Source organism: Artemia sp. Qi Xiang Cuo, chromosome 11 (genome assembly GCF_049724085.1).
Source record: "Artemia sp. Qi Xiang Cuo chromosome 11, ASM4972408v1, whole genome shotgun sequence".
NCBI lineage: Eukaryota > Metazoa > Arthropoda > Branchiopoda > Anostraca > Artemiidae > Artemia > Artemia sp. Qi Xiang Cuo.
In genome coordinates this window covers 42,947,024-43,091,202 of record NC_142804.1, presented here as the reverse complement: position 1 = coordinate 43,091,202, position 144,179 = coordinate 42,947,024, and the positions used below count along the sequence as shown (strand labels likewise).

General features: G+C 35.4%; 1 protein-coding gene across 4 annotated transcripts; it reads right to left on the bottom strand.

The window, feature by feature from the left end:
• Positions 1-45,987: 45,987 nt before the first annotated feature.
• Klp10A (kinesin-like protein 10A) lies at positions 45,988-137,741 on the bottom strand. Of its 4 annotated transcripts, XM_089096795.1 has the most exons (14): positions 137,615-137,741; positions 109,429-109,523; positions 106,363-106,443; positions 102,172-102,372; positions 93,032-93,281; positions 85,818-86,090; positions 80,598-80,760; positions 77,633-77,879; positions 56,253-56,565; positions 53,660-53,814; positions 51,587-51,799; positions 48,079-48,102; positions 46,731-46,905; positions 45,988-46,273 (listed from the first exon to the last, which is right to left on the bottom strand). In XM_089096795.1, the coding sequence occupies exons 1-14, from the start codon at positions 137,670-137,672 to the stop codon at positions 46,125-46,127; spliced, it is 2,397 nt and encodes a 798-aa protein (XP_088952921.1). In that variant the 5' UTR covers positions 137,673-137,741; the 3' UTR covers positions 45,988-46,124. The 4 variants fall into 4 exon arrangements, with proteins under 4 accessions (XP_088952921.1, XP_088952922.1, XP_088952923.1 ...); XM_089096796.1 differs by lacking the exon at positions 48,079-48,102; XM_089096797.1 differs by lacking the exon at positions 102,172-102,372.
• Between the last annotated feature and the right edge of the window lie 6,438 nt (positions 137,742-144,179).

Sequence of the window (144,179 nt, the reverse complement as noted above, 5' to 3'; positions counted from 1 at the left end):
AACAAAATACACTTGGAGCTAACACAGTTGAACATTACAGTGAATTTAAAGGTAGGGCCCCCCCCCGGGAGCCGGCCGCGGGAAGGGTCCCCCACCCCTGGAGCCGTGATGGAAAAATAGTTGTCGTCACTGCTACGGGTTAGTGGTGGTGGTTAGTGCTTGGGTTAGTTGAGGTTGGGCGGTTAGTTAATTTATGAAAGGTTGAGTGGAGATGGTTAGTGCTTGGGTTAGCTTAGTTGGTTAGGTTAATTTATCCAGACTTAGATGATTATGATAGTTTATGCATTCAACTCGATCTGAAATACGATAGTGGCCATGAGGCAGGACACTCACACCATTCTCGAGCACATAGACCTTGTCAGATATACATGACATTGCATTTTTTTCTACTCTCACAGCATAATTTCTATACTGTAGAGAGCGAATTGCAAGCACTTGTGCTCTTGCAAGCACTAGGCTACTTTCTACACAGTCTCTGTACACGCTCATGTTAAAATTGCTCTTTACAAAGTGTGTAGGCACCCCTTTACATGTCTTCTTTTCATCCCCAATATGTGTTTCAACACAATAAACTTTGGGACCCGGGAACACCCCCTGGATATTAAATCCCTCCCCGTTTCCGATGTTCATTTTAGGTGTTTGTTGGTCGATTGAAAATTCAGCAACTTGGGATAGAAGAAAGGATTCTAGTATTCGAAATCCATCTGCAAGACGATTTGCATTCCATTTTAAAAGTCACTCAGTAAATCTTTTGTTCCAATTACCTTTAAAAGCAGAGTGACTGTATCACCATAGTAAACTTGTACCTCCCCTCCCGTGGCCATTGCACCTTGCACATATTGTAAAAGAACGACAACATGAGCTTTTTTGAAATTTCTAGTACTGAACTACCTCCTGCAATATTCTTGTTCAGTACTATATTTTGATTTTTCCTGTATAGAAGAGCCATGCCGGCCTCTCTACTCATGAATGATTTAAAATTGGGATCGGTAATAATTTTTGCACACTCTAGAGGATCAGTCTAGACGGCGCAGCGAGATCTGTTGCGTAGGATTTCACCTATTTTGCCAAACGCTGAATTTAGAATGAGCTTGTACAATTCCTTCTCTACCTTGGAATTTGTCCTAGAACGTTTATCGAGAAAAGTATTGATAAATGTCTTCAAATAAGGTTTCTGATTGAATTGCAGGACCCTATGTATTTTGGTGATTTTGAAACCGTTTTTTACCATCCAGTGCAGAAGCACGTGGTGAACAACGATATTCTCTTTAGGGTCCAAATCAGCAATCAGTTTCTGTTTAGAGTCCAATGCATCCCCATATCCTCAACCAATGATCGATTGTAGGGGCTCAGCGAGTCCCTGGTCACTGGTCGATTGATATAGGGAAAAACAAAATCTTTGACAGAGTCATGAAGCGCTAGCGGAATGTGACTGTCAATTTCAAAGAACCATCCTAGTGGCCCGTTATCATCAACTGTGTTAATCTCGGGGAACTCGCAAGGATTCTCAAGCCATTGATAGTTCCCACACGGCAAAGAGTAGTGGGACATTGCTGAGGGGTACAACGAGTTCATGTCCAAGAACACTGCATTTGACTTTACACCAGTGCTTTGTCCGCTCGGATCGGTTGATAAGACGCGGTCCCCATGAAAAACATACCCTTCCCTCACTGAACGGTCTACAAAAAGGTGTTGATCTACGTCGGTGATTAGTCCTATTCCCACCCTGCTAATTTTTAAAATTAAATCCATCACTAACTGGTGTGGAGAAAAATAACAGCCTATATCTAACCCAAACTCTGAATTGATCTGGTCTGTATTCTTACAGATTGTATCCAACAGAGTTAGAACGTGACTGGACAAGTACAGTCTACAATAATCCCACCCATTTTTACAATTCCCCTTATCCCACACCTTCTGGGCAAACTCATACTCCTCGGTTTTGCATTCACTGTTGGTCAGTGAATTGTGAGAAGCTTCAATTGGAGGTAATTTCTCCTCGCTTAAGCGAGTGTCAGAACAGTAATAATCATATGCATATACACCTTTGCTGGTTAATAAGTCATACATTTCACTGTCTGGAAAGTGCTGTTTAAGCAAGGGAAGCTATCAAAATTGTCGCTTTTCTGCACTTGAATTTGTTGACTTAAGGACTTGGGCAAACAACTAAGAGAATCTAAAAACCTGATTTTATTCCAGCACGTACGCTCATTATCTACTACCTGCCATTTCGGTTCAAGAAGTAACAGCTTCTCGGCTGATTTGGGGATGATATTATAGATAAATGAATTTTTTACCCATGGAGTATCTACTCCCCCTTCCTCCCGGTGCCTACCTGCCAGTGCTGGTAAAATAAATTTTAAGTCATAGTTAGAGTTGTGAATAAAAACAGGGATAAAAAACTGTTGGCTAACGTTTAAATTACACGATTGATGCGCTACCCCTCTAAAATTACTACCCCCAGATGATATTTCCTGTCACAAGTGATCATGGTCTCTGACTTTCCCCTCCCCATCTTTTCCCTTTAGTCCCCTTATCCTCCTCTACAAACTCCCCCTAACAAACCCAACATATTTTTTGATTTTTAATCGCGAGATGATCCTTTGCAGACAGCACCATTGGATAATGCGTATTTCTCAAACGAGAAATAGCACCATTAGCCGTGCCAATCAGTTTAGTCAGAGCCGTGACCATGCACTCATTCTCATCCAATATCTCAACTATTTCTAACAACCATATGGTGTTAGAATTGTCTCTTTGCGCATGAGCATAGGACTCTGCAATGGCCTGGTGTTCTTTGATACGGTTTGTATACTGTGGGATCATTCACCTCTACTAGCTTAGCTTCACAGTCCAAAGATATTTTGTTGCATTGGAGAAGAGTATTCTGGAAATTTTTAAAACGTAGAATGGCCCTATCCCCTGAAACCGTTTCCACTGTCTGATATCCATGCCGTCTACAATGCTTCATGTGACACCGTAGTTTTATATCACTACGGAATTGTGACAGGCATGTTGGGCAGTAGAAACGTACCCCCTATGTTTACAACCCCCCAGAACTCTACTAATGTCAGTGATAGGGTTAAAATGTCCAATTGTGTTCGTTTGACTAGGTGGTGTGTATAACAACCAAACCCAGTGTCTAACCAAATCAACTTAAGGACCCCTTACGGGGAAGACCACCCCCTTCTTTTTTGAACGAGTCCCATCTTTAAATTCTGTTTCGTACTGTACCACAGTAACGCCAATATTTAAATGGGCATTGACCCTTTCGGAAATATAAATAGATTTTAGCTTTATTGGGTACTTCCTTTCTAGACATGAAAAATCTACAATTAGGACATCGGACCCTTCCTTCCCATGTACAGCCCAGTGATCAAAATTAGTCTTAGTAGCGTCATCTGCTAGAGGCTGAAAGGCTTGTATGATGAAAGCATACCTGAAACACTTTTGATCTGTTTCAAAACAAATCTTCTGGACACCACGACAACCTACTAGATCTGGATTATATTTTAAAACTGTCTCCCTTTCATGCCCACCTGCTCCCCCTCTTAAAATAAAATCTTTCTTAAATTTAAAAATATTTATACTAAAATTTTCAATAAATGAAACTACAGAGCCACTCTCATTTTCATTATAGTTCTTGACAGGCGTTCTAATTTGCCCTACCCACTCAATAAAAACTCTCTCAAAATTTCATAAATTCTGATAAATTATACGCATCTCGGAAAGTATATAATTATAACAAACTTCGCTTATCCTCTCATTCAAATAAAAAACCTTGAAAACAATAGAAACATTAATTGAATCCCTACCCCCCCACAACTGAATTTGTTTCTCCAGTCGTTCACGAATTTTATCCACCTATGCATGCAAAATCTGTACAGGATCACAAACAAATTTCCCCCCCTTCAGTGTATTGAAGGGATACCCAAATGTTGAAGTGAAAACAACTATATTATTTAAAATTGTGTTGGATAATTGAAAATCGGGGAAAGATGTACCCCCTCCCCCCAGTTGTTCAACAATATTTGGACTCTGTTCCACTTCAGTTGTTTGAAGTGGACTCGTTAGGGTATCGGAGGCTGGAGGAGGAGGGTTCCCAGTGAAATCATCTAAAAGCTGTAGTGTATTTGGGCTCAAGTCTACCTGCTCAACTGTGCTAGGTTCTACATTAAAGAAAATCATCTAAAAACTCATCGATATTAAAAGGTGTTTTAATGATATCGTCCCATGTTTCGTTGTCCTGAAACTCCACTGGTGGTGTTAGAATTGGTTCTTCCCCTTCTTCACTGGACGGTAAATATGGGACCAATGCACCAACCTATAAATGAAAAATAGCTTATTTTCAAAATGTCATCCCTACTGTTAAAACTTGGATTATTATTGCTTAAAAGCATTTGGTTAATTCAACTTAAGATAATCTAAGATATGACATAGAAGGTGGCAAATTTGTTTTTTCGCGGCGCATCCCTGGGGCGCATCCTTCGGTGTTTTCCCCGTGCGGCACAGCCTGCAGCACTTCCTGACCCATGGCGCATCCTGTGGTGCTTCTCGGGCCCGTAGTGCTTCATGCAGTACACCCCTACAGCTCTTCCCAGTCCCCTTTTACATAATGCCCGTCAAAAGTTGAAATATTTCTAATTCCATATTTCTAAGTCTCGCGTGACGGTTCCAAGATCGAACATCAACAGGCTGGAACCGTTAACTCGCTTTCTCCCTCGCTAAAATCTCTGGCACGATAGAAGTATTCGGTGTAAATTTGGATTTTGATCTATGAGAGATGGGATAATCTCTCTTAAAACTATGTGAATGGAATAGAGTTTCAAAGGCGGTGAGTATTAGCAGTGATTGACTGCGCTTTTTAAGTGACCAAAAAGATTCGAGGGTAACTAGGCTCCCCACTTTTCAGCAATGCCATAAATAGCAATTATTATTTTTGGGGGTATAACGTGTTTCGCTCTGACCTAGAATTCCAATTTCCTAAAAATCTAACGCTAATTTGCAAACAATTCACAGCTAATTGTCATGGCCAAACAATAGAATTATGTTAAAAGCATTGAAAGCCTAGACTTGGCGTCTTAACCACGAATGATCGAACAAAACAGGAAAAAGGGATGAAACAGATCTATTTATATGCTTGTGTAGAGCTTTAAGCCAAAGATTAAAGCAAGATAATATTCAATTGTGAACGGAATAGCATTTTGAGTTTCAATGGTATCTAGAGTATATGAGATATCGAAGCGATAGCAACAGAAAAAGGGGGGGGGTTTCTTTGCAAAAAAAATACATTTAGCTATCTCTGAGTGGATGGAACAGTGAAATTTAAAATGGGGTGTTGGGGGGGGGGATTATAGTGAAAATAACATTTTAATGTCTTCGACAAGCTTGTATTAGGTTGAAAATCGGTTTGTTTAGATATTTCTTGGTCCTGAATAATAGAAAAAAAGTGAAAAGACAAAAGTAAAGAGTAAAAGGCTCTCTAACAGCTAAAAAATAGCTTATTTGATTGAAAAAAAATACTCACGTCTTCAAATGGATCAACCACTTGACTGAAAGCTGGAGGCTTGACCATTACATGATAGGGAGCCATTGTTTGGTCTATGACTGGCCTGAAGGAGCTAACCCTTCTATCTTGCATGGAAGGCTCAGGACTTGATAGAGACAGTTGAGGAGAGTGCACTGACACTTGATGGTGAGCTGATAGCTCAGATATTGTGTGAGAAGGAGCCGATGTTTGGCCTACGGCTTGTCTTGAAGACCCAGGCATTGTATCTTGTCCTGAAAGCCCTACTGTATGACTGGGGTTCAAATGGATCATATCATGTCCATCACTATCTTTCGCAGCCGGGCTAGCGATATACTGGGCTCGTGCAGCCGAGGCTGCAACTTGACGAGCCAGCATTGACGCTTGATTAAGAGGGGCTTGCATGGATGGCTGCACTTGGGCATGCATCACTTGTTTAGGAGGCTTCGGCCAGCGACCATATTGCATGACAGTAGCCTTCGCAGGGGGCGCATTATTAGCCCTTGCTCTCTTTGTGGATGGCGGTGACGAGCATTCTTCACTCTTTGCACCAGCCATAGCTCTCTTCGATGTGAGGTCTGCAAATTCTTCGTAATGTGCCTTAAATAATAGAAAAAAATCAAATCTAAATAATTTTTCCCTTTTCACAGAAATAAAGTTATTAAGTATAATTTTGGTTAGAAAAGTATTTATCTCATTTCAGTAAAGCAAAAAACCCATAATCTCTCCCCACTAGATTTAGGAAAATTAGCCCACCCGATGTCTACACTCTCATGGAGGTAATCGAGTGTTTTATTAAAGCGCAATGTATATCAACAAAGAATGTATATCACTACCCTTTATTAAAATGTTATAGATAAAATCAATAAATGACGAAGAAGCAATTAAGGTAAGAAACAATTATCTTTTCTATTTTGTCACTATTAAAAGTGCTAACCCCCTCCCCGAACAAAAATCCTGGATTCACGCCCGGGAATATAAAAGAAAATTTATTGAAAGCTTGAAAAAAATTAAAAACATGCCTAGAGACGCAACGCATATATTTACACATTATGTTTCTTGTCAATGGGTGTACATGTCTACACACCGAATCCCCCCTTACTTTTAATGTGAAGAAATAGTTAGTTTTCATTTTACACTGATGGCGGTAGAATTGAAGGTATTGCCCTCCCCCTTTACGTAACTTACATACAACGAAGCTGTTCGAAGCGCTGTATTGTCCCCTCCCCCCTTTTACATAATGTCACAAATATACTGTTAGAATTAATTTGAAAATAATACATTTCGTTTATCCAAAATATTGCATTACGTATTACTGCTTAAAAATGTTTTAATTTTACAACCAAAACAAAACCTTTGGCTAGACCGATACCGTGAACACACCGGAAGAGGGTGACAAAGTAATTATAACTTTGCGGGAATGCTTATTGTCAAAGTATAGCGGCTTAATAGCTAAGAGATAGACAGAAGTTGATAGGCTTACAGAAAGAATAAATTTAACGAAAAGGTATTTCTTTTGCGGTGGTTAGGTTTTGAGGGTAAAAGAATATATTTATCGAGTATTTTTGCAGGTTTGGGGGGGGAGTTGAGGGTAAAAGAATATATTTACGTTTTCATGATATAAAGATGTATGGTTGTGGGGGGATTTAGCTGGAAAATAAAGAAGGAATTTATCGAAAAGGTATTTCTATTTGCGAGAATTTATTGTAAGACAATGGGGGGGGGGTTGAGAGTAAAAGAATATATTTATGTTTTGCATTGAGTATAAGATTGTATGGTTTGGGGGGGATTTAGCTGGAAATATAAGGAAGGAATTTATCGAAAAGGTATTTCTTTTGCGAGAATTTGGGATTGTAAGACAATGGGGGAGGGGGGATATTGTTAGACCCTAATTTGAAAATTAACTTGTTTCTCTACTTCCATACAGGTTGTGTAGGCCTAGCTTAATTATTGTCTGAAACTGTTTTAATTTTGACGGAAGAATAGTTCCGTTGACCGCGTTTGTAAACCGGAAAGGGTATCAGCTAATAATAGGCCTCGTGCTGGAGATTGTGTCAAAACAGAACGGGATTTTCATTAAAAATTGACAGAAGTCAGCAGATACTTTAGCTGAATATACTGGAGGGTGACCAAGGAAAATAAAAAGTGGAATTTAACGAAAAGGTATTTCTATTAGCAAGAATTTGGGATTGTAAAACAGTGTGGGAGGGGTTTAGGGTAAAAAGAATATATTTTATGTTTTCCATTGATTATAAAGATTGTATGGTTGGGGGGGGGGGGTTTGAGGGTAAAGGAATATATTTACGTTTTAGCTCAATATACTGGAGGGTGTCCAAGGAAAACAATTTTATTTGAAAATAAAAATGCACTTACATGGTAAATTGTGGCTGCCAAGGCCTCAAGCTCATCAATTATGTCAATTGCTTTATCCATTGTGTCACAATACTTTCTGATAATTGAATCACATTGCATGCCCGTTATATACGAAATCTCAAGGTCAAATTGTTATGTAAACAAAGCCCTCTGATTGGCTGAGAAGGAAACACGTGATCTAACTGTTTCCTGGAAACACATAACATTTGGCTCGGAAACAACAGATCGATTGACCTTGACCCCCATTAGACTCAATAATACATGAATGTGACGAAGTTCCTGTTTTTCCATTCTCACTGACAAAGACCATAAAAACATCAAATAAATTGACCAATACACATAACCATCCATGAAAACAAACATAAATGTGACAAAGTTCCTGTTTTTTCATTCTCACTGACAAAATCCATAAAACCATCCATAAATGTGAAAAAATTCCTGTTTTTCAAATTAAAACTGACAAAAAACCATAAAACACCCATGAAAAACATCAAATAAATCGACCAACACACATAACCATCCATGAAAACAGACATAAATGTGACAAAATTCCTGTTTTTTCATTCTCACTGACAACAAACAGACATAAACTATGTAAAAAAAGTTGTAGGTGGCAGCAGGGGTGAGTCCTGGGAGTAGAACCCCCCCTTCTACTTATATACCCCCAGGGCGTAGCTTACAACCATTGCCCTGAGGGCTGAGGGGGGGGGGGGGATTGTCACCCTCAAAGACCTAATTTCCAGAACTTTTTAATACGTTGAACACAATGGCTATCTGAACATTTTCATTGGATGTGTTTAGGGGAATGGTGCGCGTGAGAGGGTCGTTAGTTACTCTACAATCACTTTCGACAATTAAAAAGGGCACTAGCCTTCTCAATGCCCTATATAATGAGCCCCTTTTGAAGTTTTTACGACAACGAACTATTCAAACCTTATATGCCCCCAGGGCATAATTTACAACCTTTGCCCTGGGGGCTCTGGGGGGTTTGTCATCCTTAAATACATAATTTCCAGAACTTTAAACTACGTTGAACAAAATGGCTATCTATAAACTTTGATTGAATGTGTTTAGGGAAATGGTGGGCGTGGGAGGGGGGTCATTTACCTTCCACTCACTTTCGATTATCAAAAACGGCAATTTCAATTTCCAAACAAATGAACCCTTTTTGAAACTATCTACAACAACTTTTTATATAAACTTTATATGCCGCCAGGGCACAACTTACAGCCCTTGCACTGAGGACTCTGAGGGAGTTATCATCCTAAAAGACCTAATTTCCAGAGCTTTTGACTACGTTGAACAAAATGCATATCTCAAAATTTTAATTGGATGTGTTTGGGGAAATGGTGGGCTTGAGAGGGGGGTTAGTCTTCAATTCAACTTCGTTGAACAAAATGGCTATCTCTAAACTTTGATTGAATGTGTTTAGGGAAATGGTGGGCGTGGGAGGAGGGTCATTTACTCTCCACTCACTATCGACTATTAAAAACGGCAATTTCAATTACCAAACAAATGAACCCTTTTTGAAATTTCTACAACAACTTTCTATATAAACCTTATATGCCCCCAGGGCATAACTTACGACCCTTGCACTGAGGATTCTGAGAGAGTTATCATCCTAAAAGACCTAATTTCCAGAACTTTTGACTACTTTGAACAAAATGGATATCTCAAAATTTTGATTGGATGTGTTTGGGGAAACGGTGGGCATGAGAGGGGGGTTAGTCTTCAATCACTTTCGACTATTAAAAAGGCACTAGTCCTTTCAATTTCCAATGGATTGAGCCGTTTTGATGTTTATACAACATCGCTTTCTATAAAAACATTACATGCCCCAGGGCATAACTTATAACCCTTGCCCTGAGGGTTGTGGGGGGGAGGGGGTGTCATCCTTAAAGACCTAATTTCCAAAACTTTCAACTACGATGAATAAAATTGCTATCTAAAAAACTGACTGGATGTGTTTGGGGAAAAGGTGGGCGTGAGAGGGGGGTTAGTTGCCCTCAAATCACTTTCGACTATTACAAAGGGCACTAACCCTTTGAATTTCCAATCGAAAAAGCTTTTTTTTAAGTTTCTACGACCAAGATCTCAATAAAAACTTATACGCCCCCAAGGCATAACTTATATCCCTTGCCCTGAAGACTGTAGGGGGAGTGTCCTGCTCAAAGGTATAATTTCCTGAACTTTAAACAGCGTGAAACAAAATGAATATCTCAAAATTTTGATTGGATAGGTTTGGGGAAATGGTGGGCGTGGAAAGGGTGTTAGTTGCCTTCTAATGGCTTTCAACTATTAAAAAGTGCACTAGCCATTTCAATTTCCAATCGAATGAGCCCTTTTTGAAGTTTCTACGACAACACGTTCTATATAAACCTTATATGCCCCCAGGGCATAACTTACAACCCTTGCCCTGGGGGCTGTGGGGGAGTGTTCTCCTCAAAAACATAATTTATATCTGGAAATCAACTACGTTGAAATAAATGGCTATTTAAAAATTTTGATTGGATGTGTTTGGGGGAAAGGTGGGCGTGAGAGGGGGCTAGTTGCCCTCAAATGACTTTCGAATATTACAAAGGGCACTAGACCTTTGAATTTCCAATCGAATGAGCCCTTTTTGAAGTTTCTACGACAAAGATTTCAATAAAAACTTATATGCCCCCAGGGCATAACTTATAACCCTTGCCCTGAAGACTGTGGGGGGAGTGTCCTGCTCAAATGTATAATTTCCTGAAGTTTAAACTGCTTGGAACAAAATGGCTATCTCAAATTTGCTATTGGATGTGTTTGGGGAAATGGTGGGCGTGAAAGGGGTCCAGTAGAAAGGCCCCTATTGATACGGGACGGACATAATTTATGCATGTTTTTATGGTTTTTGTCACTGAGAATAAATAAACTGGATTTTTCTAAATTTGATTTATTTTCATAGCTTATGGATTCTACTGAGGTCAATGACACCTCTTTCAAGGTTAAGGGATATTCTTTTTTCAATTAAATAGTTTCTAGGGCGGAGGTTTAATCATCGTATTGATGAGGGAGAATGTATTGATCTAGGACTAGAGGGAGAAAAAGGATTTCCGATAAATTGATTGCGTAATCGACTAAGACAAGTGAATTTCTTAGAAATTGATTGCGTAATTGAAGGAGAGAGAATTTCCGAGAAATTGATTGCGTAATCGAATAGGACAAGTGAATTTTTGAGAAATTGATTGCGTAATCGAAGGGGTCAGGGACGTACATAATTTATGCATGTTTTTATGGTTTTGTCACTGAGAATGAAAAAACAGGATTTTTCTTACTTTGATGTATTTTCATGGCTTATTGATTCTAATGGGGTCAATGACACCTCTTTCAAGGTCAATTTATTTGTTTTTTCCAAGTGTATTGTCTCCGGAATGAAGTTTGCACATGCACATTAACGGTGGGGAATGTATTGATCTAGGACAAGAGGGGAGAAAATGTCCGAGAAACTGATTGCGTAACCGACTAGGACAAGTGAATTTCCGAGAAATTGATTGCGTAATCGAAGGGGAGAGGATTTTCGAGAAATTGATTGCGTAACCAATAGGACAAGTGAATTTTTGAGAAATTAATTGCGTAATCGAAGGCGAAGTGAATTTCTGGGAAAATGATTGCGTAATCGAAGGGGAACTAAATTTCTGAGAAATTGATTACATAATCAGTGGGGGAATGTATTGATCTGAAACGGGAAACAGGATCACGTGTCTTCTTTTAAGCCAATCAGGGCGCTGGTTACATAAGATGTCTTTCTCTAAGCCAATCATGGATTCGGTTACAAATGGTTTCCTATTATATCATAATTCGCCCTTGAGATTTCGTATATAATGGACATGCGTTGTGATTAAACATTCAGAAAGTTCTGTGACACTATGGATATAACAATGGAATATATTGATTTGGATACTCTGGATACATCGATTAACAATGCGAGTTCTTTTTAGTAAATTTTCATAGTTTATTTTCAAATAAAATCATTTTACATAGCCCCCACAATATATTCAAATTCAGGTAACCCCCCCCCCCACAATACAAAGTTCACTATATATTGTTTATACTCGATAGAAAGCTTAAAATATGTTCTTTTTTACCGCGTAAACCTAACCTCACCCCTCCACACCCCTCTCAGTTTATAACTTTAATTCTTCCAATGGAAATAATTCTGTTTTTCATAAATTTATTCTTTCTGTAAGCCTATCTAAAAGTGACAGTCAACTTCTGTCAACCCTTAGCTATTAATATACCGCTTCCATTTAAGCCGCCGCTAACTTGTCTTATACATTTCCGCAATGATTTAAACAGGTGATAATTAGCTGACACCCCACAATTGTACATCCTTCATGTTAATCCTCACGTTAGCGACTTAACCAAAAGGTTTCAAGGAAAAAGGATTGTTTTTCCCATCGAATTAAAGCAGTTTCAAGCAAAAGAGATTGCGATAATTAAGCTAAGACTACGCAACCTGTATGGAAGTAGAGAAACGAGTTATTTCCAAAATTATGGTCTAACAATATTTTTTTAGGACATTATTTAAAAAGGGGGAAGGGGCAATGCCACAATTCTAACACCTTCATTGTTAAGTTAAAACAAACTGTTTCCTCGCGTGAAAAGTAAGGAGCCGGGAATTCTATGAAAATGAATACGTTACTTTATTATGCGTAAAATGAATAGCATTTGATTTCTGAGCCTAGTATATTTCTCACAAAATTTTACTTTTTGCTTTACTGAAAATGGGGGGAGGGGAGCTTCTTTACGATAAATGCTTTCTAGACAAAATTATGGTTCGGGGGTTGGGGGGTACTAATTTTCCTTCTGTAAAAAAGGGAAAAAATATTTCAATACTAAATTTTTTCTTCTTTTTAAGGCAAATTATGAAGAATGTGCACCTCCACCTGAAAAGAGAGCAAGGCGTAATAATAAAACCCCTGCGAAGGCGACAGTTGTGCAGTATGGTCGCTGGCCGAGGCCCTCCAGACAAGTGTTGCCTGCCCAACAATCAGCCCAACAAGTCCAATCCAATCAGGAACCAATGCAACCTACCAGTGACATCGTCGTCGCTGCATCTGTGCAAGCCCGTGACTTCGCTGGCTTGACTGCACAAGTCCGTACCGTCATTGGCCCTACTACACAAGCCGCAGCCCAATCTGCGGAAGAACATAACGTCGCCGGCCCGTCCGCCCTCCATCATGCGTTGCCTGGGCCTTCAAGAGCTGCCCCACCTACACAAGGTCAGGAGGTTGCCCACCAGCATGCTATGCCAGGGCCTTCAGGCACTCAACTGCAGCCAGGATATAAAAATGTAAGCATTTTTTACCTGGTTATAGAAATATCTAAACAAAACCATTTTTCATCACTGTAAAAGTGTGTCAGAGATATTAAAAATGTTATTTTCGCTATAATCCTCCTGCACAACCCTTGTTTTAAATTTCTCAGCTCCCCCCCCTCCCGCAGAGATATCTAAATATAATGTAATTTTTTTACCTGTCAAAGAAACCGCTCTTTTTTCTATCACCTTATTTTCTCTGCCTACTGTAGACATCTTCGCTATCTTTTCAACCTCATAAGAATATTTTTAGCTAATATCTAAGTAAAAGTGTGTCAGAGATATTAAAATGCTATTTTCACTATAATCCCACACCCCTTGTTTTAAATTTCTCTGCTCCCTCCCCACAGAGATATCTAAATATTATGTAATTTTTTTTACCTGTCAAAGAAACCGCTCTTTTTTTAATCTTTCCTATTTTCTCTGGCCACTGTAGGCATCTTCGCTATTTTTCAACCTCATAATAATATTTTTCGATAATTTCTAGTTTACTGTTATCTCACCATTTGAAACTCAAAATGCTATTTTTCGCTAGAATATTATAGATTTAAGGGGCCTTCCAACAATCGATTCATTTCATCACAGTAAAAGTATGTCAGAGATATTAAAAGGCATTGTTTCCCCTTTTAAATCAGGTCAATTATCGTATACATTCAGTCTGCTGAAGTCTCATAGTGAAGCCGAAAAAGGCACTATATCCCGGACATAATTTCCTCATAGCAAAATCTTTGCGTTATAAACTGTATAGCCAGAAAGAGATAGGCTATCAAGTAAAGACCGTGGTTTATTCAAAGCAGATAAAGAGTATTAATATGAATTTTTTGAGGAGTTGTCTGAATAAAATTAAAACCTTCTATGTCATCTTTTAGATTGTATTAAGTTGGAACTTTCAGAATATATATAGAGTAGGGAACTAAATGCTACTGCTAAGCGCGTTTTTAAATAATAATCAAATTTTTAAAAATAGGGGTGATTTAGACACTTAGAAAATAAGCTATTTTTCTTTTATAGGTTGTTTTGGTTCCTTATTCACAATCTCTCCCCTGTTCGTCAGTTGGAGAAGAAGAAGACGCGCCTGTGGACCTCTGCAACAATTCACATATCAATGGTAATTCACTCGAAATACCGTTTAATACTAATGATTTTTAGCTGATTATTTTATTCTTGATAATAGCACAGTTGAGCAGGGGGACTTGAGTCCATACACCTTACAAATTTTAGAGGATTTTTCCAATGAATTAACAGGGAGCCTTCCCCCCACTGATTACATACTTCCACTTCAAACAACTGAAGTGGATTCACATAGCCCTATTTCTGAACAATGTGGGGGAGGGGTGCTGATAATATACAAGAGGAGGAGGTGGGGGAGGGTCATATCCAATTTACGACATTTCCTGAGTTTCAACTCACAAATACAATTTTAAATACAATAGTTGTCTACACTGCATCTTTTGGTGACCCTTTTAATTCGCTTTTGGATGGTAATTTTGTGTTTGACCCTGTAGAAATTGTTCATGAATATGTAGATAGAATTCGTGCACTGCTAGAAAACCAAATTCAGTTGTGGGGGGGAGGTAGGGATTCAATTAAGGTTTCTATTGTTTTAAAAGTGTTTTATTTAAATGAGGGAAAAAGTGAGGTTTATCATCATTATGTACATACCGAGATGCGAGTGGTCTATTTAAATTTAGAGAATTTTGAGGGTGTTTTTTCGGAGCGGATAGGCATTGTTACGCATCTCGAGAATTATAACGAAAACGGGAGCGGGTCTGTAGTTCTTTATGTTGAAAATTTAAGCGTTAATGTCTTTAAATTTAAAAAAGATTTTATTTTAAGAGGGGGGGGGGCAGGTGGGGCAGGGGAAAGGTCTACGGTTTTAAAATATAACCCCGATTTAGTAGGTTGTCAAGGTGTCCAGCGAATCTGTTTCGAAACAGGTCAAAAATGTTTCAAGTACGCTTTCCTCATTTCAGCTTTCCAACCTTTGAAAGATGGCGCTACAAAGACGAATTTAGATCACTGGGCTGTACATGGGAAGGAGGGGTCCGATTTTTCAATTGTAGATTTTTCTTCTTTAGATGAAAAATACACAGTAATACTCAGATGTACTGATATTTCTAAAAGGGTCAATGTCCATTGCAATATTGGCATTACTCTCGTTCAGTATGAGACTGACTATGATGATGAAATTTGCCCTAAAAAGAAGAGGGTGGTCTTCCAAGTATGAGGTTCGTCGATTGCGTTAGTTAATCACTGGATTTGGTTGTTATACGCACCACCTAGTGACCCTAATTCAATTGGCCATTTCAATCCAATTACAGACATTAGTAGAGTTCCGGAGGAGGGTAAGAAATATGGGGTGCGTCTTTACTGTCCGACATGCCTGTGTCGATTTCGGACAGAATTAAAGTTGCAAAATCCTACGAAATATTGTAGAGGGCATGACTACAAGTAAGTAGAAACAGTTGCAGGCCATAGGGCCATTTTATGTTATAAAAATTTTCAAAACATCCTCCTCCAGAGCAATAAAATCTCGTTGGATTGTGAAGCAAAGTTGATTGACGTGAACGATCCTTAATTTCAGCATTAAATCAGAGGACATCCTGCTATTGCAGTTTCCTACGCCCTCGCGTAAAGAGAAAGTTCTACCACTATTCCGTTGTTAAAAATAATTGAAACATGAGATAAGGAAGATAGCATGGCCAAGGCACTGACCAAATAAATTGGCGCAGATATTGGCACTATTTCTCGTTTTAGGAATACGCATTACCCTATGGTGTTGTCTGCAGAGGATCGTCTCACGATTAAAATTCAAAAAAATGCTTGGTTTGTAAGGGGGAGTTTGAAGAGGCGGATAAGGGGAAAGGGAAAAGAGGGGGAAGGGGAAAGTCAGAGACCACAAACAGTTGTGGCAGGAAATATCCTCTGGGGCAGTAATTTTAGAGGGGTAGCGCATCAATCGTGTAACTTAAACGTTAGCCAACAGTTTTTTATTCCAGTTTTTATTAATAATTCAAATTACGATTTAAAATTTATTTTACCGACACTGGCACGTATGCACAGGGAGGGAGGGGGATTAGATAGTCCATGGGTAAATAATTCATTTACCTATAACATCATCCCCAAATCAGCAGAGAAGTTAGTGCTTTCGAGTTGAAATGGTAGGTAGTAAAAAATGGGCATACGTGCTGGAATAAAATCAGGTTTTTAGATTCCTTTAGTTTTTTCCCAAGGCATTGAGTCAATTGATTCAAGTGCAGAACAGTGACAATTTTGATAGTTTTTCTTTGCTTAAACAGCACTTTCCAGACAGTGAAATGTATGACCTATTGACCTGTAAAGGTGTATATGCATACGACTATTACTGTTCTGCATACGACTATTACTGTTCTGGCGTTCGCTTAAGCGAGTTAAAACAATCTCCAAAAGAATATTTCTATAATTCACTCACCAACAGCGAATGCACAGCCGAGGAATATGAATTTGCCAAGAAGGTGTGGTCGAAGGGGAATTGTGGAAATGGCTGGGATTATTGTAGACTGTACTTGGCCAGTGAGCTTTTAACTCTGTTAGACATAGTCTGCAAGAACACAGACCAAATCTATTCAGAGTTTGGACTAGATATAAGCTATTATTTTTCCACACCATATTTGGTGATGGACTTGACTTTAAAAATTTGTTGGGAGGAAATTGGCTTATTAACTGATGTAGATCAAAACCTTTTTGTAGAATGATCATTGAGGGGTGGGTATGTTTTTCATGGGGATCGCGTTTTGACAACCGATCCTAGCGGACAAAACACCACCGATGCAAAGTCAAATGAAGTGTTCTTGGACATGAACTCATTGTACCCCTCGGCAATGTCTCACTACTCTTTGCCGTGTGGGAACTATAAATGGCTTGAGAAGCCTTCTGAGTTCCCCGACATTAACACCGTCAAAGACAATGGGCCACAAGGATGGTTCTTTGAAATTGACGGGCAAATTCCATTGGCGCTTCATGATTCTGTCAGTGATTTTGTTTTTCCCTGTATCAATCGACCAGTGACCAGGGACTCACTGAGCCCGTACAATCGATCATTGGTTGAGGATATGGGGATGCACTGGACCCCCTCTAAGCAAAAAATGATTGCAGATCTGGACCCTAAAGAGAATATCGTTGTTCATCATGTGCTTTTGCACTGGATGGTGAACAATGGTTTCAAGATCACCAAAATACATAGGGTCCTGCAATTCAGTCAAAAAACATACTTAAAGACGTTTATCGACACTTTTGTTGATAAACACTCTCGGGCAAATACCAAAGTAGAGAAGAAAATGTAAAAACTCATTCTAAATTCAGCGTTTGGTAAAATGTGTGAAAGCGTACGGAACAGATTTCGTTGCGACGTCGTGACTGACCCTCAAGAGTGTGCACGAATTATTGCTGACCCCAATTTTATAACGTTCACGAGCATAGAGGCTGGTATGGTTCTTCTACACACTAAAAAGAGAAATGTGGTACTGAACAAGAATATAGCAGGAGGTAGTTCAGTACTTGCCATTTCCAAAAAGCTCATGTTGTCGTTTTTTTACAATGTGTGCAAGGTGCAATGGCCACGGGAGGGGGAGGTTCAAGTTTACTATGTGGATACAGATTATTTGCTGTTAAAAGTTAAAACCGAGGATTTATTGAGAGATTTAGAAAAAGGGGAGAACATGAGCTCGCGGATGGATCTCACCAACTGGAATCAATCCCTCTACCCCTAGTTAGTGAAACGTCAAGCCCCCAACCAACTACTAATGTTAAAATCAGAGACGGGGAGTGATTTGATATCCAGGGGGGTGTTCCAGGGTCCTAAAGTTTATTGCGTAGAAACACATAATAGGGATGTAAAGCAGGCGTGTAAAGGGGTGCCTACACATTTTGTAAAGAGCAATGTCAACATGAGTGTGTACAGAGACTGTGTAGAAAGTAGCCTAGTGCCGAGAGCACAAGTGCTTGCAGTTTGCTCTCTACAGTATAACAATTATACTGTAAGAGTGGAAAAGAATGCAATATCATGTATATCCAACAAAGTCTTTGTGCTCGAGAATGGTGCAAGTGTACTACCCTATGGCCACTACCGTATTTCAGACCGGATTGAATGCATAGACTATCGCAATCAACTTGGTCTGGATAAATTAACCTTAATGCTCTAACCACTAACTCAAACCTTTCATAAATCCAAACCTAACCCAACCTGTAGCAGCAGCAGTCACGATGACTATTGTATACTGTTTCGATCCCGGGGCGGGGGGGAGGGGGGGTTCTGCCCGTGGCCGGCTTTCGGCCCCGCGGCTCCCGGAGGGGTGGGGGGTCCCGCCCGTGGCCGCCCTTCGCCCCCGCGGCTCCCCGGAGGGTGGAGGGTCCCTTTAAATTCATAATGTTCAACTGTGCGATTTCTTAATGATCATGTTCATGTTTTGTTTTCAAGTGTTTTACAAAAAGTGTGCTACTGTACAAATAGCGTGTGTTTGTACAAAAATATGTGTTCTTGTTGTATAAAAAGTGTGTTCTTCCTGAATAACAAGTGTTTTATATGACAGAAAGTGTTGTACATAAAGTGTTATTGTTGTTGTTCTTGATGAAGATAAGTGTTTTCATAATAAATGTTTGAAGAGAAGTGTCATTTTTTCTTATGTCAATAATGTTTGAACAAATAGTTTTCGTTCTGGTTGAACAAGTGTTTTTTTATGTTGTTCATGTTGAACAAAATAGAGTTTTTATGTCGAATAAGTTAATGAAATATTGTTTTTGCTGTTTTTGTTAGCGTACTAGATAGATCTAAGAAAAATTACTACTACTACTTATTCATTGGATAATTAAGATTTACAGTTAGTTGTAGTGCGACTGTTGTCAACAGCAGCAGCAGCATGTATCAATTTAAAACACCCTTCAGATCGTTTCTGTGTGGTCAATCAATGTCGGGAAAAACAACACTTTTAGCTAAAATAATTCAAAATTGAAATGGAATGTTTTTGGAAAAGACAAAGAAAATGTATTATTGCTACAGTACTTGGCAGGAGTTCTATGATCAAATGAAAGCTATTGCCACACCCATACCAATACAATTCATGCGGGGACTTGACGTTCTCAATAGTATTGAACAAAACTCGTGGCTGATTATCAATTATTTGGCAGAATCCATTGAACAGTTCTCACAGGAAATTCTACAGCTGTTCGCCATTTGCTCTCATCATGAACAGATTTCCATAACCCTAGTTCTACACAATCTGTTTCATCACAGTAAATGTACGAGAACCCTTGCTTTGAATTGCACCATTTCTCTAGAGAATGGCTAAACCCTATTAAATTGACACCATTTGAACTTGTCCTCTCGCCCGTCGAACATTTTGAAGACAATCTAAGCAATTTCATTAATGATGAGAATATTACTGATGACAAAAAACTGCTTTTACTTCAAGATGCATTGCGACATGTGGACAAACATAGAAGCCAGAATATAATCTAAAAGCCAGAATATAATTTGCACTTTACTGAAAAAAATTCTTTTAAATATTTTCATTTTTATAACTTTAAGAAATCAAGATTAATTAAGATTTTAAGGAATAAGTATCAGCATGTGTATATTATACTGACAATGCGCATTTTTTCAGTAAATTCATTTGAATTTCTTTATTTTCTTTAAAGGGTTTATTTTCACCTTCAAGGGGTTGATATATCCTGATGTTTATGGTGAATCTTTTTAATTATTTATTTAAATAAATTTAAAAATATTTAAAAATTCTGATAAATCAAAAATCCTTCCACCCCTTCAACAAGTAAAATTTGCATTTTAAATCATTTTCCTAAGCTCACTGATTTTTTTTTCTGTTACACAATTTTTTTTAAAATATGTTTTGACTAAAAAGTGAAGAAAAATAAATAACAAAAATTACAACCTTTTTTTTTAAATGGACTAAAAAGTAAGAAATTATTTTTCCTTTCAGAATTTATGAATAACAGAGGCAACGCAAAAGCGTTGCCTATAGTAAAGGCCATACGGCTCCAATGTTTTATTATTATTATTTATTTTTTCCCAGAGGCACTTCGAATGGAAGGGTTTGTTGTAGAAACTTTGAAGGGGGCTCATTCAAACGGAAATCGAGAGTTCTAGTGCCCTTTTTAAGGATGGTAAGTGATTGGAGGGCAGCTAGCCCCCCTCCACCACGCACATCATTCCCCCAAACACATCCAATAAAAATTTTGAGATAACCATTTTGTTTCAGCATAGTTGATTTCCACATAGAAAATATGTTTTTGAGGAGGACACTCCCCCACAACCCTCAACGAAAGGGTTTAAAAGTTATGAGTAGAGAGGACCCTATAACTCGTGACCCACACCCCTGCTGTCATCTACAATTTAGTTTAACGTTGACAGTACATAATTTATAGTTTTTTGTCACTGAGAATGAAAAAACAAGATTTTTCGCACTTTTACGGATGTTTTTATGGTTTTTCTCACTGGGAATGAAAAAACAGGATTTTTCTCACTTGAAAAACAGGAATTTTCTCACTTTTATGGATGTTTCTTGGATATCAACAACAATTGCTGTATATAGACATAAGTTCAACAAAAATTGCTGGATGTATGCATAAGGTCAACAACAAGTCCAGGAGAAATGTTTCCGGGCGAAGTTAATGAGTGTCTTTGGTGTTCGTCCAGGAAAATTGTTTCCGGGTGAAGTTCATTAATGTCTGACAGACGATGTCAAGGTTGATTGATTTGTCACGAAAGGGGAATTAATTTGTTGTTTCTAAGGGGAATTATTGATCTACGAAAGGGGAATTAATTTGTTGTTTCTAAGGGGAATTATTGATTCAAGAAAGGGGAATTAATTTGTTGTTTCTAACGGGAATTATTGATCTACGAAAGGGGAATTAATTTTTTGTTTCTAAGGGGAATTATTGATTCACGAAAGGGGAATTAATTTGTTGTTTCTAAGGGGAATTATTGATCCAAGAAAGGAGAATTAATTTGTTGTTTCTAAGGGGGAGGTGGGGAATAATGTTTTGATCTTAGAGATGAAGAGATTAACGCGGGAAAGGGTTTCCTTGGAATTTCAAATGTGACAGCGCAGGGATGCCAAAACAAAAGGAACACGCATAAATTACGTTTAGGGATTATTTGGACGAAACCGTTTTAGGCAGTTTAGGGAATTATTTGGGCGAAACAGTTTGAGGCATTTTAGAAGATGATATAGAAGAGGATTCGTGGGTGAAACTCTGTGGTCGTTATAATACACAAGTTCTATTTGAACAGTGTTGTGAGGTCCTCTACCCCAGCCCCAAAGGGCTCTGATCCCCCTACCCCAACCCCGAAGGAACCCCCCGGCCCCCAAAGGTCCCCCGGGCTCCCAAAGGACCACCCGGCCCCCCAAAGGCGAATGTTTCTAAGGGGAATTATTGATTAACGAAAGGCGAATTAATTTGTTGTTTCTAAGGGGAATTATTGATTCAAGAAAGAGGAGTTAATTTGTTGTTTCTAAGGGGAAGGTGGGGAAGAGATATATTGATCTAGGACTCGAAAGAGAAAATGGATTTCCGAGAAATTGATTGCGTAACCTAACCTAACCTCATGAGCACGTGATGAGACTCCATATATGGGCATAGACTCCCTCGAGGGGAAATGGATTTCCGAGAAATTGTATACATAATCTGACGGTATACTCCATTCAAACATCACATTAAGCCATTCGAACAACAGAATTTATTTTCACTGCCCTCGATACTTTAATAGTAAACAATAAGTCAGTCAGGCTCTATTAACGTTTTCTGTAAAATTTGAAAAAATTATTTCAAAACATTTCTATTTTTAAAAATACTATAATATTAATAACATGGTTTTCTCACTATTTTTACATAATATTTTCTATTATCTCTATTATATCTCACTGTTTCCTTTAAAAGTTCTTGTAGCGTACGTATATCCGTACTCACAATATATAATTGCTCAATATTATCTCTTATATACACGTAAAATTCCATGTAGCGAAGGGGGAAAGACAAACTCCTCTCTGTGTATGAAGGTTTACCAAATTCTAGCCAAAATGCTGGACTGTTTTCTTCCTGAAATATAGATTAAACCATTATTTCCAATAACTTTATTAATGTTTTCTATACAATTTAAAAAAGTAATCCGCAAATGATTTAGACATTAGAATTTATGCACAGTTTCAGCTGGTTATTTTTGTCTGGCATAGTTGAATGGCCTATACCTTATCCTTTTCCAAGAAAAGCATAAAAAGTTGGACCAGCCATCTCCAACCGTTGCATATGAGTAGCATCATTACTCTTAGCTCTCTTTTCATGAGGAGGCGCTCATTTATCAAAATTTTAGTTAATATTTTACGGAAATAGTTTATTTTTCAAACAAAAAACATACACATACACACACAAAAACCCAAAAAAACACGCACACAAACAAAAAAAAAAAAACAAACACACACACACAAACACACACACACAAACACACACACAAAAACACACACACAAACCCACAAACAAACACACAAAAACACACACACACAAAAAAAAAAACTCACAAAAACTCAAACTTACACACACACACACACACACACAAAAACTTGCACAAACACACAAAAACTTACGCACACACAAAAACTTACACACACACAAAAACTAAAAAACAAAAAAAAAATTACAAAAACATAAAAAATTACAAACACACAAAAACTTACACACACAAAAACTTACACACACACACACAAAAACTTACACACACAAAAACTTACACACAAAAAAACTTAGACACACACAAAAACTTACACATACACAAACACTTACAGAAACACAAAAACTTAAACACACAGAAAAACTTACACACACACAAAAACACACACACAAACACACACACACAACACACACACACAAACACACACACACAGAAACGACACACAGAGAGACGACACAAACATAGAGACGACACACGCACAGAAACGATACACACACAGAGACAACACACACAGAGAGACGACAAACACAAAGAGACGACACACACAAAGAGACGACACACGCATAGAGACGACACACGCACAGGGATAACACACAAAGTGATGACTTACACATAGAGACGACACACGCTCAGAGACAACAAACACACAGAGACGACACACAGAGAGACGACACACACAAACAGAGACGACACACACAGAGAGACGACACACACACAGAGACGACACACACACAGAGAGAAGACACATGCATAGAGACGACACACGCACAGAGACAAAACACACACAGAGACGACACACACATAGAGACGACACACGCACAGAGACGACACACACACAAAGACAACAAACACACAGAGAACACACAAACACACAAACACACACACACAAAAACACACACAAAAAAACAAACACACACACACACAAACACACACAAACAAACACACAAACACGCACACACACAAAAACACACACACAAACACAAACAGAAACACACAAACACACACAAGCAAACACACACACAAACACACACAAAAACTTATACACACACACACACAGAGACAGACACACACACATACACATATACACAGATACACACATACACACATACACACAAACACACACAAACAAACAGAAACAAAAAAACCCACACCCACAAAAACACACACACACACACCTACGAAAGAATAAGAAATCTATAAATTATTAAGAAGGCTATTATTTCTTTGAAATGCGCATTTATATTTTTAATTTTCATGTTTTTGATTTTATATTGATGAATAATTTAAACACAATTTCAACTAGTAACTTTTTTGTTCGACATGGATGAAAGTTTCAATACCTCAGTTAAACTAAGAGGTTTCATTTTGACATCGTTTAACAATTTACTAAGGTTTAAGTTTTTTTTTATTTTCAAAATGTTTTTTTCAATAAACATCTATTGTCTCGAATAGAACAAACATGAGACATCTAATTTTCACTGTTCATCGGCTTTAACATACTTAGACGGCATCTTCTACATGTTGGAATGCCATAGCATTTTTAATTTTCATGTTTTTGACTTTATATTGATGTTGTAATCAAGCCCAACATCAACTAGTTATTTTTTTTTGTTCGGCGCGGACGATAGTCCCAATACCTCAGTTAGGCACCTATATTACATTTGGATCTTTTTGTAAAATTTACATAATTTTAAGATTTTCTTTAGTTTCAAAATGTTTTTGTCAGTCACCAGCTTTAATCGTTCACAAACAATACTGAAGAAAACTCATTTCCACTGTTTATCGACATTAAATTATTAAGAAGGATATTATTTCTTTGAAATACGCATTTAAATTTTAAATTTTCATGTTTTTGATTTTATATTAATGAATAATTTAAACAAAACTTCAACTAGTTATTTTTTTTTGTTCGGCATAGATGAAAGGTCCAATACCGCAGTTAAACCAAGAGATTACATTTTTGACAATTTACTAAATTTCAAGGTTTTCTTTAGTTTCAAAATGTTTTTTTTGTCAGTCCATCTTTAATCATTCACAAATAATACTGAAGAAAACCAATTTCCACTGTTTATCGACATTAAATTATTAAGAAGGCTATTATTTCTTTGAAATACACATTTACATTTTTAATTTTCATGTTTTTGATTTTATATTGATGAAGAATTTAAACACAACTTCAACTAGTTATTTTTTTTTGGTTCGGCATAGATGAAAGGTCAAATACCTCAGTTAAACTAAGAAGTTAAATTTTGACATCGTTTGACAATTTACTAACTTTTAAGACTTTCTTTAGTTTCAAAATGTTTTTTGTCCGTCACCATCTTTAATCATTCACAAACAATACTGAAGAAAACCAATTTCCACTGTTTATCGACATCAAATTATTAAGAAGGCTATTATTTCTTTGAAATACGCATTTAAATTTTTAATTTTCATGTTTTTGACTTCATATTGATAAAGAATTTAAACACAACTTCAACTAGTTAATTTTTTTGTTCGGCATAGATGAAAGGTCCAATACCTCAGTTAAACTAAGAGATTACGTTTTGATATTGTTTGACAATTTACTACATTTTAAGGTTTTCTTTATTTTCAAAGAGTTTTTGTCAGTCACCATCTTTAATCAGTCGCAGACAATACTGAAGAAAACCCATTTCAACTAGTTATTTAAATAAAATTATTAATAAGGCTGTTTTTTCTTTTAAATACACATTTAAAATTTTAATTTTCATGTTTTTGATTTTATTTTGATCAAGAATTTAAGCAAAACTTCAATTATTAATTTTTTTTTTTGTTCGGCATAGATGAAAGGTCCAATACCTCAGTTAAACTAAGAGATTACATTTTGACATCGTTTGAAAATTTAATAAATTTTAAGGTTTTCTTTAGTTTCAAAATGTTTTTTGTCCGTCACCATCTTCAATCATTCACAAACAATACTGAAGAAAACCAATTTCCACTGTTTATCGACATTAAATTATTAAGAAGGCTATTATTTCTTTGAAATACGCATTTACATTTTAAATTTTTTTCATGTTTTTGAGTTTATATTGATGAAGAATTTAAGCCCATCTTCAACTAGTTACTTTTGGTTGTTCGACATAGATGAAAGGTCCAATACCTCAGTTAAACTAAGAGGTTAAATTTTGACATCGTTTAACAATTTACTAAGTTTTAAGGTTTTTTCTTAGTTTCAAAATGTTTTTGTAAGTCACCATCTTTAATCATTAACAAACAATAGTGAAGAAAACACCTTTCCACTGTTTATCGACATTAAATTATTAAGAAGGCTATTATTTCTTTGAAATACGCATTTACATTTTTAATTTTCATGTTTTTGATTTTATATTGATGAAGAATTTAAACACAAACTAGCTAACGCTAAATTTGTTAAAGATGGGCCATTTTCCTAAGAAAAAACTCAAATTAACGGAAAACCAAGTCAGTTTCAATTCATTGAAAATTAACAAGTGTCTATCTTCATTATACAAAAATTCAATCATGTCTTAAAAAGTTATTTAAACTCACTTCAACCATTGGAGAAACATCACCTACATTTGAACTATTCATCATTATATCTCTGTATATATTTCAATTGCACTGATTTTAAAACCTTCAAAACCACAAAATAAACTATAATAACGGTTAATTATTACGAAAATCAAACGAGGTGAAGAATACAGAACACTAATTGTCCACCATTTATCACATATCCCCCTTGGGAAAGGTTTCGAGCAGAAACAAACATCTTTCATCAACATTTATATTTCTATTTCTACACCCTAACGGCACTTTTTCCCAAATTGTCTGGAAAAAGTGACGGGGGGAAAGGTTTCTTCATCCCCCATGGGGAAAGGTTTTATAAGTTATGAAATTTATACATAAAGCCAGTAAAAGTTGGGATATAGTTAGATTAGGATAATTAAATGATATTGAGAAAAAATTACCTTTCGATAATTGCAAAAATGTGGAATTTCATGATTTACTAAATGAAATATCAACGATGCATGTTTACTTATTGTTTTATTGTACACACAAACTTACACACACACAAGGGATGATCCCATTGATCCAGTGAATACAGACCGTCGAGAGAGGGATTCATTCTAATGGAAAAAAGATTCTAGTGCCCCTTTTAAGTGACAAAAATAATTGGAGGACAACTAGATCCCCCTCACGCATCACCTTTTTTCCAAATTCATATAATCAAATTTTGAGATAGATTTTTTCTTCAGCATAGTTGAAAGACTCAATAACTATGTCTTTAGAGATAAAATGACCCCTTCAACCCCTGGGGAAAGGTTTTTAAGTTATGAAATTTATACATAAAGCCGGTTAAAAATTAACAAGTGTCTATCTTCATTATACAAAAATTCAATCATGTCTTTAAAAGTTATTTAAACTCACATCAACCATTGGAGAAACATCGCCTACATTTGAACTAGTCATCATTATATCTCTGTATATAGTTCAATTGCACTGATTTTAAAACCTTCAAAACCACGAAATAAACTATAATAACGGTTAATTATTGCAAAAATAAAACGAGGTGAAGAATACAGAACACTAATTGTCCACCATTTATCACATATCCCCCTTGGGAAAGGTTTCGAGCAGATACAAACATCTTTCATCAACATTTATATTTCTATTTCTACACCCTAACGGCACTTTTTCCCAAATTGTCTGGAAAAAGTGGCGGGGGGGAAAGTTTTCTTCTTTATAAGTTATGAAATTTATACATAAAGCCAGTAAAAGTTGGGATATAAAAAGATTAGGATAATTAAATGATATTGAGAAAAAATTACCTTTCGATAATTGCAAAAATGTGGAATTTCATAATTTACTAAATGAAAGATCAAGGATGCATGTTTACTTATTGTTTTTTTTTTCAAGGGATGATCCCATTGATCCAGTGAATACAGACCGTCGAGAGAGGGATTCATTCTAATGGAAAAAAGATTCTAGTGCCCCTTTTAAGTGACAAAAATAATTTGAGGACAACTAGACCCCCCTCACACATCACCTTTTTTGCAAATTCATATAATCAAATTTTGAGATAGATTTTTTCTTCAGCATAGTTGAAAGACTCAATAACTATGTCTTTAGAGATAAAATGACCCCTTCAACCCCTGGGGAAAGGTTTTTAAGTTATGAAATTTATACATAAAGCCGGTTAAAGTTGGGACTGAAAAAGATTCGTACTCCAGATCGAAACACGACCGTCGAGAGAGGGTTCATTCTAATGGAAAAAGATTCTAGTGCCCCCTTTTAATTGACAAAAATAATTGGAGGACAACTAGGCCCCCTCCGACACATTACCTGTTTCCAAAATTGTCTAATGGGAGCCTTGGAGCCGAAGGTCGGTTGCGGACGAGACCCTCCACCCCCCGGGGGCGCAGACTGAAGGACCACCGTGGGCGGGGCCCTCAATTCCCCGGGGTCGCAGGTCAAAGGCCGGCCACGGGACAGGATCCCCCACCCCCCGGGGGTGCAGGCTGAAGGCCCACCGTGGGCGGGACCCCCCATTCCCCGGGGCCACAGGCCGAAGGCCGGCCACGGAACAGGATCCCCCATCCCCGGGGCCACAGGCCGAATTCCGGGCGCAGGCAGGATCCCCAACCACCCGGGGTCACAGGCCGAAAGCCGGACACGGACGGGACCCCCATCCCCAGGTTAGGTTAGGTTACCTAACATTTCTAGGGTTAGCTTAGGTTAGGTTACACAAGGTTAAGTGGCGCACCACTTAACCTTGTTTACTTTCTTTGATAGCTTGGATACACTTACACTATTTTGATTTGGTTAAATTTTTAGAGCAGAAGTAGCCTCGAAAGTTTGAAAATAATACCCTCAGTCGTTCTTGGGATACTGCTGGTATGCCTTATTGGGAATTAGCATTATCACAGTGCATTTTGATTTAATCTTGAAGCAAAATTTAGTTTTTAAACATAATGCGCAAATGGGAGGGTGGGAGTAGAAGGGGGATTAGTTGCCCTCCAATCACTTTCGACTATTAGAAAGGGCTGATGCCCTTTTTCAAAGCTATCAAAGAAAGTAAACAGATTTTTTTGCGAGTGGTATCAAGTTTTCCATTTCAGGTCAACTAGAGGAAATATGAAACTAAGTTAAACAGTACTATTTGTGTCCAGATTTTTAAAATGGTGTATGTTGTTCAAAATTGCTGAAAATTTTTCTCGAGCATACAAACAGCAGCCAAACTATAAAGTCTTAACACATAACCAGCAACATAACCATCAAACAGGCCTAGAAAGAGACACGTGATCTTGTTCGCCCAGGGATCCTAGGCCTCTGATTGGCTAAATTTTGTTCGTCCTGTATGTTAAGGGCGTCTTCTGTTGTTCGCCCGGAAATGGTGACCCCCTTCCTATTAGCAAGAAAAGTAGATTCTTTTCATGTTTATTTTGTTTTCAAACTCTCGGTTTTTAGAGTTTCGTTTTTTTCGACAAATCGGTCTTAACTGATGGTTCGCTACCACAACCTCTTTTATGAAGAAAAAGTTAAAAGAGGTGGAGTATAATGTTTTTTATTACATCTGGAATGTATTGGGGGACATATAACTGCGCAGGATCGCTCAAAGAGAGAGGGCTGCCCTCCCTCCACGAGTGAATCTGCCCTCGCCCTAAGAGGTCAGATTCAAAAGGTTGCATAACATAAGTGAACGAAACGGAATATACGGGTAAGGAAGAATAAGAATACTGAACGAATCTCTACATTTTCGGAGGGGCATGAACTTCTTCCATCGTCTTCAAGACTTCTTCCATTTTTGGAGTGAGGCAAGTCGTGATGCCACACGGCTTTCTGTGAGACCAATACCCACTACTCCTTTGTTCCATTAGTTTGACGGCGCAAGAAGGTTTAACGGTGCATCTCTCTTTTGGCGACCAGTTGTTGCAATTCTATATAAATTCCCACCCCTGGCAAGATTCCCACCCCCTGACAAGATTCCCGAGATGTTTCAATTACTTGGAGTGTGGTCGGGATAATAACAAGGGGAGTTCCTAACCCCTCGCACGTGTTTCTAGCTGGTAAAATTCCCACCCAGGCAAGATTTGACATGTCCAGGTAAGATTTGGCATGCCCTGGCAAGATTTGACATGCCCAGGCGATATTTTGCATGTCCAGGTAAGATATGTCATGTCCAGGCAAGATTTGGCATGTCCAGGCAAGATTTGGCATGTCCAGGCAAGATTTGGTATACCCAGACGAGAGTCCTAGGTGTTTCAATTACTTGGAATGTGGTCAGGATAATACACAAGTTCAATTAACAGGGGGGGGGGCTCTCAACCCCTCGCACCTGAACAACGCGGTCACCTGTTCTATTAAAGGGAACACACTTGCAAGACTCCATGACACACTGGACTCCTATGACGTCATACGACTTACCCCGTTTCAAACCGTCAGGTCTAATATGCTTGACGCAATTTTATGTAATCCTACCAAAGGAGCCCATGGGGGAACCCCCGCTTGTAACGTGACGACAGCTCACACCTAACGTAATGATTATGCAACACTGTCACGTAATACTTTTTTTTCACCCGAAACCCCCAAAGTGTTTTTTTTCATTAACTTAATAGCGGTAAACACTTTATGTAAGGTCGCGTAATGATTGCGCAACCATCACTACTAGATAATACCTTTTTGAAATTCTTCACCAAAATGCCTCAAGACATTTTCTTTATTATGGAATTTAATTTTATTCGCTCGAAACACCTTTCATATTTTTTTCCCCTACTTCTTGACCCCGCCAGGCCCCGAAAGGTCATTCCCTTCCAATGGCTTTGTGCCTTAACTGGAAGGAATAAACTTATATTCCCAGTATTTGGTATCTAGAACCATATTCTAAAATTAACCTATTGCGCGACAGCTAACATTTCCCTTGTTTGGCAAGCACTTGAATGATGCGTTACTCTCCCAATTTGACACGCTCCAGGAGATATTTATTCTCAAGATATTAATAAAGGGAAATGCATGTCTTACTTGTGCTAAAGAATATATCTTAAAAACACAGTCATTGTGAATTAAAGGTTTTATTATTTCAAACAAAATTACAAACAATTTTAAAAACATAGAAAAAGGCAGTTAAAGAACACGATAAAAATAAAGGCTAGAAAAAGTAATATTAACCCAGTTTCAAATCAATGATACCTTTTAGAAACGAACGTGCCTCATACGGCATTCCCACTTCTGAAACAGGAGATTCAATATCTGTACTGATTTATCGTAATTCTAAAACATTTAAATTTTAGCTTTTCGGCATTCCGTTGACTAGAATGATACTTTTATCCCACAATTCGCTTGAAAACCCCTCTACTGAAGAGACGCAGTCTTTTTTGGCTAAAATAAATGTCTATGTTATCAATTTGTTGCATAGCATTAGCAGTACCTTTTAGAAACGAACGTGCCTCATACGGCATTCCCACCTCTGAAACAGGAGATTCAATATCTGTATAGATTTATCGTAATTCTAAAACATTTAACTTTTAGCTTTTCCGTATTCCGTTGGCTAGAATGCTAGTTTTATATCACAATTCACTTGAAAAACTCCTGTACTGAAGAGACGCAGTCTTTTTTGGCTAAAATAAATGTCTATGTTATCAGTTTGTTGCATAGCATTAGCAGCACTTTTTAGAAATGAACGTCCCTCATACGGCATTCCCGCCTCTGAAACAGGAGATTCAATATTCCTTTAGATTTTCAGAAATTCTAAGAACATTTAACTTTTAGCTTGGACTCTCAATAAATCCGAAGGGGAGGCATGTTGAATTTATAGCCATAAGTGTATCAACCCTAGTGCAACATAACCCATTTAACATAACCCCCGTTCAACTAAACCTCTATTTAACTCCATGCTTCCGATCACAGTATATATAATATAGCACAGTTATAATTATATAAACTGTGCTTTCGATGTAGATGTAAATAAGACTCAATTTTATGACCGTGCATCAGAACCCGTTTAACTGAATCCATGTTCAACAGAATCTCCGATTTTTGCATAACTCCCCTTTGTCTCAGCCCTCATGCAACCCAGGGGACATTTTTCAGCAAAAATACCAAAACACACAAAGGCGAAAAAGTCTATGCTCAGTGTTAGCTATACAAGGCCAATTGTTTGGCCCACTCCTGCCCCGCCAAAGTCAATAAGCTACCCAGTTGTATTATCTAACATACCAGCTAGATTACAGTCTAACATTTCCTCAAAGCAGTGTGAGTTTTTTTGAAACGCTAGGCCAAATCGACAAGGTGCACCACGTTGAACTTGGCAGAAATCACTCGGTTATTCACGTGAAGGATGAAATTTTGGCTTCTAGGGTCATAGCCGCGATTCTGGAGGATTTCAATATTCGTTCGAGAGTAGTCAAGAAAGAGTTTCTTGGGATTATAAACATTGATAGAGATTTCGATGCATCGAACATTATGATCGCAGTCGAAAGTATTGTAAGGCAAGAGTGTAAGGAAAGAGTGTAAGGCATTTTAGACAGTCATCGGTTGTGCAGCTTAGCTTTGGTTCACAAGAGGAGCTGGAAGCGGCACTTAAGTATGGTATTAAGATTGAATATTGACTTTATCGAGTTTCTGAGCCCTTAAAAAGACCAAAATAATGCTTTAAGTACCAAGGTTTCGACCATATAGCTCGTAACTGCACTAATCAATTGAAATGCAGTAAATGTGCCGGTGAACATAGTAACAGCCATGGGAATCCTTGCCCTAAGCTAAGTATCAAGTGCATAAACTGCGGCGATAGTCATATGAGCTCCAGCTTTCAGTGCAAAGAGCTGAAAAAACGAGCATCGAGGGGTCAAACTGATATGCCAATACAGGCAAGGCGTTAATAACCGAAGGTTTTATGTGATCTAATGTTTTTTGCCTGAATGTTAATGGAGCAAGAGAAAAGTTAGACATTTTATAGTTAGTTTTTAGTGTATTTGACAGCTTGTATTATTGAGCATCTTCTTACTCTTGATAATTCGAGAAGGTTGCAATTTTCGACCGATCACGAGTCTTTATTTACCCGGCTAGATCTACCCTAGGTCGGCTCTCTGGCGGAATTTTGTTGGCAGTTCATAAAAAGAATCATTGTAAGCTTCTTGATATTAGTGATTTTTTTGTTGCAGTTGATTTTAGTAATATAGTGCTTTTATGTGTTTATATGCCGACAGATTACCCTGATGAGAAATCCTTCCATAAATATTCCATGGCTTGTGCATCGCTGTCGAAGCTTACTCACCGAATATGGCCTTTGGGTAAAAAGTTGACGATTTGTGGCAATTTTAATGCCGATCTTTCAAAAGCTACGTCGTCCTTTTCGCAGATGTTTACTAGTTCTTTGTCACCGCATATGTCTGTTGTTCTGAATGATAAAGAATTTACTTATATTCATAATTCTGGGTCGACTTCTAATTTAGATTTTGTGGTCACCACCTCTCGTCAAGTAGCGAGTCGATCAGTACATGTTTCAGGTGGTTTTTTGCTTAGTGATCATTCTCACCTTGAATTTTCTTTACCAATTTCGGTAACAAGAAGTAAACTTTCAACAAATAAATATTTTTTATGAAGAAGTGCCGGAATAATGTAAAGTTTGAGCTATTATGTTCTTGATTTGCACCTTTAAAAGATTAAGGTTCCGTTTTATTTGCTATCTTCTATGTCTAAAGGTAATTCTATTGATCTAGATTGCTATCTAGCTGGGGAAATTAAATTAAAATTTTTTTTTAACTGAAAGTAAGGAACGACGTTAAAGTTTAAAACGAACAGAAATTATTCCGTATATGAAAGGGACTGTCCCCTCCTCAACGCCTCGCTCTTTACGCTAAAATTTTTTATTGCTTAAAAAAATAGAGTTGTGAGAAAGTCAAACTTTAGCGCAAAGAGCGAGGCGTTTAGGAGGGGACAGCCCCTTTCATATACGGAATAATTTCTGTTCGTTTTGAACTTTAGAGTCGTTCCTTACTTTCAGTAAAAAAAAAATTTTTTTTTATTTTTTGAATTAATACAGGTTTTGATTTTGGCTCACCGTACATGAATAATTAAAACAAAATTTGCATATTCATTTTACTTTTATTTGGTTAAATGGCTTTCTCGAAACTGGTTTAATTTTATTGGCGAACGTTTTTATTAGTAATAAATATACGTAACTTACGAATTAAATTACGTAACGAACTTCTATATTAATAGATTTTTAATACGTATATTAGAAGGTTCTCCCCCTATTCAATACCTTGCTCTTTAAGCTTAAGTTCGAATTTTGTTCCAATTCTTTAAAAATGACCAATTAATCACAAAGGCCATTAATGAGAATAAATAGCTCTTATGAAAGTACTAAGAAATCTTTGGCTTAAAGAGCGAGGTAATGACTAGGGGTGAACCCAATCATATACGTAATATTTTCTGTTCGTTTTAAGTTTTGATGTTGCTCCTTAATTTCAGTTGAAAAACTTGTTTTTTTTTTAATTTTTGATCTTTTTCTTTAATAATCCTGGGAAATCCGGCACCCCCTTCATACCAATGTCCCTTCCCCCATGAAAACTTCCTTCATAGACAGATCCTCCCATATAACCTCCGACCCACGCCCCCCACCTACCAGAAAAAATCCCCCCTGAAAACGTCTGTATACTCCCCAATAACCAATACTAAATGTTAACTTTGGGTAAAGTTCATAACTTTCAGCCCTCTCCCCGGGGACTTCGGGGGATTAAGTCATCCTAAAAGACATATTTATCATATTTTCGACCATGCTGAACAAAATGGCTATCTCAAAATTTTTATCGGGTGACTTTGGGAAAACAATGAGCGTGGGAAGGGGCCTAGTTGCCCTCCATTTTTTTGGTCACTTAAAAGGGGCACTAGAGCTTTTAATTTCCGTTCCAATGAACCCTCCCACGATATTCTAGGACCACTGGGAAAAACAAAAAAAAAAACAAATAAACACGCATCCGTGACCTTTCTTCTGGCAAGAAATGCAAAATTCCACATTTTTGTAGATAGGTACTTGAAACCTCTACAGTAGGGTTCTCTGATACGCTGAGTATGATTTTCATTAAGGTTCTATAATTTTTAGGGGGTCTTTTCCCCCTGGATTCTAAAATCAGCCAAATTTTCTCAGGAGCGTAACTTTTGATGGGTAAGACTAAACTTGACGAAACTTATATATTTAAAATCAGTATTAAAATTTGATTCTTTTGATGTATCTATTGGTATCAAAATTCCGTTTTTTTAGAGTTTCGGTTACCATTGAGCCGGGTTGCTCCTTACTTACAGTTCGTTACCACAAACTGTTTGATAGTCTATTGTTTAAAAATTGCCGTGTCTATTGCAGTACCTTCAGTCTTTGTTAGAAAAAAAAACACTCAGAAAAAATATTGGTCGAAATTTCCTCAGCTTAAAGAGGCGAAGCTCCGACATCGTTTCTGGTCTAATATATGGTTGGAGTGCGATAAGCCGGGTTTAGGAGTAGTATTTGAACTTATGAAATTTACGAAACGTGCATTCCGTAAGGTTGTTGGAAAATTGAAAAAAATAACAAGTATATGATTTATCTTATTCTGTCCGAAATAATCCTCCAATTTTATGGAATCAAGTTTCTAAACTTTCTCGTTCATACTCCCTTGAGTCTTAACAGATTAGTATTTCTGATTGTATCTATGAAGAATACACGAACTTTCATTATTCAAGCTATTAAGAAAAAATTTCGAAAGGCTTATGGTATGCTTGCTAAAATAAAAGGGCAGTTTGACAAGGATTTCCTAGGAAGGCTCTATAATGCATCGTTTGCCCCCCCCCCATATATTTTTTATCTAGCCGGTTTGGAAGTTTTTTAATAACACTGAACGCCTTATAATCCGTAGACGTTTCTTCAGATATTGTAAGTTTTTTCTTGGCCTTCTCTTATGGATCAGGAATACTTACATAGCTAAGAAAAGTTCATGCGTCAAGATGGTTCAATGGCTATATCGAACTATTTTAGTTGAGAAAAGCCCATTCAATTTAAAATAATATATATATATATATATATATATATATATATATATATATATATATATATATATATATATATATATATATATATATATATATATATATATATATATATATAGAATTCCACTATTTTCTTTCTACCCAACTGTTTCTATCTGTCGAATCCCCATGTTTCTAATTTTGCCGTTGGCGTCTTAGCTAACGGAATAAAGTAATTTTATGTGAACATTTCTATGTTTCTGCTGTATCTTTTGCGCATGAATCATTTTGTGTCAAATAAAAGACGCATCTATGTGAACCAACTGTCAATACCAGGATTGCCACACAGCCATGAATAAAGCATAATTCACCGAGATGATACGTTAGCGTTTCCACCAGTAACAGATATTCAAGATCGCGAAATAAATTAAATTTGGCAGCATACAGGCATACTACTGCTCATAAAAATTGTTTTACGCTGCATAAAAGAAAGTACCGCAAACTGTAAAAAGGATCATGGATGGTAATTCTGGCTAGTCTTTTTTTATTCAATCTAATGAGCCCCTTTCGAAGTTCCCACGACAACTCCTTTGATACGAAGTGCCCTGGTCTAAACAACAACAACAATAAAAATATTACTAATCACTTTCGACTATTAAAAAGGGTTCTAGCCCTTTGAATTTCCAATCGAATGAGCCCATTTCGAAATTTCTAGGACAAAGTCTTCTATAAAAACCTTATATGCCCCCAGGCCATAACTTAAAAACCTTGCCCTGAGGGTTGTGGTGGAGTATCCTCCTCAAAACATATTTTCTATCTGTAAATCAACTACGCTGAACAAAATGGCTATCTTAAAAATTTTATTGGATGAGTTTGGGAGAATGATGGGCGTGGGGGGGGGCTAGTTGCCCTCCAATCACTTTCGACTATCAAAAAGGGCACTAGCCAGTTTAATTTCCAATCGAATGAGCTTTTTTTGAAGTTTCTACGACAACGGCTTCTCTAGAAACATTATATGCCCCCTGGGCATAACTTAAAACCCTTGCCCTGAGGGTATTGGGGGAATGACCTCCTCAAAAACATATTTTCTATCTGGAAATCAACCACGCTGAACAAAATGGCTATCTCAAAATTTTCATAGGATGTGTTTGGATGAATGATGGACGGGGGGGGGCTAGTTGCCCTCAAATCACTTTCAACTATTAAAAAGGGCACTAGCCCTTTGAGTTTCCAATCAAATGAGCCCCTTTTGAAATTTATATGACAACGCCTTCTATAAAAACCTTATATACCCCAGGATATAACTTAAAACCCTTGCCCTGAGGTTTGTTGGGGAGTGTCCTCCTCAAAAACGTATTTTCTATCTGGAAATCAACTACGCTGAACAAAATTACTGTCTCAAAATTTTAATTAGATGTGTTTGGGAGAATGATGGGCGTGGGGGAGTAAAACCCTTGCCCTGAGGTTTGTGGGGGAGTATCCTCCTCAAAAACATATTTTTTCTCTGGAAATCAACTACGCTGAACAAAATGAATATCTCAAAATTTTGATTGGATGTGTTTGGGTTAATGATGGGCGTGGAGGGGGGGGGGGGGGGCTAGTTGCCCTCCAATCACTTTGGAGTATTAAAAAGGCCTAGCCACTCCAATTTCTAATCGAGTGAGCCCTTTTCGAAGTTTTCTACGACGACTCCTTCGATACAAAGTGCCCGGGTATAGTGAAAAAAACCCAAAAAAACAACACATTGTGCCCACATCGATCTTTACTTAGGCAGCGCTAGTGCACTGCCTTTGAAAAGGTGGGCGTGACAGGGGGGCTAGTTACTGTCCAATCCCTTTCAACTATTAAAAAGGGCAATAGCCCTTAGAATTTCCAATCAAGTGAGCCTTTTTTGAAGTTTCTATGACAATGCCTTCTATAAAAAACCTTATATGCCCCCAGGCCATAACTTAAAACCTTGCCCCGAGGGTTGTGGGGAGTTTCCTCCTCAAAACCATATTTTTATCTGGAAAACAACTACGCTGAACAAAATGACTATCTCAAAATTTTGATTAGATGTGTTTGGGGGAATGATGGGCGTGGGGGGGCTAGTTGCCCTCCAATCACTTTCGACTATTAAAAAGGGCACTAGCCGTTTGAATTTCCAATCGAATGAGCCTTTTTTGAAGTTTCTACAACCACGCCTTCTATAAAAACCTTATGTACCCCCAGGGCATAACTTAAAACCCTTTCCCTGATGGTTGTCTGAGAGTATCCTGCTCAAAAAGACATTTTATATGTGGAAATCAACTACACTGAACAAAATGGCTATCTCAAAATTTTGATTGGATGTGTGTGGGGGAATGATGGGCGTGGGGGGCTAGTTGCCCTACAATAGCTTTCGACTATTAAAAAGGGCACTAGTCCTTTGAATTTCCAATTGAATGAGCCTGTTTTGAAGTTTCTACGACAACACCCTCTATAAAAACCTTATATGCCTCCAGGGCATAACTTAAAACCCTTGCCCCGAGGGTTTTGGGTGAGTGTCCTCCTCAAAAAGATATTTTCTATCTGGAAATCAACTACGCTGAACAAAATTGCTCTCATAATTTTGATTGGATGTGTTTGGGGGAATGATGGGTGTGGGGGGGGGGGCCTAGTTGCCCTCCAATCACTTTCGACTATTAAAAAGGGCACTAGCCCTTTCAATTTCCAATTGAATAATCCTTTCTTTAAGTTTCTACGACAACGCCTTCTATAAAAACCTTATATGCCCCCAGGGCAGTAGTTACCACCGTTGTCTTACGGGTCGTAGAGAAAGGCCCTCCTCAAACAGATATTTTTTATGGGGAAATCAATTACGCTGGACAAAATGGATGTCAAAAAATTTTTATTGGATGTGTTTGGGGGAATGATGGGCGTAGGGGGAGGGCTAGTTGCCCTCAAATCACTTTTTAATGTTAAAAAGAGCACTAGGGGGCATTAGGGGGTTCGCCCCCTAGTCAATACCTTGCTCTTTAAGCTAAAGTTCGAATTTTGTTTTAATTCTTTAAAAATGACCCCTTAATCACAAAGGCCATTAATTAGAATAAATATCTCTTATGAAAGTACTAAGAAATCTTTGGCTTAAAGAGCGAGGTATTGACAAGGGGGTGAATCCAATCATATACGTAATATTTTCTGTTCGTTTTAGGTTTTAATGTTGCTCCTTAATTTCATTTTAAAAACTTGTTTTTTTTTAAATTTAATTTTTGATCTTTTTCTTTAATAATGCTGGGAAATCCGGCGCCCCCTTCATACCAATGTCCCTTCGCCCATGAAAACTTCCTTCATGGAAAGATCCTCCCATATAACCTCCGACCCACGCCCCCCGCCTACCAGAAAAAATCCCCCCTGAAAATGTCTGTATACTCCCCAATAACCAATACTATATGTTAACATTGGGTAAAGTTCATAACTTTCAGCCCTCCCTCCGAGGACTTCGGGGGATTAAGTCATCCTAAAAGACATAATTATCATATTTTTGACCATGCTGAACAAAATGGCTATCTCAAAATTTTGATCGGGTGACTTTGGGAAAAAAATGAGCGTGGGAAGGGGCCTAGTTGCCCTCCATTTTTTGGTCACTTAAAAAGGACACTAGAACTTTTAATTTCCGTTCCAATGAGCCCTCCCAAGATATTCTAGGACCACTGGGTCGATACGATCACCCCTGGAAAAAAAAAAAAAAAAAAAAAACAAATAAACACGCATCCGTGATCTTTCCTCTGGCAAAAAAAATGCAAAATTCCACATTTTTGTAGATAGGTGCTTGAAACCTCTACAGTAGGGTTCTCTGATACGCTGAGTATGATGGTGTGATTTTCATTAAGGTTCTATAATTTTTAGGGGGTCTTTTCCCTCTGGATTCTAAAATCAGCCAAATTTTCTCAGGAGCGTAACTTTTGATGGGTAAGACTAAACTTGACGAAACTTATATATTTAAAATCAGCATTGAAAGTCGATTCCTTAGATGTATCTATTGGTATCAAAGTTCCGTTTTTGAGAGTTTCGGTTACCATTGAGCCGGGTTGCTCCTTACTCACAGTTCGTTACCACGAACTGTTTGATAGCCTATTATTTAAAAATTGCCGTGTCTATTGCAGTATCTTCAGTCTCTGTCAGAAAAAAAAACACTCAGAAAAAATGTTGGTCGAATTTTCCTCAGCTTAAAGAGGCGAAGCTCCGACATCGTTTCCGGTATAATATATGGTTGGAGTGCGATATGCCGGGTTTTGGAGTAGTATTTGAACGTATTAAATTTACAAAATGTGCATTCCGTAAGGTTGTTGAGAAAATGGAAAAAAAATATCAAGTATATGATGTATCTTATTCTGTCCGAAATAATCCTCCAGTTTTATGGAATCAAGTTTCTAAACTTTCTCGTTGATACTCCCTTGAGTCTTATCAGATTAGTATTTCTGATTGACATTCTCATTTTTTGTCAATTTTTTCAGTAGACACGCCACCTCTAGAGTTATTTTTTTCAAGATATTCTTTATATTTGCCTTTCAAATATAACTTTGTTAATATTAAATAAGAACTTTGTCAATATTCCACCTTCATCTGTAGCTACAAAATTTCGATTGATGCAAATATGAAAAGCTCCCGATCTGAATGGACTACAGACCAAGTATCTGCAGTACATTACGCCATACCTTTTTGACCATCTTTCCTTGTTGTTCCAGGCGATTGTGTCTCAGCAATATATGCCCAAGGCCTTCCGTGAAGGTGTTATAACTTGCATTAGAAAAACGAATAAAGACCCTTCAGTTTGTGGTTCGTATAGGCCAATTACTGTTTGTTCGATAATTAGCAAACTTCTTGAAAAAGTTCTCTTCCCGTTTATTAATAGACGTTGCAATTTTGACGACAATCAGTTTGTGTCCAGAAGTTGCATTCGAGTTGAAAACGCACATGCTGTTTTCCTTGATATTATTGATCGGCACCATTTGGCTAAGAAAAGTCTGTATGTGTGTTCCTTAGATATCTCTAAGGCCTTTGACTCTGGCCTTCATTCTCATGCTTAATCCTTGCTCTCCTTCGTAATGGCTCCAGCTCTTTCATTTGTTCTTGCTTATGGTATTGGTATCATTTTCATGTTAAGATGCGTTCTGGTATTCATATTACCGATCGTATTCCAGTAAAGAGATAGGTCAAACAAGGTTCGGTCATTAACACTATCCGAACAGCTACTAGGAATATTTCCACTTTCCTGATAGATCGGTTCATTGATATTAGACATCTATCTTATGCTGATGATGATTTTTTGCTAGCCAGATCTTGATTCACTCCAATCTGCCGTTAATATTGTCCAATGTAGTCTTTCAGACATAGGTCTTTTCTTAGAGCCTTCTAAAACAGAATTTATTGTATTTCATCTAACTTCTGGAGTACGCGAGTCTCTTCTAGTCGGGTAATCCTCAATTGAATGTTTGGATAGGTTGAATTATCTGGGAATACCTTTCGCTGCATCTATGAAGAATACACGAACTTTCATTATTCAAGCTATTAAGAAAAAACTTCGAAAGGCTTATGGTATGCTTGCTAAACTAAAAGGGCAGTTTGACAAGGATTGCCTAGGAAGGCTCTATAATGCATCGTTTGCCCCCCCCCCCCATATATTTTTTATCACGCCGGTTTGGAAGTTTTTTAATAACACTGAACGCCTTATAATCCGTAGACGTTGCTTCAGATATTGTAAGTTTTTTCATGGCCTTCTCTTATGGATCAGGAATACTTACATAGCTAAGAAAAGTTCATGCGTCAAGATGGTTCAATGGCTATATCGACTATATCGAACTATTTCAGTTGAGAAAAGCCCATTTAATTTAGAATAACACATATATATATATATATATATATATATATATATATATATATATATATATATATATATATATATATATATATATATATATATATATATATATATATATATATATATATATATATATATATAAATATATATATATATATATATATATATATATATATATATATATATATATATATATATATATATATATATATATATATATAGAATTCCACTATTTTCTTTCTACCCAACTGTTTCTATTTGTCGAACCCCCATGTTTCTAATTTTGCCGTTGGCGTCTTAGCTAACGGAATAAACTAATTTTATGTGAACATTTCTACGTTTCTGCTGTATCTTCTGCGCTATGAATCATTTTGTGTCAAATAAAAGACACATCTATGTGAACCAACTGTCAATATCAGGATTGCCACACAGCCATGAATAAGGCATAATTCACCGAGATGATACGTTAGCGTTTCCACCAGTAACAGATATGCAAGATCGCGAAAAAAATTAAATTTGTCAGCATACAGGCATACTACTGCTCATAAAAATTGTTTTACGCTGCATAAAAGAAAGTACCGCAAACTGTAAAAAGGATCATGGATGGCAATTCTGGCTAGTCTTTTTTATGATTTGTATTTAGACCTAAGTAATGAATTAGTTCCTTTTTTTTCTTATGTAGTGTGCATTTATAGATAATTGATTATTGGAAGAAAATATGGTACTTGTAGTTTCCATAATTTGGATAATAAAGTATTACATTTTCATCATATTTTTTATATTTCATTAGGATTGAGCGTCAGAGAACAAGACCCACTCTGCTTTACCCCCACTTTCCATAATGTGCGAATATATAGCCCAAATTAGTTTCTAAAGAATTATATTTTAATCTTACTTTGGTATTTTTCATTAGGATTGAGCGTCAGAGAAAAATATATGAAGAATATTAGGTAGGGGGTATTTCATACAAGTACAGAAGAAACTATCATGCGTCATTAATAACTAATTTGCATCAACTGGAAATTCCATAATGGCTAATTACCGATTAAAGTTTGCCCTGCCGAAAGAAATGGTTAGTTCGGGAACGGCAAATTGCAAATTTGCAAATTTGACAAGTTTACACTATTATGTGCTCTAAAAAAGAAATAACAATTTGGTAGGAAGAAAATTGGGTAAATCAAGGTACTTGTGCATTCACCCACGGCTATACACGAAAGAAGTCGAGTTTGGTTACTGCTAATGAAATAAAACGGTATGAATATATAATAGTTTAGAAACAGATTTGGGATATATATTTGCACAATAGGGGGTGGGGGTAAAGCATACCATATTTAAAATACGTATTCTAACCTAACCTAGGTACCCCCCCCCCTAAACCCCAAAAACAACCAATATGGGTGACATAACCATCAAGTTATTGACAATATTATGGACCTTGTTTTGAAAATAGTCAAGGCATTTTACCATAAATTTTTGATCTCAAAGCTTAAATATCCGCAAAGATCCAATTTCATATGTTTCATTCTGTTACTATTCAATAGCTTCGTCAAATTAGTTTTCATCGGTTTTTAGTTATTCCTTTTTAATCAAAATATGGGAATTTTTAGTTTGATTTCCTATTGACCCTTTTTAGATAGAAGTAGATGAATCGATATTTTACGTATTTTGTAGATTTTATTAATTAAGCATTTGATAGATCTTTCGTAGATGGAGCCATATATATTAGAAGAATGTTTTAATAGTTACTATAGTTGTAAATCTAATAAGTGCTATTATTTGTATTATCTGTCATAACTTTCTATTTTCCTATGTATGTGTACGTAGATGAAACACTGGTTCTTGATTAAATACATTTATTTTCTATCTTTTACAAAAAAATGATGTGGTCGCTCAACCTAAGGAAAGACAAACTAGTCTTTCGTTATTGATAGTACTCTACTTTAGATGGAAACAATTTTCTACCCTTTTCTTATTATTAGAGCCTTACTGCAACTGCAAGCAAAACCCAAATGAAAGACAGATAGTTGGGTTTTTATTTTTTAGTTTTATATGTTTTAGATAAATGTGAGACTTAAAAAAGGAAAAAAGAAGGCTTCATTCCGATTTCAGAACGAGAATTAGAAAAAAAAAAAATTTAAATGCTAAAAAGAAGGCAGTTGAAAAGTCCCATCATGTGACCTAAACGCACACTAGATAATTCACTCAGTTTTTTCGGAAATGCACGGCAGTTCCTTTCGTAAATCTTGAAGAGCGCAACTAATATATTGGGTATGTGTCGCTCAATCTGATGTCGACAGTGAAAAATGTTCGACCCTCTAACAATCCAGCGCAACTAAATTATTAAAATATTCAAATTTATTTTGCTATTCTGTAACATAACATACACGATACATTAATGGGAATTTGGAGGAACGTAAAAGCGAGTAATTCCAAGAACGAACTCTCAAAATGTGAAACCTTCTTGTATAACCTAGTTACAACTCAACCCTCGAAAAAAAAAAAAAAAAAAAAAAAAAAAAAAAAAAAAAAAAATTCCGGTTTATCTTACCTTATTTCGGCTGTGATAATTAAAAGTGCAAAACATGTCATTTGGTCAAAATGAGTTTTGTATGCGGCATGTGTAAACTAAGCACGATGAATCGAATGGTGCAGTCAGAACTGTCTTATCTTGTACTGTTACAAAGATAAAAAGAGACATAAGCCTCCATGCGGCATAGATCTCTTTTTTTTATCAGGTCTTTTTGCGATTAAGAATGACAGAAGAGGCTTATCTTAGGAAGCTATAACATGGAGACCTTGCATTTGTTTCCTTTTTTGTCACGGAAAAAGGAGACATAGGCCATAAAATGGAATAACTTTGAATTTGTTCGGAATATCTAAATTTAGTTTATACTATTGAAAATAGCATAAAAAGTAAGTTTAGAACATCTTCTCTTTATCCCCATTATCCTCATCCTTCAGAGCGACCAATGCTGACAAACATTTTTTTTCCGTTTTTGGCCCTCCCGAAACGTTACAAAAATGGCATATTTCGCACTTAAATTATTACAGCTGATTTGGTTCGGAAAGTATTTTGAACTGTTGGTATTTTCCAAAATATGATTTCTCTTACTAATATAAGTATTTGAGTCAGGGATCTATTAATTTCAGAATCATTGTTGACATATCTATGATGGTGAAACAAAATGGACACTCAAATAGCTTAGGCCCTCAATTGAACGATCAAACGGCCCTTAATAACAGTTAAAAAAAACAAAATGCGGAGAATCCCAGAAATAATAATTTTAACCGAATTCATTTGCAAAATTGGTAATTTAACACCAAATTTTGAAACTTTGAGAAAATTACTGGACTATGTTATCTACCTCTTTTAACCAATACCTATATCAAAACAGGAAACGGAATTGAATAAGACATTGTAGTGCGTCCCAAATTACGGGAAATTGCATAATTCCCAGTAGTAAGTATCAATTTCGGTTTTACCTTCTGAAACAGCTTTTGACTCCCGCAGTTTTCTATGTCAAATTTTTATAATTCAGAATTTTTGTGATAGAAAAAAGACTTCTGTCCAATTAATGCCAAATTGTTCAACTCATCCACTGCACAATTGCCTGCTCATTGTATTTATTTATGTAACCCCCACCCACTTTATTCAGATATTCACTGAATTAATCTACGATATTAAGGGGCTATATTATCTTTAGAAACTATATTCTAAAAGTCATTAAATTTGACAAGAAGAGGCAGTCCTTTCTATGTACCCTGAATTTTTTCGGGTTTCCCCGTAGTTACCCCCCCCCCCCCAAAAAAAAAAAGAAAAATGGGTTCTCCGAAGGCTCCACAAAAATTACTTGTTTTATATAGATGAAAGGGGAAGGTCATCTTTGGGGTAGAAGGATATGAACGTCTTTTCAAACAAATCTAAAAGAATAACATTTTTTCCTTCACCTAGTATTTTAGTTTTAGGGAGGGGAGGATAAGGCTATGGCATAGGCTATGTCAATGAATATTTGCCGTCATTTGCTTCTTCCAAGTTATTAATGACAATGCCAGCATAGCTAATTTCCCTCTGAAGGAAGTTAAAGAAACGCTTTTTAATAATGTCCCTTTTTCAAACCCTACAATATTTAAAAAATAGAAAAAAACACAGGAAATACTTTTAAAAATATTATTACATATTATTACCTATTTTTCCTTCATCACAAAGCCGAAAAAAATACAATGCAACTGAATCGGTTAGTTTGCAGCCTAATTAAAGAAACAAAAGCGCCGAAGATTTCCGACTTAGCTGTTATGTTGAATAAAATAAGCAGTATTCAGGTGTTTTTTTCTTTTTCTCTACAAACTGCAAGCTGGATTGCTAAACTGCAAAAACTGACTAAACAAAATAAAAAAAGGCTATACAAGAACAGAAGGGGCTAATATAGCATAACTAGTCTTTACATTCAGCTTTGTTCGAGTGAGTGCACATAATAGGGAGAAACCGAGGCATAAACAAGCCCCATTAAAAGGTGTTAATTCCATTAAATGGCATAAATAAAACAAATAGACTTTATTTTTGTTGTCTTTTTCAAAATTTTCGCTGCGATGACGTAATCATTTGCCTACTGAATTCCTCTTCAGCCGCCAAATGGCTTCGATAGTTGGCTACTTTTTCTTTAAGTTTCAGCATATGTTCCATCGATTCAGCAAGGACATCTTCAAGTTGCTGGGAATATGCTACAAATAAACAAAATGGATAAAATGAAAGAAGAAAGAAAGTGACAATTACATGCAATAAAATACACAAATGCACAAACTTTGACCTTTATCAGTGGCCGGGGGGAGGGGGCATATTAAAAGAATTTTACCTATAGTAACAGGGAATGGTTTTATGTATAAAAAATTATAATTAAGACGACGATTTCTAAGATTTTCTGGGGGTTTTTGGGTCAGTTTTGTGAGAATTTCCCTGTCAACTTGGTGGCTAAGCACGCCTTTCTGAAGTTTAAAACTTCAGACTTTACCAAGATAATAAACTGTTCTGAAGCTTAAAAACTTCAGAACAGTCCGAAGTTTAAAAACTTCAGACTTTACCAAGATAATAAACTGTTCTTTCAACAAATAAATGAATATTTTGGAAAACTAAGAGTATTTCAAAAACGTGAAAACGAATGAAAAGAAAAATCAGTTTTACCATCAACATCATAATCAACTTCATTAGTCATTGCTAAGAGCTGTGAGCAGGCTGTTTGCCATCGAGGAAAATTCTCTACAACTTGTTTGTGGGTGTCAAGAACGTCTTCTTCCATTTGCTGAAGATGAGAGACAGCCTCGTGGAACTGGTACATATCAGCTGAGAGTTCACCCTCCTAAAAATCAGGAGAAAGGCTCATAAGCGTGAATTACAGATTCGTTGGACCTAGCAGTTATAATGATCTAGTGAATTTAACGTTTCCAGATGAAAAAAAACTCGAGAACTACTTAGGTCACTGCATATAAGGGTTTTTAGTAAATACCTGTATAGTTTTCCCTTGTATACTTGTATAGTTTTCAATAAAAATCTTCTGTGTATGAAAATTACTTCAATTTGCAATTGAGTGTTTCGAATCATTTGCGCCCTTGCCTCCAGGGGCTGCATGCATCAGATCACCAGTGGTAGCGATTTTTTTTTATCACTAATTAAAATTGATTTCTTAACGATTTGGTTCAATGCTACCACAAGGATGCCCAGTGACGCAAAGGGCATGGGGAGCTCTTTAATCTGATTTGTTACTTAAAAAGGATACAAGAACTAGAGTTAACAAACGAAAAAGCCCTATCTTTTTGCGCAATGCACAGGAAAGCAAGCCTCTTTTTTTTCTGTGCTACACGATGTGGCCAAAAATCACACTGAGGACATATAACTGTTTACTCTATGATAGCACTTAGACTATGATACCTTTTATGAAATTAAATACCATACACACCTAAAATACTTTATGCCATTATCAAGTGAAATACGACTTTTCCATGAACGAATAATGCCGATTTACGCTGCAAATAGCCCCTCAACTTATTGGTTGAACAATAATTTTGGAAGACATTGTAGATAAAGCCTAAGAAAACAATGATATTTTATTTAGTTTTACGTAATTTTTTAGTGAAGTTTAAAGTTTCCTAACCAAGAACAAGGCTGATTTACACGAAACAGAATAAATTAGGAAACTATAAAAGAATCGGAATCTTCAGCTTTAACATGGCTTTCATTAAAATTCAAAAAGCAGAGAACATTAGGATTTTCTATGAGTTTCAAAACTTATCAGTTGCCCAGAGTCATTGCCTCAAAAACTCTAAAACAAAAATAATATCATTTACGTGCTACTTATCCACTCCATTGTGTGTATACATTTACGTGTCATACGAGTAATAATCAAAGAGTAAATGTCAAATATTACGCAAACTTTAACTGAAAGGATTCACACTACGCAAGCCAACTACCGTGCATGTTTCCCGAAACATCAATTACCGATAATACTTAGGACAAGAAATATTAATAGACTTACATCAGAGGAACACCGATTCCAGACCTAATAAAAGAAGAATAAGTTTAATCCCTGTTTTAACTAAACACACAACAGCGCTCCAGGATCTCATTCTGTCGGGTCAAAAAGGGAATCTAGGTTTTCCTTCTTAACAGTTGGGATTTTCCTGTGAACAGCTTCCATAATTTTGTATTTGTGGTTTTGAACAATACTTACAATCAAGAAAGAATGATTCCTTTTAAAAGTGCTGGGGGTCCCCTATTTACAAACAGTTTTACTCCTTCAAGGAAGCGCAATAAAACTACCCTTGTTTCAAAAGCAGTTGACTGAAGTAACACTATTCCTAGTGCCCAGTCAATTCAAATCTCTCCCTCCCTCTCTCTCTCTCTCTCTCTCTCTCTCTCATTCTCTCCCACTCCCCTCTCTCTCTCTCTGTCTGTCTGTCTGTCTGTCTGTCTCTCTCTCTGTCTCTGTCTCTCTCTCTGTGTGTCTCTCTGTCTCTCTCTCTGTCTCTCTCTCTCTCTCTCTCTCTCTCTCTCTCTCTCTCTCTCTCTCTCTCTCTCTCTCTCTCTCTCTCTCTCTCTCTCTCTCTCTCTCTCTCTCTCTCTCTCTCTCTCTCTCTCTCTCTCTCTCTCTCTCTCTCTCTCTCTCTCTCTCTCTCTCTCTCTCTCTCTCTCTCTCTCTCTCTCTCTCTCTCTCTCTCTCTCTCTCTCTCTCTCTCTCTCTCTCTCTCTCTCTCTCTCTCTCTCTCTCTCTCTCTCTCTCTCTCTCTCTCTCTCTCTCTCTCTCTCTCTCTCTCTCTCTCTCTCTCTCTCTCTCTCTCTCTCTCTCTCTCTCTCTCTCTCTCTCTCTCTCTCTCTCTCTCTCTCTCTCTCTCTCTCTCTCTCTCTCTCTCTCTCTCTCTCTAAGCACTACTGATTATAATCAGTCTTTTCTGCGGGACATCAAAAAATAACAAATACTTCAATCTTTTCAATTATGTTAAAATACGGTTAGAAAATTACATTTATATAGCACTTGATTCGGCTGATACTTTTAATGCGACTATTTCAATAAGCCTGAAATTGTCAACAATTAAGAATAAAATGAAAATGTCGACAAAATAAAGCGACCATTTCATAAGTACTTTTACATTTGGACGTGTGGTTATCTTAATTCAATGTTGAAAGAGTTTTATAAATTACTTTTGTTTGGGAGAGACAAGTCCAGTATAAAGGTCCAAGACCTTTATGACACTAATCAGCGTCAATTCAAAGTTCGTAAATACAATTGTAAAATATAGAAATAATTTAGAGGTTCCAAAAGAAAACTTCCACCTTGAAACTTCCAGATTAAAAAGTCAATAAGGTAAAAAACTTATTGTTATACATTGATAGCAGATTGAGTTAAAACATATCCAAAAAATTAAAAGAACTATCAATTAAATAACCGAGACACCACTCAAAAACTTTTAGGCCGTTACGATGAATCTACCGCTTCAAAACCCATATCCGCATAAGCTCTTCCAGATTAATAAATCACCCCTCCCCTTCCGCCTAAAAATATGGTTTAGACTTCATATATTTCTCAATTTCCTTCAGTAATATCTTATTAGATTTTCCACATTTTTTACAAGTTTTTTTTTAATACTAGAACAAGATAAACAGACATCCAATTATTATGTAAACTGCTGAATATTCAAATAAAAAACATCTATTTTAAATGACTGCTCGGGGGTTATCTCCTTAAGAATCAATTTCACGGCATCAATAATTTAATCTAGTTTTTCCAAATCCAGCTGGATTTTTTTTTAAATATTCCAATAGTTCTAAGCATTTTATTCTGAATAATGTCTCCTCAAAATAAAAGTAATAGTGATATTAGTTTACTTTTATATCAAGATAACGACTCCATCATCTATTTATTGATACATCACCGGTCTGGGCAATTAATAAAATTTTAGCATAAGACCAGCATGGGCATCCCACATAACACGAGAGTTTTCTCCAGACTTCATTATTTCGTAAGGTAAAAGTATAATCACTAAATCAAATAATTATTATCAGCAATCGCGGTAACAATCATTAAAACCATTCAGTCGTCAACTTGTCAGGGTTGCCACCTGTAGCCCGAAAGTGCTATTTTAGCACTATTTTATTATGTGTAGCACTATTGCATGTGCTCAGGGTTGCTCAAATAGCACAAAAGTCTTCTAATTAGCCCTATTTTAGTACTATTACAGTCAATTTTTCAACTATAGCACTGAAAATCGCTGTGTAATACGCAAATTTGGGCAATTGTAGCACTTTAGGAACTGATTGTGGCGGTAACCTTGTGCAATCTAGTACGTTCAGTTTTGCAATGTAAGCAATATGATTACTGAGGGTCAAATTCAACCAAGCTCATAAGATAAACAATGGAGAAAATTCAAAAAGAGGATCCATTGAGGGTTTTGATGATAGTAAACAAAGCATTTGGGCCCTTGGTTAATTTGGGTTCTAAAAAATTTATTTACAGTTCAATAGCATTTTTTCGGTTTTAGATTAATTCTTATTTTTAGGGGGTATGCTTAAGTCTTTTATAAGGCTCTTCTAAAAAATTTGTTAGATTGGCTTCTGAATGCTCCATATCGTTAATAAAATTCAGCAATAAGAACGACAAATTATTTGCAATTATAACTCATAAATCAAGATTTGAACAAACAATCTTTCGCTGATTGATATATTTTAACTAACGGAAACCATGATCGCACATCCATATGACCACATATGACGATCGATGACAGCGAAGCAACATCCTTAAAAGCTTAACGAACACAACCAAAGACTCGATGTTGCCAGATAGATGTTCAAAGTTTTATCGTAAATACATTGTTAAGCGTGATAGTCTTTCTTGAATACTCTAGTTTGGAAGCTTTTGATTGGCTGTTACATCAGCCAATCAAAAGTCAGAAAGAAAAGAAGAACAAATAAACAGGGACACCAATTCACCAAAATATAAGGGAGAGGGCAAGAATTTTATCCTTTTTTACGAAGATACAAAAAAGATATTTTCAAAATCAGGGGGGAAGTGGGGGGAGAATTTTTACAACTGCTTTATGAAATATATAAAAAGAAATCTGTTTTTCAAAATCAGCAACTTGCCAAATACCAGAACAATCTAGAAAAACAACTTTTTTTAATTTAATGTTCACGTTTTCATTTGATTAATTCACAGAAAGCATTGATGGTCTGAACAATGATGACGTCAATGTTGGAGAAAATGAAAAACATTAAATCAAATAAACTAACAGTTTTTAGAGTTTAGTAAGGTAAAGTCTTTGGTGAAAGCAAACAGTAAAAATAAGGAAGTTGTTTTAGAATTATTTCAGGGATAGATCACATGAAAATAAGAGGAATGTAAATAAAGTGGAGAAAGTCTAAGTCCAAACAAATACTAAATAATTGAACAGATTAAAACTAACCATCAAATATCTTCACCATACGTTACCTTACTTCTGGAGATAACAAAAAAAAAGATAAAAAAAGATGAAGGAATAAAATCACATTACGTTTAGAGATCGGAGCTGGGCCAGATCATCATAGTCTATGTTCATTTCAAAATCTAGTACCCCATTCCCTTCCATCTCTTCAACATCTTCCATTTCTTTATTGTTTGTATCTCCAGCTGGATCCCCAGCAGCCAGTTCTTTCACTCTATCAGCATATCTCAATGTGTTCAAACTATGTTCACATGAGTTCACTCCAGGGCTGATCATTGCAATCTAACAACAACAATAAATTAATGCCAAAAAATGTATGAAAACAAAAGAAAAAATAAATGTTGACTGAACGTTTGGTTTCATAAATACTATTCATTTTAGTAAAAACATTGACAAGTAAACAATAAGATTACTACAAGGATGTAGGAAAATTCATCGGTAAGGCCAAGAATCCCCAAAACAAATCAAAAGAGCGTACAAGTAGCAACCTCTTCAAAGGGATGCAAAGTAAATGTCAAAATGCTTGTTAAAGGCCAAAATGCAATTTGGCACAAATGCCAAAATAAATTGAAAAATAAGCTAATTTTCAGGGGAAAATTTTAAGATTTTGTGGAAGAAGGTAAAAGCTCAACAGCATAAAAGCCTGCATGGAAGTAAGTAATATTATTCATACAATATATTATTCATACTGAGCTATATTTGCTAATCCGACTCTCAGTTCTCAAGAAATTAGATAAAAAATGAGAAAAACACGGTATAAACTAATAAATCAGTAACAATATTTAAAAGCGATATGTAAATAAACAATAAATACACCTTTTTCACTAAAGAAACATTCGATCTAAAGACTAAACGGCAACATACTAGAATTTTTTTTGTTTTGTTTTTTTTTTCAAATTATTTAAATTGAAAAGTCAACGCACATGAGGGTAGACAAAACTGAAAGGACTCCAAATACAATATATAAGGTTCAGTATATTCATTGCATCAATACTAAATGAGTCCTACTATCCTTCAGGAGAAGGGTAGCCAAATATTTTGCATGCTTCAAGAATGCAAAATTAAACCGTCAAATACACAACCATATCTGAAAAATCTTCTCATATAAAGTACCCAAGGACTTTTCACATCATTTTGCCGCCGTACAGAAAAAAAGTGAATATGTGCGTTCTAATGAAAAAAAAATTATAATTGCAAAATACAAAATTTCAGTGTTTTTTTTTCCCCAGGGGTGGGTGTTTTTTTCCACACCCGGGGTTATTGCATTGGACCAGTAGTAGAAAAAATATCGGCAAAGGTCTCATTTTTGCGAATTCAACACTCATTTTAAGAGCCAAGAATGATTGGAATGCAACTAAGCCCTATCCACACCATTTTTCATCCTTTAAGCCCATCGGGGCGAAATGTAACAACGCATCAAATTTAACGATAGACATATTTTGTAAGAAAGTTTAAGATGTAAAAACAAATATCTCTCCAAATGTAGTGCCACTCGTATTATAAGAATAACAAAAATGAGTCAAACTCAATTCATGAAATTATAAAAAGAACGAATAAATACTTGTAATCCTACAGTTTGTCGCAACGAATTGTAGGTTAAGCTCTTGTTATAAATAATTGTAAGAAATTAAATTCCACACAAGGGTTTTAGCATTGTGTTAAAAATACACAGACATTAATTAAATTAAAAACATAATTTGTTTTCAAATGAAAATAAAGGGTGTCATTAAAACAGAAAACGAACGAAAATTATGCTTTATATGATTGGGTGCTACCCCCCACTCAAATCTCAATCTTTACAGTGAAGTTTAACTAGTGTTTAACTTAAAGCATTATAGTGTGCACAAAACACAGAAAGGTAGTGATTAAACCCTAGCATAAATGCCAACAATTTTAGAGAGGTGAGCCCCCCCCCTCTCAGACCCAAGATGTTTCCCTGTAGTTTTTACTTTTAATGTCAATGTTTTTTTCACTTGAGAACAGTTATTCTTAAACTTAACTGCAAGAAAAGTATTCCCCTAGTCTTAACTGAAAGGAAGATTTCAGGAAAGACAATCACAAAATGTTACTTTTTCTGCACATGGACCACTTTAAAATAAGTATATCCTATGTAATGGTTCTATGTAAATTAGTAGATCGTACCATGCACGTCTTGGATTTTTCCCCTATGAAAGAATCTCTCAGAACTTGCGTCAACTTGGAAGCACGGAAGGGTAAATGCGATCCTTTCCTTCCGAGAGCACGAATACATTCCTTCAGAGCCAGTAGGGACTTGTTTATCTCAGCTCCTTCCATTCCTTTAAAAAAGAGAAATCAAAACAAACAATAAAAATACCAGGCATGCCACAAAAAAAGTACCCACAGACAGGTATGAAACAAATTGAACTGACTGACATGGCGGCTACTGACCATTTTTAGCATCATTAGTAGATATAATTGCATACGAGTCTGACCTCAGGAGGGGGGGGGGGCATAAATGTTATGAGGGCTCATATAATGGTAAAAACTCGCATATTACGCCACTAGTCTCATTTCTTCAAGGGATCCTTTGAAATAATGTACGAGGGGATAAGATTTCCCTCTCTCTGTATGCAGGCATGTCTGTGTACATCATGAGCAGTTCAATTTACTACAAATCCATTTCTTATAGATACAATGGTGCGTTACGCTGATACATTGTCAAGAAATAACTTTCTTAAACACCCTGGGATACAACAAGACATTTATAAAGTAATGGAAACAGGAAAATGAGAAATATTCTCATAGAAATCTTGGTGAAAACAAAGCTCCTGTAAGAAATTGCCCAAGAACTTCCCCTTTGATCGACACCAAAAATGGGTTTGAATACGACTAATTTGACTTGACAAGGAAAAGAGAATCGGCTAGCCAAGAACTAAGTTAGGTATAAAAAAAAAAAAAAAAAAAAAAAAAAAAAAAAAAAAAGTATAAAAACAGGTCGTTGTAACGAACTGTAAGTAAGGAGCGACACGGCTCTAAAGAATTGGCTTGTTATGTTGATTCCAAATACATAAGACTCATTAAGTTTCGTGTTACCCATCAAAAGCTAAGCGCCTGAAAAAGTTTGCCTAATTTTTAAAAAAGGAGGGAAACACCCCATAAAAGTGAAAAGATCATGAAAATCACATCATCAGATTCAGCGTATTCAAGAACCCTATTGTAGAAGTTTAAGGCTCCCATCTGCAAAAATGCGGAATTTCACTTTTTTTTCCAAAAGAAAGATCACGGGTGCGTGTTTATTTGTTTTGTTTTTTTTTTCACCAGGGATGATCACATCAAACCAATAGTCTTCATCAAAACGGATGAAGGAGGAAAGATCGCCAAAGATTGTCCTTTTTGGTCAACCGTCTAGGGCTAAACAGAAAGTACGTCGTCCGTGATTGGGGAAATGAAAACTTCCTGGGAGGGTGTAAAGAGGGAGGCTTTGAATAGATTAGGATGGAGGAGCAGTGTGCGTAGCTGTGTTAGCCTAAAGTGGCTTGGTGCTGCGGTGAGTTGCTGTTAGTAGCAGTAGTATTTTATAAAAACAAATAATTTTTTTTTTTATCCTCACCTAATGATTTTCATCTGGCATCACGCAATCATTCTGTGCATTTTTCTCAATCATTATTCTCAGGTAACATTCAGAGAAAAAAAAAACAAAAAAAAACAAACAAACAAACAATAGTTACAAAACACACTACCTAAAGCAGAAAATTAACCTCTTTTGTTGTCAAACTGATTTTACTCAAAGTCTACGAAATTATAGAAATTGACAAATTTTAGTTTTCTATAGAATTTAAAACGTTTTTGACACAATCCTACCACAAAGGCTCCGATTGTTGCACATATGGAATCAATTAACCCCTTATTTGAAATAATTATTTAGTTGGTATCAACATTACTGCACCTACAGATTAGAATGTCGATTTTAGAATGTCAACTTGTCAAAACTATTTCCATAAATGTATTTAACCAAACTCTGTTCTAAAATAGTCCAAATCATTTTCATAACTGTATTAGTGATAGATTGCGCAAGAGAATTGACATCACGAAATATTCTTCAATGAGAATTAAAAATTCTAGAAAAAAAACTTCTGGAAAACGGGCTTACATCCTAATACACTAAAACGAAAAAAAAAACTCTGGAAAAAATTCAAACGAAAAAACTAAAAATTTAAGTTTTGGGTGGCGATGGTATATTGTATAACTTGACTTTTTGCCAAGCAGCCTCAAACTTCCATTTCTAGTCACAAAAAAAAAAAAAAAAAAAAAAAAAAAAAAAAAAAAAAAAACGCGGCAGCAGGGATAAAAAAAAGGAATTTTTCTACTATTTCACACATTTGAAGACAAAAAAAATTGTTGTGATTTTATTTTAACCTATTTAGTATCTGGCAGATCTTGTGATTAACTTACATTCCCATACTTCATATTGAGAGTCCATACTTAATTCTCATGATGCTCCCGAGTAAAATTTTCGCCCCAAGACCAGGTCAACCTCTTTATCAAGCAACCAGCAGCCATATAATTATCATTAGTGGTCTTTTGTTAGGTTATGTTAGATGTCTTTTTTAGAGGTTAGGTTAGACAACTAAAGTCATTGCATTACTAGCATAACAGTATTTGGTCTTCCTTAAAAGATGACCAAAACAGTTAAATAAAAAACACCTGAATATTTTCTAATTTTCCTTCAGAAAGTTATGAGTTTAGGTATAGGACTGTCGGTGAAACTACTTACTGGTTTGTCTGTTTGAAGACGAAGTGTCAGCACCTCGTTCATTTCCAGCCAAATCTACTAATGAAAATTTGCCGTGAAGCTTATTTGGATATATCCTTGGCCGGAGGACAAGTTGAAATACTGCGTGTGACCTGGATGAATGTTGGTTTGCTGCAGTTTGGCCAGAAGTTCTTACACTATTACCATGCTGGATCAACTTCAGTACTTCTTCAACCGTTTCCACGGGTTTTTCGGTTAAGCCAACAATTTGGACTTGCTGTTTTCCATCTTCTAACACACGTAACTTGGTCTTTTCGTTCAAAAGATCAAATACCTATGGAAATCAAAATTCTAAATAAAACTTCAGGGTAGAAAAATAGTTAGAGGAAGGAAAGTGGAAAACCAATTAGAGGAGAAATTTTTTTTTTTTTTGGCATTGATCCTCTTTTTTAGGGGTAACATTCCTACGAAGTAAAGGCTCAGGGCAGAAAGTGCATACACTTTCAACTTTCGTTTACCAGATGCAAAAAAAAAAAATTGAAATCCGTGGAGTCTGTAAGAGGCAAAGTTTAGACAATAGATGTAGAGTTGATGATTTATCTTTATTGTACTCAAGGATTAAAAAGTGACCAATATCATTTAGAACCGATGATAAAGACTGCGATGTTAGGTTTTGTAAATTGACTATGGAGGCCGATAGAAAATTTGCAGATGACTCGCTAATCTTTAGCAAGTTATCATGAACTTATCATCAGCAGGTGAAAAAACATCAGTATTTTTTAAACTAGGTGGCACATCTTCCTAGAAAGGGGCGCAAGGGTTTATATCTCTATACACAAAAAATCAATCCAGTGCTGACTTACAATACTATTTGGACGACTGAGTCATGTAAAGATGTCTAATGCAAGATTAATATGCAAAATTCACAATTACTTTTTTTTACGATAAATATACTGATCATATGAAGCTAAGAGAGGAGTGGAAATAATAAATGAAAAATAAAACCAAAAAAGGGTGAGAAAACGAAGATTTTGTCAGCCAATGGCAAAACATGAAGACGAAGAACAAGCAAACATTTCGACAAGGTCCTCCACCAAGTCGTCCTAAAAAAAAAAAAAAAAAAAAAAAAAAAAAAAAAAAAAAAAAAAAAAAGACAAATATGTAACTTTTTGGAGTTTACTTCATAAGATACGAACAGATACTGAATGAAAGATCAAGCCAAAACCGATCAAAAAAGATTTCACCAAAGAGATTGAGCAAGAATGTTTTGCCTCGCAATACTTTTTGCTTGTCTGCAATTTCTGTTTTTATTAGTTACGCAAATAGGTTCTCTTATATTTGACTGGGTGCAAATATCAATTGAGTCTTTTAGTATTAAATTGTTATAAATTGGGCTTAATGAAATGTCTCCGGTGCCTCTATTTATTGCCAAATTCCTGTTATGTATTTTTTATCTCAATTACCTCTTTAAAAGATTGCAGTAGGCCCTTTACAGTAGATATTAAAGTTGCCTCCTCAAAAAGAACAAGACGTGTAGGATTTTCGAATATATGAAGGGCCAAGGCGGAATCAAAGTTGTCATTTTTATTTTCCAATCTCAGGGACTTATCTATTGAAATTTTGTGTTCCTGCAAACGTTCACCAAATTGTTGATGGGTCCTATAAACGTGAAACATCCCATATGAACACGGGACTCTGTAGACACCACTACCCAGTACATGGTCAGTTTTATCTTTTCCTGAGTTGAAAAAATGTTCCACTTTTTGTTCACTTTTGAAAGAATAAGATAGATTGTGTTTATTTAAAAATTTTTCAAGTTTATCAGTAAGTTTTGAAATGTATGGTAAATTGGTGAAAGTTTTTTCATCAATTGCCGGAATAACTGAATCAAGGGGGACGGGCTCCCTATTTTCTTGTTTTATCTTTTTTAATCGTCTATCTGTGATAATTTCAATAAGGTTTATTGGGTATCCATTGCAGAATAGAATATCTGTGATATAATTTAATTCAGAATTTACATGATTAAGTGAACAGATTCTTAAAACTCTGTCTACTAAAGAGATTATTATTCCTCTTTTAACAGAAGGAGGGTGATTTGACGAGAAATGTAGATACCGATCATTATGGGTCGGCTTTCTATATACAGAAAACTTAAGGCTAGGAGTATTTTTTATAATCAAAACATCTAAGAACGGCAGCTTTCCTGAATCTTCTAGTTCCATTGTGAACTCTAGATTCGAATCAATTAGTTTAAATGTACCAAAAAATATCTAAGAGAGTCCTGCCCATGTTCCCAAACAGAAACGATATCATCAACGAAACGAAACCAGAAGGAGTGTTTTAAGTGAAAAATATTCAAAGCAGATTGTTCGATGAAATCCATGTAAAAATTTGCCTAAAAAGGAGACAAAACAGTCCCCATGGATAGGCCCATGATTTGAAGGAAAAATTTGTCTCGGAACTTAAAATACGAAGAGAACTTGTTGCAAAGACGAACAAGCGTCATTATTGTCTCAATTAATTAAAAAAACTTTTTCGACACAATAAATTTTTCAAAGAAAAGTAAAGAACTCCGTTAAACAAAAAATGAGCAAAAATAAAATAAAATAATCTACCAAGCGTGAAACTACAGCAAATCAGCATCGATCAATAAATGAAACAAAAAACGAACAGAAATTACAATAAATAACCGAGTCAAACTCAAAACGAGCAGAAATTAACATAAGTAGGGCTCAAAACCCATAAGCCTTCCCAAGGCAAGATCATAATTTACACTTTACTGAAAAAAAAAATATAAATGTTCTTACTTTTATAACTTTGATAAATCAAATAATATTAACATTTTGATTACTAAACATCAGCATATGTATATTAAACTGACAATGTATATTCATTTGTATTTTTTTCAGTAAAGTTCTTTGTTCTTTACTTTTCTTTACTTTTGGTGTTCTTTACTTTTCTTTACTTTTGGAGTTCTTTACTTTTCTTTGAAAAACTTATTTTGTGGAAAAAGTTTTTTTTTTATTAATTTCTGTTCGTTTTATATTGACATAGTCTTTTCAGGGAAAAAGAAAATAATACTTTAAATCTTTTCGTTTTTTAAAGACTTTATAGTTTGGTCTGCTATTTGTATGCTGGAGAAAAATTTTCAGCAATTTTTAACAACATGCACCCTTTTAAAAATCTGGACACAAATAGTAGTGTTTAATTTAGTTTCATCTCCCCTCTAGTTGACCTGAAATGGAAAAATTGACACCATTCGCAAAAAAATCTGCTATACTTACGCTATTTTGACTTGGTTAAATTTTAAGAGCAGAAGTAGCCCCGAAAGTTTGAACATAATACCCTCAGTCGTTCTTGGGATACTGCTGAGATGCCTTATTGGGAATTAGTAATAACACAGTGCATTTTGATATAATCTTAAGGCAACATTTAGTTTTTAAACCTAAAGTCAAATGGCAGGGTGGGCGTGGGAGGGGGATTAGTCACCCTCCAATCACTTTTGACTATTAAAAAGGGCATCAGCCCTTTCTATTTTCAATCAAATGAGCCCTTTTTGAAGTTTCTACGACAACTCTTTCGATACGAAGTGCCCTGGTCTCAACAACAACAAAAACTTTTACCCACATCAATCTTTACTATAAATATTTCAAGCCTTCCAATCACTTTCGACAATTAAAAAGGGCATTGGGCCTTTCCATTTCCAATCGAGTGAGCCCTTTTTGAGTTTCTACGACAACGCTTTCTATAAACACCTTATATACCCCCAGGGCATGAATTACAAAATTACTCTTACTCTAAGGGCTGTAAGGGTGGTTGTCATCCTCTAAGACATAATTTCCAGAAATTTCAACTACGTTAAACAAAATGGCAATCTCAAAATTTTGATTGGATATGTTTGGGAAAATAGTGGGCGTGAGAGGGGCGTTAGTCGCTCTCCCATCACTTTCATCAATTAATAACGGTACTAGTCCTTTCAATTTCCAATCTAATGAGCCCTTTTGAAGTCTCTACGACAACGCTTTCAATAAAAACCTTATATGCCCCCAGGGCATGACTTACAACCCTTACCCTGAGGGCTGTGTGGGGGGGGGGGGGTTGTCACCCTAAAAGACCTAATTTCCAGAACTTTCTACTACGTTGACCACAATGGCTATCTGACAATTTTCATTGGATGTGTTTAGGGGAATGGTGCGCGTGAGAGGGTGGTTAGTTACTCTCCAATCACTTTCGACTATTAAAAAGGGCACTAGCCCTCTCAATTCTCTATTGAATGAGCCCCTTTTGAAGTTCTTACGACAACTAACTATTAAAACCTTATATGCACCCAGGGCATAACTTACAACCTTTGCCCTGGGGGCTCTGGGGGGTTTTTCATCCTTAAATACATAATTTCCAGAACTTTCAACTACGTTGAACAAAATGGTTATCTCTAAACTTTGATTGAATGTGTTTGGGGAACTGGTGGGCATTGGGAGGGGGGTCATTTACTCTTCACTCACTTTCGACTATTAAAAACGGCAATTTCAATTTCCAAACAAATGAACCCTTTTTGAAGTTTCTACAACAACTTTCTATATAAAACTTATATGCCCCCAGGGCATAACTTACAACCCTTGCACTGAGGACTCTGAGGGAGTTATCATCCTAAAAGACCTAGTTTCCAGAACTTTTGACTACATTGAACAAAATGGATACCTCAAAATTTTGATTGGATGTGCTTGGGGAAATGGTGGGCATGAGAGGGGGGTTAGTCTTCAATCACTTTCGACTATTAAAAGGGCACTAGTCCTTTCAATTTCCATGGAATGAGCCCTTTTGATGTTTTTACAACATCGCTTTCTATAAAAAACCTTACATTCCCCCAGGGCATAACATATAACCCTTGCCCTGAGGGTTGTGGGGGGAGGAAGGGGTTGTCATTCTTAAAGACCTATTTTCCAAAACTTTCAACTACGTTGAATAAAATGGCTATCTAAAAAATTGACTGGATGTGTTTGGGAAAAAGGTGGGCGTGAGAGGGGGTAAGTTGCCTTAAAATCACTTTTGACTATTTAAAAGGGCACTAGCCCTTTGAATTTCCAATCGAAAGAGCTCTTTTTCAAGTTTCTACGACAAAAATTTCAATAAAAACTTATACACCACAAGGCATAACTTATAACCCTTGCCCTGAAGACTGTAGGTGTCCTGCTCAAAGGTATAATTACCTGAACTTTAAACTGCGTGAAACAAAATGACTATCTCAAAATTTTGATTGGATATGTTTAGGGAAATGGTGGGCGTGAAAGGGGTGTTAGTTGCCTTCTAATAACTTTCAACTATTAAAAAGGGCACTAGCCCTTTGAATTTCCAATCGAATGAGCCCTTTTTGAAGTTTCTACGACAACGCGTTCTATAAAAACCTTATGTGCCCCCAGGGCATAACTTACAACCATTGCCCTGAGGGCTATGGGGGAGTGTTCTCCTCAAAAACATACTTTCTATCAGGAAATCAACTACGTTGAACAAAATGGCTATTTAAAAATTTTGATTGGATGTGTTTGGGGAAAAGGTGGGCGTGAGAGACGGGCTAGTTGCGCTCAAATGACTTTCGAATATTACAAAGGGCAAGTTTCTATGACAAAGATTTCAATAAAAACTTATATGCCCCCAGGGCATAACTTATAACCCTTGCCCCGAAGACTGTGGGGGGAGTGTCCTGCTCAAATGTATAATTTCCTGAAGTTTAAACTGAGTGGAACAAAATGGCTACCTCAAATTTTTGATTGGATATGTTTGGGGAACTGGTGGGCGTGAAAGGGGTGCCAGTTGCCTTCCAATTACTTTCGACTATTAAAAGGGCACTAGCCATTTCAATTTCCAATCGAATGAGCACTCTTTGAAGTTTTTGCAACGATGCCGTCTATAAAAATCTTATATATCTCCAGGGCGTAACTGACAACCTTGTCCTGAGGGCTGTGGGGGAGTGTTCTCCTCAGAAACATAGTTTATATCTGGAAATTAACTACGGTCAACAAAATAGCTATCTCAAAATTTTGATTGGATTTGTTTCGGGAAATGGTGGGCGTGGAAGGAGTGTTAGTTGCCATCCAATCACTTTCGACTATTAAAAAGGGCACAAGCCAATCCAATTTCCAATTGAATGAGCCCTTTTCGAAGTTTCTACTACAACTTCTTCGATACGAAGTGCCCTGTTTTAAAGAAAAAAATAATAAATAATACTTTGTGCCAACCTCGTTCTTATATGCCCTCAGGGCATAACTTAAAACCCTTGCCCTGAGGGTTGTGGGGGAGCGTCCTCATCAAAAACATTTTCCATCTGGAAATCAACTACGCTGAACAAAATGGCTATCTTAAAATTTTGATTGAATATGTTTGGGGGAATGATGGGCGTGGGGAGGGGGCTAGTTGCACTACAATCACTTTCGACTATTAAAAATGTCACTAGCCACTGCAATTTCCAATCGAGTGAGCCCTTTTCAAAGTTTCTACGACACTCCTTCGATACGAAGTGCTCTGGAATAAAAAAAAAAAAAAAAAAAAAAAAAAAAAAAAAAACATTGTGCCAACATTGTTCTTTACTTAGGCAGCGCGATTGCGCTGCCTGTGATTTGCAAAATTTTGTAATCTGACCAAGCAGAATTTTCCTCTAATTTTCTTTGTAATGCTTGCTCACATTTATGGACATCGCATCAACTGTACATAGAAACTGCATTGAAACTAGATAAGAGGTTTTTTTTTTCTGTTGTACTTTAAAGTTTAAACTTCTCAACAAGATCTATGGAATTTGTTATGTAAGATTTCCGTGTGCTTAAAAGAGGCTTAAACATGGTGGCCAAGAACTATCCTACACCTGTAGGTGGAGAACTATAACATTCTACAATATGACGTAACGGAATATCTTTCTTATGGATTTTATGCAGATCATAAAACTTTAGGGCTGAACATCCTTTGGGGTAGAATTTTTTGTACATTTGAGTTCTACCAATCAAAAGTTATGCGCCTGAAAAAATTTGCCTGATTTCGAAAAAAGGGTAAAAAAAACCTAAAAGTTATAGAACCTGAATGAAAATTGCACCATCAGATTCAGCGTATCAGAGAACCCAACTGTAGAGGTTTCAAGCTCCTACCTGCAAAATTGTGGAATTTTGTATTTTTTTTTGCTAGAAGAAAGATCACGGATACGTGTTTATTTGTTTTTTTTTTGTTTTTTTTTGCCAGGGGTGATCGTATCGACCCAGTGGTCCTAGTTTATAGTGGGAGGGCTCATTTGAACAGAAATTAAAAGTTCCAGTCCCCTTTTTGAGTGACCAAAAAAATGGGGGGCAACAAGGCCCCCTCCCACGCTCATTTTTTTCCCAAAGTCACCCGATCAAAATTTTGAGATAGCCATTTTGTTCAGCATGGTCGAAAAAACAATTAATATGTCTTCTAGGATGATTAAATCCCCCGAAGTCCCCGGGGGGAGGGCTGAAAGTTATGAAATTTACCCAATGTTTACATATAGTATTGGTTATAGTATATAGTATTGGTTATTGGGAAGTATACAGACATTTTCAGGGGGGAATTTTCCTGTTAGTGGGGTTGGGGGGGGGGGGTCAGGGGTTATGTGGGAAGATCTTTCCATGGAGGAAGTTTTCACAGGGGGAGGGACATTGCTATGAAGGGGTGTCGGATTTCCCAGCATTATTTAAAAAAACGATAAGAAATTAAATAAAAAAACATGTTTTTTAACTGAAAGTAAGGAGCAACATCAAAAACCTAAAACAAACAGATATTATTACGTATATGATTGGGTTTGCCCCCTAGTCTATGCATATTCATATCTGCAAAAATGTGGAATTTTGTATTTTTTGCCAGAAGAAAGATCACAGATGCATGTTTATTTATTTTTTTTTTTCAGGGGTGATCGTATCAACCCAGTGGTCCTATAATATCATGGGAGGGCTCATTCGAACGGTAATTAAAAGTTCTAGTGCACTTTTTAAGTGACAAAAAATGGAGGGCAACTACGCCCCCTCCCACACTCATTTTTTTCCCAAAGTCACCCGATCAAAATTTCGAGATAGCCATTTTTTTAATATGGTCGAAAATATAATAAATATGTCTTTTAGGATGACTTAATCCTCCAAAACCCCCGGGGGGAGGGCTGAAAGTTATAAACTTTATCCAATGTTAACATATAGCATTGGTTATTGGTAGGTATACAGACGTTTTCAGGGGGGATTTTTTCGGGTGGTGGGGGTGGGGCTGGGTTATGGTGGAGGATATTTCCATGGAGGAAGTTTTCATGGGGGAAGGGATATTGCTATGAAGGGGTTGCCAGATTTCCCAGCATTATTTAAAAAAAGACAAGAAAATAAATAAAAAAAAGTTTTTCAACTGAAAGTAAGGAGCAACATCAAAACTAAGGAGCAACATCAAAACGAACAGAAAATATTACGTATATGATTGGGTTCGCCTCCTAGTCAATACCTCGCTCTTTAAGCCAAAGATTTTTTAGTACTTTCGTTAGAGCTATTTATTCTAATTACTGGCCTTTGTGATTAAGGGGTCATTTTTAAAGAATTGGTACAAAATTCTAACTTTAGCGTAAAGAGCGAGGTATTGACTAGGGGGCGACCCCCCTAATATACGTATTAAAAATATATGAATATAGAAGTTCGTTACTTAAGTTAATTCGTAAGTTACGTATATTTATTACTAATAAAAACATTCGCAAATAAAATTAAACAACTTTCGAGAAAGCCATTTAACCAAAAAAAGTAAAAATAACATGCAAATTTTGTTGTTAATTATTCATGTACGAGCCAAATCAAAAGCCAAAATCAAAACCTGCATTAATTCAAAAATTAAATAAAAAAGAACAAGTCTTTTTAACTGAAAGTAAGGAGCGACAATAAAACTTAAAACGAACAGAAAATTATTCCTTATATGAAATGGGATGTCCCCTCCTCAACGCTTCACGCTTTACGCTAAAAGGGTTGTGAGAAAGAGTCAAACTTTAGCGTAAAGAGCAAAGCGTTGAGGAGGGGACAGCCCCTTTCATGTACGGAATAATTTCTGTTCGTTTTAAGTTTTAATGTCACTCCTTACTTTTAGATAAAAAAATTTGTTTTTTTTATTTAATACGGGTAAGGAAGAATAGGAATACTGTATGAATCTCTACATTTTTGGAAGGGCCTGAACTTAACGTTATATACGACACATCGAGCCTCCCCCGGTGGGCGGCGAGAGATGTTAAATAAAAAAACCAAGTCTACAGCTTAAGGTGTGTTAAAGGAAACATTTATGAGTTTAAACTAAGGTGTGGAAACAAGAAAGCATGCTAAAGCAAGGAGAAAGAGATATGCCTTAAAAAAAAAAAAAAAAAAAAAAAAAAAAAAAAAAAAAAAAAAAACAGGAACACTTAGCCATCATGTTTGGTGGTGAAGAGCCAAAACTGTATCTTTATGAATTAAATAAAAAAAACAAGTTTTTTAAACTGAAAGTAAGGAGCGACATTAAAACTTAAAACTAAAAGAAATTATTCCGTATTTGAAGGGGGCTGTCCCCTCCTCAACGCCTCGCTCTTTACGCTAAAGTTTGACTTTCTCACAACTAAATTTTTTTAAACAATAAAAAAACTTTAGCGTAAAGAGCGAGGCGTTGAGGAGGGGACAGCCCCCTTCATATACGGAATAATTTCTGTTCGTTTTAAGTTTTAATGTCGCTCCTTACTTGCAGTTTAAAAAACTTGTTTTTTTAATTTAATTTCTGATCGTTTTTTAGTTAATGCAGCTTCTATTTGCATAAAAATTTTAATTTTCTTTTGCTAAATGGATGTCTTTACAAATTAACTTACGTAACTAACTTCTATATTCGTATGTTTTTCATCTGGCAAAAAATACAAAGTTGCACATATTTGCAGATATGAGCTTGAAACCTATGTAATAGGGTTTACTGATACGCTGAATCTGACGGTGTGATTTTCATTAAAATTCTTTCACTTTTGGGGGATTTTTCTCCCCTCTTTAAAAATCGGGCAAATTTTCTCAGGCTCGTAGCCTTTGATGAGTAATACTAAAATTAATAAAATTTAAACATTCAGGATCAGAATTATAAACCCTTTCTTTTTATAAATTTATCGACATAAAAATTCCGTTTTTAAAAGAGTCGATAACTATTGAATTTTATAGATTGTTTTTTTATTGTTTTTTTTTTTATTACGGCTATTTTTTTAAGTGTATTAGTGGGGTCTCCCATTTTTCCAAAAAACGCTCTTTAAGTTAAAATTTAAAAAAAATTTTTATTCACAAACCCCTGAATCACAAAGGACGTTTAATTAGAATAGATAGCTCTTTTGAAAGCACTAAAAAAAACTGTAGCGTAAAGAGCAAGGTATTGACTTGGGGGAGAACCCTCTTACATAAGTTATATTTTATGTTTGTTTTAAGTTCTAATATTCCTTCTTACATTTCAGTTGAAAAAACTTGTTTTTTTTATTTTACTTCTGATCGTTTCTTAAATAATGCTTGGAAATCCGGCGCCCCCTTCATAGACATGTCCCTTACCCCAACGAAACATCCTCCACGGAAATATTCTCCAGAGTACTCCCCTCCTCTAGCCCCCCCCCTCCAGAAAAAATCCTTCCTGAAAATGGTTGTATACTTCCCAATAACCAATAAATAATGCTGGCAAGTCCGGCGCCCCCTTCATGGCAATTTCCCTTCCCCCATGAAAACTTCCTTCATGGAAAGATCCTTCCATATAGCCCCCGACCCTCTCCTTCCCCCACCGACCACAAAAAAACACCTCTGCAAAACTCAGTATACTTAACAAAAACCAAAACTATGTTAACATTGAGTAAAGTTCATAACTTTCAGCCCTCCCCCTGGGGACTTTGGGCGATCAAGTCATCCTAAAAGACATTTTTATCATATTTTCGACCATGCTGAACAAAATGGCTATCTAAAAATTTTGATCCGGGAACTTTGGAGAAAAATGAGCGTGGGAGGGTGCTTAGTTGCCCTCAATTTTTTTGGTCAATTGAAAAGGGCACTAGAACTTTTAATTTACATTCCATTGATCCCTCCCACTATATTCTAGGAACCCTGGGTCGATAAAATCACTCCTAGGAAAAAAAAAACAAAAAAAAACAACAAATAAACACGCATCCGTGATCTTTCTTATGGCAAAAAATGGAAAATTCCAGTTTTGTAGATAGGAGCTTGAAACCTCTACAGTAGGGTTCTCTGATGCGCTGAATATGATGGTGTGATTTTCATTAAGGTTCTATAACTTTTAGGGGGTCTTTCCCCCTTTTTTCAAAAATCAGCCAAATTTTCTCAGGTGCGTAACTTTTGATAGGTACTAAACTTTTGAATGGCACTAAACTTGCTGAAAGTTATATATTTGAAATCAGCATTGAAATCTGATTCTTTTGATATATCTATTGGTATCAAAAACCCGTTTTCTAGAGTTTCGGTTACCATTGAGCCGGGTCGCTCCTTACTTACAGTTCGTTACCACGAACTGTTTGACAACGTATTTCAATTCCACTTGGAATAAGTATGATTATGATGGTCAATGTGGTTTGAGCGCTCTTAATAAGTTGAAAAAGGGTTGTGGTCCTTACCAATATTTGCAAACCACCTTACTACGGTGCAGGATAAAGGCTAGCCGCTAGGGGCTATTTGATTAAAAATTAAAAAGAAAATAAAACCTTAGAGTGTTTTTTCAAAATTCTAAAACAGAAGCTCTAGAAACAACAGCATTTTATTATTTCAGTAAATCAACTTGAACATGTTTTGATATCCTAAATTTTCACGTTTCACGAATTCTTCGTTTTGAACTAATGGCTGAATAATTCCACAGCTCACCAATTGCAAATTTTTTTCCTGCATTGTGCTTGATTGGATATTTCATCTTTTGTTTTAGCAGCTCAACTTCAAATTTTGTACAATTTCCGACTTATTAAGCTGATCTGTTTCCTTTTATTCTTTCTTTGATTATTATTTCACATTGATATGTGATTTCTGTCTCTGTGGCTATAAGTAAACTTGTCAAATTCTGAATAACAGGTTCTCTCATCATAGAAAGTAAGAAACTTCTCTCTTAATTCAAATTCTATAATTTTCTCTAATCTTTCTTCTTCCTTTCTTTTTTTCCTTTCTTTTGCCATCTCTGTCTCTCTCTCTTCATATGCTCTCTCCATAATTAGATCTATGGATTTATAGATATAGGATTTTGATCCCAAGTTGACAAACCAAGGATGGTGTAAGATTTCCATTAAGGAGATGCGGTTTTCAGATTTCTCCTCTAGACACCGACAAATCAAGTGTTTACTAGATAGGAGCCAAACCTTGATCAAGTGTTCACTAGGTATTTTCCATCCTTGACTGCGTTTCCAACTTTTAATATCCTCATCTTCCAAGTAACTCAGTCCCAGTATGCAAGCCAAATTCAATCCCAAGGACCGGACAATATTTTCCTCTAATTCCTTACCAACGCCCGTCTGGAAAATACACTTGGGCTCTTTGCATATTCTTGCTCTATGATCCCTTTTATAAAATTCACTCTCAGATTGAGACCAAGATTCTTTATCACATTCATCTTGGGATGTGTCATCACACTTGACCGCATTCCCCTTTTCATCCAGGCTTTTATTGGTGCGCATATTCTTGGAGTTCTTTCTAGCACATGTCTGGAAAATGCACTTGGGGTCTTCGCATATTCTTCGATGCCAAAAGCTGCAGCATTCATTTGTTTCGTTTATCTTTATTTCTTCAGTAATAGTGTTTACCATTATGTTCTCTGGTTTAATCGCAATTTTCAGGATTTCGGAAGCTTCTTTAATCTTTTTAAACATTTTGAATGTATTCCATTCTGACAAGGGATCTTCTTGTTCTTCTTGAATCTTCTTGTTTTTTACTTTCCTTATATAGGTGGGTAAATTCAAATACTCTTCCTGATATTCCATTATGTAGATACATAGGCTCTCTGTGTCATAAATATCATACATGTTGAAGTAAAACGAATTCTGATTGTGCTTGTCCTTTAAACAGGTTTCGCATTGATAGTACTTAGTTAGCTCATCATTTTTGCGCACGAATTTAACTGCAACATTAATTTTGTCTTTTTTTCGGGTTCCAAGATAAACAAATCCAGAAAAACCTAAACGTTTATTAACGTTAAATGTGTACTTCTCGTGAAATGCATTTTCATCCTTTGCATGAGCGTAATTTTTTTCATGGTCATTTTTGTTGATTTGTTTTTCAGTTTCTTCCGCTCTAAGGCCCATGTTACTCTTTTCACTCTCAGATTGAGAACAAGATTCTTTGTCACACTCATCTCGATTGATTCGAGGTTCAGCTTCTTCAACTGGGATCTCAGTAGCATATTTTTTTCTAGGCTCATTTACTTGTGTTAAGGTTTTTGGTTTTTTAGCTTTGGGAGTCGTTTCTGGCGTATCTATGACTGTATTTGACCTCTTTTTCGAAGGAAATAACGACTGATCCTGAGCTTCATCGGCAATTTTAGACCGAGTGATTTTAGAAGATTGTTTCGGTACATCCAACCCTTTTCTTTCCATTATGCGAAGCAATTCTGGGCTATGTCTCATTGGCCTTGTTGTTTCCTGTGACAATTTCTTTGCCTTAGGTGTTTTACCTTTGTCTTTCTGTAAGCAGGGGGCTGTGTCATAAAACTTAACCGCATTCCTGTTTTCAACCACGTCTTTATTGGCGCGTAGATTTTTTGCTTCCTCTTCTGTTGGACGTGCGTGTTCGAGCTCTGTCGATGCTTGTTTGCTCCTCCGATATTTATCTTTGCCATTCTTATATCTTTTCTCGCAAAATGAATTTTCGTGTAGCGTGAAATTTTCATCAGTAGTAGCTATGCTACTTTTGCTGTCAGAACGGTCAAGCTTAGATTTTTTGGTTTTAGGGCGATCACATTTGTCAGGATTGTCCATTTTACGCTTAATCGATCTGCCAATAATGAATTTATCTGGAACAAATAAATCACTTTTAACGCTCATGACGGAACACTTTTTAGTCTTCTTTTGCTGATTTTTGTAACTTTGTCCACCAGAAGACTTTTCCGATTGGTGGCTTTTTAGCTGTTCACTTCTTTTGTCAGACATTTTTCGTCCTTCAGTATTTAACTGCTCACAATAATATAATACAACTAGTTTAGTGCTATCACAAGCCACTCTCTAAAGTAACTAATGAGATTACTTGACTGTATGCTTTCTTTTATTAGCACCTGACGTCATTACAAATGACGTCATATTGTTTTTATGTATTATAGCTCAAGTTTCAAGATGACGTCACTAGTGATTATAACCTACGATGCATGACGTCATTTGTCATTTTGCGTATGAAAATGCATTTTTTGTGAAAAAAACTGAATTTTGTTACAATATAATCTTTTGTCAATAATAACAGGCACAAAATATTGCAACTTATTTTCAACTTCTTTTGAGCCCTTAAACAGCTCTCTATGTTTCTTTCCAGTGTCCTACTAGTGATCACAAAAAAGAAACACTAACACATCAGTGCTATACATGAAAAAACTGATTTTTCTTACTGTTCAAGGTTAGGGGTTCTAACTTTCCTGCGTTGGCTTTTGACAATGGAGATTCCAATGCTGCAGTTTGGATTTTAGCAATAAACTTTTATCTTTGATCAATCGAAATTATAGTTCCCATTCCTGATTCAGCTTGGTATCCCACTTGTTTCTCACTTGACCTTTTTCCAAAAAGTGTTTTAAAAGTTTTTATACCTAATGGCCTTGGCTTCTTCTTACAAACGATCAGAAATTGAAAAAAAAAAGAAAAATTCATACAAAGTAAGGAGCAACGTTTGAACGTAAAACGAACAGAAATTAGTCCTTATATAAAGGGGTTGGTCCCTCATCAATACCTCTCTCTTTAAGCTAAAGTTCTTTAAGAAGGTTCAAAAAAGGTTCTGATTCTAGTTTCACGGCCCTTGTGTTTCATGAATCGTTCTTAAAGAACTGAGACAAAAGAATCAAACTTTAGCGTCTAGAATGGGGTATTAAAAAGGGGGTAGCCCCCTCATATACGGAAAAATTTCTGTTCTTTCTTAAGTTTTAATGCATTCCTACTTTCAGTAGCAAAAACTTGATTTTTTAAAAATTTAATTTCTGATCGTTTTAAAAATCATGCCCGGAAATCCGCCTCCCTCCATGAAAATTTCCCCTACAATGAAAAATTCTATCATAGGAAGTTCCTCCCTCGGAAAATAATTCCGCCAGGAAAGTACCCCCGGACAATTCCGTCCTCGCGAAGAATTCCCCATAAAACTTCTTGCTTACGATTCCGACTGAAAAATACTCCATAGCATACTTTCATTTGAAGAACTTTTCCTCAATTGATGAGGGACCATGTGTTCCCTGTGAAGGGAACACATTCCCCGGAATGAATTTCCCCGAGGAGATAGTAGCAAACAAGGGTGATTCATTTGGGAGTTTGCTGCTTGCTTGGTCAAATTGCATTACCACCTCTACAATTTCCAAATGAATTAGTTTGGCTTTTTTTAGACCGTCAAAGAAATCCAGAACTTGAACTCATGTTTCGCTATTCAATATAAGCGATAAACACGAACAACAGGTAGAACAAAAGAATTTTTTTTTGTAAGACAGTGAAGCTTTTGAAGAACGCCTTGCACATCCTCAAAACTCAAATGAATATTTCAGCCCTATATCTCAAGGCCGTCCTCAGGAAAACAAAAATAAACACATATAACAAAACTTACATTAAAACACAACCTTTAAAACTAAAAATTCCTTTAAAACAGTCCTACAATCCTCAGTTCAACGAAGTTATACCAGGACTGATAGATAAGATGAAGTGGAACAAGGCAACTCATTCAAGTGATATAAAAAACAATAATTAAAATTTAATTAAAGAACATGCTTTCAATGCTAATCTTGCCTTTTTGACAGCTTCTTCAGTTTCAATTTCAATTTATATTCTTCAGTTTCAAGTAACAAGGTGGAAAATCGCAATTTCCGTTGAACTAAGAAATTCTGTCGTATTATGCAACTGCAACCTTATGCAGTATCTTAGTTGATTATTATGCAGTATTGTTACTTACTAGCATCATGCAACAATAAACAAAAATGCTTTTTAATATTTTAAAAAGTCTGATGTCAAAAATCTTTTTCAAAAATCTGATGTATTAACATTTGATCAGTATTTAAAATAATGAAATGTCATGGATAGGGGAGAAAATTGCATAAGCCAATATGGCATTTGATGCTTCATGATTACTTAAATATTTAAAATCTTTAGTAACAACGTATATGCTTTAAGCAATTGGTTGCCATGACATTAAAACAACAATAATTGTAGCTGCAAAATGCAAGTAGTTAGACAGGAAAGAAACTAGGAAGCCAAAGAAACATATTATCTGAATCCATCATCCCCACCCCAATCAAACAGTTCGTGGTAACGAACTGTAAGTAAGGAGCGACCCGGCTCAATAGTAAACAAAACCCTAAAAAACGGAATTTCGATACCAATAGATACATCAATAGAATCAGATTTTAATGCTAATTTCAAATATATACGTTTCATGAAGTGTAGTCCAACTTATCAGAAGTTACGCGAGACAATTGGGTTGATTTTTGAAAAAAGGGGGAAAGACCTCCTAAAAGTTATAGAACCGCAATGAAAGTCACACCATCAGATTCAGCGTATCAGAGAATTCTACTATAGAGGTTTTAAGCTCCTATCTGCAAAAAAGTGGAATTTTGTATTTTTTGCCAGAAGAAAGATCAACGATGCGTGTTTTTTTTTTTTTTTTTTTTTTTTTTTTTTTTTTTTTTTTTTTCAGGGGTGATCGTATCGACCCAGTGGTTCTAGAATATCGTGGGAGGGCTCATTGGAACGAAAATTAAAATTTCTAATACCCTTTTTTAAGTGACAAAAAAATGGAGGGCAACTAGGCCCCCTCCCACGCTCATTTTTTCCCAAAGTCACCCGATCAAAATTTTGAGATAGCCATTTTGTTCACCATGGTCGACAATATGATATCTATGTCTTTTAGGATGACTTAATCCCTCAAAGTCCCCGGGGGAGGACTTAAAGTTATGAACTTTATCCAATGTTAACATATAGTATTGGTTATTGGGAAGCATACAGACGTTTTCAGGGGGGAATTTTTCTGGTAGTGTGGGATGGGAGGGGGGTGGGTCTGGGTTATGTTGGAGGATCTTTCCATAGAGGAAGTTTTCATGGAGGAAGGGACATTGCTATGGAGGGGCGCCGGATTTTCCAGTATTATTTAAAAAAAGATAAGAAATTAAATAAAAAAACAAGGTTTTCAACTGAAAGTAAGGAGCAACATCAAAACTTAAAACGAACAGAAAATATTACATTTATGGTTGGGTTCGCCCCCTAGTCAATACCTCGCTCTTTAAGCCAAAGATTTTTTAGTACTTTCATAAAAGCTTTTTATTCTAATTAACGGCCTTTGTGATTATGGGGTCATTTTTAAAGAATTGGAACAAAATTTGAACTTTAGCGTAAAGAGAGAGGTATTAACTAGAGGGAGAAACCCCTAATATACGTATTAAAAATATATGGATATAGAAGTTCGTTACGTAAGTTAATTCGTAAGTTACGTATATTTATTACTAATAAAAACGTTCGTAAATAAAATTAAATATCTTTCCAGGAAGCCATTTAACCAAATAAAAGTAAAATTAATATGCAAATTTTGTTTTAATTATTCATGTACGGCAAGCCAAAATCAAAACCTGCATTAATTTAAAAACGTTCAAAAATTAAATTAAAAAAAAAAAGTTTTTTTTAACTGAAAGTAAGGACAGCGACATTAAAACTTAATGAACAGAAAATTATTCCGTATATGAAAGGGGCTGTCCCCTCCTCAACGTCTTGCTGTTTACGCTAATGTTCGACTCTTTCTCACAACTCTATTTCTAAAAAAAAAAAAAAAAACGTTAGCGTAAAGAGCGAGACGTTGAGGAGGGAACAGCCCCTTTCATATACGGAATAATTTCTGTTCGTTTTAAGTTTTAATATTGCTCCTTACTTTCAGTTAAAAAAACTTGTTTTTTTTATTTAATAAAAGACAAAGATTTAGCCTGATTTAGCTGAAGAATAATCTTCAAGTCAGTAAACGATATTTTCAAATACTGTTGTGGTGCAGATAATCATTTAAATTGATATTTAGGAGATTAGTTTTGAAACTTAACTCAGGATTTAAAATGTTCTTTATGAGGTTGAAGCAAGAACAAATTTAGATTAGGATCTAACCTACTTTGGTACATTTAAATATATAGTTTGATCTAGTTTCACAACATCCTCTCAAATGAAAAAAGATTTAGGATCATGGAGAAAAAATAAAGAATTTAAGTTTATTTCTTTGGCAATGCAGAAGATTTATATAGGCTATCTTAGGGATATATCCAGGACCATTAGCGAAGATAAGGTACACTGTCAGAAACACATGTGATACAGGAACAGCATAAAATAAGGAATCTAATGGTATTTTTTTTAAGTTTATTAAGCCATTTTCTACTACAAAGCTGCTGATCTGTAATGCTACCTTGCATTGTACTACCATTCCCCATGATTGGGTTAAATATGGGCTGTTTCTTTTTTCTCAAAGTGATAAAAGTGTACAATATTACCTAAGTTTTGATTGGAAATAAGAGCAAAAATATTACAAGCATAAATGATCTGCAATTTTTGTTTATAGCATAGGCAATAGGGTATATATTTTAAATTATTTTTTTTTTACAACAACACTTTATTTACATTTCCAACATGTGAAAATTATTGGCCTATTTATGGAATTCACAACAGCGTATTAACAGTAGACTACAGCAATATTTTAGGTGGTGTTGAAATATATTTGTAGGGGTTTGTTGACACAGAAAGATATATCAACTACCAAACATTAGTAAGAATTTAAATGAAGGATAAAACCATTTAGTACAAAGATTTGAATGACACAGTTAGAATTAATTTTTGGTCATTATATCTATGAAATGTGAGATCTTTAAGAACTTTGTCTGAAAGGAAGGAAAATGTCATAGAAAAATATGAACTTTGAAAAAAAGGAAAAAAAGAGAATAGTAAATACAATGTCATCATTTCCCCAAACACCTGTGTGTGGATATTGTTTTCAAGTAAAAGTTGAATTTGACTAAGTTTAGTTGGACCCAAAGCAACCTTAAAATTTGATACAAACACAACAAATTGTATTGTATTTTAAAGCTTCCAATCAGGACACTGAATATATATGGTTTTTTGGCCCATGACCAACAGGTTTTAAGTAACACTCAACTTTGATAAACAAATAGAAATACAGTACAGTCTATTGAGTATTTATGCATTGAAGTATTGTAGTAGCAAAGAAATGATATTATTTCAGTTAGTACCCTAACAAATGTTTTATAATTGGGTGTAGGCAAAGTACTTGTTTCAATAAATTTGATTTAAAGCACAGTAAATTTTACTTCTTTTCTAAGTGATCCTTGACTTTCTATGGTCCAAAAAATTCTTTTTTTGTTGATCCATAGAATTAATCAGCTTTGGAGGTCTTGCTATTGAGGATAAAAATTAACTAAATCTCCACAACATATTTTACGAATAAGCTGCAATAAAAATTGGGCTGTAAAATCAGTATGTTTAAAGTTTAAAAATTGAAAAATTTAGTAATCATTGTGTTTTTTTCTAGCTATGAAAAGATGGGGGATCTTGAGAACCTGAGAGACCACTATGTCCACCTAAAGAAAAAAGGGAGATCTACAAGTGGATCTTAGGCTAGTGTTAAGCTTAAAGACAGAAGACAAAGAGCTTGTACAAAGAATGAACGTACTTTCTGAACATATAATGGAAAGGAACCGTAAGACAACAGGGAACACTCTTCAAAATGAGAATACATCAGTGGAAATTTATCCAGAGTGTGCAGGGAGTGTCTCTAGTGAAAATCTCTTGAACTATACAAGAAGTATTTTCGCCAAATCTCCTGATCAAGATGTTTCACATGCTGCAGTTAGCAGCCAACAATATAACTACGATGAGGTTAATGATGCTGATTTTATTACCCCTAGTGAAGAAATTATCATTAACAATCAAACAGATATCCCAAGTTCCCAAGCTTCTAGTAGGCAACAAATATATGCATCAACAAGCCAAAATCAAACTCATAATATAACAAAGACTGGGTCTAGAGATCAAACAGACCTGAAGGAACAGCAAGAAATTGACAAAAAAAAAACAAAAAAAAACAGCGATGACCAGTATGATCTGGAGTGGTACTTTCTACAATCACTGTTATCTCATCTGAATAAAGTACCAGATGACTCAAAGTTAGAGTGGCAGCTGGAGATTATGAAGGCAATTAAAAAATTAATGTAAGCATTCAGTGTATTTTTAGTTTTATAGACGAACTTAATAAAGCTTTTTTTTCTCTCTTTAAGGTAAGCATTAAACTATATGAAAAAAATGGCTAGTAGGTCTAAAAAAACAAATATTCCAGCAATATAAATCTTTAACAATAATATCACTAGTACCAGAGTAAAAACATGATATGAGAAAAAAGTTTTGACATTTCTATGGCTTTGTTTTGAAATGTAGTAACTGGTTTTAGATTTTCTTTTAAAAAAATCTAATAGCTATAATTAAGTGTCTTAATTCTATGGGAGATGGTGAAAAACAAGGTAAAGAGACACTTTTTAACATAAAAGTTATTAAAAATATGTAAAAAGATATGCCCGTCATGAAACTGAAACTAAAGAAAAAAATAAAGAGATTTAGAGAAATAAAGAAATTTTGAAACTGCCATGCAGTGTCCTTTCCCTTTGCCAGTTTTCACTTCCAGAAGTTTAACGTTGGACTGGGATAACCAAAGGGATGACTAAAGAGCAAACTACAGCCCATGGTAGCCAAAAGTTAAAAAGCGCGTTTAGAAAAAAAACTACCTAGTGAAAAAAATGCCATCTGACACTGATTCAGGAATGGTAACTATTAATTTTGGTTCGTCTTTAAAGTAAAAGGTTAATTTCAAAAAGAAATCTATGGTGATTTCAAAAAAAGTCTGAAGACCCTCTAAAATGGCATCAGATCAAAATGAAAAGTGTACCGTTGGAATCAGTATGGTCAAAAACCTAGAATAGGAAAAAAACAGCCCCCTTCCTTGCACAAAAAGGAAAACCACTTTTTTGCATGGGTAGCATTGAAAATTGACGCTGCAGTGTGAAGGGAAGATTTTCGATATGAAGGAACATAAACGTAAGACCCGTAACATGAAACGTAACAACCTTAGGACTAAACGTAACGTAAAGTCTTACGTTTTCAATGTGAAGGAACCTTAATAGAAAGGTCTATAAATATCTCTTTAGCTAGTCAAAGTACATACCTTGCCAGAATAAATCTCAAAGAATGAGGCATATACACTCAAGTCTTGCTGTTTATACTTAGGGGTCCTTAAGAACTTGAACACATCTTTTGTCGCTAGTGCATAAATTCCTTTTGTGCAGTCTTGGGTCTTGCCAGAAAAGTCTCCACCCATTGTATGGGTTTTACCACTTCCAGTTTGACCATAAGCAAAACATGTGGCCATTCCACCCTCAAAAATTGTCTGCACTAGTGGCCTAGCAGTAAATCTAAAAAAAAAAAAATTATGTACTTGCCAATACCATTTCCTGTTTCCGATTCGACAACACAGATCTTGAAGGCATAAACATTGAAATTTCGAACTTTTGATAGTTCCAATAAGCTGGCTATTGAAGAAAATGTCGGAAATAAAACGTCTCCAGCCGAAGTATCCTTTTCAAACCCATTTTTTAAAATAATGACTCTTAAATCAGCTTAATTTATTAGTACCTTAAGTTAAAATTTACAACATCAAACGAAGTTTACAGAAATCATTTTTGTCAACTCTTTATTTTTTATCTTTTAAATAAAGCAAAATAGCTCTCTCCCTTTAACAATGTACGCAAAATCATTGGAGCTTAGTACTTTTTTTTATAAATAGAAATTTCTTTTGTAAATAGCTGAACATGAAGCAGTTACTAATAACAGAGACGAAAGAAGAGCGAAAGGGAATGGACGAAGTAAAAGAAATTTTGAAATTATAAACCGTAGCAGCAGTACTTTTACATTGTCAAAACGAAAAATAGACAATTCATTTTTTTTCTCTTTAGCTGAACTAACAGTAAATCTTGTCCCTTTTCTGCGAGTAAAAAATAAACTAAAAAAAAAATAAAATTAGAGAACCTTAATATGAAATGAGCTTCTCAAAAGACAATCTGATTAAGCTATTTGTTTGACGATTTTGGTACCAAAGCGCTTGACTACAGACTTTCAGAATTCCATTTGTATTGGAACTCTAAAAAAATTAGGAGTGATCCCCCCCCCCCAAAAAAAAAACAAAGAATATTATTTCGCCATTTATCATCCGCTTTTCACAAGTCAATCTGACTAATCTCATTTCATACAAGGCATGGCAGAAAATTAATGAGACAGGCGATTCTGCAAGCGATATGGCAATCCTGCAATGTTGTACGTGAGATAGCACATTTATCAGAACCCTTCCACAGCTTAAAAGTTTCTACTCTATCCGTTGACTATATGATGGTGGTTACTGAAGTCGTGTTTTCATTGTGCCTCACGGAATAGTGCAATAACAACAAAAACTGTAAAAAAAAAACACAGAATTTTGATATAAATAGATGCATCCAAAGAATTCGATTTTTATTCTGATTCCAAATATACAAGATTTATTGAGTTTAGTGCTTCCCATCAAAAGCTATTAAGCTGAGAAGATTTGCCTGACTTTTGGAAAAAAGGGGGGTTTGATTTTTGGGGGAAAATTTGCGTGATTTTGGAAAACAAAATTTCTGCTTGAAATTTTATTTCCTTAATCTGGAATTTTGTATTTTGTTTTGCTAGAAAAAAAGATCGCAGATGCGTGTTTGTCGTACGGAACCAATGGTCCTAAAATATCGAGAAAGGGCTCGTTCGAACGAAACTTAAAACGCTATTTCCCCTTTTGAGCGACTAACACGATTTGCTGTCATTTCGGGACCTTTGAAGCCACAAAAAAAACTGTAACAGACATGCTGAAGATCATAAACGGTTGAAGACTTTCTAAGGTCCTGCAGACAATGGGAGCAACGTCTCTACCAGTGCATTGCTGCCCAAGGGAACAAATTTGAAAGGGATAACATTGATATTTGAAAGAACTAAAATCTTTGTTAAGTAAATAATCAGTCTCATTACTTTACTGCCACACCTCGTATAATTGATAAAGTCAGTAAGCTCCAGCCAATCATAATTTAAAAAAATCACGGTGACGCTTAATAGCAGGTAGCTGAGGCGTTACCGAAGATACAACAACCTAACCTGAAGCCTTCTTGTGTTTTCGATAAACACAACGCGGTTATTTTCTTTTTGCCTGTTTGGCCTTGAGGAAAACAAGAATTTTTGATTACAGAGATTGCATAAAACCAGGTTTCCCCTGATTTGTCTCTCAGCCGGAGACTCAAATTGAGAATCCATTTTTTTTTGGGGGGGGGGGGGAGGATAGGGATAACAGAACTTCAAATATTTTTTGGGGGGTGGGTCAAGAAAATATTTTTCAGTTCTCACAAAAGAGTATAGGCTATGGTTTTCTTTTTAATGAATCTGTCTTGACAGACTTTTCAGATAGTTACAAACTAAATTTATTTAAGAACAATGTAAATACTTGAGAAAATCCACAAACAATACCACAAAGACCGTAGCCGGGGCGAGGGGTCCGACCCGCCCCCCTCCCCAAAAAACTTTGCCCGGCTCATAACAAAGTAACCAAAATGAATATAAACAAATTTTTGGTACGGTTTTTAGTTTTTTGTAATCCCCCTCCCCTGAAAAATTCTTTTGTACCCCACTCACACCCCACAAAAAAAAAATCCGGGATATGGCCCTGAATACCACTTACATTTTTCCACCTATGGATTAACATGACAGTGTACAATAAATCACTATTTTAAAGGTCACCATGATACTTCTATAGGCTTAAAGATTTTGAATTCTGGAGGACTAAAAGAATAATAAATAAAATATGATTAATTACCAGTGAACAGACAAAAAAAATGAAAAAATAAAACGGAAATCAACAAAAATGGTTTTTTTCAATAGTTTTATTGAGGATTAGTTTTGGAGCTTGAAAATATGTTTCTTTGCGTAATACTTTCTAAAAAATTAACTTAACAATTAATGTCTATAGAACAGTTGCAGAGCATCAAGTGATTTCTTAGACACAAATAAGTGAAATCTTAGTTTAGTTTGAAGCATTGTTGGACAAAAAAAAAAAAAAAAAACAAGAGAAAAAAACTTACTTATATACAAGCTCATTTGTACATGTTTCGTCGAATGCGTAATCAAACTTAAAATGTTGATTTTCGAGATATTTCGTTAAGTCGACTTTCGACTTTGGTTCGTGGACGACAATGTGATCCTTACTCGGTATTGATATCACGTCAACCTCTTTCTTTGCATTCTCTAAAAATAAGGATCAAATACCATTAGGAAAGAATGAAAAGGTTTTAAATTTGAAACTGCACTCTTAGAACTATTCTCTAACATAGTACAATGTCACTTGATCACAATCCATTCAACAGTAACAGTAAACTCAAGAGTAACAGTAAAACAGTAATTCAACAGTAAACAGTCACTAAAAAGAACCAAAAACAATTATTATAACCAGTTCTTAACTGGGTTGAGGTATAAGATAAGATTTTTTAAAATGAATTTAAAAAGATTTCGGTGCAATTATCTAGAATTAAACACACATCAAGTAATGTTTCAAATAACTTAGTCGAATCTAAAAAGGGTAGGAAGTCATCTCATAGCATTCCAAGGGCTATATATCCAGAAAAGAGCTGGAAATCATTGATCACGAAAAACAAAAAATAACTATTGTACTTAAAGCAAAAGTTCGCAACTGGGCTGGGGTATGAGATAAGATTTTGCAGGTGAATTAAACAAAAAATTGATACAATCATCAAGAGTGACACACATATCAAGTAATATTTCAACACCACTAACTTAGCCAAATCTATAAAGGGTGGGACATAATCTCATAACATTCCAAGGGCTACAGATCAAAAAAAGGACTGGAAACCGTTGATGACTGTAAATATATTCTTCTATCAATTACGTTTTCTAGAAATGACATTTTCAGACATAGTCAGTTTGAACCTAAAGAACATGGAACAAGGCTTGTGTCATAGTATACATACCCTTCTGCAATAAATTGTTCTTTACATTATAAGTGCAAACAGAACTAAGTTGTTAGCCACTTTTGCCAATTGTGAGCATATAAAGAGTTGAATTGGCAGGCAAGAGCCATTTTAGGATGGAGGTTTTTATTCATTACTAGTGATAATTGGCTTCCAGCGTGCACCCATAGTCACACAATATTAGTGATTCTCAAGCTTGAATCATTATAAGATAGGAGCGGCCACTTAATAATTTTGTTTAGGACGAAGTGGCTTACCTCACCTCAGCTCCTCCACATCTTACCCCAGATGGTAAAGTGAATGCCCGAACTAGGTGAAAGCTGAAATTGACCCCGTGAAATCCAAGACAAATCAGTATTAAGACTCGTTAGTGCCTTATTTTGGGGAAGTGTATAATAAGTCTTAAGTATTTAATAAATGCATTTTTTTTAATACCTTAACTTAAGTCTAAATAACTTAACTTAAATAACTTAAGTCTAAGGCTACGTTCTCGCCAATTGAAACTGTCCAATTCTCTAGCACAAGTGTGGCTTAACGAAGAACAATGACAAGTTAACAAAGAACATGAACAATTCGTAAATCTTGGATTAATCCAATCAATAGGCGTGACTACTGTGTGGTTCGGGAATTACAAATTGGCAAAACAATGAAACGCATAGATTATTCCAGAATTCCTAAGTGAGAGAATAATCTTTTTTTTTTATTCACTGTCATAATGTTCTAGACAACTTTTTTTCAAAAATTCATTTTGCTGCTCTATAGAGCTTTTTTGACACCATTCCGCAGACTATTTTCCTTTTTTTTCTTTTTTCTTTAACTCTAAGGCCCTTCCAGTTAAGAGTTTGTGCTATTCCTTTATTTGATGAGAGTTCTTACTGATGAGTCAGCTTAAATTTTGCTAGATCATCCCTTAAAACATAAATTAGGTCATTTTATCCTTCCACCGATGACAGGGTACCTAAATGGTATTCTCACCCAACTCCTAACTTGTCAAGCCTGAGTCCTCTGATAAACAAGTTCAAGTTACTTGAACTGAAAAGATATTATTGTCGTCAGAAAAAAGGGCCGAGATAGTCTGATAGAACAAACTAGAACAAACATGTTCGAGTCCATGAAATAAGAAGTTGCTTCCACTCTAGCCACCTTCTTTTTCATGAAAAGGATTATCAAATGCCCGATTCCAAAAACTACAAATTGAAAAGGCATTTTTTTAACTGACTCGTTCCAATAAGTTATCGTTTATTTTTGGGAATGAGAATACAGCCAAAAATCCCTGAATGTGGGCAGAATCTCAAATTAATTACCTAATTACCTAATGCCTAACCTAAATTATCTTAAAAAAATCAGACAAATTGTTAATTTCCATATTTTCTTATATCAAGTTAGACAAAGATCCGTCGGTAAGGTTTATTGCATATATTTTGAAAACCTGCAAAAAAAATAAATAAATAAATAAAAATTCTATTGAAAGAAAAGTTCAGCTGAAACTTAAACAAACAAAAATTACTGCTTCGCAGTTTATTCCCATATTTCGGGAAAACTTTTTCAGCCATACTAGTGTTGTAGGTTTATTGCATATGTTTTTAAAACCTGCAAACAAACAAAAAATAACAAAAAAAATTATATTGAAATAACAGTGAAGCTGAAACTTAAACGAACAAAAATTACTGCTTCGCAGTTTATTCCCATATTTCGGGAAAACTTTTTCAGCCATACTAGTTGTCTAACTGGTAAAATTGGGGATTTTACGTATTTTACCGTAATTCTACGGACCCCCAAAAAATTAGTATTTTACCTGTGTTACGAAATTTACCTATTTTACGTAATTTACGTATTTTACCTATTTTACCGGTATCTCACATATTTTACGACGCCTTGGAATTTTCACAGCACAAAAGCGCAAAGAGGTAGACAGAAACAGGTTTGGATATGATTTATTGACCTTTATAACAAAGGTTTGGGAGGGGCAGGCACCCCCTTGTCCCACAGAAAATTACACCCATACCAAAAAAAAAACAAGCTAGATCAAACAAAAGACTATTCACCACAGTTTATAGAATTATCCAGTAAGTTTATCGCAGATCATTTCTGGTCTTCATTCTCGGTACGAACAAAAAGCTCCTCCCACTTCTTTCTGCATTAGCGGGTTAGTCTGTTACCGTAAATCAATGAGAAATGGTTACAAAATGCATTATTCGTAATAGCGGGTTTCCACTTGTTTCGTGTCCAAGAGAAATCTGACTTGTCTACCCGTGAAAAGATCTAATGCCGCTTATGTTTCTATCTACAAAAACGTTCTCTGGAGCACTCGCACCTTGGTCCGGGTTTTTATAATAGGTGAGATAGGGTATGATCATACTGCTAATTCTATAAACTGTGCTATTCACCAACAAGATTGGACAAGAATTCTCGGTACTTATTAATTAGCCAGAATACACTGAAGTTCTTGATCTACATACCAGATATGAGAAAACCGGTTTCATAGCCGCAAAGACAAGTGACGGGTAGGGGCGTAGTTCCAGCTTTTTTATTGGTTGGGGGGAGCAAGAAGGGTCCATATCCGGATAGTCAAGGGGCATGGGCTATATAGCAATTTTTTTCTCCAAATTCCTGGGGTGGGGAGGCAACTACGCCCTTTCCTTCCCCCCAAACTATACCCCTGGTGACGGGTAACACAATGCATTGGACCTATTTAATTTGCGCCATATATTTGCACATTAGGGGGAGGGATTGGGGTAAAGTATTTTAACAGCATGAAATTGGAAAACAATTCTTACTTCATAATATGCAGAATAATTGTAGCTAACATATTTTGCATTTAGACCCGCTATGCTTCAACCCCCCAACCCCTAGTGTACAAATATATAGTCCAAATTATATAGGTCCAAGTACCCAAAATCAGGAAACAATCAGTTCGCAACCTGGGGATTGGAACAGGCACAGTTGCCCGGATCAGAATCTGAAGGAGAGGAGTTAGATTTTCCAGCAGATGCTGGTGGCAAAGATGTTGCAAACCACTTTTTTACTTCAATTTGGTGCTTTTATAAATAAATGAAATATAACATACATATGATATGAGAAATGTGACTGAATATAGCTATTTGAATATGCACGGCTATTAGGGTAACATTTCTTAGGTTTAAATGTAGAAAAAATTGCAATTTTTATTTTTTTTTTTTACAAAATGGATGTCCGAAATCAGGCATTGTCCAATTGCTGAGGTATTACCCTAAGCACAAGATTACAAAAGGGATAAACTAGACAGTTAATTAAATTGATGAAACTCTAGATGAAGGGGTATTACCTTTTTTAAGCCCAGGAAAATCAGAATCCTTAAAAAATTTCATTAAAAGCTGAAAGTGATGCTGAAAATAAATGCTTAACTGGTCTTTTACCTACAAGGCAACTCTAAAACAGCAACTGTACCCAATATTTCCCAAGGAGTACTTTATTTTACCAATTTTACCGTATTTTACTTACCGAGTTTTTATTTTCCGGTAATTTTACAACACTAAACCATACTGTGATGTTTCGCTATATTTCTAGAATTCTGAAAAACTAGTACTTCACTGAAAACACGAAACCAATGAAAGAAAACAAGATTAGGAGCAGAAACTGCTTAAGTAGCCCGTAGCAAATAAAAGCTAATTTATAAAGCTTGCAATAATCTTTTACAGAACATTAAATGAATAAATCCTAATTTACTTTATTCTCTAAAAAAACACCCAAGTAAGCTCAGTTTTCAACAAAGCGCTTGCTTTTCAGAATCCTTCAAACACAGGAAACAGTTTTACAGATACATGTTGCATAAACTGCGAAACAGTAATTTTGTTCGTTTTTAGTTTCAGCTTAGCTTTCTACTTGTCAGGAAAACTTATATCTTTTCAAAATTAATTTTATAAATTGATTTTATTTATAATTAAAATTTATAATTAACCAAATTAACTTGCAATGAACAACGATCAGAACGATATAAACAGCAAGAATAGAAAGAAATCAAGTGTAAAAATACACAGAAAAAGCAAAGAAACAAAAAAAGGAGAAAAGGGTCATTATTTACAAAACTATACCTTTTGAGGATAGATGTCGCAATAAAAAAAAAAAAAAAAAAAAAAAAAAAAAAAAAAAAAAAAGAAGCTAAGAAATAATTATTCATGTTCAAAGAAGAAAAATGCATCACAGATTAATACTCAAAAACAATGTCCAAAAAGAAAAATACTTCACGAATTAATACACAAAAATCAGACAAAATGCACAAAACGGAAAATGAAGAAGACTAAAGCAGAGCAAAATGGCTTTCCCTCATGGGAAACATACCTTTTTTGTTCAAAGGCCTCTTACGAACACAGACCGTGATTTGGTGATCTTCTATCATTTCAGTTTCTTTTATTGGTCGGAAGTCTAACGTTGCTCGATACTCCCGTATCATGTTTATGAATTCCCAATTGGGATTTCCGGGGTCAATGCCCATCAAGCTTTCCTTTTCCACTTTCATCTCAGCCTGTTTCGCTCTCCGCTCCTCACGATTCTTTTTCAGCTTTTCAACTTCTGTCACCACATTGCTTCGACGTCTTCCCTGACCCGGGTTAGCTTAAATAAATAAACAATTATTGAACCAATAGCCCACTTTGAGACTGATGACCAGTTCGACTTGTGACAGATAGAATAAATTATTTTTGTAAATATCGCTATTTGACAGCAGAAAGCTTGTATTAGCGTTTAATTAGATTATTTGCGGGAGCAGAGACACCTTACCAAAAAGAATAAGCATTAGAGACACGAGGTCTCCTTGGGCTCTCAACGCTAGACATATCATCTCTGTCACAGTAATTTTTCAGCCAACACGCTCATCAAGAATCTGGTCATGAATTCTTTAAATTTCCATAGGAAAAAAAGTTAAGCGCGACGAGTATGATTCGTAACCCATCAGTTACTAGATGCAAAGAAAGGCCAAGAAAGAATTTATTCTATCCGAAAAAGCACTTATAAATAGGAAAGTAGTAAAATAGACCGAAACCAAACGCACGGACAAAAGAGGCCGTTGTCAGAGTAAGGCTGTCAAGATAAAAATCAATTTTAAAATTACTATAACTACTTGCATTCCTACTTTTAATCATAGATAACATATTACAGAAATAATTATAAGGCATATAAGGATTTTTTTTTAAGGGAAGCTGTTGTCACTCACAAAGATTATAAATAACCTGTTAAATTTTCTTTACAAGCATATTTTCTGGCGGTATCCAAATACGTTGGAGTCAATCAAACCGATTTTAGACATATTTACGATGCAAATACTATCACAAACTTTAAAATCGATATTTTCATCGCATTCACGGCCAAGTTCTAAATCCCACCTTGGCCTAGATATTTCCATGATTGCTGCATGATTTTGAAAAATACGATTTCATTTGATACTATTAAAGACAGAATTCTCTCGGATTTTCTGGAAACTCTACACAACTGTCATACCCATTTGTCTAGATTTAATTTTACTGGTCATTAACGATTGTAACCATAAGTAATGGGTCTTATTTTGTTCACTAGACTTTGATGGCATAATTCTCACAACTCTTTATACTGAACTTGGTCCACTTTAATAATAGACTTTATAAGCGCTTCTACAATTCCCATTGGTATAAATGTATTAAAAAGTCAAACATACGGTGTTAGTTTACAAAAGTTCATTCATTGCTTCGTATTCCTGAATTTCCATTTCTATTCCCGAATTTTTTGGCTTCCACAATAAAACTAGGGTCTCCATACTCTACCAAAAAATTAACATTAATTTTTTTTAGCGATTTGTGTTTCCCGTTAATGTTCATGTACTTACTGTCATCCAATTTTAAAGAGATATCTTTAATTTTCGATATCTTAATTATTAATTAAGATATTAATCTAATTTTTTTCGGGGCAGGAGGCATGATTGGTTTGTGAGAGGGGATACTTTCGAGAACGAAAGCTCCCGAAGGCCCTAATTGAATGAGCAATTGATATTGTCATATTTCTAAGGGACCAAATACAAAAATTGAATAATAATTTTGCATTCGAAAAGGTAACTTTGAAGGGGGCTCATTCAATCAGAAATTTGAGGGGCTAGTGTCTTTTTTAGTGGCCGAGGGTGATTGGGGGGACACCCCTTCTGCGCGCACCATTTCCCAAAGCATGTCCAGTCGGAATTTTGAGATAACCATTTTGTTCTGGCCTCCCCCAGGCCACTCAGCTTTTCCCCAGGTGGCGTTAGGGGAACGCTCTACAGATATGTAGGGTACCTCTATAGGAGGCACGGACCAAGGGGGGACCTCTTCCCTGGGGGTCTATAATAGAAACTGGGGCATCCTCGCCTGGGGCCATAAATACAGGCAGAGGAGGAAGAAGGCCCCTCAAATGTACACTCAAAAGGGCCCACTGGTTTGTCCACAAGTCCCAGGAGTTACAAACCTTCTCTCAGTAATGGGTTAAATTGCATAGTGATACAGAACACCATTACGGGAGGTTCCTCTACAGGAGGACAACAGCAGCAGGGCGTAAGATCCAGATCTATGGACAACGGCCTCTGTTAAGGGCTGCCTCGGCGCTTTCGAGGTATCTGCATGACTGGGGATCTTGCGGTCAACTCTATTCCCACTTGAGGAGTGGCGCCCCTCAAGGAAATTATAGCCTAGAAAACGACACAGCATTGGGACGGAATTCTGACTAATGGATAATTCTGCTGGGCTTCGTATGTTTTGACGAGCGTCTTCGGGCTGAAAAACCTCTTCCTAGCTAATTTATCTTCTATGGGTTTCCTCCCCGTAGTAGTATAATATTTGTAGGCATGAATATATAATGAGTCAGAGATAATAGACTTAAGATTATCTGTGCAGGATTTCGACTCTTGTTGATACAAGAGCATCGCCAAGTGCTGAAAACCATGTTGTGACCAAGATGGGCCCAGGATTGCACAAAGCCTCCATTTATGGAGGTCCCAGGGACTTCTTGCTGTCCGGTTCTAAGCCGGCATAAGCACTTCTATGTAGACTTGAGAAGATATGTGATCCCTGTTCTGCACTAGTATCCGGGATCATTGCTTTTCCTGAGGCGAAAATAATTTCAAGGATTTAAAGAACATGAAAATTGGTACTTGGAATGTTACGACGTTAAGAAATATGGCCATTGCATCGACATTTTGACTGACGAACTCAGACGATTCGAACTGGACTTATTAGGAGTCTCAGAAACTCATATACCAGGAGTAGGAAGCGTGAAATTAGGTGATATAGAATTTGTTTACTCAGGCAGGAAGGATGGGGTACATAGACAGGGAGTCTTCTTTAGGCTGGGAATCTTCTTTAGGCTGGGAAAGTATTAATAATAGAATACTAATTGCTCACTTTATGACAAAAAAGTTCAGGGTATCAGTTATAGTAGTATATGCCCCTTTAGAACCGACTCACAGAGATACTAGTGACTCAGATGAATTTTACTTACAGTTACAAGAGCAAAAAGACAGGGTCCCAGGTAAAAATATTATGTTTTCACGAGAAGATTTTAACGCCCAGGTCGGCAGAAATAGGGATAGATGGTATCCTAGATTCGGTAAATTTGGTGTAGGAAAAGAAAACAGTAATGGATACAGAATTTTGCAATTTTGTAGGTATAACAATCTAGTTATAACCAATACGGTGTTTGGTCATAAAATGGCTCATAAGTTAACATTGTATTCCTTGGTGGTAAGACAGCAAACCTTATTGATTATGTTATAGTAAACCGAAGACTGGCAGGATAAATACGAGATACTTGGGTATATAGGAGTGCTGTTATTGATGTTAGAAGTAAAGATAACGATCTAGTAGTGTCAAGGGTTAATTCAAAGCTGAAATATCGGAAGGGTAACTACCTCCCGGGAAGTTATGATATTGGTTTGAAGCTGCCGAAGGTGTCTTAGGGAAGAAAGCTAGAACCGCAGCTATGAATATTAGTGAAAAAGATACCTTGGGTGTGAAGGAAGATTTGTTTTGTGAGGAAGAATTAGCGGCACTACTAAAGGGATTAAAAAAATAATAAGGCTACAGGTGCTGATATTGTGGTAAATGAGTTTCTTATATAGGGTGGCTCTGAGGTTAGAAATCAGTTACTGAAGATTATTACTAAAATTTATGATAATGGGCAAGTACCTAAAAATTTTAGGAAAACATAAATTAAGCCACTTTATAAGAAAGGTGATAAAAGAGAGTGTGGTTTTTATCGAGGCATTAGTCTGGTCTCTGTAGGTAGTAAATTACTTAGTAATATGATACTTTTTAAACTGAGAGATGCCATAGATAAAGTTTTAAGAGAAGAACAGTGCGGTTTTAGAAAAGGTAGAGGATGGGTCGACCAAACTTTCACTCTTAGGCTAATGATTGAGAAGTGCATAAGTTGTCAAACACCTTTGGTCCTCAGTTTTATAGATTATGAGCCAGCGTTCGATTCTGTTGATAGAAGAGCTTTAGTAAAGGTTTTATGTTTGTATGGTATACCAGACAAATAAATTAAAGTGATTAGTGCTATGTACGAGAATAACACTGCTGCGGTAAAGGTAGGAAATAAGGTTAGCAGCTGGTTTTGTATTAAATCAGGAATCAAGCAGGGTTGTATCCCCCTTTATATGGATTATTTTGATGGACTTTGTCTTAAGGAGCACAGGAAAGGCAATGGGAGACCACGAAATTAAATGGGAAGGAGAAAAAGTCTCCTGGACTTAGTCTATGCTGATGATTTAAGCATCCTAGATGAAAGCGTGAACAAAATGAATGACGTTTTAGAGGTTTTCGAGTTCAGGGTGCTAGAATAGGTTTAAAAATTAACGTTAAGAAGACTAAGTCACTAAGGCAAGGAATAGGTGAAGATCAAAAGGTGACGTAGGGCAACAACAAGATGATCAGGTGGGCAGCTTCACTTAACTTGGTAATATTATTAGTAAAGACGGTGGGAGCAGTGAAGATGTTAAAAGTAGAATAGCCAAGGCTCAGTGTGCTTGTTCACTGTTAAAAAAGGTTTGGAAGAATAAGAAGATAAGTCTGCGAACCAAGATTAGAATATTAGAAGCTACAACGATGACAGTGGTCAAATATGGTTCTGAGGCAAGGGTGCTCAGAAGAGCGGATTAAGATTTACTAGATGTTTTCTAGAGAAATTGATTATGGATTGTCCTGGGTACCCGGCTGACTGACCGTATTTCAAACAATAGGCTATACGAAAAATGCGGTTTAATACCACTCTCTAGGGCTATAATGAAAGAAATGTTGAGGTGGCTAGGGCACGTTGTGCGGATGAAGGATGACAGATTGCCGAAGATTGTTCTTTTCGGCCAACCGTCTAGGGCTAAACGGAAAGTAAGTGGTCCTCGTCTGGGGTGGGAGGACGTCATAAAGAAAGATTTAAAGGAAATGGGAACTTCGTGGGCGGGTGTAAAAAGAGAGGCTTTGAATAGATTGGGATGGAGGAGGAGCGTGCGTAGCTGTGTTTGCCTCAGGCGGCTGGGTGCTGCGGTGAGTTTTTAGTAGTAGTAATAGTAGTAGTAGTAATTATTAATTATAACTAATTAATAATTAATTAAATGTATCTTCAAAGTTAGGGAGATCCTTAACTTTGAGGACATATGTCATCAAAGGTACTATTGATCCAGTTTAATAGTGAACTTTCTAAATGTTTTTTTGACCTCTCACCTCTCATCAGGAATCATGAATGGTCATGAACTCGTTAAATTTTCATTAAAAAAGGAAAAAAAGTCAAGCGTGACGACAAAAATTTGTAAGCTATCAGTTAATAAAAGAAAAGATAGGCCCAGAAAGAACTTATTCTAATTGAAAAAGCACATATAAATAGGAAAGTAGTAAAATAGTCCGAAACCAAACGCACGGACAAAAGAGGCCGTTGTCAGAGTAAGGCTGTCATGATAAAAATCGATTTTAAAATGACTTTATCAGTACTTTTATTCCTACTTTTAATCATAGATAACACATTACAGACATAATAACAAGGCATAAAAGGATTTTTTTTGTTCTATATAAGGAACTTTCTAAATGTTTGTATTATTCCCATCGGTCAAAAGATGCAAAATTGAAAGATGCAGCGACAATTTACAAATATCAAACTCCCCTCTTCCTATTGTACCGCAATATTACTTGGTATTTCACAGTAATAATAAAACACATTTTAATTTTCTAGCATAATACACATTCTATGAACAAGCGGTTACACCCATTGACTTATCATATTACAGGCACCATTACTAGTCACGACATTACTTACAATTCCTGGTGCTTTTGGTTCAGATTCTCGAGTTTTGTGTCCCTATAATTTCTTATGTTTCTTCTGTGTCAGGTTTCTGAAACGGAGGTCAACGAGGGTATAAGAAGTCAGCTTTCTTGTACCCTCGTTCAGAACAAACTCCTGTGTACCTGCATGTATTATCCACCTTCCAACAAAACGTAAAACGTTAAAACTTCTTATTCATGGGCCATATTAAACACAGTACTAACCACTTATTTTATCGTAATACACAACCTAGCTCCTATATCCTAATTCTGGCTTTACCATTAAAATATAATCCTTACTTTTCAAAGAGCGTTTAAATGATAGTGCCCCCTAACCCAAAGTGGAAGTATGTCACCAGAGTGGGAAAACTCCTTCCATGAGGACAGGGACAGATCAAGTCCTGGTCTCGCTGGTTAGGTAGTTTGGAACGGCGGTCAGTGGCATAACTCTGTAAGCTCAACCAAAGTTGAGCCACCTACAAATGGGTACCTCGAGAAATCTGGGAAAGGTAAACAGGAAGGGCTTGCTAAAGCACAAATATTGCCGGGGCCCAGCCCCCTCCATTCCACTTCCTGACTGAAGTGCCATTAAACGGAGATCAGCACCTCCTATAGAGACTACAGAGTCCAATGCTTCATTCTGTAGTTTTTTTTAAATCAAAAAGTAAACTTTTCTTCTGCAATAATCCGATACAAAAAACTATTAAGTTAATACAAACGCTTATAAACATTTAACTTTTCTTAGAATTCAGTATTGCCCTTTCAATAACAGTGTCCCCCTACCCCAAAGTGAAAGTATGGAACCACAATGGGAATAATGAATATTATGAAAACAGATTCGGCTTGGGCCCAAGTTCTATAGGTATACTCTTCAAATGATAGCATTTTATTCAGTCATATTAATGTACAGTGCGTGAAATTTCTTCTTTTTTTTTTACGTTTTGGGCAATAAAGAATTCAAATGACTAGCATTAACGAAACATAGAAAGTGTATACAATGTATGCAAAACTTAGTTTGAGAAGTTTTGCTGTAACCACATTTCGACTTCAGTAAGCGTCAAAAATTTTGCGTAGAGTAGAGCAAACGCTTTAAAAGTTATCAAAATTTAAACACCAAAACTTATTAATTTTTGGATTTTTCACAAAGGACTTTCTAAGAGAGCACTAGTAGTATCAAGTGATCAGTCCTTTATAAAATAATTTAGACAATTGACAAAATACTTTTAAGAAAAACTGTAAATTCAAACTTACTCATCACTGCCGTTAGTCTACTTGAAGACTGATTTAATCTGGGAACAGTATTTCCGAGGTTCTCCTTTTCCTTGTGAACTGAAGAGTCCCGGTGGATCTCTCGCACGCTAGCTCTAGGAGGCGGAGGCTCAGGAATAGTGAAGTGACCATTAGAAGCCAAATTAGAACTAGAACCGCTTAACTGAGAGTAACGAGTCCTTTCACTCTGTCGTGTCTGCCTTGGAATACCCACTGAAGGCCGCGGTATAGACTTTAAAAAAAATCCAGACTAAATTAATGTCGGTATTTGTACGTTTTCTTTCTCTTTTAGCTAACCAGAATTTTTTTTTTTTTTTTTTTTAAATCTTCGACTGATAAATACTCAATAGGTAACACTGTCATAACTATATACCTAAAAAAAACTCCGTAAAAGAATAATATATGGTTAAACACATTCTCTTTACCGAAACGCACAAGAAAACATCAAATAGTTAGTACAATCAAAATGCGGTTTGACCTTGAAAATATTGGAACAGAATGATTTTTATACCATTCGATAGAGGAAACACACTAACACACTCAATATCGGCATCGCTAGCCTCAGGCAAAATGGGTCAAGTCTGCCCTGAATGTACGGAGTGGGCAAAAAGCTAAGAAGACAATGCCTTGATAATATATTGAAAAGGATAATTTTCATGAGGTTATTGAGGTCGTAGAAAACGAAAAAAAGGTATAATGGGTCCATCACTTGAATTACATGGATATTTTTTTTAATTCCTCCTTAGAGTTTGAAGTGAGAGGGGTAAAGTACGAAATCGGCAAAATATCCTATTTTATTGAGTAAAGATTCCTTTCTAGGGTTTTCTTGATCGCAGATAACAAAAAAAAAGGAAAGAAAAAGACTTGTTACCTATAAAACACCAGCTATTGCGATATTACGGAATATAAATTGCATAATTCTTCTCTAGAATAGGCTACTTTTACGGAAAGCCTAAGTTGAGAAAAGTCTTTTTGGTTTCAAAAAACTTTGGTTTCAATTTCACTTTGTCAAATATAAAAAGAGAAAACTTTCAAGAATCATTGGCATTAACTGCAGATTCATTGTCTTTATCAGCTTCCATGGCATTCTGGCAGAACATCCCTCTACATGATTTGCAAGCTATATAGCAATCCAGACCCACTTCTTGCATGAGGATCTCTCTGAGTCGCAGCTATTCGATTTACAGAAGCACTTCGCAACTTTCTGAGGCTGTAATGGGGCAGGAGACAGATCAGTCATCGTATAAACAAAGACTGTTTCTTTGCACCTGAATCCCCAGTGAAGAGGGTCGAAACTGTTATCTACATTCCAATGTTGGACCTAATGATAGACGCGCAGAGAGTGAAACTTGGTAGATGCAGGAGGGAGTGGAAAGTTTCGAGGATGCATAAACTTTGAGGATGTTGAAACCTTCTGTTGGAAGATACTAGAGCGATTTGAGTTTGTGTTTTCATCATTCTTGTGTCCATAGATGGACAGTAAACGTTCTCCAGCACTAACTATCTCCTCCTTTGCGCTCACCTTCAGGGAAACTTCAGAACTTCTTCGGAACACCTCGTTTTCCTTAAATACATACTTGTAGCCTTTCCTTTTCCAACACCCTGTACATGGGAAGTAGAATTTCAGCCAAATCGCGCATGACAGAAAAGAATGGAATAGTAGAGCTCTATTCCTAACCTAGTTTTCATCATGTGTATGTCCCACGCAACACTTATACCACATTTATCACTTATGGAGCATAATATATCTTATTGAAATCACAATTGACATGAAATGAAAAAATAAAAGAACGAGAAAGTCACTATCATCACCAACTAGCACAATAGGCAGTATATTAGAGTTCTCAACAGCAGTTTTGACGATCTTCTCTTCCGCTTCAACCTCTGCCTGCTTAACGTCAACCCCCGTTTCACATGGCCTTTCACCAAGTACGCGGATGAACTTTCCTTTTGTGTTTGTTAGATAGAAATTCTTCCTTGGGCATTTGAACATATGTATCTGCAGTAAACAGCACCTCTCTTCCGTTAAATTTCACACGTCTGCTTTGTGTCTGGTCTTTTGTTACATGTCCTCCATCATACCGTCAAAAATAACTGTAAGGTGAGGGCATCACATTTCAATAAACAACAAGCGCTGGTCAAATATAATTGAATAGCTGCTTCCAGTTTCCCACTGAAGTCTATGCAGAAGAGCTCCAACATCCAACACGTGAAGGTGGGGTACTATTAGTTCTTTCCTGTTTAAGCACAGGTTATCTACGTCTTTACAAGGTTCAAGTAAAGCTTTCGCAAGATCAGCGTTGTTTGGTGTCCTCCTGATCCAGTCGTCGTCAAAGAGTAACGAAGGAAAAGCACATAATTCGTATTTTAAGCAGTCTCTTTTTGGTATGATTGAACGTTTTGCAACAACCAAAAACCTCTGGAATTTCAAGCTAGGATCTATGTGCTTGATGGCCAACGAGCCAGCTCCCTTGGCTGTCATGAGGCTTACTTGCGATTTCTTTCTGAAAAAATAATTCTTTACTGACTTGTCAACCATACCATCAACAATCACTGCTCCCACGTTTAAAGCTTCTTTCTGAAAACATAATCTTTTACTGAATTGTCGACCATACTATCAAGAATCACTATTCCCGCTTTTAGAGCTTCTTCCATGTTTGACTCTAGGGGAGTCATTATTCCATTCACTATATTTCTCAGTCCTCCACAATCTTCGAATAAATTTGACTTTTCAAGCATTTCTATGACAAGTAATGTATCTTTATGGTCCTTTTTCTGCCATGAGAACCCCATCTCCTTGTGCGGTCCGCTAGTCCAGTATTTTTTTTTTTCCTGTAAGTTCCAGCATGAGATAGTTTATTTCAATGCAATCAGGACGCATCATAACCCAAAATTTTCACGGAAATTCTGTCATTCCACCTCTACCAGTAAGGTCTCCGGATGTATTAAGCCTCCTCATAAGTTCCTCTCTTGTTAATAGGTCAGCTAAAAACCCACCCTACTGCTTTTTCGGGCGCTTTATCATATGAAGGACATCGTCACAAAAGGATCTATACATTTCTGGGTGACAAACGGACAGGTTGTCCATTTTTTTAAAGTAAATTCTCTCAGTCTTTACATACTGGTTATGGCTCCCAGCTGCGATATAGGGAAGCATTCTTTTTAATACGCACAAATGTTCGTCCTACCGACCGGGTCTCTCTGCTCTTGGGAGCCGATGAATTATGCCAACTATATCGAGTAGCTATATCCAAAGCTGGAATGTTCCGTTTCCAAGGACTGAAAGGTCTTCTTTCTGCTTGACAAATGCAGCTTAAAGATATTTCAGTACTTAATCCATATAGGCATCTTGCAAACTTAACCTACCGATGATGAGCCCTTCATACATAGCTTTCAACGGATCTATTGTTATGAATTCCTCGACCTTTAGTAGGCAGATTTGCAGCGTCCAAACTATGATCATGTTTCCTCGCAAAGCGCGAGTTACTGCTTTCCCCAACAATATATGAGGCACTGTTTGTTCAGCATAAACGATTTCCTGATCCTTTCATGACATGTCCTAAAATCCTCCTAGTTTCAAGACAATCTTTTTCAGGATGCGTCCTGGTTTTTCACTTTCTATTATTTTCATAGACTTCCACCGTAGGTGAAACATTACGACAGGCACGAATCCGTTTTCCTCCCCTTGCTCGGTTACATACATCAAGGCAGAATACAAACATGGAGCACTACTCGAAGGAAGATCGAGCATAAGTAGAAATAAGATACCTGCTTTTGTAGATGGTTCTTGAAATATTGCTTACAGGAACCCAATCAAAGGCCGTGAAGTTTAAGGTACCTAGAAACTGTCCAAAACAAGTCAAGCTCGAGACAAGGATTGAAATTTGAAATTTGCTGGAGGTTCTCATATTTTATCGTTGAAAGAACTGTGTCGTTTGCTTTGTAATTCGATTGTGGAATTGCACACCATCGGTTAATACCTTGGAAAGTACCCTTACCATTTAAAGTACAAATATCAGGATCTACAATGGCAGCCACATGCTGCTAAAACCTGTTTCAACATAACTGGGTTTCTGCTTGTTGGTGGCTTGCTACACACTTTTTAACTTCTGCACATCATCGTATGAGGAACGGAACTCTTGTTCATTCAGACTATTAATGACAAAACGTGACTTCCGATGGCGGTCTAGCTGCGCAGCGAGGCCGACTTGCAAAGGTAAAAGTGGGCCCATTTTGCCTAGAAGTAGCGTTGTCGAAGCACATTTTTCTCTATCAAAGGGTATGAAAATCATTTTTGTTGCAATTTGTTCAAGGTCTGCCAATTTTCGATCGTATCTTTATTGCACAAAATAGCCTACTAGAAAAATTTTCCTCCACAAGATCGTAACATTATAATCAAAACAACAACGGAACTTCATTTTCAATTTTCTCCGCAGTTTATTTTAAGGGGTTAATCAGATTTTGAATCTAAATGCCTCAAATATAAGTTTTTATCATAAATTTGGTAGGGCACACTTGTTTTGAAATAAAACAGAAAAAATAAGAGAAATAAAAGAGGAGATAAAGAAACAACAGTGGAAGCGTTCTTTTCTTCAGAACAACCAACTAGCCATGATGGAAAGAGGCCCTTAGATAGGCTTTGCCAAACATATACAAGTTCCAGGCTAGCCTCCAACCAAGATAGCTTACAAGACATCTTTCAACTTAGACAACGTTAATAAAATTGGTAAAATTTGAAGTAAAGTTGTAAAAAAAAACACTGGAATACTTAAAGATACTATAACAAAACCAGCCGTGGCCAAGTAGTAGTACTTAGCTTATTCTTAAACTTTCCAACGAAACAACATGCACATACCTACAAGCAGGATGAGGTAGAGGAAATCGTCCCTTCAAATTTGTTAAAAAATCGGAAAGGACGATTTTACCAAACTTCTAAATAGGTGTGGACCTGTTACAAACAATCCACATGTTACACTCAATTATATAGATATAGACAAGTATTTTTGTTGTTCTTTCTATATTTTTCCTTTTTTAATTTGTTGCTTTGGCCTATTGTTTTTCAAACTATTTTTCTTATATTGTCTTTGACCCCATTTTCTCATAATGTTTTTTTTTAACATGTTTTTAATGGTGATAGTGTAACAATTAATTTAATATCTTTCTTTATGACGTTAATTTTCGCTAAATTTATCTTATATAATTATCTACTGCGACTTGTTTTCTTTCGTAGTTCGTTGTTTTGATAGAATGAAAAGCAGTAATTTAACTTTTTTTTTCTAATATTAAAATCTCCCTCCCATATTGCTAAGACCATACTTAAGTTGATTTTTCTTTTATGAAAGAAAAACAGACGTACCATATTGTCCCCCAACAGGTAGCCAACAAAAGTGGGCGTAAAAAAAAAAAGATTGAGAGGAATAGTCCAAGCCAAACATAGATGTCTCTAGCATTTCAAATTAAATAGGTAAAAATTGTCAACCATCTCGCAACACCTTTGAAATAAACAATGTATTGAGGGTAACAGTGGTAGCAGATGCGTATTAACTGATAACCTTCATGGTTCCGGATCATTATCAAACAGTTCGTGGTAACGAACTGTAAGTAAGGAGCGACCCGGCTCAACAGTAACCGAACCTCTAAAAAATCGGAATTTTTATACCAATAGATATATCAAAAGAATCAGATTTTTATGCTGATTTCAAATATATAAGTTTCATCAAGTTTAGTCTTACCCATTAAAAGTTACGCAAAAAAAACCTGAGAAAACTTGCCTTATCTCGAAAAAAAGGGGGAAACAACCCCTAAGTCATAGAACTCTAATGAAAATCACACCATCAGATTCAGCGTACCAGAGAACCTTACTACAGAGGTTTCAAGCTCCTATCTTCAAAAATGTGGAATTTTGTATTTCTTGCCAGAAGAAAGATCACGGATGGGTGTTTATTATTTTTTTTTTTTTTTTTTTTTTTTTTCCAGGGGTGATCGTATCGATCCAGCAGTCCTAAAATATCGTGAAAGGGCTCATTCGAACGGAAATTAAAAGTTCTAGTGCCCTTTTTAAGTGACCAAAAAAATTGGAGAGCAACTTGGCCCCCTCCCACGCTCATTTTTTTCCCGATGTCACCCAATCGAAATTTTGAGATAGCCATTTTGTTCAGCATAGTCGGAAATCTAATAAATAGTCTTTTAGGATGACTTAATCCTCCACAGTTCCCGAGGGAAGGGCTGCAAGTTATAAGCTTTTCCCATTGTTTACATATAGTATTGGTTTTTGGGAAGTATACAGGTGTTTTCAGGAGGAATTTTTTTCTAGTGGGGGGTCGGGGTCGGAGTAGGGGTTACGGGGGAGGATCTTTCCATGGAGGATATTTCCTTGGGGGAAGGGACATTTCCATGCCAGATTTCGCAGCATTATTTAAAAAAAGATCAGAAATTAAGTAAAAAAACAAGTTTTTTTCAACTGAAAATAAGGAGCAACATTAAAACTTAAAACGAACAGAAATTACGTATTACGTATATGAGAGGGTTCGCCCCCTAGTCAATACCTCACTCTTTACGCTAAAGTTTTTTAGTACTTTCCAAAGAGCTATCTATTCTAATTAACCGGCCTTTGTGATTCATGGGTTTGTGATTCAAACAAAATTAGAACTTTAGCGTAAAGAGCGAGGTATTGACAAGGGAGCGAACTCCCTAATATACGTGATAAAAACATACAAATATAGAAATTCGTTACGCAAGTTACGTCAGAACAAAATTTCGAGAAAGCTAATTAGCCAAAAAAGGAAAATTAATGTGCGAATTTCGTTTTAATTATTCATATACGGTGAGCCAAAATCAAAGCTGCATTAATTCAAAAACGTTCAGAAATTAACTTAAAAAAAAAAGTTTTTTAACTGAAAAAAAAAGGAGCGACATTAAAACTTAAAACGAACAGAAATTATTCTGTATATTAGGAACAGAAATTAGGCTGTCCCCTCCTCAACACCTCGCTCTTTACGCTAAAGTTTAACTCTGTCTCACAACTTTATTTTTTAAAACAATAAAAAGCTTTAGCGTAAAGAGCGAGGCATTGAGGAGGGGACAGCCCCTTTCATATACAGATTAATTTTTGTTCGTTTTAATGTCGCTCCTTACTTTCAGTTAAAAACACTTGTTTTTTTTAGTTAATAAAAATAAGGATCTGATTTGCTACTTGTCGTAATCCGTATACAGAAATACAAGTTTTATTAACTCTACGATACAACAATAAAAATTCACATCTATTCACTTGTAACGTCGGTAACTAACTATTTCGTGGAATGGAGTGCAATTCACCACCCAGGCTTACATCTGGTTTCAGAGTTCAAGGCTATTCATTAAACTTACAGAATATATAATAAGTTGACAAGTGAGTTTAGGAAAAATCACCACACTACTAATCAACTTCTTTTCACCCTAGGGTGGGTGAGAGGAAGGGGACAAAGGGTATTTTCGACTTTTTTTTCTGAAGGCAAAAGACAAATTTCAATATCTATGGGGGTCATTTATTTACTTTTTAATTTGAAAATACCAAAAAATTATTTTCAAAATCTAGCAGGGGTGCAATTACCAACCGGCAATGACCTGTTGTTTTGTCTATTTAATTTTCCCTTGAGAAAATCAGCAAAAAGATTTTCAGCGATATTCCCAACAATTTCAGTCTTTCTCCATGGTTCTTTGGATCCAATCTCCTCGGCCACAATAGAGAAAGAACTTTTTTTTGGTGATGACCTAAAATCCTTGAAAACCTTCCCCCACCGTTTCACGGAAGCATTTTGAAGTTTAATTGCAAAATTCTCCTTGAATCGGAGAATTTTGCAACCTCATTTTGTATTTATGTCCATATTGGTGTGTGAGTTAGGCAGAGATCTATTTATTGAGAAACCTGTTCATTGAGACTCTTTCGCATTGTTTATGCCGACCAAAACCCCTCGCCAATAGAACCACCTAGTTTTTCCAGAACTATTTTCAGGAAACATTGAAGAGACACAGAATCTTGACATCAGGTTGTCGAAGAGGATTCCACGTTCGCTACACGTCCAATATTAGAAGCAGAGTTGCCATCCCTAGTGATCTATCACTAGGGATGGCAACTCCTATTTCTGGTGATTTTTATGCTCCAGAAAATTTCCCCCACTGACAATCCCCCCCCCCCAAAAAAAAGAAGAAAAAAGTCACCCATATGCAAAATTGACCAGCCAATGTCAAAATATGAAAAATAAATTATTTTGTTCATATATTCTTTTTAGTCCCAGCATGTTATTTCTCTGAACTTCCATCATAGGGCAACCTTTTTACAGTTGTCACTAATTTCATACTATCAAATTATTTCCTTCAAACTTTATCTTACCCTGCTATAAATACTATGGGATATTTTACATAATATATTCTATCTATATTTTAGAATATAGGTATAATATTTGAAAACGTCTGCTTTTCTTCATTTCTTTTATTTTTCATATGTTTACTTCGGCTACTGAATTTTACGACTGGGAAAATTTCCTGGGGGGTGAGATTAACCGTGGGGGGGGGTCCATTAGGGAGTACGGATACAGGAAAAACGGAAGTGTGTGACAAAATAGGAAGGAAATAATTTTTGTAGTGATTAAACAGAAATATAAAATCAGTGGTGGTGCTTTCATGAAGAAGTTTTTTTCTAAGAAAATTACTAGAATTTTTGCAAAGTTCAAAAGAATCTTTCCCTGTTTCACAATTCCCATACCAAGACGAAAGTTTCTGATTTTGATATTTTACCGTTACCGAGCAATAGATTGCTGATTACGATGCAAACAAAAGAACTACGAAGCCAGCCGTTTTCCTCCCAAACATGAAAATAAGATAGGCTATATAAGGAGCGCATAATTTTCAAAAGAAACCTAAGATTTAGTTTATAAATTTGATCTTCATACGCTAATTCTAATAGCAGATTAGCATAACGACCACTTCTGAATATTTGTTAGTAGCTACAAAATACCTCATCGTTAGAAAATAGCCTAAACAGCTAAAATACTAAATTGCAAAAATACAGAGTAGGTACATGGGTACAATGATGGTAAAAGGATGCAGAAATCAAGGGGATCTCACACTTTTGTCATGCGTCTCACCAAATGTGTATTTCTAATCCCACCACTGCTTGATCGAGTCAAACAGCCAACACTAGGCTGAGACATCCTATTGTTTTGAAGAATAGTTCTTTCAGATGATTTATCTATAACTCTCCTATGCAGATCCGAACCAGTTGATTTACATTTAGGAATGTATAATGGGGGACGGCCCATCAACGTGCTAACACTCCTTCTTGTGGACTAAAAATCAGTTCTGAGTTGAAAATAACTATCAGCACAAGCTTTTTTGTAAAAAGTCAATTAAATTACTCTGAATCTAACAATCCCTTGTAACGAGCTCTGGGTCAACAGTCATATCAAAAGTAAGCGAAACTTCTAAAAACAACAAAACAATTTTTATAGCAACATATAAATCAGTCTAATTTTCATAGTCATTCGAAATGTGTAAAATTCAATAAGTTTAACATTCATTATCAAAAGATAATTACAGAAGAAATTTTGTGTGATTTCAGAAAAGGTTGGGAAACAACCCCAAATATTTTAGTGACTTTGATGAAATTTCACCATTGATAAATCAGTGAAACCGGCATTTCCAGGAGTGCGATGCAACAGGTTTTAATTTCTTATTTGCAAAACTATAAAATTACGTTGTTTCCCAGTTTTTCAAAAAAAAAACGCTATAAAATTACGTTTTTTCTCAAGAAAATTAATTTTTGAAGATGCTTGTCTATCTGGTCTTGCCGTATGCCACACCAGTGGTCGTAAAGTATTGGGAGGGATCTCAATTTAGCAAAAACTGTAAGTTCCATCGCCCTTTTTAAGGGCCAAAAGTAATCAGGCGCAAATGGGCACTCTCCCAAGCCATTTTTATCTCAGGGTCTGTATCGCATTCAAATTTCAAGGCAGCCCTAAAAATCTAAAAAACAATGTGATGATATAAAATATTTATCATATAACGATAAATTTTTTATGTTATGAAAAATTGCTCTTTGAAGAAAGCTTGACTTGTTACAAGTACACGTTCTTGGTGACTTGGTACAAGTTCCCTCTGAAACTAGCAATTTTGTGACAAGCCCGCAGCTGTAGCTTTCAACAAAAGGATAAGATATTTTCATCATCGGATTCATTAGTCTCAGATCTATCCCTTCATCGAGCCATAATTACGATAGTACTTACAATTTCACCAACAAAAGGATCTAAAACTGCTTAAAAAACTGTCCTTTTTTGACGATTTTTACAAATTTTCGACTTATTTTTTATGTAAAAACCCCTGTACACCAAATTTCCAAACTATAATTCGGTAGATGTATAGAACTGAATCTCAGCCATGGAGTGATACGAATATTTTCATGTTTCCTGTGACAATAAAACCGTAGGCGAGCAAAAATATAACGTACCAAAACTCTCAAAGCGAACATAAACCTTATACATCTTTAATCTCAAGATCTTACAGATATTTTGATTTTAGAGTTAACAAATTATATAACAAAATAGATATTTTGATTTTCTTAACACGGCCTTACACATCTTGCTCTTGTTAAATTCAAAATATGTCCTTGCTAGAATAATATATTATATGATTTATCACAAACTTTTAAATATCTGGTATATTATTCTGGGTACCATCAGAGCAACATCAGCAGATGGTTGCTCTGACTTACCTAGCTAACTTTGAACCAAATATGAATGAAGCTTCTAAGAAAACTGCCAAGTGTCAAAAAACACTTGAAGACCTGAATTGAATACTCTTTATTGAATTGAATTTGGTAAATTTAAGGAAACAAAAAAGATTGATCAGTCTACTCTCGTGGCATCCATCAAAAAGTATGGATGACTTATAAGAGCAGAAACTTCGCTAATATCGAAGAAAAAACATGATCAATGGAATCTAGCGTTGACATTTTTTTCAGTGTAATATTAACTTAAGATTAATCAAATTTGAGCCTGATCTTAGTTTCAAAAAAAAATTGAAGTTGAAACAAAAAGTCAAGAAACGCCAAACACTAGACGGTTTTGGTGATTTTTTTTCTACGACAATAGCACCAGTTTCTACTCTTATAAGTTACCTATGCTAGATACTAGCCATAGAAGAACAGAAAGTCACAGAAAGCGGTAGAAAAACAGAACAATTTTGAAAAAAGGGAAACTACGCCAAAAATGGGACTGCGATCCTGACAGAGATTACAGTGAAATTAAAAGCAGTCCTAGTATAAAATTAGAGCGAGGCTATCAAGCGCTTTTCTACAGAAATATGAAATTTCGTGTTTTTGTCCGTAGCAGGGTGATCAAGAATGCTTGTTTGTTTTTGTTTTGTTCCCAAGGATCATTGTATCGGATCAGTGGTTGGAGAATACCGAGACACGGCTCATTCATTTGGAAAACAATGTTTTTCAAGTTTAATTATTGGTTAGCTTCATTGACTGGGTTAATTCATTGAAAGGCTTCATTCATTTATGCCCAGTATTACAAAATTATACACCAGTTGACTGGGGGGTCAGAGCTGTGTGTGTGTGTGGGAGCGGGTCAAAAAGTCTTTAAAAAATATTTTTAAGCAAGTGTTCCAAATTTTTACAAAACATTTTATGGATAGGACTGTAACTTATATTTACTGAAAGTATATTTACTGAAAGCGCGCAGTATGGATGCTGAGGAAGGAACAGCTTCCCTCTTATTGGAAAAATATTGAAACTTCCTTAGAACAGGGTTTATAAAGGACCCCTCCCCCCCACCCCGAAAAAAAAATCGAATACGACTTAAAAATTTATTTTTGGCATTTATACCGAACAGGAATTTTCCTATATATACAATATACGCAGGAATATATACTTTATTATTCAAGAAGTCAATCAAACTTACTGTCAACTGACTTGAAAACGACCTAAAGCTACTAACCTAATAAGTATGGAATATCAATAATAGATGGTAATATATATATATATATATATATATATATATATATATATATATATATATATATATATATATATATATATATATATATATATATATATATATATATATATACATACATATATATATATATATATATATATATATATATATATATATATATATATATATATATATATATATATATATATATATATATATATATATATATATATATATATATATATATGCATATATAACGGCCACATAAATAGAAAACTAACAGAGGCGAGATTCTGCGACATTTCGCAATCAGATTTTGCTGTTATCGGGAGTAACACTGTATACGGCATTGAGAATCAAATTCGTGCAATGAACGATTATGAGAAATGACATCCAGTGGCACGAAGATTATTTCATTCTTTTTTCTATTTTTTGGTAAACTAACTGTAAAAAACTTAAATAATTGTATATTAACTGAATTGTATGGATAACAATCAAATTAAATAAAAAAAACATCATACCATTTTGGAAAGCGTGGACCTGCATACATTCCTTGTGGATTGATTTGGATAAAGCATATAAAAGTCCAAATAAATCACTTATTCAGAAGTTTAGACATTGAAATAGAAATGGTTGTCTGTTTTCATTTCGATGATGTTTCATTGAGTCGATTTTCCTTAATTTCTATGAGCTAAATAGGTTTAGCTTTTTCAAACATGACTAGTCATTTGAAAACCCACTAGGCTGTTCTTGGGATCACAACTGCTTATTGTCGAAAAAAAAATCGTATATCCCCAGTTAGGTCTTAAAACGAATATCTCTATAGTTCTAAATTTTTAAAAAAGCAAAAAACCCGCTATTTTTTAATTTCCCTTCGATAATTCTAATTAAAAAAAGGATGGGTACGTAAAATCAATACATATCAATTCGTTTTTGTTTTATGGTTATCAGAGGGGAAATAAAAATGCAGTGAGGTTTTTTCTGTTCTTCTGAAAATGTACAATTATGGAGATAAGTCCTTTTGATACCCGACTAACGATATACTCTTTGATTTTGGAAACAATAATGCATTAGAAAAAAACGAAGATAGATATTTGGTTGCCACAATGCACGTGTGCATCCCCTCCCCCCCCCCCCCGAATGTATTATTTTTATTTAAAACAAGAATAAATCAGATCTTGACGGTCACTTCTTAATGCGTATTTCACGGCACCAGAGTTGAGAAAATTTATTATCTAAAACAGTAAATATTCAAAAATCATATATTGAAGAACAAATACTTGATCAGTTTTATTTTCTAAATGCTACAATGATCCTAAGATGATAAACAAAACTTACTTTTTGTGAAGCTGACTTTTGGATTTCCACAGATGAAGGAATCAAATTGGGATTTAGTTGTAGTAGAGCATCTATGTCTACCTAAAATCCAACAATATATTGAAATGTAAGCCTAACAACTGTTCACTGAAATGTAAGCCTCACAACTGTTCAACAGTAAATGAAAAAAAAAAACAATGGAAGAATGAGATCTATAATCTGAGACCCATAATTTTTTAGGTCCAGATAATTTTTTTAGACCTACTCACCTGGGATGGAGGGTTGAAGCAGTAAATATGGGATTATTTTAAATAGATCATAACTAGATTACTCAGAGAGGGAGGAAAGAGAGATAGGGTGGAAGACAGAGAGAGAGGAAGGAGAGCTATAGAGAGAAAAGAGGGGGAGAGACAAAGAATGAGAGTGAGAGAATTAGAAAGAGGAAACCGCATTAGAAGGAAAGAAAATTCAACAACATCCCCATGGCCTCCTGCTACAGATATATTTTCAAATTTTGCATAATATTGTAAATTTTCTCAAACGTTCTAACATTAAAACCGTTTTTATTTTCAATTTCTTATTCATTATAAAAAAAAATCACAAGAAACTGCAGTTAAACATATAAAAAACTATTCAAATAAATACATTTCGACAGCCCACTTAATAAGAAACTAACCACTGATGTCAATCTCTACCCAAAATTCTGAGACTAAAAATATCCTGCATCAAGAAGCTCCTGCTTTGAGGTTGTTTCGATTATAAAAACAAATAAGCAATGGTCTATTAAAAGATACTATCAAAATATTTAGCAAAAAAAAATGGAAAGGTAAATCAGGATAGCGCCTCTCTACCCACTGCCTTTTTTCCAGGTTAATACAGATAAATATATACAAAATATATATATATATATATATATATATATATATATATATATATATATATATATATATATATATATATATATATATATATATATATATATATATATATATATATATATATATATATATATATATATATATATATATATATATATATATATATATATATATATATATATATATATATATATATATATATATATATATATATATATATATATACGAGGGCTATTCAGAAACTAGGGAACGTTTTGTTATAAAACAAAAGCTGGGTACAGGAAAAATATTTTATTATATACATCTGAAAGAGTGACTAAAATGCTACTTTTCTACATAGTCACCCAACAAATTAACGCACTTATCGTAGTGGTGTACAGGCTTCGAAATTCCTTCATCATAGAAATCCACCGCCTGCGATCTCAGCCACTCAGTGGAGCCACCGGAGCTCGTCATCAAAACGCTGTGTCGCTAGCCAGTTCTTCATCTTCGGGAACAGGTGAAAATCACTCGGTGCTAGGTCGGGACTGTAGGGTGGATGTGGGAAAATCTCCCATTTGAATGAGTCTCACGAATCCTCTCATCAACTTCGGCTAGAAGATCATCTATCACAATGCTCGGGCATCCACTCCTCTCTTCATCATGCACGTTGGTTCGGCCATTTTTAAACCGGATACACCATTTTCGCACTGAACTTTCATTCATTACGTCGTTGCCATACACTTCGCACAGTTGCAGATGAATTTCTATCGGTTTTTCACTAACAAAAACCGTTTTACGGACCGCACTTCACAACAAGCGGGATTTGAAATTGCAGCGCACATTTTAAATTGGAATATTGGGAAAACGATCAGTACTGAAATGTTCTCGTTTTCACGACTGGATGCCGACTGAAGCTACGAGTACGCGCATATATATATATATATATATATATATATATATATATATATATATATATATATATATATATATATATATATATATATATATAACTTTCAGCCATGACCCCTGATTGAATTATGAATTAAAGTTTCCGAAAGATTTAAACAAGAAATTTGATATTTAGATTTGAAAATATCAACCCACACAAAATAACTGTTTCTTGCTCATTCCCAGTAATATTCTTCAATAACTCTCAAGTAAATGCTGTATTTGAATAATTGTACTCAAGTTCTGTGCTCAACTTCTGATAGACAAAATTCAGGTTCTTCAGTACAGTTTTTTTCCTCTGCCAGAATACATTTATGCGAACATATAAGTACTTTTCTGGTAGTTCTGCTTCTTTTTCATTTGCAAGCACATATGTGTTTTTTCCAGTCCCAGTTTCATAATTATTAGTTTATTTTAGACATCCTATAAAAAAAAGCTTTTTAATAATTGCAAGTCACTAACCATTCAACAGTTTTTATATTAAAAATTGGTTAAAATAGCAATTGACTGCCATAGCATCAATTTAAAGGATTTAAATGTAAATTAATGTATTTAAGAAATAACAATGAAACAGCAGAAAATATTTCAAAAACTGCTTCAAAAAGGTTGCCCAGATGAAAACATTATTTGGGCAAGACTTCATGGATTATAGAAACATATCCAACTAAATATTTCAAATATACAATTTTGCTGGATATTGGATTTCTCACTTTAAAAAAAAATTAAAAAAAACGAACTCACTCCATTAAATTTACCCTGTGAGCACAATGATTTACAGAAATTGCAATGGATTTATTAAATTGGAGGAAAATTCAGTGCAATTGGAAACTTCACACTGATTAAAGATGTTCTTTCTCTTCTGGATTCAAAGTAAATGGCCTCCAGGAAAAAAAGGCAATGTAATTAAACAACAGGTATATAACCATGGAAGAGAAAATTTTTTTTTTTAAACTACCCAAATGGCAAGTTAAATGTGAATATTTCCATCCAAAAAGCATCACTTTTCTAGTGTGGAGTGTTGCTGGAAAAAAAAATCACAGTACCAAAAAGCCCTAAGTTATGATTTTTGAAGAAGCAGAAGAATGCATAAAATACTTGCTGCTCAATGGATTCCATGACTATTTTCACCCTATTCTACCCTATTATTCTCCTTATTCAAAAAATAATAACATAATTAAATAGAGCATCACTTGTCAGAAAAATAACTAAAGGCACCCCACAAAAATAATCCAGTTTTGGTTTGGAACAGAACTAAATACTGCTATATTGATGTTTTTACCTCTTTGCCTTTCGTTTCTCCTTTTTCTGTCCATTCTACCGACACACTTCTTGCACTGACATTTACACTGGATATAACAGCAGCATGAACTCTGCCTACAAAAAGAATCTTTTATAAAAAGTTACAATATTTTAAAAGTGAAAAACTCCATGTCTACTTGTTTATCAAAACAGAAGAATGACTTGTAAAATAATGTAATAAATTATTTAAAACAGAACATTGTATGACAGCTCAGAACATTGTAAATCAGATAATCAGATTCATTTAGGAACAGGTAAACTAAAATTTGGAGGCGAGTTTCCTCCTTATTAATTCCTGCATTTGTCAATAATCAAAGGTGGGATTATGTCCATAAAAAAAATCTCCCAGTGTGGTAGTCTAACAGAATACAATGAGAATTTTCTTCAGTTTGGAGGTGATCTCAACTAGTGAGAATATGGAAGAAGCCTCAAATTAAGAGCCCATTACTTAGCAGCGATCTGAGGGCATTAAATCCAGCATTATTTAGCTTTGTTGAAAAATAAATAAGATAAGCTTTTTGTTGCTGAGTGAAAGAATCTATAAGAGATTAAATCAAAAACAATTTTTTCAACTGAAACTAAGGAGCAACATGAAAACTTAAAACGAATAGAAATTATTGCGTATATGAGAGGGTTCGCCCCCAAGTCAATACCTCGTTCTTTACGCTGAAGTTCGAATTTTGTTCGATTCACAAATCCTTGAATCCTTGAAATGAAGTACTAAAAAAAACTTTAGCGTAAAGAGCGAGGTATTGACTAGGGGGGCGAACCCCCTCATATACGCAATATTTCTGTTTGCTTTAATTTATGTCGTTGTTCCTTACTTTCAGTTGAAAAAACTTGTTTTTTATTTAATTTCTGATCGTTTTTTTAATTTCTCCTTCATAGAAATGTCCTTTCCCCCAAGGAAACATCCTCTATGGAAAGATCCCCCCACATAATCCACTACTCCGACCCCCCCCCTACCCAGAAGAAACCCCTCCTGAAAGTGTGTATGCTTCCCAATAACCAATATTATATGTAAACGATGGGCAAAGTTCATAACTTGTAGCCCTTCCCCCGGGAACTGCAGGGGACTAAGTCCTCCTCAAAGACATAATTATTAGATTTTAGACTATGCTGAACAGAATGACTATCTCAAAATTGTGATTGGGTGAATTTGGGAAAAAATTGAGCGTGGTAGGTGGCCAAGTTGCCCTCCAATTTTCGGGTCCCTAAAAAGGGCACTAGAACTTTTAATTTCCGTTCGAATGAACCCTCTCACGATATTCTTTTGCTATAGGAAACCATGGGTCTCACGTTCGATTCCTACATCAAACATAAGGTTCATAGAATCAATGGATAACGGCTTAGAAACTAAAAAAAATGCATCTAATGGCCTCTGGTATTTGTGGCGATGTTTCAGAAAGAATATCTGGCATGCATTTCCAAAAATGTTCTTATCGCTCTGGAAGTTGTGATAACATCATAAGTCATGTAGGCATTATCTCTCAGAAATCACCTCCCTACGTCAAACGAAAAGTTCTCCACAGAAAACTCCTCCATGGAGATTCTCCAGGGGAAAATCCCCTTTGGATAAATCCCCCAAACAATTCCAGCCCCACTGAAAATTTCCAGAGGACAATCCTCCAAGAGCATCTTCGCATGTAAATTTAAGTCACCAAAAACATATTCTGTCCTAGGGGACGTGGGAGTCATATCATCCCCAAAGGCACAGTTATTAGACTTTCCAACTATGCTGAAAAAAATGGCAATCTCAAAATTTTGATAGGATGACTAATGGGGGAAAAGGGTTTCAGTTTAAAAATCTGTTTCTTCCTTTCAGTTGAAAAAATGTTGTTGTTTTTTATTTAATGCCTAACCAAAATATAATGTGGGGTATTGCCCTGTAAACCCCTGGTTAAATAGTATTAAAATGTATATATCAGCAATTCTAAATTGAAAAGTATCACCCTATGTTTTATGTTTTTCTGCTTAAGCTGCTTAAGAATTGGAATTTTGGATAGCAATCTAAATTTTGGACGAAATTTGAATATACTAAAAAAAATTGCAATGAGTAGTATTATTTGTCAAGAAGTCCGTGTTAATATTCCTACTGCAAAATTTTGGTTGGATGAAAAAGGTTATTACTCTTCATATGGATGGCAATTCTGTGAGACTTTTGATCTTCTAAATAGCTGATGCCACCACAGCCTCTACAATAGGATTCTCTTACTGATAAATACATTATGTGCATATGTTTAGATACACGAAATATTTCATATAAATAAAAAAGAGAAATATCACCGTTTAAAATTGCTGAAAACAAAGCTCCTCGCAGCATTTACCATTAAAATGTTTTCTTTTAGGCATCTACTTCCACACCCACCAGCACGATGAGTCGCCTCCCCTCATTAGAACTCACTATAGCCTCATTATAGCTAATTTCATTAAAAATAAAATTAATCAAGTCGGTTTAGTTATAGTTAAGAGTTTAGAGTTTTATCTTGGAGTCATAGCTTAGAGTTTTAGTTAGAGTTCTAGTTTAGTTTAGTTTAAGTTAAGAGTTTTACCTTAGAGTTTGAGTTAGAGTTCTAGTTTAGTTATAGTTAAGAGTTTAGAGTTTTAGCTTAGAGTTTTTAATCCAGTACTGCCACTGTGTGACATTGCTTCTTCTGCAACTGGGAAGCCTAAAATATAGTTTATACCTTATTGATACTTTCAATCAATTAGCTTCTCTGAATTTTAAATTGATTGCAAAAACGTCCTTTTTGGGGCAAAGTCGTAGTTTAGAGTAGGGAAAGGGGTACCAGCCCCACAGGGAACACGTGCTGCCATCTACAATTGAGTCTAACGGTACCGATCCACATAGACAATGTTATTGATCCACGAAAGGGGACAGATTTCTGAGAAATTGATTTGCAAAATCGAGGGGAATTATTGATTCACGAAAGGGGAATTTATTTGTTGTTTCTAAGGGGAATTCTTGATCCAAGAAAGGGGAATTTATTTGTTGTTTCTACGAGGAATTACTGATCCACTAACAGAATTAGAAATGACATCACTTGTTTCCTAGGAACTATACGGGATTCTAAAGAGATAGAAGTTCTATTTTTAAATATGGCTTCTCTGGTCGTTAGACTTAGTGATAAATTCTTTAATATTCTATCGAAGCCATCGGAATTGGAAATGACATCACTTGTTTCCTAGGAATTATACGGGACTCTAAAGAGATAGAAATTCTATTTTTAAATATGGCTTCTCTGATCTTTAGTGACAGAGATAAATTGATATTCTATTTTTAAATATGGCTTGTCTGATCTTTAGGTCTCAGAGAGATAAATTGATATTCTATCGAAGCCATAATAGTGCAGCTAGGAACACCTTAGAGATGAAGACAGAATGAATATATTTTACGCGGGAATGGGTTTCCTAGGAATTTCAAATGTGACAGCGCAGGGATGCCGAAACAGAGGAACACGCAGAAATTACGTTTAGGGGATTATTTGTGCGAAACCGTTTGAGACATTTTAGGGGATTATTAGTGCGAAACCGTTTGAGAAATTTTAGAAGATGATTTGGGGTGAAACTGTGGTCGTTATAATACACAAGCTCCATTTGAACAGTGTTGTAAGGTCCCCTACCCCAACCCCAAAGGGCCCCCTATCCCAACACCAAAGGGCCCCCCAGGCCCCCCGGCCCCCTAAAGGCCCCCCACGCCCCCAAAGGCCCCCGAGCCCCTCCCCTTCCTCCTCCCTTTTTTGAATTTTTGTAAGTTTCTTAGAACTGAATTTTAGTCTTATAATTTATCCAACATTTTTTCGTTTTTTTCTTTAGCCAATTGGCATAGAGTTTTAGCCTAGAGTCTTAGCTTAGTTTTATTTGGAGTTGAAGTTAAGTTTATTTATAGTTAAGGGTTTATAGTTTTACATTATAGTCTTAGCTTACATTTTTAGTTATAGTTCTAGTTTAGTTTAGTTATAGTTAATAGTTTATAGTTTTAGCCTTGAGTCTTAGCTTAGAGTTTTAGTTAGAGTCGAAGTTTAGTTAATTAATATTTAAGAGTTTAGAGTTTTATCTTAGTCATAAGTTAGTTTTTTCTAGAGCTCTAGTTGAGTTTTGTTTTAGTTAAGAGTTTAGAGTTTTAACTTAGTCTTAGCTTAGATTTTTAGTTATAGTTGAAGTTTACTTTAGTTTTAGTTAAGAATTTATAGTTGTATCTTAGAGTCTTAGCTTAGAGTTTTATTTAAAGTTGTAGTTTTATTTAATTCTTATTTAATAGTTTATAGTTTTAGCCTAGAGTCTTAGCTTAGAGTTTTTCTTGAAGTTCTAGTTTAGTTTAGTTTTAGTTAAGAGTTTAGAGTTTAACCTTAGAGTCTTAGCTTAGAGTTTTTGTTAGAGTTCTAGTTTAGTTTAGTTATAGTCAAGAGTTTGGATTTTTACCTTAGAATCTTAGCTTAGAGTTTTATGAAGAGTTGAAGTTCACTTTAGTTTTAGTTAAGAGTTTAGAGTTTTAGCTTAGAGTCTTAGCTTAGAGTTTTTGTTACAGTTCTAGTTTAGTTTAGTTTTAGTTATGAGTTTAGAGTTTTTAGCTTAGAGTCTTATCTTAGAGTTTTTGTTAAATTTCTAATTTAGTTTAGTATTATTTAATAGTTTAGGGTTTTATCTTCGAGTCTTAGCTTAGAGTTTTAGTTAGAGTTGAAGTTTAGTTTAGTAATAGTTAAGAGTTTAGAGTTTTAGCTTAGAGTCTTAACTTAGAGTTTTTGATAGAGTTCTAGTTTAGTTTAGTTTAGTTTTAGTTAAGAGTTTAGAGTTTTACCTTAGAGTCCTAGCTTAGAGTTTTAGTTACAGTTGACGTTTAGTTATAGTTAAGTATTTAGTTTTAGCTTAGAGTCATAGCTTAGAGTTTTAGTTAAAGTTGTAGTTTAGTTAAGTTTTAGTTAAGAGTTTAGAGTTTTAGCCTAGAGTCTTAGCTTAGAGCTTTAGTTAGAGTTGAAGTTTAGTTTAGTTATAGTTAAGAGTTTAGAGTTTTAGCCTAGAGTCTTAGCTTAGAGTTTTTGTTAGAGTTCTAGTTTAGTTTAGTTTTAGTTAAGAGTTTAGAGTTTTAGCTTAGAGTCATAGCTTAGACTTTTAGGTAGAGTTGAAGTTTAGTTATAGTTAAGAGTTTAGAGTTTTAGCCTAGAGTCTTAGCTTACAGTTTTAGTTAGAGTTCTAGTTTAGTTTAGTTTTAGTTAAGAGTTTAGAGTTTTAGCCTAGAGTATTATCTTAGAGTTTTTGTTAGATTTCTAGTTTAGTTTTAGTTTTAGTCAAGAGTTGAGTCTTAGCCTAGAGTCTTAGCTTAGATTTTAGTTAGAGTTGAAGTTTAGTTTAGCTATAGTTAAGAGTTTTGAGTTTTAGATTTGAGTCTTAGCTTTGAGTCTTAGCTAAGAGTTTCAGTTAGAGCTGAAGTTTAGTTTAGTTATAGTTAAGAGTTTAGTTTTATCCTAGAGTCTTAGCTTAGAGTTTAGTTAGAGTTGAAGTTTAGTTTAGCTATAGTTAAGAGTTTGGAGTTTTAGCTTTGAGTCTTAGCTTTGAGTCTTAGCTTAGAGTTTCAGTTATAGTTGAAGTTTAGTTTAATTATAGTTAAGAATTTAGAGTTTTAGCTTAGAGTTTTAGTTAAAGTTTTAGTTTAGTTAAGTTTTAGTTAAGAGTTTAGAGTTTTAGCCTAGAGTCTTAGCTTAGAGTCTTATCTTAGAGTTTTAGTTAGAGTTGTAGTTTAGTTTAGTTATAGTTAAGATTTTGGAGTTTTAAATTAGAGTCTTGGCTTAGAGTTTTATTTAGAGTTGAAGTTTATTTTATTTTTATTTAATAGTATAGAGTTTTAGCGTAGAATCTTATCTTAGAGTTTTTCCTAGAGTTCTAGTTTAGTTTAGATATATTTAAGAATTTAGAGTTTTAGCTTAGAGTTGTTGTTTAAGTTTTAGTTTAGTTTAGTTTTAGTTAAGATTTTTAGCTTATATCCTTATGCTATAGTTTTAGTTAGATTTTTAGTTTAGTAATAGTTAAGATTTTTAGGTTAGAATCATAGCTTAGAGTTTTTGTTAAAATTATAGTTTAGTTTAGTTTTAGTTAAGAGTTTAGAGTTTTAGCCTAGAGTCTTAGCTTAGAGTTTTTGTTGAAGTTATAGTTTAGTTAAGTTTAAGTTAAGAGTTTAGAGTTTTTACCTTAGAGTCTTAGCTTATAGTTCTATTTAGATTTGAAGATTATTTATAGTTAATAGTTTAGAGTTTTATCTTAGAATCTTAGCTTAGAGTTTTTGTTAGAGTTCTAGTTTAGTTTAGTTTTAGTAGAGTTTAGAGTTTTTAGCTTAAGAGTCTTAGCTTAGAGTTTTTGTTGAAGTTCTAGTTTAGTTTAGTTTTAGTTAAGAGTTAAGAGTTTTAGCTTATAGCCTTAGCTTAGATTTTTAGATAGAGTTGAAGTTTAGTAATAGTTAAGAGTTTTAGCTTAGAGTCTTAGCTTAGAGTTTCTGTTAGAGTTCTATTTTAGTTTAGTTTTAGTTAAGAGTTTAGAGTTTTACCTTAGAGTCTTACCTTGAAGTTTTAGTTAGAGTTGAAGTTTAGTTTAGTTATAGTTAATAATTTAGAGTTTTATATTAGAGTCTTAGCTTAGAGTTTTATTTAAAGTTGTAGTTTAGTTTAGTTTTAGTTAGGAGTTTAGAGTTTTAGCTTAGAGCTTTAGTTAGAGTTGAAGTTTAGTTTAGTTTTAGTTAAGAGTTTAGAGTTTTTAGATTAGAGTCTTACCTAAGAGTTTTTGTTATTTTTCTAGTTTAGTTTATTTTTAGTTAAGAGTTTAGAGTTTTACCTTAGAGTCTTAGCTTAGAGTTTTAGTTAGAGTTGAAGTTTAGTTTACTTATAGTTAAGAATTAATAGTTTTAGATTAGAGTCATGGCTTAGAGTTTTAGTTAAAGTTGTAGTTTAATTAACTTTTAGTTAAGAGTTTAGAGTTTTAGCCTAGAATCTTAGCTTAGAGTTTTTGTTGAAGTTCTAGTTTACTTTAGTTTTAGTTAAGAGTTTTACCTTAGAGTCTTAGCTTAGAGTTTTTGTTATAGTTCTAGTTTAGTTTAGTTATAATTAAGAGTTTTGAGTTTTACCTTAGAGTCTTAGCTTAGAGTTTTAGTTAGAGCTGAAGTTTTACTCTAGTTTTAGTTTAGAGTTTAGAGTTTTTAGCTTAGAGTCTTAGCTTAGAGTTTTCGTTGAAGTTCTAGTTTAGTTTAGTTATAGTTAAGAGTTTGGAGTTTTAGCTAAGAGTCTTAGCTTAGAGTTTTAGCTAGTGTTGAAGTTTAGTATAGTAATAGTTAAGAGTTTAGAGTTTTAGCTTAGAGTCTTCACTTAGAGTTTTTTTTAGAGTTTAGTTTAGTTTTAGTTAAGAGTTTTACCTTAGAGTCTTAGCGTAGAGTTTTAGTTAGAGCTGAATTTTAGTTTAGTTATAGTTAAGAGTTTAGATTTTTAGATTAGAGTCATAGCTTAGATTTTTAGTTAAATTTCTAGTTTGGTTAAGTTTTAGTTAAGAATTTAGAGTTTTAGCCTAGAGTCTTAGCTTAGAGCTTTAGTTAGAGTTAAAGTTTAGTTTAGTTATAGTTAAGAGTTTAGAGTTTTTAGCTTAGAGTCTTAGCTTAGAGTTTTTGTTAGAGCTCTAGTTTAGTTTAGTTTTAGTTAAGAGTTTAGAGTTTTAGCTTAGAGTCATAACTTAGAGTTTTAGTTAGAGTTGAAGTTTAGTTTAGTTTTACTTTATAGTTTTAGCTTAGATTTTTAGTTAGAGTTGAAGTTTAGTTTAATTATAGTTAAGAGTAGAGTTTCAGCCTAGAGTCTATGCTTAGAGTTTTTGTTAGAGTTCTAGTTTAGTTTAGTTTTAGTTAAGAGTTTAGAGTTTTAGCTTAGAGTCATAGCTTAGAGTTTTAGCTTACAGTCTTAGCTTAGAATTTTAGTTTAGTTTAGTTTTAGTTAAGAGTTTGGAGTTTTACCTTAGAGTCTTAGCTTAGAATTTTATTTAGAGTTCTAGTTTAGTTTATTTTTAGTTAAGAGCTTAGAGTTTTAGTCTAGAGTCTTAGCTTAGAGTTTTAGTTAGAGTTCTAGTTTAGTTTTAGTTAAGAGTTTAGAGTTTTACCTTAGAGTCTTAGCTTAGAGTTTTAGTTAGAGTTGAAGTTTAGTTATAGTTAAGAGTTTAGAGTTTTTAGCTTAGAGTCATAGCTTAGAGTTTTAGTTAAAGTTGAAGTTTAGTTTAGCTATAGTTAAGAGTTTGGAGTTTTATCTTTGAGTCTTAGCTTAGAGTTTTAGTTTAGTTTAGTTTTAGTTAAGAGTTTAGAGTTTTGCCTTAGAGTCTTAGCTTAGAGTTTTAGTTAGAGTTGAAGTTTAGTTTAGTTTTAGTTAAGAATTTAGAGTTTTAGCTTAGAGTCTTAGCTTAGAGTTTTAGTTAAAGTTGTAGTTTTATTTAAGTATTAGTTAAGAGTTTATAGTTTTAGCCTAGAGTCTTAGCTTAGAGTTTTTCTTGACAATTGTAGTTTAGTATTAGTTAAGAGTGTAGAGTTTTACCTTAGAGTCTTAGCTTAGAGTTTTTGTTAGAGTTCTAGTTTAGTTTAGTTATTGTTAAGAGTTTGGAGTTTTACCTTATAATCTTAGCTTAGAGTTTTATGAAGAGTTGAAGTTCACTTTAGTTTTAGTTAAGAGTTTAGAGTTTTACCTTAGAGTCTTAGCTTAGAGTTTTTGTTACAGTTCTAGTTTAGTTTAGTTTTAGTTATTAGTTTAGATTTTTTAGCTTATAGTCTTATCTTAGAGTTTTTGTTAAAGTTCTAGTTTAGTTTAGTTTTAGTTAAGAGTTTAGAATTTTAGCTTAGAGTCTTAGCTTAGAGTTTTAGTTAGAATTCAAGTTTAGTTTAGTAATAGTTAAGAGTCTTGAGTTTTATCTTAGAATCTTAAAATAGAGTTTTTGATAGAGTTCTAGTTTAGTTTAGTTTAGTTTTAGTTAAGAGTTTAGAGTTTTACCTTAGAGTCCTAGCTTAGAGTTTTAGTTACAGTTGACGTTTAGTTATAGTTAAGTATTTAGTTTTAGCTTAGAGTCATAGCTTAGAGTTTTAGTTAAAGTTGTAGTTTAGTTAAGTTTTAGTTAAGAGTTTAGAGTTTTAGCCTAGAGTCTTAGCTTAGAGCTTTAGTTAGAGTTGAAGTTTAGTTTAGTTATAGTTAAGAGTTTAGAGTTTTAGCCTAGAGTCTTAGCTTAGAGTTTTGTTAGAGTTCTAGTTTAGTTTAGTTTTAGTTAAGAGTTTAGAGTTTTAGCTTAGAGTCATAGCTTAGACTTTTAGGTAGAGTTGAAGTTTAGTTATAGTTAAGAGTTTAGAGTTTTAGCCTAGAGTCTTAGCTTAGAGTTTTAGTTAGAGTTCTAGTTTAGTTTAGTTTTAGTTAAGAGTTTAGAGTTTTAGCCTAGAGTCTTATCTTAGAGTTTTTGTTAGATTTCTGGTTTAGTTTAGGTTTATTTAAGAGTTTAGAGTTTTAGCTTCGAGACTTAGCTTAGAGTTTTAGTTAGAGTTGAAGTTTAGTTTAGCTAAAGTTAATAGTTTGGAGTTTTAGCTTAGAGTCTTAGCTTTGAGTCTTAGCTTAGAGTTTTAGTTATAGATGAAGTTTAGTTTAATTATAGTTAAGAGTTTAGTCTTATCCTTGAATCTTAGCTTAGAGTTTAGTTAGAGTTGAAGTTTAGTTTAGCTATAGTTAAGAGTTTGGAGTTTTAGCTTTGAGTCTTAGCTTTGAGTCTTAGCTAAGAGTTTTAGTTAGACCTGAAGTTTAGTTTAGTTATAGTTAAGAATTTAGAGTTTTACCTTAGAGTTTTAGTTAAAGTTGTAGTTTAGTTAAGTTTTAGTTAAGAGTTTTAGCCTAGAGTCTTAGCCTAGAGTCTTAGCTTAGAGTTTTTGTTTGATTTCTAGTTTAGTTTAGTTATAGTTAAGATTTTGGAGTTTTACATTAGAGTCTTAGCTTAGAGTTTTAGTTAGAGTTGAAGTTTATTTTAGTTTTAGTTAAGAGTTTAGAGTTTTAGCGTAGAGTCTTATATTAGAGTTTTTGCTAGAGTTCTAGTTTAGTTTAGATATAGTTAAGAGTTTAGAGTTTTAGCTTAGAGTTGTTGTTTAAGTTCTAGTTTAGTTTAGTTTTAGTTAAGAGTTTTAGCTTATAGCCTTAGCTTAGAGTTTTAGTTAGAGTTGAAGTTTAGTAATAGTTAAGAGTTTTAGGTTAGAGTCATAGCTTAGAGTTTTTGTTAAAATTATAGTTTTAGTTTAGTTTTAGTTAAGAGTTTAGAGTTTTAGCCTAGAGTCTTAGCTTAGAGTTTTAGTTGTAGTTCTAGTTTAGATTAGTTTTAGTTAAGAGTTTAGAGTTTTATCTTAGAGTCTTAGCTTAGAATTTTAGCTAGAGTTGAAGTTTAGTAATAGTTAAGAGTTTAGAGTTTTAGCTTAGAATCTTAGCTTAGAGTTTTTGTTAGAGTTCTAGTTTAGTTTAGTTTTAGTAAAGAGTTTAGAGTTTTTAGCTTAGAGTCTTAGCTTAGAGTTGTTGTTGAAGTTCTAGTTTAGTTTAGTTTTAGTTAAGAGTTTAGAGTTTTAGCTTAGAGTCTTAGCTTAGAATTTTAGCTAGAGTTGAAGTTTAGTAATAGTTAAGAGTTTAGAGTTTTAGCTTAGAGTCTTAGCTTAGAGTTTCTGTTAGAGTTCTAGTTTAGTTTAGTTTTAGTTAAGAGTTTAGAGTTTTACCTTAGAGTCTTGCCTTGAAGTTTTAGTTAGAGTTGAAGTTTAGTTTAGTTATAGTTAAGAATTTAGAGTTTTAGCTTAGAGGCATAGCTTAGAGTTTTATTTAAAGTTGTAGTTTAGTTAAGTTTTAGTTAAGAGTTTAGAGTCTTAGCTTAGAGCTTTAGTTAGAGTTGAAGTTTAGTTTAGTTATAGTTAAGAGTTTAGAGTTTTTATATTATAGTCTTAGCTTAGAGTTTTTGTTAAAGTTTTAGTTTAGTTTAGTTTTAGTTAAGAGTTTAGAGTTTTACCTTAGAGTCCTAGCTTAGAGTTTTAGTTAGAGTTGAAGTTTAGTTTACTTATAGTTAAGAATTAAGAGTTTTAGATTAGAGTCATAGCTTAGAGTTTTAGTTAAAGTTGTAGTTTAATTAACTTTTAGTTAAGAGTTTAGAGTTTTAGCCTAGAATCTTAGCTTAGAGTTTTTGTTGAAGTTCTAGTTTACTTTAGTTTTAGTTAAGAGTTTTACCTTAGAGTCTTAGCTTAGAGTTTTTGTTAGAGCTCTAGTTTAGTTTAGTTATAATTAAGAGTTTTGAGTTTTAGCCTAGAGTTTTAGCTTAGAGTTTTAGTTAGAGTTGAAGTTTACTTTAGTTTTAGTTAATATTTTAGAGTTTTAGTTTAGAGTCTTAGCTTAGAGTTTTTGTTGAAGTTCTAGTTTAGTTTAGTTTTAGTTAAGAGTTTGGAGTTTTAGCTTAGAGTCTTAGCCTAGAGTTTTAGTTAGAGTTGAAGTTTAGTTTAGTAATAGTTAAGAGTTTAGAGTTTTAGCTTAGAGTCTTCACTTAGAGTTTTTGTTAGAGTTTAGTTTAGTTTTAGTTAAGAGTTTTACCTTAGAGTCTTAGCTTAGAGTTTTAGTTAGAGTTGAAGTTTAGTTTAGTTATAGTTAAGAATTTAGAGTTTTAGCTTAGAGTCATAGCTTAGAGTTTTAGTTAAAGTTGGCGTTTAGTTAAGTTTTAGTTAAGAGTTTAGAGTTTTAGCCTAGAGTCTTAGCTTCGAGCTTTAGTTAGAGTTAAAGTTTAGTTTAGTTATAGTTAAGAGTTTAGAGTTTTTAGCTTAGAGTCTTAGCTTAGAGTTTTTGTTAGTGTTTTAGTTTAGTTTAGTTTTAGTTAAGAGTTTTACCTTAGAGTCATAACTTAGAGTTTTAGTTAGAGTTGAAGTTTAGTTTAGTTTTACTTTATAGTTTTAGCTTAGAGTTTTAGTTAGAGTTGAAGTTTAGTTTAATTATAGTTAAGAGCAGAGTTTCAGCCTAGAGTCTATGCTTAGAGTTTTTGTTAGAGTTCTAGTTTAGTTTAGTTTTAGTTAAGAGTTTGGAGTTTTACCATACAGACATAGCTTAGAATTTTAGTTTACTTTAGCTATAGTTAAGAGTTTAGAGTTTTAGCTTAGAGTCTTAACTTATAATTTTAGTTAGAGTTCCAGTTTAGTTTTTTTTTAGTTAAGAGCTTAGAGTTTTAGTCTAGAGTCTTAGCTTAGAGTTTTTGTTAGAGTTCTAGTTTAGTTTTAGTTAAGAGTTTGGAGTTTTACATTAGAGTCTTAGATTAGAGTTTTAGTTAGAGTTGAAGTTTAGTTATAGTTAAGAGTTTAGAGTTTTAGCTTAGAGTCATATATTAGAGTTTTAGTTAGAGTTGAAGTTTAGTTTAGCTATAGTTAAGAGTTTGGAGTTTTATCTTTGAGTCTTAGCTTAGAGTTTTAGTTTAGTTTAGTTTTAGTTAAGAGTTTTGAGTTTTACCTTAGAGTCTTAGCTTAGAGTTTTAGTTAGAGTTCTAGTTTAGTTTATTTTTAGTTAAGAGCTTAGAGTTTTAGTCTAGAGTCTTAGCTTAGAGTTTTATTTAGAGTTCTAGTTTAGTTTTAGTTAAGAGTTTAGAGTTTTACCGTAGAATCTTAGCTTAGAGTTTAAGTTAGAGTTGAAGTTTAGTTATATTTAAGAGTTTACAATTTTATCTTGGATTCTTAGCCCACAGTTTTAGTTAGAGTTCTAGTTTAGTTTTAGTTAAGAGTTTAGAGTTTTACCTTAGATTCTTAGTTAGAGTTCTAGTTTAGTTTAGTTATAGTTAATAGTTTAGAGTTTTAGCCTTGAGTCTTAGCTTAAAATTTTTGTTAGAGTTCTAGTTTAGTTAAGTTAAGAATTTAGAGTTTTAGCTTAGAGTCTTAGCTTAGAGTTTTAGTTAGAGTTGAAGTTTAGTTATAATTAAGAGTTTAGAGTTTTAGCTTAGAGTCTTAGCTTAGAGTTTTAGTTAGAGTTCTAGTTTATTTTTACTTAAGAGTTTTAGCCTAGAGTTGAGAAGGGGGACAATAGATATTGATGACAATACTAAACTAACATAACCACAAAATTCCACATTATTACATAGAAATACCAAAACCATAGGTCAGATTAGGTTAGGTTAGAGGTTAGGTTTCTCCACGTTTAATTTAGGTTAGGTTAGCTTATCATGAGCGCTCATGATAAGCTAACCTAACCTAACCTAGATGTCATTTCTAATTCCGATGGCTCCGATAGAATATTAAAAAATTTAGCACTAAGTCTAAAGCACTAAGAATCAATACTTCAAAATGGAATTCCTATCCCTTTAGAGTCCAGCATAATTTCTAGGAAACAAGTGATGTAGTTTATATTTCTGTTCGTGGATCAATAATTTCCATTAGAAACAACAAATAAATTCCCCTATCGTGGATAAATAATTCCCCTTAGAAACAAGAAATAAATTCCCCTTTCGTGAATCAATAATTCCCCTCGATTATGCAAATCAATTTCCTAGTTTTAGCCTAGAGTCCTAGCTTAGAGTTTTAGTTAGAGTTGAAGTTTAGTTTAGTTATAGTTAAGAGTTTAGAGTTTTAGGCTAGAGTCTTAGCTTAGAGTTTTAGTTAGAGTTCTAGTTTATTTTTGCTTAAAAGTTCTAATTTAGAGTTGAGGAGGGGGACAATAGATATTGATGACAATACTAAACTAACATAACCACAACATTCCACATTATTACATAGAAATACCAAAACCATAGGTTAGATTAGGTTAGGTTTCTCCACGTTTAATTTAGGTTAGGTTAGCTTATCATGAGCGCTCATGAAAAGCTAACCTAACCTAACAAAAGATGTCATTTCTAATTCCGATGGCTTTGATAGAATATTAAAGAATTTATCACTAAGTCTAAAGACCAGAGAAGCCATATTTAAAAATAGAATTTCTATCTCTTTAGAAACCCGTATAATTCCTAGAAAACAAGTGATATCATTTCTAATTTCGTTAGTGGATCAATAATTTCCCTTAGAAACAACAAATAAATTCCCCTTTCATGGATAAATAATTCCCCTTAGAAACAAGAAATAAATTCCCCTTTCGTGAATCAATAATTCCCCTCGATTATGCAAATCAATTTCTCAGAAATCTGTCCCCCTTCGTGGATCAATAACATTGTCTATGTAGATAGGTACCGTTAGACTCATTTATAGATGGCAGCACGCGTTCCCCGTGGGGCTGGTACCCCTTTCCGTACTGTTTAGTGCCCTAAAATGGCAGAAAACAACACTCCCTTGACACAATCTGTTTGGTCACTTAAAAAGAAACTTTAAATTTACGCTCAAATGAGTTCTCACCCAATTATCTAGGACCTTTGGTTTGATAGGATCATCCTTGGGAGAAAAAAAGAAAAAAAAAAGAACATGAATCAACAATCTTTCATCTGGAAAAAAAATACGAAATTCCAGTTTTTGTATATGGGAGCTTAAAACCTCTATGGTAGGGTTCTCTGATATTATGTATCTATTAAAGAGTTTTTCACAAAGATCAGTTGCTGTTTTGGGGGAGTTCCTTCTTTTTTCAAAAATCCGGCAAATTTTCTCAGACTCATGGCTTTTGATGGGTAACAATAAACTTAATGAACTTTATATATTTAGAATCTGGATAAAAGGCCAATTCTGTTAGTGTACCAATTGTCATAAAAATACCGTTTTTAGTTTTGGGGAATATTGACCCGTCATTTTTTACTTGCAGTTTGTTATCACAAATTTTTTGATAAGATTCTTTTGTGATAATTTTTTTAATCTATTCATTTTATTCAGTTGAATTGGACAATCAAAAGAAAGAGGGTCAATTTGACAACTAGATTGTAAGCTTAAATTTAGTTTTTCTTTTGCTATTCTGTAACTTTTTAAATGTCTGAAGATATAAGGGATTTCAATTCAAGAGGAGAATTGTCCAGTTATGAAACAGGTACATTTTACAAGGCCGTTATAAAATCAAAACGTGGTACCTGTGCAAATAGGATGATTTTGAGAATCTCTACTCCTTCTGTAACCTATTCTAAGGCTTAGGAAACTGTGTGATGACAAGTCTGCATCTACTATAATCTTCGAGAGCAATAAATCTTTCTGTAATTTTGATTTGAATCTGATTTTCTTTTAAAATTAAATGCATAATAATTAAATATATTATTGATCAAATGGATTGATATATTTGCCAGGAACCCTCATCCTTTAAAATTTACTTTTTGTTTCATTTTGGATGCAAATTTATTTGAGAAATTTTTTTCCAAATTAATTTAAAAATGAACTAATTCCTTAAAAAGAACATCCTAAAATATGTTCCCTCTTTTGGCCTCCCTGGAAAATTTTCAGCCGGCACCCTTGAAAAACAAGATAAAAAGCTTGGCTAGGAATTTGGGCTGATTATAAAAGACGCATATCAGGGTGTGATTTGGATAAAAGGTAAAAAACAAAGAATGATTATTAAAAGCCTCTTAAATGTAGTTGTTATAAGAGTATAGAATTTTCAGCATGAAAAAGAACAGGTGTAAGTGATCAATACTGAGAAATAGGATAGCAATGGTACTAATAAAAGTGTTTTAATTTTAGGGGTGTGACTTGACAAAACGCAAGGGGGACAGCAAAATACATCTTCCAAAATTAATAGGGGAAAGGGGGGGGGCAATTTTGATGTCTTTTGATTAATTTATTCAATGAAATTCCTAAAATTAAGTATTTTCAATTAAAATAACCAAAAACATATTTTTCAAATTCACGGGGAGGGAATCTAGGGGACAGTTGTCTCCCATCCATCTCAATTTAGCATGCTTGTTTGGTTTCTAATTAAGTTAATTAATAATTGATCAATTTTTCTAAAATCTATTTCAGGGTGCAATCTCAGGATACTATTTCAGGATACATTTCTCTCATTACTGTCCTAAACACTTACATTTATTTAATCAAGACAGTATTCCAATGGCAGATCTTGCCATTGGAAATGCAATGAAATGACTAAATCATTCATTTATTGGTATTGAAGGTACTGTTGGTAGTACTTACACCGCAAGTGTGATGTTCTCTTATTTCATTATGATTATTGTTCTAAATTTGTTTGAAATCTTTGCTAATCCCAAACAGCGTTCTATGTAGAAATATCATTTAATTTTCAAAATATCCAAACCCCCCTTATGATTCTCACCTTTTTACCCCATGGCATGTAGCATAAGTAACTATTTAACTATATTTTACTTTCTTGAATAAAGTGAAATAAATTTTAATTCTAGTCTGTTTGGTTTTCTATCTGGTCTTGCTTGTCAGCATATACACTGAATTCTATATTTTACCATTAAAATAGCGTGACTGAGGGGCCTCTGCTCTAAGTTGGACTTGTACCTTTCTAAGGTCTTTGTCAGTATGCATGGATAAATGAATGTGTTTTATTAACCACCTTAAAAATACAAAAGCAGAAGTGGAGTAACAAAAAAATATATACTACAGATAAAAAAAAATGTCAGAGGGCGTTTCCTTAGCTGAACAATATTAAAACTTCTGAAGTCTTTTGTGTAGTGGCAGATATAGATAGAGAAAACAGTACAGAAAATACTTATCATGAAATTGCTTTTCCAAGGGGGCAAACATAACCGAAACATTAAAAACAATAAAACAAGACTAGAGTGTAGATTTATTTATATCTGATACCAGAGGCCAAAAAGGAAAAGAGCAAGAATATGAGGCATAACAAGGGAAGAATACAACTTTGAGCCGATTACAAGAACTCTAAGAGGCACTCCAGAGGATTACAAGAGGTCACAATTACACTATTATTATATAAATGAGGTTAAGAAACAGCTCCCTGACAAACCCCCTTTTTTACAGGAAAAACAACCTTAGAAATTTCCATTCCATGTGGGATGGTGACCTTAACTTTCACTTCCAATTATGGAGAGGTACCACAACAGACTTATATAGGCCACAGTTATAAGTACTATGAGCACAACTAGCTATGTATACCCAAGTAAAATGCTCATCTGACATCTAATGGTGCAGCATTCAATACATCAACATTATGGTCACACTCAAGCAATATATTGACTTTAAATGATGTGTATATTCCCTGCTGCCAACCTTCTTAAACCCCAACTTTTTTTCAAGAGTAGAGCAAACCCAATTAATGTCATCAATAACTAACAGTTCAAAAATTTTACATAGCATAGGGGTAACAGTGATCATTGGGTGAGAGATATACTGTGAGGGATTTTTGAAGGGTAATAAGTCCAACACCAAATGAATTTGGCACCACATAAGTAGCAAATATAATTTGAAAAAGTAAAGTTAAACACTCTATCAAACATAAGCTACCATTAACCAGATTCATACCACAAATAATAATATCACCTTCATAATTTTTTGTTTAAACTTTAAAACAGTCTTATAAAGACTTTAAGTCAGGTTCAAATTTAGCTTCAATTTGTGGGTTGGGAGGTGAGAACTCAGGAGAGAAATTTTCAACCCAATCTTCTTTGGAGGGAATAAGCAGCAAAGGGTTGAAAGACTTATTATATTTCTTATTTACACACAAGATTCAAAATTTCACTAGGGTTATTCTCTAAGTATGCACTGTTTTTTTTATACATTACTGGATCTATGATTTTGTAGACTCTTAGCAAATTTTCGCTTAGCAAACAGAATTACATTTATCAAATAGCTACTTGCCCAGCATTACCTTTTTCTTACTTTTTTTTCTCAGCCTTTCAGTTTCCAGTTTACTGTTTTACTTGTTCAATTACTTTTACATTATGTTGACAAGTTAAATTTAATGATTGTTACTCCCAATGATTACAGGATCTGATTCCAGCTTGGGGTTTATTATTATTGTGTTGTTATGTTGTAGCAGGTTGAGTTATTAAATTTTTCCCTTCTTTCAACTACAAATAAGCAAGGTCTTTTCAGCTATGATTTCAAAATTTTCACATCTTTTTCTAAGATTAGTATTTCTCTTAATCTTGACAATTAAGAAATTTATTATGTCTAGTAAAACTTTACCTCATGATCCCCTAGCATTTTGCAAATTCTCTATACCCACTTTTACTTCTTTTTGCTGACAATTAATTTTTTCTTTTTAAGTTTTTCTGATGGAAGTTTAGATCAAAGTTGAAACTTGAAACAAACAAAATTACAGTTTTTCAGTTTACACAACACATATCTAAAAAAAATCTCAAATAATCCCTTCGTCTTGCCAATCCCTTCATCTCACACCACTTGGGCCCTCAGGAAAGGTAAAGAGTGCTTCCCATGCTCCAACTCATGATATTTCTCTATATTTACAGTTCTGAAAAATTAGAACTTTTTCTATGTCATTTTCAAGGCCTCGAGAATAGGGAAGGAGTAGAGATAAGAGTTTGAAAACAGCAATCCAGGGTCTAACTTAGGCCCTTGGAGTTCATCTTTGATGACCTCCAAGGGTTCTCCAAAGGAGTTCATCAAAGATGAACCCCAAGGAGTCCATCTTTGATGAACTCCAAGATGAACTCATTCTGCTAACATAACTATTTTCCAAGATACCAAAAAGCACCTCATATGGAATTTTACAAAGCATTATACAATATTTATGAATAGGCAATCTTTAGGAGTTGTGTGAGTCACCAGTGAAATTTGATCCTAGTATGTTTCTTGGATTTATTCCAACACTTCAAAAACAAAACAAAAGCTCAGACATGTTTAGTTGGTTATATCTTTTTGTGAATTATCTTAAAAATACTTTTCTCAAAAAGAAATATTGACAGAAAACAAACATGAACAATAAATATACAAATACCAGATACTGCTATAAATGAACCAATGAATCCTAGATAATCCAGAAATTAAAATTAAACAGAAATTACCACAAACAGAAGTAGTGCTGCTCCACTATAAACTTTCTAACAACCAGAGTATCATTTATTTTTTGAAAGAAAAAATACTTTTTTATTCAAGCTACAAATCTAGAAACAGCTAGAGACCAAGCATATACAGCCTCTCCCTCAAACACAAAATTTCAGGTACCATGCCTGCTCCTCCTTCTCTTCCACAATCAAGTTTTGATTCCATCATCCCCCATCATTTTCACGGTATAGTAGATATGGTACTTTGATAACATCTATACGCACAGTGTCTTTTAATTTAGTTCTACCTTTTCCCTCCACATTATAGTTCAATAACTAAATACCCCTTCATAACACTCTCTGGAAGTTTAAACTGGATATTCAAAGTTATTCTTGGGATATTGCAGATATACTTTTTTGATAACCTAAAAACACACAATTTCTTTTGATAAGTCTTTTAAGGGCTTATAGTACTAAAATATTTTAGTGCATTAGAAACAAAAATAGTTTAGCCCCTTCCCCAATACAAACGTGAAGTCCCCTTGTCTCACCCTCACCCCAAAAGTCCCTTAAAGTTCTAACTTCATCTCCCAAGCTGTTTTCACAACATTACTGATTTTCCAAATATATTGCAGATAATGTGAAAAGTTAGATTCATGTAGCATCCTTTGATTTACCCAGGTAAATGTGTTGTTTCCAGGGTATACACTTTCCAAAGTGTATACTTTGGAAAGATTAGAAATCTTGGCCTAGCAAACAATCCCTAAGAGCCCCTAGCTGATCAGATAACCAAAAATGAAAATGGCACCTTTCTACTAAGATTTATTTGTGAACAATATGTGATTTATACAAAGCCGCTGCCCTATAGGTGCAGGGATGTTGACCAGGGAGGCATACTTATTAGATCTTTTGATTTTACTGAACAGAGTGACTATTGTATCTTAAAGCTTTGATACAACATCAAAAGGGGGAAAGGGTAAAAAGAACACAAAAATTTCTTATTTCCATTTGAACCCCCTCTTAAGTTTCTAAAACTACCACTTCCATACAAGGAGGTCAGGTATAAAAGGTTCTATAGTCAAGAGGATTACTTAAAATTCAGAATATATTGGACAAATTGAGAAATTAAACCCACAAATGTTGCCAAACAGAAAGAATCCCTTCAAGTTGATGCTATGTAAATGTAACTCTACTGATTTTAGAGGCATGTATCATTCCAAAATCATAACTGATGTCTTCTTCTTCTTCTATTTAACAGCAGGCGGGCTTTTCAGTAAAACTATTTAGCCCTTTTCCTTATGCTTCACTCTGTGGGCTACAGAGCTACTGGCTTGATTGCCTCATATTTATTAGATATATTCAGATATCTTTCAGCAGATCTTTTGACTCTAGGAGTTCAAATATAAGATGATAGATGTCGATTTCTATGCTCTATGTGCAGGTACAGTTGGCTAGGCTCTTGGCTGATAGTGGGATTTTGTGGTGTTTGAAGCATTTTAACAGGTTAGAAAGCAACATCTATTGTGCAGACGTCTGCATATTACATTCAAATAGGCAATGGTCAAATGTTTCATTATTCATATTACAATGCCTGCAAAGAGGGGACAGGGGAATTGACCCACTTGAATTAGAAAGCTTATATGAGAATGCAAGGAAATTTAGTCCATTTGTTCCAGAACGAATTCTATGATAAATTTTAGAAAGATACTTATTGGGAAAGGGGGAAAGGATAGGACTAATCTTATTAAAATTAATATCTGATAGCCTCCATTGGTAAATATCTCTAATTGGGATTGGTCTCTCACTTGGCTGGTCAATATTTATAGCATTTTTTGCTATTTCATCAACCTGATGATTACCACTTATGCCAGAGTGGCTAGGAATGTACTGAAAGTAAGTTTTTATGCCACTTGAAGCAAGATTATCAATAATACTGAGACAATGATAAGTGTCAATGTCCAACTTATATTGAGGAGCTGAGGCCAGCAACTCATAGTATATTATCATGTCATATTATCAAACTCATACATGCTCCAGGGGCACCAGTTTCAGTTTTAATACAAGACAAGTGTTGCAAAGCAGAATAATTGTATTTAAATAGGCTAGGTTGCAGAAATAGCTTTTGTCTAAATTTAAATGTAGAAAACTAAAGTTTTCCAAAATTGTAATCTGTCAATCCCAACTTTCTAAATTTATATAATTCATGTCCAAGATTAGGAGCCTGTTGGGTAAATTTTGAGATTAAATGACAACTGAGATTGCTAAGAAACAGACATATCTTTAGAATCAGAATATCATCCTGAACCCAAATATAAAATTGATTTGAATTGGAAATTTACTTTAGCCCCATTAGGGGGAGAGGGGATAAAAGTAAATTTGGGTACCTATGTATTAATGCTACCATGCTAAAAATTTGGCAGTTTTTAAATATTGCCAACCTATACCTAAGGTGTTTTCAACAAATAAATAGAATAGAACACTATATTGAAAATCAGAACACTTAAGGTTCTTCACAAACAAAGTAGCCAAGAAACTTTGGTGGAAAAGTGCTGTCACAAAATAAACTCTGATAAACAAGATTCCAAATGATGTCTTTTTGCCCCCCTATATCTCTTGTTCTCCATTTAGCAGTGCCCCACATCCTATCAGTTGTTTGAGTATGACCTCCTGTATCAGAGTCAATAAAATTGCATCTGCATGTAATTTTAGCATGTAAAGAATTGTTTTACTTCTATCTTATTTGTTACCTTAATCTGCACTTCAGAACCAATTAAGATCCATCTTGATCTTTGAATTGCTCCATAATTAATGATGTGAATGATTAAAAATCAAACGCATCCCACTGGTACTTTCAGGGAACATATGTCCATTAGGCATCTAATAACGTCTTGAAAGCTTCATCATTGGGTGATGAGACTGTTGTATTTTAGAGATTAAATGGCTTTGTACATGGCTGGAGAAAAAACTGTTGGGGGTGTTGAGTTTAGACAGGTGGCTTGAATAGCTTCTTTGAATGTCCTCTCCTGTCAGTGCCAATATTTTGGGAAATTGACAAATGAATTGAGGAGGGATGGGTTCTTGTGAAGTAAGCTTAAATGTCATAAGCATATTACCTTAATTACCTTAATTCACACTTCAGAGCAAATTAAGGTCCATACTGGATCTGTTGTGCTCTGGGTCAATGATGGCAAAAATTCGTCACTGTGTTAGGGCCCAGTGACACACCATACAACAGGTCTGCTGGAGAGATGCAATTTAAGCCCACTCAGTAGCAGTGGCCACGAGGTAGGTATGGCCTGTAAAGACCATTCTCAGTGGTACAGAGCTGACACCGCCACACAACAGCAACTTTGTATCGAGTATGCAAGATGGTTAGGTATGACAAGCAGCATCAGCCTCCTAGCAAGACACTCATTATGATAAAGTTGGCATCAGTCAGTAGTAGAGTGGGACGGACAGTCCCACTCTTATTTCCATGGCTTGTTATTCCATTCCTTGTCAAGTCTGGACTTGAAGGATGCAGCAGTAGGTGCAGTCGCCGTTTCAGCTTGAAGGCTATTCCAATCATTGACAACACGCTTGGAGAAGAAGTGTTGCCGCATTCATGTTTTGACAGCTTATGTGAGTGTCCTCTTGTATGGTGCTGACTTGAATGTTTGGTAAAGAGGGGGTTATTTGGTTGTGCGTTATACTTGTAGGTCAGCATCATATCACCACGGTGGCATCTGAAGACAAGTGTTGGCAGCTGCATGCGTTTCAGTCTGTTGTTGTATGGGAGATCTAGTAGGCCAACTATGCACTTCGTGGCACGTCTTTGAACTCCTTCAATTAGACTGGTATCATTCTTATAAGAAGGGGAGGTGAGACACGTACCAAAATCCAAAACAGGTCTAACTATAGCCTTATAGAGCCTTAGAAAGACTGTACAGGAGTGGGTGGTTATAGTGTGTTTGAGGAGACCAAGGCTTGAATTTGCTTTTGAAACTACTTGTTGCCAGTGGCCATGGAACTCCAGTTGTTCATCTATCAGCACTCCTAGATCTCTTTCTTCGGGACTAGTCTCTAGTACTAAGCTAGCCAGTGAATTGGGATTGGACATTTTGTACTGGTGACGGGGGTTGTTGCTTCCAAAGTGAAGGACACTGCACTTTGATGTGTTGAATTCAAGTAGCCAGTCTTGTGCCCATGTTTGGATTTTATGAAGGTCATACTGCAGACTTTGTTGGTTTGCAGGTCCAAACAGCTTGGAGTTGTCAGCATAGAGTGTGATGTTGTTTTCTGTTCTGTTCATCATATCTTTGATGTATATAAGGAATAGGGTAGGGCCCAAAACAATGCCTTGGGGGAATCAGCTTACAACATCACATGGTTTGGAGAAGACCTTGTCACCATTATTTGTGAAGAGTCGAACCTGCTGACTCTGGCCAGTCAGAAAGTGCATGACCCAATCGACGATGTCCGCGTGGGTACCTGCTGCCAAAAGTTCCAAGCTGAGATGGTTTTGTAGTACCTTGTTAAAAGCCTTGACTAGTTTCAGTAAAACCAAGTCCACTGGGATTTCTTTCTCCAGCTGACTAATTATGATGCCGTTTTTTTCCAAGAGATTGGTCTGAACCGGTTTTCCTGGCTGAAAGCCATGCTGGTCAGGGGAAGATATATTATTATTACGGAGATTTGTCAAAATATCAGCATTCACAATCCGCTCAAGGGTTTTTGCCACCGCTGAGGTCAGACTGATGGGTCTGTAGTTTATGGCTTTGGTGCGGTCACTTTTCTTGAATATTGGGGTGACAGCTTCCAGTCTTTTGGGTATCTTTTTGGAGTCAAGCAACAGTTAGAATATATTGCATAGTGGTTGTGCAACTTTTTTGGTAAGCTCCTTCAATAGTCTTGGGTGTAAGTTATCAGGACCGGCAGACTTGTTGATGTCTAGTGCTTCATGTCGCTTTTGGACGACAGGGGGGGGAGAGTAAAATAAGTGGCATCGGGTTAGGGATGTCGTATGATGGGCTATGAGGAAGATGACCATCTGGTTCATTGGTGAAAACCAATGCAAACTGCCTGTTGAGGAGTTTGGTGATGTCCTTCAAGTAGGTCACTTCCTTGCTATCATCTGTACTGAGTGTTTTTACTGACTGTCTGCTGTGATCCTTACTTGATACGTACTTCCAGAACTTCTTTGGGTTATTCTTACTATCATCAGCTAGCTTAGACTCATACCATGCATAAAGTTGTTTAGTTAGGCTTCTTAGTTTGTTTCAAGCTTTTGCAAACTTTTGGTAGTGTTCTTCCTTCCCTCCTTTATTGTACTTTCTCCAGTACCGTCCCCTCCTGTTTCTTTCCTTACATATCTCAGGGGTCATGAAAGGCAGCGTTTTGGGCTTTGGCGTGAGTTTTACTGATGTGTGTTTTTTGAAGTGTAAGTAGCTTGTCCTTTAGGTTAGCCCATTGTTGGTCGACGTCCCCTTGAAGTAAAGGTGACCAAACTACGCCTTCCAGCTCTTTTCTGATCACCCTGTAGTCTACATAAGTTTTCTTTATGTAATCATTTTTTATCTTACAAAATGACACATTCACTTCTAGGATTAGATGATTGCTCTTTCCTAGAGGAGGTAAGTAATTTATGTTCTGAAGCTGGTCTTTATCCTGTAAGAACACTAGGTCCAGTAGAGTCGGTCTCTGGAAAAGTTGGCCTCTAGTAGCTTGTTCAACAATCTGGTAGAGATTAAGGTTGTGAAGGCAGTCTGTGAATAGATTCGTGCTTCTGCTTCTGTCCGTAAGTACAGGTATATATGGATATCCCTCCTTCCATATGAGGTCGGGGAAGTTGAAATCACCAGCTATAAAAAGGTTCCCCATGTAATTCATAGTTGCTTTGTGCAGCATTGTTGCTATTGTCCGCTTGGTTTCTTGGCAATCTGAGGAAGATGGGCTTCTGTAAATACAGCCTACTCTGGTTATTACTCCACCGCCATCATCACATAGGTCAAACCATACAGATTTGACAAATTGTGAGTTACCTGGGAGACATAATGATTGTATACTATAACATGTCTTGAATAGTGCCAACGTACCACGCCTGCATTCTGAAGACTGTAGGTTTGACATGACACCATACCCTGGAATCTTAACATGGGAATCTTCAAGCCTATTTCTACTGGACTTGGGACAAACCTCAGTCAATAGGACCAGATCATAATTTTTGGAATAAATCACAGATTTCAGCTTGTTCAATTTGTTAGGAAGTTGGTCAACATTAGTAATTAGAGCATAAAAATCTGTACTTACTCATTTTTAGTGTTGCTTACTCCGGTCATTGGTCCTGTTGCCCAGCTGACTTGAGTCCTCATCTGTTTTGCCTAAAGTGGTTGCTGGCGCTTTCAAGTGAGCAGTGTAGTAGCTTCCAGAGCTTGTTTTGCTCTCCAATGAGCTGTCACTAGTCATGGATGAGAGTCTTTCCGTAGAAAAAGCACTAACATGTTCAGTAACACCCATATTTACATTATTTACACAGTTCACAACTTGGAATTCTGCATTGGGTTCGGAGGAGGGACTTCTCCGCTTTTCGGGTTTTTTGAAACAATACAGAGGTCACGGATTGCGAGGTTTTGTTCACCACCAGCTGTTCTGTCCTTAAGCTTTGCAACAAGTGCTTTATATCTCTCTTGATCTTGTTTCGATTGATCATGGCGGAACTGTCCTGCTCCTTTCCTTGAGAAAGACTCTTTCAAGATTTGTTTTTTAATTTGGAAGGATGACACAGTAAACAAAAGGGGCGGTGCCGTATTCCAGGTTGGATTGCTAGCCTGTATATTCTGCTTTAGGCAATGGACATTAGTTAAGGGACCACAATTGATTCTGTACTCAGTTGATAAAAACTGCTTTCAGCTGATATCAGCTCTTTGTCATTGGTAAACCAGTGTAGATAATTTCAGGTACTTCAAACTACTACTACTACTACTAACAACTCATCACAGCACCAAGCCGCCTAAGGCCACCACAGCTATGCACACTCCTCCTCTACCCCAATCTATTTAAAGCCTCCCTTTTTACATCTGCCCACAAAGTTTCCATTTCCTTTAAATCTTTCTTTATGACATCCTCCACCCCAGACAGGGACAACCTGCTTTCCATTTAGCCCTAGACAGTTGGCCAAAAAGAACAATCTTTGGTAATCTGTCATCCTTCATCTGCACAACATGCCCTAGCCACCTCAACCTTTCTTTCATTATAGCCATAGAGAGCAGTATTAAACCACATTTTTTGTATAGCTTATTGTTTGAAATATGGTCAGTCAGCTGGGTACCCAGAACAATCCGTAGGCAGTTCCTCTGGAAAATATCTAGCAAATCTTCATCTGCTTTTTGGAGTGTCCATGCTTCAAAGCCATATTTGACCACTGTCATAACTGTAGCTACTATTGTTCTAATCTTGTTTCGTAGAACTATCTTCCTGTTCTTCCAAACTTTTTTTTAACTGTGAAAAAACACCCTGAGCCTTGGTTATTTTAGTTTGAATAATTCCACTGCTCCCACAGTCTTTACTAATAATACTACCTAGGTAAGTGAAGCTGCCCACCGGATCAATCTTTTCATTACCTAATGTTACCTTTTCATCTTGACTTATTCCTAGCCTTAGTGACTTAGTCTTCCTAACATTAATTTTCAAATTAATTCTAGCACCCTGAACTCAAAAAACCTCTAAAACTTCATTCATTTTGCTCATACTTTCATCTAGGATGCTTAAATCATCAGCATAATCCAAGTCCAGGAGACCTTTTCCTCCCTATTTGATTCCATGGTCTCCCATTGCCTTTCCTGTGCTCCTTAAAACAATGTCCATCAAAATAATCCATATGAAGGGGGATAGAACACAACCCTGCTTAACTAAAGATTTAATACAAAACCAGCTGATAACATCATTTCCTACCTTAACCATAGCAGTGTTATTCTTGTCCATAGCACTAATCACTTTAATGTATTTGTCTGGTATACCATATAAGGATAAAACCTTTACTAAAGCTCTTCTATTGACAGAATTGAAAGCTTGCTCATAATCTATAAAACTGAGGACCAAAGGTGTTTGAAAACTCAGGCACTTCTTAATTATTAGCCTAAGAGTGAAAATTTGGTCAACACATCCTTTACCTTTTCTAAAACTGCACTATTCTTCTCTTAAAACTTTGTCTACAGCATCTCTAAGTCTAAAAAGTATCATATTACTAAGTAATTTACTACCTACAGAGACTATACTAATGCCTTGATAATTACCACACTCACTTTTATCACCTTTCTTATAAAGTGATTTAATTAAGGTTTTCCTAAAATTGTTAGGTACTTCCCCTTTTTCAAAAATCATGTTCGTAATCTTCCAGTAACTTATTTCTAACCTCAGAGCCACCATATTTAAGAAACTCATTTACCACAATATCAGCACCTGGAGCCTTATTATTTTCTAATCCTTTTAGTACTGTTGTTAATTCCTCCTCAAAAAACAAATCTTCCAGTCAATATTTACCAAATCATATTATTGAGTTTCAAATAAAGTGAATACACCATTCAATGCCTTTTTTTATGCTGATTATGAGTCTAAAAATCCTTTCTATCAGATATGAATTTGAACCCCCCCCCTATATATGCCACTTTGGGGTAGGCTATAGCCTATATTTCTACATTAGGGGGGGGGGGCAAATTTTATTTCTGATATAAATGGGAGGTAAGTTTAAACTTTACCTCCCCCTAATGTAGAAAAATATACCCTGAACTGGCATATATAGGGGGGGGGGCTAAAATTCATTTCCAATAGAAATGATTATTATATTTGTCATCAGCATAAAAAAGGCATTAAATGGTGCATTCACTTTATTTCTAACTCAATAATATGATTTGGTAAATATTGACCAAATTACCTTCCCATGACATACTTTTGCCTATAGACCCATCCCTGAAAGTTTCATTTTCCTAACCTGACCCCTTTCCAAGATAGCTAAAAGTAGCTAAAGTAGGATTTTACCATTTAAACTTACTTCTCATTTACATCAGAAATAAAACTTACCCCAGTCCCCTAATTTGCAAATATATAGGCCTACCCTGAATTGGTATATATGGGGGGCATGGGTGAAATTAATTTCCAACAAAAATGATTATTATATCTGGAAAAGGCATCGAATGGTATGTTTACTTTATTTGTAGGCCTAAATCAATAATATGAACTACAAAAAATTTACCCATTTCCCTAACCTAACCCCTATCCAAGAGAGTGAAAAGTAGCTAAACTAGAATTTTACTGCCTACTGAATTTCTTACCATTTGTTCTTTGAATGTCAATTGTAGTCCCTGGTTTTATGTGTGCTATACTATCCATTTCAGCAAGATTTAGGCTATATCAGAAATTCAAACTTAACATTCCCTGATGAAAACGGACAGTCTCCTAACAAAAAAGAAATCCTTACATAAATCTACCCAAATTAAATCGATAACAAAAACACATTACTGAGCAAAGGCTATGATAGTTAAAAATACAATAATTGTCATTTTAAGGTAATGGACAATAGAAGAACAGCTTGCGGTAAATTTTTCGTTATTCATATTATTGACTTACGAATAAAGTAAACATACCACTCGATGCCTTTTTTTATGCTCTTTCCAAATATAATAATCATTTTTGTCGGAAATGAATTTTAACCTCCCCCCCACCCCAATATATACCAATTCAGGGTATATATTTGCACATTAGGGGGTGGGGGGAAGTTTAAACTTATCTCTCATTTACATCAGAAATAAATTTTACCCCCACACATGAATAACGAAAAATATACCCAGCTCACAACATGTACAAACAAAATGTATGTAAATCAGACGTCCAACTGAAATAACTTTATGGTACCAATCAATTTGGTGCTGTTGATCGTCTGTCCTCTGTGGTTCCCTGTTTCAGTGGCGGATCCAGGGCGCAAGGGGCGCCCCCCCCTAACGTATTCTAAAGTAGTGTAATTTACTTAATTAACGCAAGTTTGTGTTAATTAAACTTGCTCCTAACGTAAGTTTATCGGATCGACCTATTTTGCACCCCCCTAAGAAAAAATCCTGGATCCGCCCTTTCCCAGGCTTCTAGGTTCTAGCATAAATGAATATAATCATACACAGCGGCGTAATTTCGTCAAAATCCTGGGGAGCGGCACAATGGCAGCCAATTTTCCCAAATCAAATGAAAATGACAGTGAAAACTGAGAAATGATCCAAATATTACCATGAAGGCAAAGATAGAGTAAGAAAACTATCCTGTTTCTCTGGATTCCTAAAATATGCAGGCTTAACTTAGTTTTGACAAGATTTTTGCAGAAACTAAATTTCAGCAGGGGGTCAATCCAAGGATAGGGAGGGGGACAGACTTTGGTCTGGAGGCGGCAGTTGCTCCCCCCCCCCCACCTTGCACCATTACGCTCCTGACATACATAGACTAAATGGATGCGGAAAGCGGACACCCAACCTTTTTTCTAACATTTTAAAATAGAGCACAAAGACATCTGTATCATATTTATTTTTGTTTGTGGCCACATTATTCAGTTGCTTTTTTTTAGAGAAGTTGGCAATGCGATTCTCAGAGGTGTACTTACAGTATTTTTAATGGGGGGATGGAGGGGGGTCTATTGAAGAAGTACATGATATGATTGAACTTGAACCTTTTGAAAATATGTCATACACATAAACCAATCAAAGCAAAACAAACTTTTTACAGAAGAACTTTTATATTGGTTTTACCACTGTGTCCCAGCTTACAATAAGCAATAGACTTTGAAATTACTCAGAGGCATAGCTACAGTATTTTTATTATGGAGAGGGCAAGAGGGGTGCTTTTGAAGTAGGTGTTATTCATGCGGTATTGAAGAAAAGTAACTATTTAACAAATGCGGTACTTGAAGAATTTAGAAGCATTATGCAATACATTATAAACACACATTAAACAATTAGTCCTTGGCTATTACTAAAATTGTCAGCAATGAGCTGCATCAGACGACAGTACGTCGCCTGAAAGCAGTTTTGCCGAATCTGTTTTTCCAAAAACAGGAGAAAAAAGAGTTTGAAAATTTTGACATTTGTATCTCAGAATCGGCTATAGCTAGAGCGTTGATTTTTGTTTCAAAATTAAGAAGAAAAATCGCTTATATCGTTGTGCTTATTTTTATTAGTCTAAGGTGAGCCTTTCCTGAGATAAAACGGAATGAATATCAGTTTCGGCAAAACCGCCTGAAAATTTCGGAACATAGGTAAGATATGGCAAAACGGAATCGGCTCAGCATGAATTAGAAATGTAACTTTCGGCAAAACATATTTCATCTGATAGACAAATTTTAATTTCGACAATTAACTGGGAGTTTTACAATAAAATGTAACAAAAGATCAGTGGGAGGTCTCACTTAGCAAGAAGCTTCTTGGAATTTCTGGTTTTAACCTTCGGAGCATTAACGGCAGAGGCTGCTTTGGGACACGCTGTGATTTCAGCTGAAGTGCTAGGTACCTCAACTTCTATTAAGACTTGTCAAATATGTCACATCTAGTGCTGGGATGAAAAGGTAAAGCGATTCTACGTCTTTTATATTTGCTGTTGGCAACTCAACTACTGTACTAGAAGGCAAAGGAGGCAGCAACCTTTCCACAACATTCACTGCTGACACATTGGGCAATGGCCTCCTTGGGCTAGCCTCTGGTGCAATCAGCGATACAGAAGGAGTAGTATCCGCAAACGAAGTTTTGTAGAACACCCTTTTGCATAGTCCTTGCTTAAACTGTAGTAACTTCACCTTTGAAAATGGCACTAAGCTATACTTAGCATTTGGACGTTTTGGCGTAATCAAAAAACTTCTGTTTGGTCATTTGAATAATGACAAACGGGTCACGGGGCCGAACAATCAAAAGCATTTTTGTCAAGTCTAGTAGCGAAAAGACTTCCTTGTGCTTCAAAGACCTCTCAATGACGCTGTGAGCAGCATCGACCTCCTGAATCGTGGAGTGGCCATGCTCAGAATACTTCATCGTTATACTCTGGACGTGTGAATGCTTCTTCAGGATGTCTTGCATCATGTAGCCCATTATTTGATTACGATTTGGAGGCACACATGAATCTGACCATGTAACCAAGTTTCTGATGTCAGGATAGGTAGTAAAAACCTTACCAAGGATAGCACAAAGACCACTGGCAATATCATTTACACTTCTACCAGCAAGACATTCTGACCACAAACAACAATAAACTTTCTTGATTAGCTATCCTGTCTGTCTGAGAAAGGTAGGAATAGCAGTTAAGTTAAAGCAAGTGATCTTTCTTTTGTAAAAAAAAAGGATGAAACATCCCCCTTTGGCAAAGAAAAAACGTTTTCCATATCAAAACACTATACGGGGTCATCCGAAGCCCTGTCCTTATCTCTTTCTTCTTTGCTTTCTAGTTTTCCTTTCACATGTTTTGCTTGAGAGGTTTTGACCTCTTCAGATAATTCAGTACCATTTTGTTCAGCCACCTTTTTTTCTTCACAAACATCGCATCTGTCAGTTTTAGGAACATGAAATGCAAGATTAAATTCACTCTTTTTTTGTTCCTTTTTTTAGGTAAAGGTTTTGTTGTTTTCAAATAGTACATCCTTTTGGAATCTTTTGACAATGCCCAAAAGTTTTTAAACACAATTTGACGATCAGTCTCCGAGAAATGTTCAAAACATCTGAAAGGGCACGAATGAGGGCAATTAAAGGATTTCACTTCCTTCTCCTTTCCATGTACTTTTTGGTAACAGGGTTCAGATAAACATTTCCAGAGTTTACTGCATTCTTTATCTGATTTTTCACCCACTTTTCCATGTTATTTAACCTCTTTCTGACTTTTTTGGATGCATTATTTCTCGTTTCTGTACCATCATTTCCTTCTGTGGTTGGAGACATGCTAGCAGAAGCTGTTTCACTGATTTCTCTGGTAGCCTCCGGTTCACTTTCTGTTCTATTACTTGTCCGAGTAGTAGGAGAGCCGGACTGGCCAGCATCTTCGCAGAGTGCAGTACTTTCGACTTCTGATGAAGATCCCTTACTGGGTGGAGATTCTGGATCACTTTCCACTTGCGGGAAATACGTCGGGTCAGAATCTTCATCTGAAGACAAATCTTCGGGGCTAAAAAAGAAATCTTTATGTTCACCCATGTTACTGGAACATTTTCTAAGAATGATTTTAGTGACACAAACTAGTTTGTGTCAATGCAATATTGACATGAACATCCCATTCAGGAAAATGTTTGCCAGCTGAATCAGGACTAGCTTCCCAAGTAGGAAACAGATTAGTGTTATAGACTGTTTTCTGCCCATGAACCTTCATTAGCACCTCCTTTAGAACTGTTGAAGCAAACTCCAATTAATGCTGCTATACATACTTCTGTCTCAAAATATCTAATTCTTACCTGTCTGTTTAAAAAATATCTGGGGAAATCGACATTTTCAATCTCTTGGGCCTCATAATTATATCTTGTTCATCAAGATAAGAAAGATCGTCTTCTTCTTCTCCAAGGTCGCGTTCAGCAAATCAGCAACTTTCGGCAAAACGGACCATGCTATAATCCCGTATGCGATTCGGCAAAACCGCTTTAAAGAAATCGAAAAATATGCAATTCGGCAAAGGAGAACTGCAAAATACAGGCAGTTAGAAACGTCTTACAGCAATGCCAATTAGACCATTCGAAAGGAGATTTTTTTTTACACAAGAAAGCGTTTGTAACTCAGTTTCGCCAAAAATTGTTATTTTCGGCAAAACCGCTTTCAGGCGACGAGTAGTATAGCAAAAACAAGCTTTCGGGTGGGGGAAGGTGAATGTCGCATACTCTCCGCTTTTTTCAGCCAGATTCACAACTAATGCCGCAGTACATATCCTCCTTTCACTTCCTCTTGGCATCATTGCGGCAGAAACCTTAAATTAATTAAAAATTGCCAGGGATACCAACTGGAAGGAAAAACTAGCTCCTAGAATTTGAAAATTACCATCTCTTTTGTATCTTTGATTAAAAAAAATGAATTCTATATGAATTACACAAAGATTTTTCATGTGTAAATCAGGGTATGGAGAGTACTCATTTCCGCAGGGAGGCTACACTGAATATCACATTTATGTGCATAATTCCCTTCATAAGCAAAGCTCGGTCTCCTAGTGCTGAAAAGAAATGGTCTCCTCGGTCCATGATAAAACTGATAACATCAGAAAAAGAGAGTAGATTGAATGGAATTCCAGTAAGCTTGCTTCTGAAAAGAAATCATTTTCAAGGCTAAAACCAATAAAAAAAAACTATGTGACATCAGCAATAAATCAAGACATACTAAAGAGTTTAGCAATCATGTTGACTGGAAGTGAAAACACAAGAAAAATAGATTCTAGAACCGTTTTAGACGCATCTGCAGAACGAAAATTTAGAAATGTGTAAATTTATGTCCCCATATTGTGTGATGTAATTTTCAAAACGCATTTTCATCAGTTTCATAATATATAGGGGACATAAACGTAAATCAACGTTAGCGCAAAATGAGTACAAAAGAGGACAAAACCGTAAGCTCAAAATGAACAAACTGACAAACTGGACCATCAAACAGGATAAGATCAAGAGAACAACCTAAAAAACGTAAATTTACGACGGGTGATAAAAAATTACCTAAGCCATCAAAAGTGACCAGCCCAACCCAAGCAACTAAAGCAAAAGGCACTGAAAAAATGTCTGAAGCAATGATAAACAAAAATAAAGATCAAAGAGGTACCTAGTTAAAATATTAGCGAAACCGACAATTATAACAAGTCAAAAACAAAATTGAACAACATAGAAATATGCAGTTAAAAGATAAGTAGTAGTGAGAATCACATCGACTCAAAAACGAAAGTGAAGAAAAACAATTTGCGGTTACAATACATGTGACAATGAGGATCAGAAGGAATAAAAATGAAAATGAAGAACAGAGAAATGTGTTGTTAGACCATATACGACCACGATAACAAATGAATATGCAGTTAGAAGATAAGCGGCTGCGAGAATTACAAGCAACAGCAGGAATAAGAACTTGTCAAAAATGAAAGTACAGAACAAAGAATTGTAGGGTTAGCAGACACGCTAAAACAAGTATCAAGAGTGTCAAAAATGGCAGTGAGGAATAAAGAACTGTGCCGTTAAAGGACATCGAGAATCAGAACGAGACAAAATTAAAGTGCAAAAAAAAGGTACTTGTGTACATAATGGTACACTCGAGAACAAACCGGTTTCATCTATCTGTATTAAGAGACAATTAGCTTACGCTCGGTGGAAAACAAGTGACAGGTGACAGAATACATTGGACTTTATATAGTTTGGGCTATATATTTGCACATTAAGGGGTGGGGTAAAGTAAATGGACAGCGTGAAGTTAGAAAACAATTCTTACTTCATAACATGCAGAACAATTTTAGCTAACATATTTTGCATGTAGACCCACTATACTTTACCACCACCCCCTCCCCCCGTAATATGCAAATATATAGCCCAAATTTGTTTCTAAATTATTATATTTTCATCGTATTTTGGTATGTTTCATTAGGATTGACTTAACTCCACTTCTCGAGTGTGTACCATTATCTAAACAACTGCCGAAAAAAATATTATGTTAGAAGAACAGCACCTTATATTAGAAGAAAAGCCCCATTTATTTATTTATATGCTGGATTTGAATTTTGCTTAAAAATTTAATATATTGAGGGGACCCCGAAAAAAATTCCACTTGGGTCCCGCACCTAGTCGATCTGGCCCTGCTAGTTATACTACGAATATCATTATAAAAAGCGTTAAAACTTATTTTCTTTTTCAATGATTTCTTTTTCATTCAGGAA

What these genes read in the sequence shown, in the direction of transcription:
- Klp10A (XM_089096795.1), bottom strand. Translation starts at nt 137,672, where the DNA reads ATGGATAGTATAGCACACATAAAACCAGGGACTACAATTGACATTCAA. An exon ending in GAGGCCTTTGAACAAAAAAG is followed by an intron (nt 80,761 to 85,817) that starts GTATGTTTCCCA and finishes CCTTATTTTTAG; the next exon opens with AGAATGCAAAGAAAGAGGTT. An exon ending in AAAAATCCAAGACGTGCATG is followed by an intron (nt 51,800 to 53,659) that starts GTACGATCTACT and finishes TGTTGTTGTTAG; the next exon opens with ATTGCAATGATCAGCCCTGG.